The sequence below is a fragment of the Centroberyx affinis genome, unplaced genomic scaffold (assembly GCF_046629955.1).
Source record: "Centroberyx affinis isolate AG114_WGS23_722 - 3 ecotype Tasmania unplaced genomic scaffold, CSIRO-AGI_Caff_v1 ptg000358l_1, whole genome shotgun sequence".
In the NCBI taxonomy this organism is placed as follows: Eukaryota; Metazoa; Chordata; class Actinopteri; order Beryciformes; family Berycidae; genus Centroberyx; species Centroberyx affinis.
In genome coordinates, this window is record NW_027279029.1 from 265,610 (window position 1) to 387,505 (window position 121,896).

Genomic DNA, 121,896 nt, shown 5'->3' on the forward strand with positions numbered 1-121,896 from the left:
TTGTGCCCTTGAAGTGAAATAACATTATTCAGATCGGAGACTGATACTGTCAACATATCAGAATAAGTCAGAGGATGGTTCAAGGAGCCTGAATCACTGATAAAACAGCGAGACGTTTCAGTAAAACTGCTATTGTCTGTTCCAGTCTACATCTTCAATAGCTTTCTAGTGAAATTAATTATTTCACTCACTGGCATTGAAGCATTCACGGTGTCAGTAACAAGCATGTAGTTGAAAACAAAATCTTAAATGAGCAGAAATCAGCGAATTCTGCTTTAACGTTGTCACTTAGATGAAAGCACTCTTTTGTGATTTATCAATGAAATAAATCTCATGATTTGTACGACCCAAATTAGACATGGCACAATGAAGTCAGATCAGTACGAAAACACTAAACCGCTTTTGATCTTTAAAATGCCCAGAGCCTGTTTGAAACCCACAAAGCTCCAGTGGGAGCGCAGCCAGAGAGTGAATTCACCTGGGAGAATCAGCAGATGCTTTTTTTTTTTTTCCTAAGGCAACCTATAGAAATGGAGGCTGAGGCAAGAAGCGGATTGGCTGAGGGAGATGGTTGGAGGCCGACTCACACCGGCAAATGCCTGTTTCTACCCCGTATGTACAAATCCATCTCCCACTGTGAGCATCTTCTGTTCAGTATTACACCGGCTGAGGAGAACCTCTCCTCTGTTGGTGGATGATTCAGAAGGTGAGAACAAACAGTAACAAGAACCTTATATCAGATTTAATTTTGTCTTGCACTCGCTATCATTAATAAATAGAAAGCATATCTACTATTATATCTACTCACACTACACAATTTTCAAGTATTACATTTTTATATGAATCCCTCTGTATATGAATAAGAATCTCCATTATCCAGTGTTTTAAAGACATTGGCAATACATTTGAAGCATTTCGATAGTGTCTTGCTCCCATGATTCAATGTATTTCCCACTGAAACAGAGTTTTTGGGTGGGAGATAACACGGGGAGAGACTGCTCAAAATTTGGCAGGTTGGACCATAACAAATAAAGGCAGTGAAGCCCATTGCATACTCAGTGTATTTGATAAAGAAATCCACTGTGAAATGCTTTACACATAATCTTGAGCTGTCACAAATTCTGGATCCAACCATGGTGTCAAAAACAGGGTTTTTGGGGATGAACAACCAGAAGATGCACCATTGTACCATGTTGCCACTTGTGTCACTTTGAAAGTTGCAGGTTTTATATAGGGTGGGAGGGGCGGAGGGGCGTTGTTCAAAAATCTGTGGTGGTTTTATTGGCTGGAATTTTTATGTACACCTACTGGCGCGCCATGAAGTAACCACTAAAAATACACCGTTTTCCAGGACATAAAAGTAATGGCATTTGAATATAGAAGGAAATACAAATGAGAGAGAGGTGATGGCATGCAACAAAGCTCACGAACTGGACTTTAACTCGCATTACACGCCTGTGCAACTACTGCAGGATATCAATGTGAATTCTGTTATGGTGTAGAGTTTTGGGGATAATTTCAGCTTAATTTTAGGCAATAAATAACCTAGTGTATACAACTGGACTGCATGGAAGTAAACTCTTCCATGTTCTTTTATGAAAAGGCAGAATACAGTGAAAATGAAATGGACAGGAAAATGAGGAGGGCGTGGTCTGATCATAAAACACGAGGGAGGCTACAAACAAATTCTGTTATGCTACACAGAGCGTTCGTCTGTGTAGTTTCCTAGGCAAATTAACGAGTCTCACACTGTGCATGGGTTTGTACTGAACACTTGTTGCCCTTCATGTTCTCTATTAGACCTCCCCTTGAGAAGATGGGCTAAAAAAAAAAACACAAGATGTGCTCTTGACAAAATGGCCATTTCAGTCACCGCAGGGGTCATGTAGACTGTGAAGAAAACAGCGTCTGATGGGCTGTTTTCCTGCAGGACATGACAGGGATGGGATTGATCCATACAGCTGAGCAGGCTAAGACAGGCTAAAATAGGAGCTTGTAATATTCATAACATACCACAAAGAGATTTGTGCCGTTTCAACTACAGTGAAACCTGACTTGGATCAGCTTAAAGTTGGATCATAAACGTAACTGTATGCCAAAGCAAAACAGACATAGTGTGATTCAAAATGCCGTTAGGGTCGCTGACAACATCCAGTTGAGCTCAAAACAGACAGGACTTAACTTTTGCTACCTGCCAGCCAAGTAGCACCCTGTACAATAAGGACAATAAGGCTTCCCATTGTGCTAACCGGACAGATGAATCAGATATGTTATCAGTGTCCTGATGTTCATTATGGCTTACACTCTAGGACGGTGTACTCACTCACTCCCAGTCACAACATCTGTTGATGTGAATGCCTGGTGAATGCGACTGCATGGAGGCATACGGCAGCATACTAATAGAGCAGCGCTGTCTGAGCCAAAAGCCTGGAGGGACACACCGCCATGCAAGCTGCCAGTCATGTACATGCTGTCTGTGTGCGCTACTCCCAAGCGTATCAGTATCTGGTAGACAGGCATGTAGTAATTGCGGCAAGACTGTAGAATTCCAAGATTCTTTTTGATGAAAAGAATAAATCAGATTTGGAATTGGATTACAAATTTCTGATCAGTGTAACGTACGGAGAGAGACTGGAATGAATGTGTCACTTGATCCACAAATGCAGATTCAACACTTCACAAGCCAATTTTACATTAGAGAAAAAAATGAAGTTTCCAATTTCCATATGTATATGGAAATTGGAAACTTCATTTTTTCTATATAAAGTATGACATACTTGTGCAAAAGGGAAAACACAAACTGACATACAGTATGTAGGCTATCCATTTGTACAAATCGTTGCACACTAATTTAAATGACAATTTACAAGACAAGTTGAGAGATTTTAGTCATGTGGATAGTAAAACACATTTGTGATGTGTATTTATGGATCATTATACACACAGCTGTCAATAATATTGAGTCCATTCTCTCTCCACAGTAACGCCACAGATCCACAGAGAAGGTGACAAGCAAAGCACAACACAAGGCAACACTGTCAGCAACAGAAAGGCCACGCAGAGACAAAACACTTACATGCCTGCAGGTCCTCATCCCTAGCTGTGCCCACTTTTTGACGAATCAACGTTAGAAAGGGCACAAAATAACCCAGTAAAGTGTACATTGGAGCCAGCCGCCGCTCTGGTGCCTTTTTGGAGGGATGCTGAAGTGGAAGTAGAGACCATTATCTGGCCTGACTGCAGTGAGAGAGTCTGAGGAGAGGATCCAGTGATGCTCAGGTCTGGAAGTCAGGGGGCTAGCCTGTGAAAACTGCCTCCAACATAAGCTGGGCAAAGGTGTCTTTAGCCAAACAGCTTAGTGTGGGTGAACAGGCAGATTATGTTGTCCCACCACGCCCCTGGCTATCACTTTTTGCCACATACTGGAGCTGCCGGCACCACTTTTTCACACACCATAGATTATAAATAGGGGAGACCGCCACAGAGACGTGAAGTGGTTACAGAGGCTGAGGGTGGGGTGTGGGGTGGGGTGGCAACACACCCTGCATGAGACAACAGTTGCTCTTTTTTTTCAGTCTGAGGAAGCCTCTGAATCCAGCCTTCGTTGTGGAAATAAGATAGTGAAAGTGTCTAGCAGCGAAAGGCAGCACTCAGGAGCTCCCAGCTGTCTGAGGCAGGGAACAAATGCGGTGACACTTGAGCAGAAGCCAGCATTAACCCATCATCATATCTGCCAGGCAGAGCGGTCGTGACACATGCCACAAAGACACCCACGCCTTTAACGCAAACAGAACAGTCTGACAGGAACACAAAGTGACGATGTGTACATTAAAAAACTGCATATATAATGAATTGATTTAGGCAATTATCTGAATATTTTGGGTGGTCTGAATTCATGAAATCTGACTTTGGCCTTTAAGAAACTGAGAGGTCAGTTTATATTTGTGGTATAAACAGTGATCCACTATGGCTGTTTGATCGAGAGCCTCCTTCTTTGTATAAACATTAAAACAGATGAAGGAAGCACATATCAATTTTTTTTGTCTCAGCATTTTTCAGACAATGGTTAGTTTGGGTCAGCATTTATTAAACCTGCAGTACCTCCTTACTGAAGGCTGAAGAAATGGGCCTGAGTGGAGTTTACAGTACAGTAGACTGGAGCGCGAACACAGACAGATATATTGTTTATCTACAGTAAATGCTTTTTCTGTAATAAAGACAACACAGATGACTACTGGGTAACATTTGAATACACAGCTAGAGGTTCTGACACATTTCTTAATATCTCTATTACCTGCAGGCGGAGATAATCAACTTCTCAAGTGAATTTTGCTAGTATTGATTTCTCTAAATGAAGGCTGCAGGAAGCTTATGAGAGGTGGTGGTGGACTGAGCAACAGCATTTGATCCAGATAAAATGCTGCAGTAGGCGGACGGAGGAAAGAAAGCAGAGGGAGGATTGCGATTTAAAGATTTCTTATCAAAAGCTCTGTGGTGCAGTAGCTTTTAGTGCATACTAGAGATATATGAATGAAAAATGAAAGCAAGCAAGTGGCTGTTACTATAGTAACTATGGATACCAGGGGCAGCCAATACCGCTGGGAAGAACTAATAAAGAGATATGCATGCTATAAAGGAACAATGTGGAATATCTCTCTAATCAAACTGAACATTGCTTCTTCTTCTCTCTCTGATTCTGAAATATTTTGTCTGGGATTGGATTTAGCTAGACACTTAACCTTTCTAAATAATTACCATACATTTCTAAAGCATTTGTAGCCAGCTGACTCTCACTGGATGCGTGTTTTTCATTTTGCAGGGTTTCATTGCATAGGCAAAGAAAATAGACTTAAAAAATTGATGAAGTCCAGTAATAAAAGTAAAACACTATAAGCCACACACACTCTCAATAAATACACCATAACAGAATTCACATTGGTATCCTGCAAACACACACTCAATAAATAATTGATAAAACAAGAAAACTGAAAACCTGCTGTATGCCTATATTATTAAGGCAACAAATATGAGATAATAACAGGGAATTTTGAGCATCTAAATGTAAAAAAAAAGGGTAAAACCCAAACTCAGGTAAACTAAAACTTCAATCTGAAAATAGGAAAAAGGAAAATGGATTCCATAGGGCCCTGTGTGTATGTACATGTGTCTGTGTAAGGCTGCGTAAGACGGTGTGCGACTCACGCTGAGAGGGTCGGCAGGGGTCACTGTGGGTGCTGTCGGTGGACTGGTTGCTGGACACAGACGAGACACTGGCGCTCCGGACGAAGCCGAAGGCGGCCAGACGGGCAGGTGGCAGGGCGGAGAAGCCTGGAGGACGCAGGCCAGACTGGCCCGATTTGAGCAGGACGCTCTTGGGGGCGGTTTCTGGGCCTGACCTCTTTTGCTCTACTGGAGTTAGATGGGATAACATGCAATATTACAAGATTAGAGGATGAATACCAGTCCGAGACCTAGCGGGACAAAGGCTAGACTTGTTGCTTCCATGCAGATTTTATCATCTGATCACAAATCGGATTTTGCTCACACCTGTTGGATCTTCAAAACCAGATATGGAAGTGTTCAGGCTTGCATTGTGATCGTAATTCTGATTTTCCTGGATGCAGTTCAGCCACAATATGACAAACAAAGTAAAGAGATGGGGAGGGAGAACAGGACAGTCACAGGAGACACATAACAGCCATTTTCAGGCCAAACATACTGTCTCATTCCTTATTTGAAGTCAAGCAACACTGCTTGACTCTTCAGTTGTTCATCCAACTGACTTCCCCTCGTTTGCCTCGCTAATTGAGTTTCCACTGAACTTCCTGCCAGCTCTGAACATGAAATAAGGTAAGGATCACGGTTTCATTCCCTCATAGCTGCAGGGAGGATGACAGTGTACACAGATTGAATCTCAAATCATGTGCCCTTGACATCTGCTCACTCTGATGAAAAACTGAAAACCTAAGTGATTTTTCTCTCTGCAGGGTTCCTGCACATGGTCTGGAAAGTCTGGAACCTGGACATTTCCCGGCCTGGAAAAGTGTGAAGCACAGGCTGTTCTGTACTAATACACATGACCGCTGATGTCCTGTAGTCATAGACCCACGGTCATTTCCCATGATATGATGTTAATAATAATAATTTTATTTGTATAGCACTTTTTAAAACACACAGTTATACATATAAAATACACACATACAAATGCAAGTATACAAACATATCTACATACATACATACATACACACAAACAAACACACGTATACATGCATATGACAGGTTAGCAAAAGTTAAAGCACAGGACCAAAATAAACAAAACTGAAGAAAAATAGAGAGAGATTTTTTATAAAAAGGCTAACCTATAGAAATGAGTTTTCAGAAGCCGCTTAAAAAATCCACAGATTCAGCAGATCTGATGGGATGGGGAAGGCTGTTCCAAAGTTTGGGAGCTACAACCGCAAAAGCACGATCACCTCTGGATTTAAAATAGGAACAGGAAACAAATAAAAGGCCTTGATCAGATGACCGAAGTGGCCGACCGCTAGAACAGGGGCTCAACAACTCTGCTATATATGCAGGGGCCAGGCCATGCAAGGCCTTGTACGTAATTAGTAAAATTTTAAAATCAATTCTGTTTTACTGGAAGCCAATGAAGGGAGGCAAGAATTGGAGTGATGTGGGACCGAAGACTAGTTTTTGTAGACAGCCTAGCCGCTGCATTTTGCACCAATTGAAGACGAGCTAGAGAGGACTGAGTAATGCAAGTAAAGAGGGAGTTACAGTAGTCTACTAGAAGTTCCGTATTTTTTGGCTGATAGTATGGGTTTGATTTTTGCAATATTTCTCAACTGAAAGAAACAAGACTGAATAAGCTTAGTAATATGAGGTTCAAAGTTCAAATGTTGGTCAAAAAGAATACCAAGATTCTTAGAGGTGGTCTTGATGTTGTTAGCGAGTGGGCCAATAGAGTGACTATTATTATTATTATTATTATTATTATTATTATTATTATTATTATTATTATTATTATTATGTTGTGAAGTATTATCTTCTTCTATAGAGTGATATGGCCTTGACATATACAAGTAAGATGGGAAAAATGCTGAATATGTAGCAATCAAAACTGCTCTGAGAAAATAAAAGAAGAAGGAAGTATTCATGTCATTTTCAATAATTTCATGTTACTGAAAAGGCATCACAGGCAATAGTCCCAGATAACTGGAACTCTTAAATCTGAAGAAATATGACAACCCTGATTCAGTGATGAAATGGCACAAATAAACCAACACCACATGAGGTAGCAGAGTAGATTATGACTTATAAAGTGAGTGGGAAGAAATATGCAATGCAAGTTGGCAGAATGTGAGTTACACTGCTGTCAAATGCTTTGCACTTCAAAGAGTGTAGGTGCCAAAAGCCAAGCCTCATCCATAAGCATGACTGAAAATAATTTGGGTAAATCATTCTGCAACTCACAGAGGATACATATCCTGCAGCTTGGTAACAAGAGGATGGGACGTGCACAGAATGGCAAAGTATGCAAGGGAAATGAGAAAGTCCTCATAAAATCCTTTTCCCATAATGGACTGACGAGTTGGAAAACACTGGCTTGTTAATGACATAAAAGCGTACATACTGTAGTACCATGTTAAAATACGCTCTCATGTCCCCTTTATTTGAAGTGGACAGAGCGTTTTTGAAGCGCAGCAGGCCCTGTGGAACGGCACCACTCTCACATTAGGCCTCATTGATCTCACAGAGGAAATCTGAGTAGACACCCTCAGCAAAACCCTAATTTTTCTCTCCCTATAAGTCCTGATAACAAATGAAGCGCAGCACACTCTGACATCATGTGAAACAGCCTTCGACACTGTGAGTTAAAATTTCACTTTGAACCTGTTCAGGCGGCAGACAGCCTCATCTCACCTGCCGGGTCCTGGTGGCCGTGGGTGGGCGCTCCGGCCGCCTGAGCAGACTGGCTGAGGGCCGGGGCTGACCTTTGACCTGTCTGTTGAACTCTTACTTTGGTTGCAGGCTGCCTGGTGACGGCTCCTAAGCCCAGCTGAGGCCTCAGGGTCCTGGGGGAGCGGTAGATACTGCCTGCTTCTTGAGGAGCGTGCTATAAATGTACATTGCCCAAACAGACAGTCAGCATCACAAAAGTCACATAACAATTAAAATTTTTCAACAATGAGGATAAGGGTATGCATGCTATGGATAGCAATGAGAAACTGTGTCTTTTTTCACTTAAAGCCACACTAGGCAAGGTATTTTTGTGCAAAAATACACACGTTTTGTTAGAAGTGCATCCCATTCCTCCTAATTGAGACCCAGTAGATTCGCCCTGTCTTCCCAAATGAAAATCTATTGTCGGGGATGGACACTTCTCAAGCCAGAGGAAGTGATGAATCGAGATTTAAGAGCAAAATGCTTGCTCCTAAACAGCAGCAAGAAAGCGCTGTGTCCAGGGAAAGGTGGACTCACCAGCGTTTGATCTTTTGCCTCTTTTTTTTTGGCATCCTTTGGTATAAAGCATCACAGACCGGCCTGGCTGGTAAACATGAGAGTGCTATGTGCAGTTTACTGACTACTGTGTATTGTAGTTCAGATTTCTAGTTCAGATTTGGAGCCGCCAATGTGCAAAGTTGCCTAGTGCAGCTTTAACAAAAAATGTCATGCAATTACATAGGAATTCAGTGATAGATATGTTAATTGCAAAGCATAATGTTAATCCATTAAAACAGTGACAGATTTCATACCTCCTGGAGATATTTCTCAGGCAGCTCTCCGTGAAAACTTTCTGACTTCCCACTCAGCTTATGAGGGACAGCATTGCTTGGAGCCTTCACTCCAGTCACAGCCATGCCAGGAGGGTAGTAGCCCGCCTTCTGCATCTCTTGTCGATATTTGTCAAACAACAGGTTGGAGGAACATAGCACCGACGTAGCTTTGGGTTGAGGTCCAGCTTTTGGATCTTTATGGGCTGGAGGGCTGGGGTAAGAGGATAACCTCAGTGGGAGTGCAGAGGCCTCATGTGGGGCATCTGTCACTTGCGGCTTGGCCTGAGGATTCTTCCGAACGTAGGTGATGATTTTCGGACGGACGTTTTTGGGCTTCTGGGGAGGAGAGGACCTCCTGGTGTCAGGTTCTTTCTGTTGAGCGGCGACAGGTTTGGGGATGCCACTGCTCACACAGCCCCTACCGGGCTGTTTGGCGGCAGTGGTGCCTCTCTGAGGGGAGTCGCTGCGCTCTAAGCTCAGCGCTCTGATGCCCTGGACCTTGGCTGGAGAACCAGGGGGTCTTCTCTTGGGGGAACAGGTAGTTTTGGGGGACGTAGGAGTCGCTGGTCGACTAGGGCTTCCCCATGGCTTCCTCCTCTCCAGACTTGAAGAGCTGGAACTGAGGGCGTTCTCAAAAGAGCCCTGCTTCTTTAAAGTGTTATCAAAAGAGAATTGTTTCTTTAAAGTACTCTCAAATGAAGGCTGTTTTTTTAAAGTCTTGTCAAAGGAGTTTTGTTTATTTAACGTTTTATCAAATGAACCTTGTTTCTTTATGGCTTTGGATTCAATTGATGACGGAGTCCCCTTTGTACCTGTTTTGGGCGGGTTGCGGTTCATGTCGGGGGTCTCATCAGCCTGGGTGCTTTTATCAATCTTCGTGTTGCTCTCTTCGTGTGACTTTGTTGCAGCATGTAAAACCTTTCCAGTGCTGCCTCCTCTATCATGATCTCTCTCTCCCTCTAATGAAACAGTATTCCCTGGTTTATATCTCTGGTTAATGTTTGTCTTGTGCTCTTCAATGACATCTTCAGTGTGCTCCTTATGAAGAACGACTCCATTACTCGCTTGTGCTTCTGAAACAACATCCTCAGAGAAAACTGTCGAATTCAAATTCATATCCACATCTTTCCTGTGCGTTGTGCTTATTCCGGTGGAGAGGGAACGGTGCTCGGCTCTTTGAGAGGCCTTGCTTCTGTCAGAGACAGTGTTGCAAGACTGAGAGGCCAGAGTCAAGTCTTCTGAGATGGTCCTGTAGGGACCAGAGGGGAGGTGTGAGGAGTCTGTCGTTTGTGTCCTGCCTGCAGTGTCCAGAGCGCTGGCCAAGCTTCCCCCGAGACTAGACATGGTGGACAGGCAGGACACAAAGACATCAGTTTCAGAGCTGAACTCAGTCCTGGCCGCACACTCAGCCACTCCTCTGCTCTCAGATACATGAGAGGCATTGGCTTCCTGCTCACTGGCTCCATGTTGTATGGGCTTCCTCTGTTCCTTGCTCTTACTCTTATCTGGTTCCACGGTGGCTTTGCTACATGAGGAGGGCTGGTTATAAAGCTCCTTCCGCTCTCCAAGCCCGACAAAGTCCTCTCCGTCCTCCACCAGGTACGCCTCCAGCTCCTGACACTCCAGCATCTCAAACTCAGCCAGCTCTGGGTCATCACACTGGGAGTCTGTGCCCCAGATGATGACCTTGTCCTGCTGTGCCGTTTCGGTCGTCAGCCCGGACAGAGTGCCAATATCGCCCGTCCTCCCCCCGTCCTCTGTCCGGATTTCATTGGCGTTGGCATCGCCATCGGCCAGCGAACCATCCTGCTGGTTGTTATTCCTCAGCTCTCCTCGCTCACTCATTTTTCAAACAGCTCTGGGTTTACACTGACCCTTAAGAGCACTTCAGTAATCAATCATCCATCGCATCAATTACAATAGTCTGTCTACCCACGCAAGGGTCTTAGTGGCAGAGCATGAGTCCAGAATAATTATCCACATATCTCTCCTGTATCCTGATAATCAGCAGGTTGAATATGATGTCTCACTAGGAAGATGGGTTTATCTTCATGGCATCCGGGGTCCTTATCCTGTAATAAAGACAAACAAAATAAAAATACAAAGTATTTGTATAAGTACAGGTGTAGGCCTATCTAAATTCCAGCAAAATGAAGTAACACTTCAGTTTCTGAGATGAAGCATATCGTAGCAGTCAGCATACCATGGCCATAAGTGCAGTCAGCCCACTGACAGTTTAGAGAGTTATCATGAAGTCGATAATACAAGCATTTTTCAGGTTTTATCACCCAGCAATGACATCTACACTGAGTATATCTTATGGCACCTCACAGTATGACAGCCAGCTAGCGATCCAACATATTTTGAGAGAGGTTGTAGGCCTATAAAACAAAATAAAATGCTTACTGTTCGGGCACTAGAGTGTTTCTTAACTAGTCTCTTAACTTTTGTACATTAGTGTATCACTAGCTTCTGCTTCAGTTTTTGTGATTACTTGACTTTGAGTGAATAGTTGACTTTTTCCATAAGTTCCCCACGAGGTTGTCTCCTTAGAAAAAACCCAAGATCTGCCTTCGGTGTATCAGAGTGAGACTTTCCTTACCATAGTTTTTTTCTCTAACACTTTTCTTCTCAACCTCATGCAGGCACACACACACACACACACACACACACAGCTGCACGCAAACATAGCACCACCACCACGTTTTTTCATTAATTCTGAAAGAAACACACTGTATATAACGTCAGCTTTTGAGAGGGATCTGTTTTGAAGAGGCTTGAGAGAAAATAAAAATCAATAAAACAACAAAAGGAACAGAGGGACAGCAAAACAAGCAGAAGTACAGTAAATGACCGACACTGCTTTGATGCATGTATAACCAAATTCTATGTTTGTGTTTGCTTCACAGTGCTATTAAAATTGTTCAGAATTTGAGCAGATTCAAGGTCCTCACTTCATGCATTGAAGTTTTTCTGTTGGGGCATGTCTCAGATAAAAAGGTATTTTGCTGTGTTGTTAGGACAGTCTAGCTGTGTAAAGCACAGTTGAGAAATACTACAGAGAATAAAAGACAACACCTAGGCTTGAAAAGCACCGAATCATCATCTCCTCTCCCCTGAGTGCTGTGCCCTACTTTTCCCAATGACCAGTCCTTTTTTAACATCAAAAACTTCTTCTGAAGTTGATGAAAAAAGAGAATTCATTAGGAGTCAAAATGTCAGTGGTATCTTGGTAATCTGAAGTGAATTTCACACCATGTTATTGACAAATATCAGGTCACTGGGAACAATGTCACACATGTTCTCACATCTGTGTGACAGAATACAATTCTGTCTGATGCAGTTTCAAATGCCGTACATGAATATATGATTATATGGCAAGCAAACAAAACCTCAAAACTGGGGCAAACCTCGCTAGTGGTTTGTTATTTCCCAAAATCCTTTTCTTTAGTGACAGAAAGCAGACCCTTCACAACTGAAAGGACTAACAAGGAGGATACTGTCAATTTAGGCTGCAAGGATAATGACAGAAGACAGACTGAAGACAAAAGACCATTAACCTCTGAGAGGCCAGGAAGCAATTCAGTGACATTTCCATAAAACTATTACTTTGATTTCAACTAACAGTCATCAAATCTGACACACAAGCCAAGCAGTGGCTCAGTTAAATCTCTGGCATCTTCCTTGTCAATTAATCATTCCTTTCTATTGCATTCACTGTTGAAATCCTCCTGTAAACATCTGAAATGTTACCAAACCCAGAACCTACACAGTCAACAGTTGAAGAGAACGAACCAAGACGCTTCGCTGTTTGACATGAAATGCAGCGTCTCTTTGTTGTCCTAACAGAAGAGGTGTGTGGCTGTGGCATAATGACAGCATGCTGTGCTGCAGGGAGAAAATAGGTTGCAGTTAAGCCTGTTTACCTCTTAGCTATGAATCAGTTCACATTTACTCCGCTTGCTGAAGTGTGCCTTCCTGAAGATGTGTGTCACATGATGTTTATGTGCATGTGTATGACTGAACTGAGCTGAACTATCTTTGAGCGTTTCTGGTGCTCTGTGGACTTCTGTTTTGTGATCTTATTGTTGTTTTTACACTTTTTATAGATAAACACTTCATTGTCATGTCATAATGCTGTTTAATGTGACAGTGATCTCTGTAACTGGACGCCAGTATTAGCCCTAAATCAACTGATGCACACCAGAAGACATCAGGAACTCGACAAAGACCAAATCATACTGGTGTGTGACTACGGGTGGAAAGAAATATGCCAGTAACATGTGGGACTGACTTGCCCCGCTGACATCATTAGGGGAACTTGTCTAGACCTTCAAAGATCTTCGACTGTCAAAGTGAATTTTAGGTTCACTGCTAAAAAATAAAAAAATAAAAGATGTTTTAAAGATGCCCATGGCACCAAAGTTTGGCTGATCATTACCGATCAAATTAAAAGAGCAGCTCACAGGAACTACTGCAATGACCCAAAGATTCACAGCAGGCAGCAGGAGCGTTCACATGTTCTAATAAGTAGCATACAGGGTTTCTGATTAGGCCTGTAGATCAGAAGGAGCCAGTGGTGCTGAATGTCTGCTGTTCCCCTTCATCTCTTCATCTAGCACATAATAGCAGATTTCTGCAATTGACCTATTTCCCGAGTGGACTCTTATGCAAGTGCTTTGACAGAGCTGCTGATCTGGAGCAGCCATTCTGTCTCACAAAAGCACCTGCACATTAGGTTCCCACCTGAACCACTTGGCCATTATGCAGCTTTGGCTGTCTAGTTAAGTTAACTGACATAAATTTTACTTCAAAAAATTGTACAGCACTGGTTGTTCCTGCACTACATGATATATTCCCTGCAGTAGTCATAGCTGTTAAATGGAAGCTTTCATATTTCTAGTGATTGCCTCATCCAAGGGTTATATGAATCTGTACAAGCACGAAACACAAAAACATACAAAAAGGAAGGAAAAACAAAAAGAAAGAAAGCTGATCTGGTAGGAAAAAGGGTTTTGCAGCCTCAGTATTCTTACATAACTTAGATTTTGTTTACAGTAGTAGTCGAAATGAATCATGAGTGAGTGACAGCTGATATGACTCTAGACTGTGTAACTGCAGTCGGCACGGTGGGCCTGTTCAGTCAGCTTTTCACTTTATGACAAACATTTTTAACTCACAGTACTCCATGCATACAGTTTGCACTGTAGTCAATGAATGTCAACTGATGTTGACGCCACTCCTTCAGAATAATATAACAATAATTTAGAGAACTAGTGCTGAAACGATTAGTCGATTAATTGTTTTAGGCATGTATCAAGTAAAAACACCAAACATTTGCTGGTTGCTGCTTCACAAATGCAAAGATTTGCCTGCTTTTCTCCATTTCATATCGTTACAAAATGAATACTTTGGGTTTTTTTTGGTTGCTGGTCAGTCTAAGAAAGCAATTTCAAGACATCACTTTGGGCTCTGGTAACTTGTGATGGGTATTTGTTATTATTTTTGACATTTCATAGACTAAATAGATTTTATAGACTAATTGGTTAATCTAAAAAGAAATTGATAGATTAATCGCTAATGAAAATAATCATTATTTGCAGCCCTATAGAGAACACTTTAGATATATCCATTTGTCTTTGTGTATTTAGCTACAACGCCAAATCCAGTGCAACTTCTGTGCTTGCTATCATCCAGAGGGAACCACACCCCAACAAAACACAGCACTGGAAGAAGGCACAGAGCCAGCTCCTCTTCATACGCTGTAGGTCTCAGCATCTCTGCTGACATGGCCCGAAACAGGAAGTAATAGAGAGCCAGACCTGCTCTTTGGAGCCAGTCAAGACGAATGTGTGAGATTGCTCATTTCTAACATCATGAGAACCACAACAAAACCACTGCTGTGAAGTGGAATAATGAAACAACAGACTTACAGAAGGAGGGAATGTCAGCAGCAACTACATCCAACTGAAAGCTGTTTCTCTGAGGTCAACATCAACAGAGCGCAACGCATCAGTCTGTCAGTCCCTCCGCTCCTCATGATGGATGTCATCAGGTTAGAAATGAAAGAGCAGAGCAAAGACTCCAAAGAGCAAAGACTCCAAAGACTCCAAGCAGAGAGAGCTGAGCTGAGCTGGTTCTCTGTTTGTCCTTTGTAGACTCATCAGCTGATCAGGATTCATTCAAATTCATTCCCTTCATTTCCATCCCAGTATTTCCTGATGGACTGGTAAATAATAAATTCACTTACACAGTAGGAAATAGCATCTGATTTTCCAACTTAGAAGACTGTAAAGAGTGAATATACTTACTTACAGCATTTTTTTGGCATTATGGTTTGCTGCATGTTTAGAACAAGAAGTTGAAATGCTGACTGTTACAAAACTAAAATATTGTAATGTTTGGTTCTTCTCTCTCATATTTGCACTACTGGAAGAACACTAAACATTAAAGGAAAGGGGGTTCAAGAGGATTAAGTTCTGTGCAAGGTGTCACTTGAGCAGAGTATACTTTTAGATGATACTGTGGGAACGGTGAGGCTTGCAGAGCAGCGATACAGGCTCACACGCTGCTGCTGCCTCAGCACCTGCACTGCAGAACAGACACCAGTGAATCAGATTCCCTTACACCTGCCTCTCTCCCTCCTCCCTGCCAGCTCTCCCACAGCACTGTATGGGCTGTTTGTACTGCTGTTCAACCACATGAAGCTACATATTCCCTCTGGCTAACCAAACAACTGATGCCCCGATAAGGATTCTGATACGTGGCACGCAGCCTGAGGAGCATCATGTAAAATGACAAATTAAGTTGCATTTCAAGAGCAGTAATACAATCTCCAGTCATGAGTGCTTCCGCTGCAGCCACAATTGCTTGCCCTTCCCTTAAATTGATTACCACCCTCAAATCAATACAGTGCAGATGACTGTAAGGCCATGACAGACAGTGCATTATATCAGTGGTTCTCAACCTGTGGGTCGGGAGCCCCCAGGGGGGTGCGAGATCATTTTGAGGGGGCGCAAGATGAGTTATGGGATTGGAAAAAAAACATTAATACTATACAAATGTTTGCTTTCTTCTGGTGAAATACTGAATAGTTTTCAGGCTCTAGGCCTCCACTGATAATCAAATGAAACAATCTGAAAAGGGAAATCATTCTTTGATTGAACTGTTCACACTGCATATGCAGCCTGTGATGGGGGGGCATTGCTTCATTTTAAGGGGTCCTGGGACAAAAAGGTTGAGAACCACTGCATTTTATATGATGCTGATCAGTGAAGGGGTGACATGATGGATATGGCTCATTTGTTGTGAAGCGTAATATATACCTCAATGACATTAATCTTGAACAAAAAGCAAACAGAAAGGAGAAAATGTATTCAGTCAATGAATGAGGCAATGTAATGTTTATATTAGAGGGACAGACCAGTCCATCTGCCTGGGAACACTCAACCTGCTGATCTGAAGAGCTAAAAATGAACACACTTGAAACTTAAAGTGAGGTCAGGAAGGAAGAAGTAAGAATACAAGAAGTGCATGAGGAAGAAGTACAACTAACATCTTCACAGCGATTAGTCCAGACCTCACAAACACAGCCTTGCATTGCATGAGTGCTTGCTTCAAATAGTAAGCTGAAAAGGATCACGCTGGAAAAATAGCCATTTTTCACCCTGCGTACCCCACTTTTCTAGAGGCTAATGTCGCTCTCTCATCCAGCGCATTTAAACTTTTTCTCTCTAGCTGTACAAGGAATAAGAACGAAAAACCATGTGCAACATCAATCAATGACAACTACAATGCATAATGCATGTGGGTGCTGATAATTTGACTATGCCGTTTCATTTATGCCTTCTCCTTCTCCTCACACGTTCCTAAGAGTGCCGAGTCTCATAGTCTGGGCAAGAGGGAGCAGGGTGCTACTGCATTCTGCTTGAACATGGTGTGAATTTAACCCTCGCCCTCACTGGCTGTGAAGATGAAAGAGGCACAGTGCATGCGGCCTGGGTGACTGATGTGATATTCCTCAGCTCCAGACAGACCTGCCATCCCATTTCCCACTTCCACCCGCACGCTACATACATGCAGCCTGTCGATGCGATAGGCTCCGTCCTGCATCGGCCCTGTCGCTTCCTTCCCTTTGTTTTTTATTTACCTTTTATTTCCCTGTCATGGTCTCCCTGCCGCTGCCACAGCAGACAGTGTTCCTGCTGTGACACAATCATGGCGTGAGGGAGGGCCGAGGAAAATTTACGCTCGCTTCCCTGAGCATGCTTCTCCATCCAGCCCCTCCCCCCATCCTTCTGCAACTAACCTCGCCACCTGCCTCCTGATCTGCAACATGGATGGCGAGACCTTGATCAGCGCCTCTTGTCACATCTGTGCATCCTTGCGTGAGAGTGAGTGTGTGTATGTGTGTGTGTGCTCTAACAACTTATTTTCCAAAGTGAAATAAAAAAACCCTTCCGTTTAGTAGGCCAAGGCCATCAAGACCGTCATGATCTTCACTTTCCGCTTAAACTGGAATTCTCATGAAATATTGAGGATGAATGAAAATGGAGGCTCTCCCTCCCATTCTCCTGCCACCATCGCCCCGCCTTCTTTGTCTAACCAACTGAACCTCGCAGAAAAGATCCTCTGAGGTGATAAGCAAACTGAGACATTACCAGAGATGTGTGTGTGTGCATGTGTGTGCGTAAGGCCTACAGGTGAAGGCGCACCGGGTGTAGAGGCTACGGAAATGCCATGAGCATGTTCATCTGACATGCTTTCGTACCTTTAAAAGCTTTCCAAACATGTCATATCAATGTGTGTCATCTCAGAATGGTATGTAGCCTACATCAAGCTTTTACTAATGGATTTTGTCACACACACACACACACACACATTCACTGACTCTACTTCACTGAACTACCAACTATCTATGGCTAGGTGATATGGTTGAAATCAATATCATGATAATCATAAGGATATTTTTCGATATCGATATATAGCCTACTGTATATCATGATGTGGCTCACATATGCAAAATCATGTTAAATAATCAAATTAATGTTCATCCCATTGAACCGAATGGTAATGTTAAATGTTGCCAAACAAAACTGAAATTTTCATATAATATTCCTTCCAAACCTCATTTTGTAAGAGTTCTTAAATAAAATGTGCTTGTTATTATCAGCTTAGAAAGCAGAATTGTGTGTCATGATATCCCCAAATCACCAAATCATCACAATATGATTCCACTTAAAGACGATGACCGATAATATTGAATTATCGCCCAGCTCTACAACTATCTGAGAGAGTACAGAGTAAAAGCATTGATGCATCAGAGTGCAGATAAAGGCAGCAGAAGCTTTGGATGCGATTCACTCTTCCTCTGTGTTTCTCTGTCACAGGTTACATAATGTAGTGAAAATTAGGCTCTTTTGGAGGACTGTGATCAATCAAACCACCAAAGCTCAGATTCAGTCACTTCACTACTGCTGTTGCCCATTCACATTCAACTCATGCTGCCTTGTTCCGCATTAAACTGTTTCTAAATATAAAGTAGGCTACATTTGCACACATGATCCACAAACAGGAAAAAAAAAAAGAGGAACTCGGCCTTGTTGCTTTTTTTTACATGAGGGAAGACAAACATGAGATAGAAGTGGGTGAATGCAAAATGCAAAGTCTGACCCCAGTCTCTCCCTCTCTCCCTCTCTCTCTCTCTCTCTCTCTCACACTCACACACACACACACACGCACACACACACACTAAGGTTATCATCCCACCTACAATCAGGTTACCTTAAGCTACAACCACACTAGATGCACATTCTTGGAAATAGATAAACATGACCTGAAAATAATAACAATAACAGCAATATAATAATAGCAACAGCATGATCATCTGCAGTCTCACCAGCGGATGCATCAAATTCAATAAATCCAATTATCACAGGCAGATCTGTGATTGAGAGAGAGAGAGAGAGGGAGGGGGGGAAAAACCCAAACCACTCGCTGGTTCCGGTCTGAAATGGAAACACCTTACCGTTTAGATTCAGGTAATCCGTCTGAGAAGAGCAGCGAGGGAAGGGAAGAGGAAGGGACACATCCGACACGAAATGTGCAGAGGATCATTCTGCAGCATCGCTGGAAAACAGGGAGGCTGGAGAGACGAGAGCCGCCTCTTCAACGCCCATCGGGAACATGAGGTGGAGTCGCCCCCTAAAGGCCGAATCACGCATTTCTGTTCCTTCACTTTATTTTCAAATGTAGAACATACAAGTGCTGTAGTCGTATACATATTATCACACATTGTATACATGAATAAAACGAAAAAAAAGGAAAAAAATGTGCATAAAATATACTTATTCATTTTATACAAAGTATAAAACATATTTGTTTAATTGATAAAGTATTATTTGTTTAATTTATAAAGTGCAAAAAAAATGTTCTTGTTCTTATGTGTATGAAATTTACCAATTACTATAAGCACGTGGACAAAATAATGAATATTTATCATTTACATTATTAACAAAATACATATATCATCATGTTAAAACCATGCAGTGGCATGTCCAGGCCATATGCCCGAGGTGGAGCACAGACTCAATGCAGGGCGGCACTGTGCTTGGCATTTAGGAAGGATGTAGGCAATCACATTTCTCTAGACCCTGACACACATATCTGTAAAAATGTTTAATTATACAACAGGTGTGTCTTTTTTCCTTATTGTGTGTTTTTTTTCCTTTTTTTCCTTATTGTGATTTTTTTCCTTACTGTGATTTGATCGAGCTGACTTTTTATAGAAGGGTGTTAAGACCCAATTTCTTACAAGAATTTAAGATTTTTTCTTTTCCTCTACAATATTTTTGAACGTAGGTGATGTAGTTTTTGATATATGGGATGTTGTATTTGATATTATATTTATGCTTATATATAAGATATACATGTATGTTTGATATTTTTGAAGCATGGCTTTTGTACTGCTGTTTTTTTTCTCTATGTATCTGTTTTCTATGTACTTTATTGAATTGTTAATTATTTTTGGATGTTTATCACCCTGGGCAGTTTGGATGGTTAACCACACCTGCCATCATAGAGCTTGTCAGCCTATGGGTGTGCATGATGTATAAATATGGGTGTTGTTTCCATTTTTCAAACATTTTGACCTGACAAAGATCCAAGTAGGATTGAAACGTCACTATTAAACTTTTGTGGCATGGAGCAAGCAGGCGTTACTCCTTCTTTCATTGACACAGTTTTCTGATAGCCTTGCACCTAAGTGATGTGCGTATAATTACTCTCCTTCAACTCCTACCTCTAACATGCCCATCAGCCAATCATAACTAAGGATTTTTGTTGCGGCACCTGGGTTAGCCACCCCCTAGACATGCCCCTGAAACCATGCAGTGAAATAACGTCTAGTTATTCTTCTTAAAAAGTTTTCTGGATCAGCCCAAAGTATTTTGCTACAAAAATGTGCAATAACTGAATTAATATAATTAGGCTGGATAAATTCTGTGCAAAATTAAATTAGATTTTCTTTTGATTTGCTTTAATTTGTTACTAATGCAATATTTGTTTGGGCTGCTCTGTGTATAAAGAGATCGTTTTGTACATCAATATCATTTATATCCACAGCAACAAAGCTAAGGCCCACTTTGAAGCCTACTCCAACATGTCAAGCCAAACTGGGAGGATTTTTGTTGTTCCATATGATCTGGTAGAGCCGGGCAAATATTTATACTGTAGGTGGGGAGATAACAGGCGGGGAGAGTCAAACCCCAGTTTTTCCAATAGGCCTATTCCAGGTCAAAATATAGTATAATAGTGAAACTGTAGTATTCCACAAGATACTGTTAGATAATACTGTTAGAAACATAGTGTCAAAAGGACACAAATACTTACTACCCCTCAGATTATAGAGGACATCTTATTACCATCCCTCAAACAGAAAAACACATGGCTCAACTGAGATTAAGAACTTGTCAACCAAGTAAAAACGATGCAAACAAGAGGCACTGGTGCTGCCTAATGTCCCGCCATAATCACCACCTATTAAGCAGAACCAGTTATGCTAACGAGGTCATTAATTAAGCTAATTATGCGTTAATTAGCAAATATTTCCAAGCCAAAATACTTGTGCTCACATAACACATGGGTGCCATGAATGTGAACTCTGCATCTTAAAGCATTAAGAATTTAGACTAGTTTCAAGAAATCAGTTTTTCCTCATTAATATGCAGGTTTCTGCAGCAAGGTGCTCCAAAATCTAAATATCATCATCTACTCTACAGAGGGACCTGTGGTGTAAGGATGAAGTTTATATCATGTATTGTTCTTGAGTTACTGTGTTCACAAGAATGTGCCATAAAACATAATAACAATCACATTCGACTTAAAATTGATTGAAAACAGTTGCAAACGCACAAAATTCTCAGTCAAACTTTTAAGCATATCTTCTCAAATCAGAGACAAAGTCTGTGCCTTCAACCTTCAGCATTGTTTATTTACAGCAGGAACTATACAAACCTCAACCACTAGCAGGACGATACATGCTGAATGACTGAAAAACAAAAAACACAGAATGCAAAAGCTGACCTTTACCATTGTGCTATGCTGTAAACGTGTTTATAACTTAGCAGTACTATAAAATCTATTTCTCTTTATTCAAGCTTGATAAAGCTTTCAACGCTTTTTAGCGCATGCAAATGTATACACAAAATAGACAGTGTCAAAGACAAAAATTCATACAATTTCTGGTTTCACATGCATGGATGAAGCCTATTCCTAACATTACTTTTTAATGAAAAAGGCATAATCCATGTCTGTTAAACCGGTGCTTAATATATTACATTCAACATGAACCCAGTGGGATAAGATATCCATCTGATGAATGACATATTACCCTTTGCTTGTATTTTTCAACAAATATATTACATCCATTAAACAGCTACACCTGTTTGCACAGTTTGTATTTGTGTTGATTAGTGTTTATGTTTTTACCTATACAAGCTGTGGACTAGTTGTTAGCTCCCTTCAAGTTTGTTGAGAACTTTTGAAAAGTTGTGATATGGGGTGTTACATTTGAGCAGAATCAAAATTGTATATACAAAAAAGGCAAAACCAGCAATAAAAACAGGTAACAATGAATTTGAGCTAAAGATAGAGGACAAATCTTGTATATGAACGTCTCCCAGTTACAATTAAAGGCTAGCTGCTACAAAGGTCCTTGATGGAGGATGTGACTACAGCAATATATTACAAAAGCATGATATTTACAAAACATGAACAGTAAAGAGAAAACTAACTTACTGTAACACAATCTTATTTGCCATTAGATATCTTAAAATTCAATGACATTACATATCGTTTTTATTTAGACATGTTTTATACAAAACCCTTTAGCCCTTTATGTATTTTGGGTGGATACTAAAATGTTATCTGTAGAAAACTCACACTGGATTTGCCAATAAATAGTTAAAAATGTAAAATGTTGTTTTGTAGCATTATCCAAATACTCATAACAGAATTTGGCTTCAAACCATATCAACAGACAGATTATCTTGTGTTTCTTCATCTGGTTAGTGGGGCTACATTAAAAGCAAAACAACAAACAAATAGCAAAAAAAACACATTTTACTATATTGTTTTGAACCAATCAAAAGGGACTCGTTAAAGAAATATTTCACCTTGGTGCATTTTCAGCCTGTTCAACACAGACACCTCGATGTGTCACTTTCTGATTTTAGCTGCCCTGGAATCTGTTCTTATCAGTTTTCATTTACATATATCATTATATACTGACTGACAAAATGACTTCCAGACATACATATATATTATTTGAGTTACATTATCACAGTTAGTATATGTCTCAAAGCTTGATTTTTTTGTACTGGGTTTTCAAAATGAAAGTGAGTGAGTCTCATCACTATGGAAACCAATTATCCCGTATGGAGGTATGCATACTAAAAGTATGAATGAAAATGCATTAACCAAGCTGAAATATCTATTAAAATATCAATTAAATAAAGGATTTTCAAAATACAGTGTGCAGTATATACAGAAAATATATCTTTGACAATACTAGTCAGTGATAGGAGAATATCACACCTCTATGGGGTTGACATTGATTAGGAAATAGGCACTGGTGATGTCACTGGTGAAAGGCACTCCGCTATAGTTGCTGATGAATCAATTCACAGTAAATGCAATACTGCACAACAGCAGCATGTGCATTTTTTCTTTGGTTAAATTATAAAAGCTGCAATTCCTTTGACAGAAACTCCCAGTATGAGATTATAGTGTATTAATAATCAAGTGTGTGATGAGGAAATCCTCACTTGGTTACAAGACAAATCCAAATAAATACCATCAACCCTCTTACACAGAGAAATACTGCCTGTGCTAAAGTACAGTATCAGATTACTTAACCCTAGAGCACCATGCCTGAGTTATACTGTTAATGTAAAAGCAGGTATAGAGTCATGCTACTCATGCTTTAACTCAGTAACAAAATGCATCACTTCTACACACACAGAGTTGTGTGTTTGAGGTACCTGTACACCCAAGAGATGCAACAGTATCACAAAAGGCACTGGAGATAAAGTTAACATTCCCCACTGTGTTTGAGAACGATCATCTTTCTGACATGAGGACCTGAGCGATTGAGGTAAAAGTTATTCAGTTCTTCTCAATTCGTTATAAGGCTGAAAACCAGGGTGAAGATTAGAGAATAATCTCCCATGGATTTGGACACAGCAACCAGCACTGTGCCTTCTGGCTGTTAGGTATATTTTCGAAGGAAATGATGAGCCTCGTTCATCTAAAAATAAACAAAAATAAAAATGCTTTTGAGATTCATAATGCGTCTTTTGCAAATGGCCTTTTTACTAAAAGCAGAGGTTTTCAACTATAGTTTCAGCAGAAAAAAAGATCAACATTTGAACATGTTAAACAAGCTAGAATTTTCATAAACATAAAAGAAAAGATTTTAAGATGAAATAAGTTTGTACAAAAAAAGATGAACGAGGCTCATCATATTGATACACTTTGAATGAAAGTAAAAATGGAATCAAACTAAAAATTGTTTGATTGTACAATAGATATTCCTGGGTAAAATTTTGTTAAAACTACTATTTGTGCCTTGCCTATCATTCAGTGGTACTTTGATCATATCAAAGTGCAAAACACACAAAATTACTTTTAGCTAGACAGTTATCTCAAATAAAGTTTGTTTTTCAGGGTTATGGCAGAGATTTGTCTTATTGCATTTTTAAATGATCTACTTAGCGATTCTTATCTGGATGTTAGCAGCCAAATTAGGTAAAATTTCTGGCACTGGTGAGGAAACTGATTTCTCCAGTCAGAGGAGTGCCACAAAAACTCCGTAAATCTCCTGGATTTATAGCCATTTCTGAGAATCTAACAGGTGCGAATGCTGAGCTGTTCAGAAGAGACCAGAGAGGATTACTGAACCTCCGGTTTCCTTAGGAATCGTCATCGTCGTCTCCTGTGGCACTCAGTCCGTTGTGAAGGAAGGCCTCCTTCTCTATGGCCATGGGCTGTCCACTGAGTGTGCAGGCTGGTTTGTAACTGTCAGGACTGGACCTGGTCAACGTTGCCTCTGCACTGTTGCGAATACCGTAGCTAAAGTAGATAATAAAACCTAGAAATGGTGTAGAAACATTAATGTAAAGACATGAATTTCCCTTCACAACCTAATGTTATAACCAAACATTTTGCATTACTTTAGAATTACTCAAAATTAAACTAAATTGAGGTCAGGCTTTCAGACTTTTTGGTATTGTTAGTCAAAAATGAAATGAAATGTACCTAGGACCATCCAGATGGCAAAGCGCATCCAGGTGCCTCTGTCCAGCTGCATCATCAGATAGACATTGATGAACATGCTGGCGACTGGGACGAAGGGCAGCAGGGGAACCTGTGAGGAGAGATGCATTTAATGAGTTGTGAAATTACAACCTCACACATCAGGAAAATATATATTTTACTTAAAAGTGCCTGGTGATGGGTGGGGCGGGGCTCATAAATAATGGTTGAGTGGGGGAGGTAAATGTCGCAGGGAAATGTCTCAAAATCATGACTGTAAATCAATCATGCACAAAACTGAAAACCAAGCGAGCAAATAAATCAAGGACAATTTGCCAAGACTTCATGAGGACATACTGCAGTACGACCTTATCAACACATTTCCAGCAGTTCCACACTACATTTACCATTAGAGCTCCTGAACTTTGGAACAACTTGCCTGAAAAAAGACAATTGGCAAACTCTGTGTCTTCTTTTGTGACAGTCCTCATTTTTGAAGTCATTTTTATAAACTTTCATCTACTGGATAACTTGTTTTTGCTCTCATTATACTGTCATACATCTGTCAGTTTGCTGTGAGCCCAGTATATTTTCTCAGTTTTGATTGCTATGGGTGTTAATTGGGTTTGCAGTGCAAATCTTCCCTTTTAGCTGATTGCTTGTTGATGTTTGCTTTGTCATTTTATTTTACAGCCTTCAGACTACAGCAATAAAATTGCAGCCTCTTCTAGGCTCTTTTGTGAAACTCTCAGGTCGACAGATGGGTTATTGAGTACTGCAATGCAATTTCCACATTCACGTTTATCACATCCTGACAACACCATATGCATCACTACAGCAGAAGCCTGTGTGAAAAAGCAGAACAAAACTCTACCTTGAAGGCAAGCTTGGCCTTGCTCTCTGGCTGTTTCCATATAATAAAGGTGATGACCAGACAGATCACCATGACGATACTGAGGAGGGACACTGACCAGGGCGCCAATCCTCCTTGAACAGCAACAACACAGAAGACACAGACCAAAACACCTGGAGGGGAAAGAGACAGAGTAAAGAGAGTGCAAAACAGATAACACACTGTTCCGATAAGCGGGTAAATTCTTCAGCAGAGGTAATGCATTTTCATTCAGCATGTCCTGAGCCATGTGTGTGTGTGTGTGTGTGTGTCTCACCAAGTGTGCTGGTACAGATGTTGACGGTGAAACCGGACAGCGGGGAAGGTTCTGTGTTTTGAGGGGAAAGAAGGTTCTTGATGGTGAACTGATCGTCCGGCTCTGGCAAGAAGCCAACCGTTCCTTCGTTAAAGGGCTCTGCAATTTCTGGTTCGTCTTGCGTGTTGGCCATCTCATAGGCCATGCTGGGCTGCTCCGGCTGGTACCTTCAGACCACAAGACTGACAGTCAACACCAGACAAAGACACTGGAGGACTGCTAGGATTGCTATGCAGTAAGGCTGGGGACACACTGGAACACTTTTAAAATCCTGACTTATTTTGAAAATGGATGGACTGTACACTTCTCAGAGAGCTGGAGGTCAGTAGGCTTTATGTGAAAAAAGACAGTGGTAGTTGTGCTAGTAACTAGTTATTATCTCTGCATGATAATTAACATAACTTTTTAATATAACTGTTTTCTGCCTCAACTCACTGTAAACTTGACTCTCATGGCTATAGGTGGAATCCACTCTGAATCTGTCATCGCCACACACTTCAGGATCCCTCCAGAAGTGGAGTCGTAAATATCAAACATGTTTGATATGATCGGGGCGGCTCAGTGTGCAAGTCGAGCAGTGTGGTTAAGACTGAATCTGTAAACACTTCAAACTACCAGATAATCTGGACTGACTAAAGTCTCTAATCGGCGATTCCCTTCCGAATTGTCGAGATGGACAAAAAAGTGTTAAGTTAAGTGTTAATCTGCTTGATAACCCTCTAGTATGTCCTCAGCCTTAGGTCAGATATAGAGAGGTGGGAGTGGTGGGAGACTACCTGAGGACCAGCACACAGGCAGCCACCAGTGTGTAGGCCAGCAGAGTGCCGATGGACATCAGGTCCACTAGGTCCTTCAGGTCAAACAGGAAGGCCATCACCGCTGCAGAAAAATACAGAATGTATGATACAGTTCTTAAAACTAATCCAAGTTATGTATTTGCTGCACAGATAACTAAAATGCACAGAACACATTCACCAAATTACAGTGCAGATATTGTATCCATTTCATAAGATGATAATTCATCCTAACAAAACAAACAATTTTCAGACTGCTACTGTCCAGCTCCATTTATTTACAACCCTATGTGAAATTGCCACCATCCTCCTTCCACAAGTGGGCACTGTTGCTATCGGCCATTTCTCAACCACCTACCAGACATGAGCCCTGCCACCATGGTGGAGATGATGGGCGTCTTCCTCTCGCTGATACGCGCCAGAAACGAGAAGAGCAGACCGTCGCGAGCCATAGCAAAGATAATGCGTGGCAGCGGAAACATGGAGCCGAGGAGACTAGGCCGAGGGTGAAGGAAGGAGGAGGAGGAGGCAGAGATTTATCACTTAAATACTGTATATGCTGGTGAACTCTGGCTTCACACAAGGCCTTAACTGCTGCCCTTCTCAGCCCAACATCCCAATGGACTCGAGTGGAGTGAAAAATATTGAATTCGCAGGGCTACACCGCATGTGTCCATATTGGTTTTGATTGGCAGCTGAGGGCACAATGAGTGTTGAGGCCATGTGTGGCAAAAGCGTCCTGTAGGGTTCTGAGGGGAAAGCCAACCAGTTAGTGGGTTTAGGAGCTGACCTCACCTGCCACAACGCCAGATGTTACTGTAGCTGTTAGGGGGGTTTTGGTTCGTGGGCTGATTTTAGCCAAGCATTTGAAGAGCAGGCCGTCCTCTGCCATGGCCCAGATCACTCTGGGCATTGGGAACATGGAGCCTAGTAAGCTAGTAGGGGAGAGAGAGAAAACCATGCCGTGCAAGTGAATGCACACCATTAGAAATATAGCAGAGGACAGGTATCAGGATAAATAAAATTCACACCCCTAGAAGCACAAAAGCACCCTAAAATACAGTTTGTTAGTTTGATGATTATAGACAGTTGAATCAATATTTGCGTACAACAACTTTCTTCTATAGCTAGAAACCAGAGAACCAAACTTCTAATCTATTATTACTATCTATTAAAGAATGATTTTTTTGGGATTCACAGAAAATGTGTTTGAGCTTTCACATGCAAATTGAATTCATTGCAGAACTAACAGTTGTAAACCAGATAATGTGCCCACATCTAAAATCATCATGGGTATTGCCACTGTAGGAGTGGGCAGGAGGCAGTAGGAAGGCCTCTTACCTGGTCGACAAGGCACACAGAGAGCCAATGGCCACCGCATAAGTGGCTCCCTCCCAGCCCACATACTTAAAGGCCACAGGCAGGGGGCTGTTCTTGTCCAGCATGTAGTAAGGCATCATCATAGTGAGGGCTGCAGACACACCAAAGTACGCCACAAAGCAGATAAGGAGGGAGGCCACAATCCCAATAGGAATGGCCCTCTGGGGATTCTTCACTTCCTCTCCTGGGGGGGAAACGGAGATGTCAGAAGATGAGGATTATATGCGTTAATGAGCAGTTGAAGAGGAATATATAGAGAAAACAATCAGTATTTCCTCTCACCTGTAGTGGCAATGCAGTCAAACCCTACAAAGGCGTAAAAGCAGGTGGCAGCACCAGAGAGGACTCCACTGAAGCCAAAAGGCATGAAGCCGCCCACACCGAGACTTTTGTCTGATGGTATGGGCTCAGAAACACTGGAAGGAAAAGGAGGACAAAAGTCGTTTAGAGAATACTACAGCAGATTATCACCCTTATAGTAAATTTGGGGAACAAGTTTTCCATTTCAGACACTCACTTAAGGCTTGAGTTGGTGATGGCACTGATGATTTCTTCAGGGTTCAGATGCCAGTTTTTAAGGCTTCCTTTGACCAAGCCTGAGATGATCACAAACATCAGCACCAGCACATTGATGCAGGTGAATACTTTATTAACCATGGCTGACTCCTTCACCCCAAACGCAAGTAGTCCTGCAGAACGTTGAGAAAGAGAGTGTGAAAGAAGAAACCAGAAAGAGACTAAGCCGATTAATATCAAAATGTATGAGAGATAAACATGAAAGAGAAATATGCCGGAGCTGCGCCTGACCTGTCAGAGTGATGATGATGAAGACAGCAAATATGTCTGGATACTCTGCCAGGACCCCTGGGGCATTCATGGTCATGTAGCGCCTGCAGAATTCCTCGATGTGCCTTCCAATCAGCTCATCAAATGTTGCGCTCCAGGCCCTGGCCACGCTAGAAGTTCCTATGTGGGGGAAAGAGTAATCATGTGAATCATGCAATAATATCTCCCGTAGCAGCCGTAAATCACTCCTTTCCTTCCTTAATTTGAAGTGTCTCACCGATGATATAAGAGAGGATGAGGTTCCAGCCTGTGATGAAGGCCCAGAGTTCTCCAACGGTGACATAGCTGTAGAGGTAAGCGGAGCCAGTTTTGGGGACGCGGGCTCCAAACTCAGCATAGCACAGACCGGCCAGGACAGAGGCCAGGGCGGCAATGAGGAAGGAGAGGACGATGGCAGGTCCAGAATTGTCCCGGGCCACCGCACCGGCCAGCACATAGACGCCAGCACCCAACGTGCTGCCCACGCCCAACGCCACCAGGTCAAAGGTGTTGAGGCATCGGGACAAGCGGGAATCCTCGGTGTTACAGTCCACAACCTTCACCCTCAGAAGCTGCTTCCCGATGCCTTTCAGGGTCGCCAGAATCATCCTGGCACTCACTCTGCTCTGAAAGCACTAGAGAGGAGAACTCACCTGTTGACAAAACAAAACAAGAATGTCAGAATGTCAGGGCTCTGAGTATGCTTTTGCTTTTTTTTTTTATGCTATATGCGACAACTACATAGAATCAAGCCGTTATAATTATTAACGTAAACAACTATGTATGACAAAGAACAAAACAGTTATTTAAAGGGGCAATAAGTAAAATTTTTACTGTCCAATAGCACATGGCTCATTACTTATCCGGGTGCTGATTTCTGGCTTTTGAAACTCACTTTCTTGCCCGTTTTGGAACAAAAGCTCCCAATCTCCTCTGCTCGACCTACTCTACTCGCATTTTAAACTGCTCAGTAATGGAGGATGGTGCCAGACATGTCACTCTTAAGCCAAAAACTCAAATGAAAAAGCAGCATCATTAGGGTATTTTACATTGTGATGGACGATTATGTTGGATCTGTTGTGACAATGTGACTTCATTGTTTGTGTCAATTACAGGTCACTATAGTTCAAGGGGGTGGAAGTGATGGCAGGTTGGTGCTGTGCCAGAGAGCTGTTAACGTTGTTGCAATTCCTACTGCTCGCCAATAGAGGTCGATAGAAATCATAGATTACTTAATGCCCCTTTAATATCACAAACAAACAAGAAGAAAAGCGTTTTCTTCAACTGAAGGAAGCCAGAACTCAAGATATTACTACTGTACAGATACGGACAAGGGAGATAACAGCATATTCCCATGGGAAGATTATTAGAGGGCAGGCAGCTCGGAGACATACTGTATACAACCTGCTCACTACAACTCAAACATGAAGCCTACTCCTATTTCTTGAGCCCTGTTAAAATGGGATGCCACAAGACACACTCCTCCTCTGGTTATCCCCAATATGGATAAGTGCACTTGAGATATAACATGGTTGCTGACATTTGTCCCTTCAGAAGAACCCTCAGGATTGACAGGGAAAATGCCAAATAAAGTCAACTGAACATCTTCAATTTATATTGTAATATGAAAGGAGGCAATATCATTTTTTTTGGCAAAAGCTGCAATAATTGACATTTCAAATTAATTTTTATAATACCCATTATCAAAGAGACAAAAAGGTACAATAAGCAGCATCTGACTGACAACCTCGGGCCCAGAATTCACTGAATATTCATTGATTGATGATCAGAGTATTCAGAACCAAACACAATCATCTTTATAGAGCCACTGAAAATGTGTCAAGACATAGTGCAAACTTGGAACTTGAAACATTTTAAAGTGATGTTGCCAGCCATTTCATAACTGCAATATCTGTTGAAATAATCACATTGTGACACAGTATTTTGTCAATATCACGCAGGCCAAAAACCTGGCAAACAATCAATCTTTAACCTGATCAAATATCCACTTTCAAAGCCTCTGCTAAAACATTACAGCAGTGACAGCCATCGATCTACTCAACAATGACATTTATTCCTACAGGCCAATGTGACCCAGTCATTCAATGAAAAAGATGAGTGGTTTGAGTACTCACGTTAACTTTAAATCCACAAAACAAACAGATCTTCTTTCTTCACTGATGCACACAATTGCTCTCCTTCCAAATTATAAGTCCCACTCAACAACTTTCTCCATAGCGTTGGCTAATTTCCAGTCACGTTAAACACGAATAGAAGTACAGTTGGGAGAGAAGTTAACTAGTCTGACACGCGATTCAGACGCCTCAGAGCACAACCCATTCAGGTGGCTGCTCACAAATAGACTGGTGACACATCACATGGCCTGGGGACTCAGAGCAGCTGTGACGACAGACATGCGCACTGCTTCTCCTCTTCAACCCCCCAAGCCCAAGCCGGCCCTCTCTGGCAGGCTGCACTCACTATAGTCACAACTGTGATAAATCATGAATAGGAGATATCTATAAAAATATGACCTGCTTCTAAATTTTCTTCCTCTTGCAGTAGGAATAAAGGTGTTTTTCATAAACTCAAAGAATACAAATCAAGACCCTATTTGTCTTTGTCTTTTGGGTGCTGATTTTGAATCAGCCCTATCGTGGAAATGATAATCAAATGAGATAAGATAGATAGGAGGAACTTGATCCCGAGTCAGCACTCTGAGGTGCTTTGTGAATAAGTTGAGGCAGAGTAAAAAAAGAGGAATATCTGAGGGATTTTTGGTCTGTATACAGCTTACCACTCAAAGAAGACAACATTCAAGGACAAAATCAGCCAAATTCTGTATTTTATGTGCCAAGTTTGACAGTGATGCATTCTCTGTCTAGGTCATGATAACCTGGGTAGTTGGAGCCAGACATTTAATTGGGCTGAAAGTGTGATTAGAGCAATCTTTAAGTATAAACAAATGTACCATACAAAGCCAAAACAACCTTGATGAGCTGATGTGTGCACTAAGCCATTGCCCTGCACTAGACACTGCACTAAAACCACAGACCAACAATTGCAGCTGTAGCCTAATGTGGCCTGCTCACGTAGATCGCAAAATGAACAGAAGTGGGGCGTGGAAAAATAATGTCCTTAGATGTTGTGCAAGGGAGAACATTTGTCACTTTGCAGCCAGGGTGAAAGGGGCAAGAACAGCCAATGGTTCAGGACTCAACACAGAGGCATCGCATGCACATGCTCTCATGATGTGACATGCGTTGGCCGAGCTAAAATAGGAGGGTGGGCAGAGAAAGGCCCTGCCCTCGTCTCGCCCAATCGGCTGACTCGACACCTGCTGGTGACACCGAGGGGGACGTGGGTAAATTCGGAATGGCAGTTAGTCACATGCGCTTCACTATTTGTGCTTAGCAAAAATACAGTTGCTCCTCCAGAAGTCTATTACTGTAGCGGCGACATTATGTTTGTTTATACACTTGGAAAAGGCACACAGCGGAGCCATATTTTTTCAAAGACGGTGTAGAAAAAAAAAATATTTGACTTCAAATTTAAATCAATTTCACCTCAAGTCACAAGCAAATGGGCTGGGATGTCAGTGAGCCTGGTTTGTTTATCTGTGTTTGCAATGGATGCCAATTATTGACCTACTGGGTATTGTGAAATATCCTGTGTGGCTCATACAAAAAATACCTTTTAATTGACTTTCTATGTAACTTGAGGTCAAATAGAAAATTATATCCTCAAAATATAGTATAAGCATAAACAGTGGACATGCATGTGCATCAAAAATGCTGAATTCAAATGATGCCACATAATGTTACATCCATGACATACAGTAGTCAAGACAGATGTTCCACACCTGCAGAACCACCTGTGACCGGGGAAACACAGTATACAAGATCTCATAGGACTTGAGTATACAATTTTGCAAACATCAATTTGAACAAAATTGTTGGCTGCCTTTTCAGTACAATTTTCCCTACGTTCCATTTTCAGCCTGAATTTGAAAGAAGTCGACAGTAGATAGCCCAAACTGAGAGATCAGCTGAGGTCCTACTTGTCACTCTAAGCCGCACCACAAAAAGCCTGTCTGTCCTTGTGGTGGTGTAACTGGGCATGGAGCAAACAAAGTGCCATGTGAGAGCGATCATAAAACAGACAGCTTGCATGAGCCACGAGACCTTTCCCTGGATTCTGGCCGTATGAACACCTCCAGGGCCGGGGCTGACCTTGACACACAAAACCTAAGCTACGAAGCACAGCACTAAATAACAACACCCACCCATCACAGATCACAGAAAGGAACAACAGCTTATGTAGTTCCTCTACGTACTTTGTTGGGTCCGAGATGTTCACACCTTGACAGATGGGAGGCTCAGAATATCGAGGGAGATCTTGAACACACCCTATTTTAACTTTTTTTTACAATTTTGGCAGTGTTTATTGGTCCCTCTGGAATAGATAGAAAATATTTAGTTATATAGAGAGCTACCCTTTCCATTTCAAGATGAGACAGGCAGACATCATGTACATGTGGTGGAGAAGCTCAGCCTATGATAAATCTGGGACATTACGCTTTTAATTATGGTTACACTGATATATTGGGCCAATAATTGGCCTTTTATTAAAAATTGGATATGGGCCAGTCAGCTTTGTCCACCTCTCATATAATGCAGTTTGTTTGATTACATATTTATTGTATAATTGATCAATAGGTGATCAATTGGTGTTCTAGGAGAAAACCTTAATCTGAATTGAATTTCTAATGTGACATTTTGATCAGATTCCAGGCAAGTATGCATGGTTTTCCACCCTGACAAGATGAAAATACTTTTTTTTTTTGCATGAAAATTGTCACATTTAAAGATATTGCATAACGACACAAAATATCAGCTCCAAACCAAAATATATCGGTATCGGCATTGGCCTTGGCCTTCAAAAGCCCACATCAGTCAAACCCTATTCTTAATTGTCATTCATATATTCAGCGTGCATAACCAAAACCATGCAGGGCTTAACACACACAGCCAATAATAGTACCATCCATGTTGGAGACGCAGTGAGATGTTGACAACTCTACATAAAGCCAGGTGCGGTGTCAAAAACAGTTCCCTTGTTAGAGCTTGAACACAGCTTACATGACCTTGCATGCTCCGCACTGATTTAGTGTTTACATAGCTGCCTCATGTTTTGTAGTCAGAGAGTTTAGGTTAAATCCAAAGCCAATGTCATAGTGACACCGACTGCAGTATCTATATCGAAGCTTTCCGCTTATCGGATGATTTCTGTTTGGTTTCCTGCAGACTATATCTTAAAAAAAAGTGTGTGTGAGTGTGTGTGCATGTGTTTAGTCATTGAAGAGTACCTTGTTCTCCACATTTTATAATTATGCACCTGCTCATAATTTGGGTGACCAGATGTCCCTGATTTGCAGAAACAGTCCTTGGTCTCAGATTAAGAGTCCCATCCCCGGTTGGCACTGTGCCCGTATTGAACCTCACAGTGAACAAAAACAAAATAGGCAATTCACATTTAGTTAGCATATTTAAAATGCAACAGGCATCCAAATGTGTCATGCAATTTTGTGTCCAATTGGCTAAGCTGTCAGGCTGTCTGATTTATTATTTTATTTTCTAACTTACCCACAGGTGGCAAGTGGACCTGAAACATGTTTGTTTTTTTTCCCAATCAGACAGAGACCTAATAGTTGTTTATTTCCAGTGTGAACTCAAAGGAGAACATGGAGCACACAAAATGAACACTGATCAGTGCAGATTTCTACTGTATCAACAAGTTAAGTGCACAATGTTTTACTGTGGTCACTGCAGTCAATGACTAAAAATGACACACTTTCACAGACACAAAATACCCATATTTTCAACTAGGGTTCGACTGCTATGGGTCTTGATACCAATACCAATACCAACATTTGTGGATTGAAGCTGTCAATAGTCGACATTTTGCAGGAATATTTCATATGATTTTAACCATTCTCATGCCAAAAAACTCCCAAGATTACAAGGATTCAGCATTTGTCCCAGAATTGTATTCTTTGCAGGGTGTAAAAGCTTCTGAAACAGCATTTAGAACATTATGGGACACTAAAACGCTTCATTAAAACCAATGCTAATGAAATTGTTAGGTTGGATAGCAGGGTGAGGCCGGTTTCATAACAGATTTTACAGGCTTACAGCCCTTAAGCTTGTCAAGTAATCTCCATCATATCAGCAGTGGGAAACACTGAATGGCCAATATTCAATTATTATTGAAAGAAAGACCGATATCGGCCCAATGTAGCAGTCTAACCCTACTTCCAACCTTTCACAATAAAAGCTCCTCAGAGGCACAGTGTGCCATTGTTTCAATATTGCAAAGCATAGGCCAGAAGCGTAGCCTGGCTGGCAAAACACTAGCTACTCTGCAAAGTTCACTAAATATGCCTCTCACAGAAGTTTTTGGAAATGTGTTTAGTTTTTTGTATAACTGCAATGGAGGAAGAGGTGTCATTGCAGGCTGAAGGTTTGACACATGAGAGAAGGCGAGGTGGACGACACCAGATAATCAAAACTAAATTAGATGCTAGAGAGGGCAAGGTCTAGCCTGATATTCAGACTGAACGGCCATTCCGTTACCATTCATTATTCTCTGAATCGCTCCAAATCTTGAAGAGTGGGTGGGATGCGATTCAGGAGTCGGGAACATCAGCCCCCCATCTAGTCTCTATCAGACCATCTGATGAATCCTGAATGCAGTGATGCCCTTATGGTTTGAATTCTGATGCTAGAATCAAACATCTATTTTCGACTGATACTTTTGAATATGTATATATATATATATATATATATATGTTTATCTCTGGTCAGCTTTTAATTAGGAGACAATTTTTCAAGTTTGCTCTTGAGTTTGTGAAGTCTGTCGGTTTTTGTAATGCTTGGGAATAAAACATAAAAAGCTACTGGAGACCAGATTCACACTGAATCTGTTTGACAGGTCAGTAGTTGAAGGGAAGCCAGAGGAGTGTGTCTGTTTTATTATTTGTACTGGGTGCTGTGCTTTGACTGAGGGAATGTGTTTTTGTTTGTTTTCTTCAATGGTTTTCTCTCTAAAAATATAGATGTATTGAACAAAACCGAGGGAAATTAAGGTTGGTCTCTTTAGCCTGAATTATTACTAGATATGTCAACTTTGCTACTGATACCTAATCTTTCTTTATTGTACTTGACGGGAATGGCATAAAATATACTTGGATTTTGTTTGTTTGGCATTTTTAGCCTACAAATGACTGAAGTTATTCCTAAACATCAGCCTAATAATAGAGGTACAGGCCTACAGTATAACGTTTAATGGCTAAAATAATAAGTTACTGCCATATCTATCATAATTTCGTTACACAATTGATTGACAGTTGAGTATTTATTTAGTTTACTTTAGTGCACTGTCAATGTAGTTATTGTTGTCATTATTGTTGTTGCAGTATTACATATAGGGCATACTTTATATTATTTTGAGTGGACAAAATATATTTTGGATATAGCCTACTTGCAGATGTGTTGTCATTTTCAGGGTGTACAATATATTTTGAATGACTGTCAACAGCAAAATACATTTTTGCAATTTTGAAGCATATGTCTAATCATATTCTGAGGTATACGCGAAATTTACTGATGATTATTAATTGATTATTATATAAATTATTAATGTATTTACAGTGTGGGTTAGGCTACACTAAGTTACACGGGCTGTTACACTACTAGTGGCAATGACACTCCTCCAAAGTATGTGGCGCTATAAAAGGCAATGTTTCGCCCCATGCTCACCGCTCAGCCACCTACTGCAATATATCCCCAAAAAACTACAAACTCTTATTAACTGCGACCCAGTGGATGGTCAGTGGGGATGTTTGCGCCCCGCCACTTCTAAGTCTGCATGCCACGAAGAAAAAAATTCTTTCCAATAGCCTCAAGTTATATTGCATCAGCCAGGCGGTTCCTTTCTACTTTCAGACCATGTGCACAGCTTCCTTATGTGTGCACGGCTGGGAAACATGGATACTACTGCCATCCGTTTTTTTTTCTATCTGTACTTCTATCTAAACTTCAACGAAAGACGCTCATTATCAAACTCAAAATCTCTTACCCTCAGTTAACCACTGCCGCCAATAAAAGAGGCTGCCGCTCTGCTCAGTTACACCGGGACTCAAGTCCTGACATTCACCATGAAGCTCTTTCATCAGCCTGTAACTTCTGACAGATGGTGTGTGTTGGGCAGGACACGCAGCTTTCCACCCACTGTCTGTAGCTCCGCCCGAGGATCGTTATTTGATGAATATCTGATCTTTACACATTTCCTTCACTGCAAAGACGACGTGGCACCACCAGGTGGCAATCTTTACAAACACATGGCTTTGCTGTTTCCACTCCTCCTGTGGGGTAAGGCAGGCATCCCAGTGTTTGATGAAAGATTTATTTACACATAGCCACATCTTAATCTTAAACTAAGCTATATCAGTATGCATATTTTTGTATTGTTGACATCTTTCCATGCGATTTCTCATTTCTTTCAACATGCAAACAGTCACATTAATGTGCCTAATGGGGTTGATTATGGCTTGCTTGCAATTTCGCAAAACTCCCTGTGGAGAAATGATGCCTTTATGCTCCACTCTCTCACATTCCTGCTGTGGTTGTTGAGAAGTACTCTAACCCGATCCTCTTATTTCAGCCTGCTCTTGACGTAGACTCAAAATCTACTCCAGGATTTGGGATTCTCAACATATGGGATTCAATATCCAGCACAGACTGCTCAGCATACAAAGGGAAGGCGCACCAATCATGACTAAGCACAAGGCTTTAAGAAACACTGAACCGTCCAGCCGGCCAGCCCCCGGCATGCAGAGACTCCATCCAACCAGCTCAGTGGTTTTTAGGCTCCAGTAAGCATGGCCCAAACTGCTGAGTTTGTAGGGATCAGTCGGATATTCAGGCTGCTTCATCATGTCCTCCTTTGCTTTGACTATGACTACTACACGCATCGATGTGACTAGGAGGTAATTGGCAAGAAGTGTATGCCTCCCTTATCTGACATATCTGGATTTATGGTTGACTGCTGCTCACCCTGTGGACCTATCCTGGATCACCTTGATAAATGGGAGTCTGTGTTCTGAGGTGATTCTGAACAAATGCAGTTCCTACTGGACTTGGAGAAGGAAGTACTTCATGAGAAATGCGTCTACGCTCCCTCGGCAGATGTCTCTAGATTTTTGGTTGACTCCTCCCCACCCCATGGGCTTACTCTTAGCTGCCTTGATAAATGTGAGCCAGTGGTTTGAGTTGATTCACAGCTAATGCAGTTCCTGTTGGACTTTGGGAGGGAGGGGAAGAGTGAGGGTCATCGAGGATGAAATGATCAGCCTTTGTAAAAGCATCGATTTGCATTCTGGGCACTGCCAGTGTTCTGCATAAAGATACATAACATGACTGTAATGACGAAAACAATATGACTGCAATGCTCCCTACTGGGCCTGACAACAGTACTACATGCATTGATCTTCCCCTTTCCCTCTCTCTTTCCCTTTCCCTTGTTAAATCCAGACTGCTCCACAAAGACAACATGATTGAGGCACCAATCATCTTTACAGTCTCCATGTACCACGATCCAAAAAGTAAAGATTCAAATCAGTCTGACCCAGGAGGTCAAGACTCCAGCTTCCTCAAGCCTTGCACAGGTGTGGAAAGGTATTGATGTTAACATCAAAGGACCTATCAGTCATCTGCTCCACAAGGCCACGGAAATCTAGGCTCTATCCAGCCGAGCCGAAGGAATCAAGCCTTCAGCCAGTCAGGAGGCCAAAGCTGCGAAGGACAACATCTCATCCTTGCTGGTCCAGGAAGCCAAGATGTCGTTACTAGAGTTCAAAAATAAAACTAGCTGGTTTAAAGAGGATCAGTTTCAATACGGTGAGTCCCAGGAGGTCAATACATCATCTAACTTCATCCAGGGGGTCAAAGCTTTGGCGCTGACTGTTCCAGAGCCAAAAGGTTACCTGTCTTCAAAAGTAAAGATGGAGAGTAAGAATTATGTCAGCTTTTTCCACATATTCAGAGGAAGAAAGAACAAGCAATCTAATGTTGTCGGCTGACCTTTACCACTCATGCTTATACTACAGTCAGTTCAGTTAAACTAAAAAGATATTACACCCAGGACTCAAAAGTAACAGAATAAAACAAGATAAACAAAATAATCCAAGGAACTCTTCATAGAAAAAAGTATTCCTTTGGCTTATTCAGAGAACAGGTTAAAAACTTACAAAGTCTTCCTCAGGGAGCACAAAGCTTCAAACAATTCTATACTCAATACTTACAATGTTCCAAATCCAAATATGTGTCCCGAACTAGACACACAGATGTGTTGAAAATGACATCCATTATAGAGTGAACTTCCATTATAAACGGATATCAAAAACATGAACTATAAGAGGCACATTGGTGAAAAATAAAGTTCCCTTCATCTGATTCCCTGAAATGATCAACAAAAACTTCTTTTATTTGAAATAAATTAAATAGCATACAGTGGTAATGTTTCAATATCTGTGGACATTTCTTCAACACATTCTTCCAAATTATCAGTGAGCTGGTGATAGACAGCAGTATGACATTCTCAGACTCAATAACACGCAGCCTACATTGTGATTAGAAGAAATGCAAGAGATGATACTGCTGAAAACATAATTTGTCTGTCTGTGTATGTTATTTTTACATTCTCTCACTGAAAACATAGTTGCCACATTCATACACAAAGCTTTGTTGATGTGAAGGTGCGCTCTCATGCCCAGATTGCCAATCAAGAATTTGCTTGGAGGAAAGGAGGCAAGGTACAGAAGGAGAGGTGAAGAGAGAAGGGTGTGTCCCAAAGCTCTAAAAACCCTCAGCTACCTCCGTCCATGGCGCCGTATTTCCCGCTGTCCAAATCGTAGAGGAGAAGGTGCTCAAAACACTTCCTCCAGTCTCCTTTGACAGAGGTCAAGTGTATCTTCCTCAGGAATTACATAATTGTTTAACCTGTGCCCAGTATGGATGAATAATGAGGAAACAAAAACAACAAACCTCTCCGATATTTCTTAATATTAATAGCGTAATGAAGACAGGAAGGACAGGAAATTGATTCAGCACGGGGTACAAGTACAAGTTTCACTCTTCAGTTTATTCCATTTTCTTGTGTATCTCACAAATCATAACAGCTGGATATGGGCTGGATAGAATTGCCTGACAGATATTCTCTGGGTGGTACATGCTGTTTATACTTGTTTTTCAGGTCCTGGTTTTTCCGTGTGCCTGAACACTCTGATATCATACATCACGCAGCACAGACAGACAGCTGCAGGGAACGTCATGGCATTGGATGCACAGAGTTGACCACTTTAACAGGGCATCCTGTGTCATCTGCCATTCACGTGTCATCGCTTCATACTAGACTATGACTTCTTATGATGTAGTCCTCCAGTATCCTATACCAGCTAAGTGATCAGCTGCTTTCGTCACTGCTTCATCATCAAGGTAATTGCTTCATAATTCAAGTAGCATTATGTGGGAAAATATCTTGGAAGAGGTTTTCTTCGGTGCCAGCAAGTAAAATACCAACTGCTGACCTAAGAGGTATTTCACTAATTAATGTAATTAACTATGTATTTCAAATGCACATGGTACAAATAGTGCCCAGCTGAGCTTACGCATGCATTTATCTGGAAAGCACAAGCAGCAGAAAACAATGCCATCACAGCCAGTTGGTAACAATGTGCATGGTGAAATCCCTCCCTGGCTTGTGCAGTCTCATGGGTGAATGGGTGAAAACATCCTCTTTGTGCATGTCATACCCCCAATCCTGACTGTCTATGACAATAATGCATCCCCAGGATCTTCCCTCTAGGTATTTATTTCCTTGTGAGCCCATAAGAAACTAAAAAGGGCAAACAAACTATTACTATACACAGAATTTACACTATGAATTCTAAATTGCTCTTGAGATGGTCTCATGTGCAACACTTACAATCGATGCTGTATATTTTAAGGCCAGGTCAATTTTTTTTTTATGTTATTATTATTATTATTTTTTTTGCCATTTTAGCCTTTATTAAATAGTTTACAGTGATGAGACAGGAAAGATTGGGGAGAGAAAAGGAGATGACATGCGACAAAGTTCCAATGCCAGACTCAAACCCAGCATGGCACAGTAACAAAGTGTGTACTTTACCCAACTGATTCACCAGGGTACCGACTCATGCTAATGTCCAGGGGGTGGACAAATAACAGAAACGCCACACACATAAAGACTCCAACTTTGAAGTGACTAAATCACAATCACAAAGGCAAATCAGCAGTATGTGTCAGCTTTAAAAAAGGTCTGACAATCACCACTTTTATATGTGAGTTTTAAAAGCAACATGAGGCAACTAAAAGCATTCCAAAGAGGCTAAATAGTCGGTGCCTCAATTGCCGGTGAAAATGCTCACAAAAACTGCAAAATAATTTCACGTGGCAAGGGGAACTGTGTCGAAAATCCTGACAACATATGCCAAATCTCAAATTTGATTGGCAAAGAGGAACAGCGGTCACAAGTCTAAGCTCACCGATGGGGATAGACGGACTCTTCATATAGTTGCTGAACATCATAAAACTATGGCCTCAAAAATGACCACAGAATTGAATCAACAAATGTGATAGTCTCAACAAAAACTATGTTGTGAGCTTCCCAAACTGGTATTTATGACAGGACTGCCATTTGGAAGGCCAGTGCACAAAGACACATCACATGGAGGAGCAAAAACCTGGACCCCTGAGAAATGGGAAAAAGTATTATAGTCTGATGAGTCGTCTTTCGCCCTTCTTCCTACAGTAGAAATCTGTAGACTCCTGCACACTGTCTTCACTTCACTTACCCTTCTTCCTACACCCAGATGGGTTTATGTCTGGAGAAAGCCAATGGACACTTTCAGCCAACAACGTCTGTTGCCAACTGTTAAATGTGGTGGCAGATCTGTAACAGTATGTGCAGCCATGTTGTGGGAGTCATTAGGTCGGACAATTGCTCTGCATGGTGCTATAATGGCCTCCCGTGGCCTCCCCAGTCACCAGATCCAAACATCACTGAACCTTTATGGGACGTTCTGGAGTGCAGAGTGCAAAGTAAATTATACTCCTCCATCACAAAGAACTGCAGGCTTTCCTTTCCTTAAAGAAAAGGTCCAGTATCTCACTACACACAGATTAGGCTTGTATGACAGCATTTCGAGGATATTTGAAGCTGTTCTGAAGGGAAAGGGTGGCCCTAGTCCTTATTAGGTACTTGGTATTTATATATTATTAGGTCTTTCCCATATTTTGTTCACCCCCTGTTCGTTTACAAAGTCAACCTTCTGACATTTGTTGGTATTAATGTTTCTCAGTGGAACAAGTGCAGTATGGAAGCTTGAAATATACCAAAAGAAACCAAAATGATCAAATGACCAACCCACCACTGCTGTACTGATCATTGATAAATGAAAAAGGAAACCATGAGAATTTTCTCCATGGAGTTAAAAGGAGCTTGTTTGGTTTGGTGACTACATATAAAGGGTTTCAATCCAAAATGAGACATCAACTATTTGAAAAATTGGACCCCTACACAAACAAAATGCTTGCTTGCTAAACATACTATGGAAAATTAAAATTTTAAGTTACAAGACCCTTGCTTATACCAAACAGTGACATATGAATAATTATTCACATATTTTAAATATTGAGTAATGGACATTAGTTTTATTTTAATAATTCATTTTATTACTATATATAATAATTTTTTAATTATACAGTATATAGTGTTTTGGAATGAACCTCTTCATATAAAGATTAAACCAATTACAACTTTTTAAAAAATGAATCGCTGAAACCGCTGAAATAAATTCAATTAAATTATGCCTACTTTCTAGAAATAGAAATGCTTATTCTTATATCTTTTTACTGGACCATGGAAGATTTTATCAAACATTAATTATGGAGCCTTTCTTATGGCACTTTTTATATAGAAAATAGATGCACTTGAGGCCTCCGAGGAAACAGAATGTTTCAGGTGTCTCGTAAATCTCTTCTTAAGGGCTTCGAGTGGCCTCCTATGTGGGGACTCAATCCTACTGGAGAATGAAAATGACAGTAAGGCTACAATCGAAAAAAACGCTTTTAAAATTAGAACGAACTCTCAGACCATCAGACCAAAAACAACAGTTTTTGTATGAAGTACTTGGTGGAAGAGTACCTGCACAATATGCTCTCAAGGATGCTCAAGCCCCTACATTTCCATAACTGTGGGACGGGACAGAATCAGTAGTCAGACTGCACATCCAGTTCATCCACATTTTTCATATGGCTAGACAGACACCGTTTTATTATCATTAGTAATAATGAAAGAAATATGCCACAATAGTTACTATGTATCAGACATCAATTTTACTTTTGAGAATAAATTCAGACAATTCATTTTGGCAGTGGTAAAATGACAATGACATTGGGTCAGATGAGAGGGATGATTAAACACTCCACTTCAGTCTCACAACTGTGCTTGCCTGAAATTTATGCAGAGTGATCCTCTCTATGCTTTTCGAGAGGTGGAAAAAGGCATTTTTGAATGCTTTGGTGTTATACAAAAAGAAATGACGTGTTCACGATACTTTTGGCTAAACACAGGAGGATGGTCCTGAATATAAATGCATTTTCTTTAGCTGCAGGGAAGGCAGATCAAAACCTGCCATATGCTACAATACACTGGTTTAAATAGCTGAGAATCTGCTCTAATGCAGGAGGTTTAGATCACAAAATTACAGCATCCATGGCAGTAAATCAAGGCATTAGCTTTTATGTGGGATGCCTAAAATCAGCTCTTGTCTTTCACTTAGAGCAATATTGCTTTGATACAAACGTGAACAGAATACTGAAAATTGTCCAATAGGAAGTGTGGACAAAAAACACATCCATTTATTTGGCAACAAGGATGGAGAAGGGTGGAAACTGAGAAAACATCAAGGCTGGAAATATATTGTCTTTTTTTTATCCACCATTACAGTCATTTGCAAAACATCACCTGAAAAAAGCTGAAACCAAAGACATGTGAAAGTTTGAATGACTCATACATTTTGCCTGAGTGAGTGAGCTCAGCAGTCGCAAGAGAATATAGTGACCTACCATCGCTCAAATTCCTAGGTAGTTCTCCATTTTAGTTACTCCATAACCTTCTCACACAGCAGCTCTGAGTAACACCGGGTAAGCAATGCAGCTGTTCTTTCAAACTGGTCAAGATGAGATGTGTGATCACGGTTTGTTGAGACAAAAGTCAAAGATAATCGATATAGGCACACAGTTTCTATGTTGGCTGTGTGAATTTAGGCTGTACGTGTGTCTTTCTAGAGTGCAGCGTCATGTATAATAATCCCAGGGGAATGTTACCTAATGAAGTTGGTGTATATATATGAGTCATAGTTCTGTGAATATGGATAATATCTTTAAATGATCAGGTGTGACAAATATCCATCCCACCTCCACAAACTATCTTCTCCCAGACAGACTGATGTGTCTAAAATCCTCAAGGTATCAACCTCCATTTGTAGAATTACAATGAACTTCATGGCACTTTTTTTTTTTTTATGTGACCTGTGAGAAAGCTACACATTACTTTTTGCACAGAGGAATAAAGACAATAAAGATCAAATTGGAAAAATAGACTGCTGTGTCATCTGCGTCATTCAGCCAAAATTGTAACTAGTGCACTCTGCATGCAACACACTGTGAACAATCCAAATAAGGTGATTTTATCACATTGCGTTAGCTGCAAATTACTGGCTTAATAAGTGGGCCATGAATAATTACATAAATGCTCCCAGTAGCTGCATAAATTCAAACATTACACCACAACTGTATGATACCCATTACAGTATAATAATTCAAAGCAGCTTATTACTTTGTGCAAATTACAACATTTTTATACTTGCAATATCTCACAACATGAACATTGATGGAGTACCAGTGATTACATACCTGGACGTTTTTGATTTTCAAGTGCAGTGCTGGTAATACTGTACATCTTTTCGTGTCTCTGACACATTATAGCATTATCAGTATTTAAATACAACATAATCAATCATAAAATTTCAAAGTAAAATGTGTTCCAACATAAATAACATTTTAAAATTCAGATCTTTTTTTCTAAGCCTTATCATGCAGGAATCAGCGGAAGCATGTGCTTGTTGTATCTCCTCCCTCTGCCACAATTACTAGTCGTGTGTTTCAGATGACACGCCAAATTCAACAGAGCCTATAAATGGCCGCTGGCTAGTGGTGGATGGACTCGGCAGGGTTTTCAGTTTTAGCATCTAGCTGCTGGCTAGGTTGGACTCTTCCCAAATGGACCAATCTGTATTGAATGGGGTTACACAGCTTCTAAGGTTGCAGATGGTGTTTGAAAACACATAGATAGCTCACAATGGTTTTCCATTTAAAAAAAAAAAAGACTTGAACACAAAAAAGTGGGTTTGGGTGGTGTGCAAGGTTGACACTTAAAGATGAAGGTGATTGTTAACACTCAGTTTGAGGTTGGAATCCATTCCCGATCCTGGTCTCTGTGGAGACAATCATCCTCTAATAACAGTAATCTATCTCCTCGTTGGCCAGGACAATAGCTGTTCTGCAGGGGATGTAGACCTGGTAGAGAGAGAGAGACAGAGAGAGAGAGAGACAAAGAGACAGAGAGAGAGCAAGAGGGGGGGAAAGAAAGGAGGTAGAGAAGTGAGATGACAATAGAAGACTGATGATGTTAAAGAGAGACCATCACAGGTTTAGGAGATTATTGAATCTTCAGGTTTACCCTTTTTTAGAAGTGAGATATGGGGGCAGCGGCGGTCCCTTGATGATCAGACACGATCATTTCTCACAATCAAGGTTGACTTAATAGATAAACAGAGAGGAGGAGAAGGAGAAAGAAGAAAAAGAAAGGAGGAGGAGGAAGAAGAGGAGGAGGAGGAGGAGGAGGAGGGCCTATTTTAATGGAGATATGCAGTATTTAGATCTGAGCAGAAAAAGAACTCTTCAGAAGGAGACAGTACACAAACACTTTAGCCTTGCTGGAAGAGGATTGTCATGGTAAGAGTGTTATAATCAAAGCTTAAGCCTGACAGTGTTGCAGCTACAGTAAACCTCAGGGTGGCACTGGAGGAAGCAGATCTACAGTAAGGAGAGAAGCCACTACTGCTAGAAAGTTATGTCTTTGAACTGGTATACTAGCGATTCTGCTTGGGCTTTGAGCTGTTTAGAATATGCATGTAGAGTCAGTACTGCAAAATTTCTTGATCAATGACTTGTCTCAAATGTCTCAAATTCATATCATTAACATTCCACTACAACCAAAGATTGTGCATTCAAATGAATGATCCCCAATTGAGCAATCTTGCCTCAAGTGGAAAAAAAAAAATTCTAAACTCAATTCAACACTCTCTGATCAATGAATCACTCTGTGGTTCATCGTTTCTGAATATTGGCTGTGCACTAACTGTAAATTTGGAATTCTGAGAAGATAGCGACTGCCAGTGGGCATGAGCTGCGCTACAGGAATCTTCTGAGTTTCAGTGGACTGAAGAAAAACACATGTCAGCAAAAAAAAGAAAAAAAATATAGCCGCAAGCGGTCATTAGTGGGGTCCAGTCCTATGGAGCAAATTATTTGACAGAGTATAAGCTTGATTCATCATTTTGGAAAAGCGCTACATCTCCAAAAGTAGAACAGTTCGGTGACAGTTCTGCAGCTGTAGGGGAATTGGTGCCTGACATTTTGTCATCTGAAACATTTGTCATGATGGTGGTGCTATTCAGCATGACCAGCTGTGGTCTGGTGCACTTTGAGGCGCCTTTCAAACAGGTATGTGAAGTTCGGATGGTCTAGGATTAAGCATTTAGAAATTATGACTCCCTTCCTGTTTGTGTGTGTGCGCTGTCAACTTCTTGTTCGGTAAAACAAAGATGATGTGGGCAGTCGAAATATGCTGTGTGTATTAATTTTCCATCCCAAATATTTTCAAAACTGTGGGTAATAGCTGTAATCTAGGAAGTCCATATATGCTGTGGAAAAAAGAGATTGGAGAGATTGGATCAAGTTTGCGGGAAAAATGGGTTTTTCATAAAATTCAAAATAGTGGAAAAACCATCATGGGGGAAATGTAAATGCACATGTGCAATGGATTCCTCTTGAACCAAGGAATCTAAGGGGGGGCGGGGGGGGGGGCATTCTAGACCTTTCAGTTGAGGAGTTATTGGCCAAAATGTAAAGTTGTTTGTTATAGCACCACCATCTGGCCAATTGGTGTAAATTTTATTGCCTGTAGTGGGGGGAGATTTGATTTACCATTCAAATTTGATTGCTCTAGGACTTACGGTCTCTGAGGTACAGATCGTTTATCTGCACGTGATGTCATGTCATTATGCCTTTCAACATTGGACAATACAACTTTAACGGTGACGGTATTGCCTAGCAACGGTAAACCTTTTAGCACTTTTAGCCCTAGGCTAGCGATAGCCAACATTATAAGAAACAGATATTAAAACTGACGGTTAAATTCTCACCTCCGGTCCTCCAGAACGGACACCCCGCTTTATGTCTGTCTCTCCAACCATTTCCTCATCCAAACTCGTCTGGCCTTTCACTTTTCTTTGGCAAACTACTGCAAACTACTGAACACACCAAAGCCAGCTGTTCCGCCTCCATGTTTGTAAACATCTGCCTCCTGCCTCTCACGTGAGTTGTTGCATACAGAAGCTCCGTCGGGCAAGATAATCTTAATAATATCTTGTAGTGTGTGATGCACCGTCATGTTCTAAACTTGTAGTGTGAGCTTGTTTGCAATTTGAGAGAAGAAAATCGGTTAAGTTTCTCCTCAAGTGCGTGATGCAACCCGATTTCAAAATCGGTTAGGATTTTAAAACTCCTGTAATCTGAGCCCAAGAAGAAGAAGAAGAAGAAGACAAAGAAAAAGAAGGAGAAGGAGAAGAAGAATCCTAACAAAAGCAACAGAAAGAAGAAAATCAAGGAAATTCTGCAGTCTGGAGATGTCAGATTCCTCATATACAGTACAAAGAATTTTTAGTGACGCTGTTAGTTTGGTGCTATGTGTCTAATAAAGTCTTTGATCAATCCTTTTTATATTCACAGTGCACTCAATAGTTTGGAGGCAAGGAGCCACTGTGTACCATTACTCATTTCAGATTTATGCCAAAGGAAAAGCCTAGCAGACATAAATGATACTATATTTCCCAACAGAAAACTGAAAAAGAGAGCAGAGCTGTAAACAATTCAATCACCCCCTGAACTCTTCAAGCCGCCCCTCGGCATCAGTGTATCCGTGCTTACTGTGGATGTGTTTCTTTGGCAACAGTTTGTCACCGAGGGAGTCGAGCAGCCCGGCGCTGAAACACTGACACAGACATTGGTGACTAATTAAACAGTCACAGTGGGAGAGTCTCCATGCAGCAGCACCACAGAGAGACGGAGCGGCAGAATGAATCATTGCACCTGTTTAGACAAAAGCTACCACTGTGCCTAACCTGGAATATGTCAACAGCTTTTATTTCCACCAAATGGATAGCAATAGTGACAAATTCTAAATCAATCTGCGAACAAAGAGCGGCAGATAGTCCCAACTGTTAGCAAAGCAATCAGCGGCAGACATTCTAATTAACGAGATGCGGCAACAAAAGATACATACGTACGCACATACATTCATGCAAGGCCAGACACCCACGAGCGAGGCTAAGCAGCGTTTGAAAAGGATCAAAGATTTTCCATTACGTTACATTTAGTTCAGGCATTTCGGCAAATTCATTCTCTCCATTGGACATATATATACGATCCCACAGCGTGACTCCACACCCCAGACATAATATTGGACACAATTTTACTCGGTGTAACACAAATTCTGACGCCAGATTATTTGTGAAAATGGTGTGAGACAGGCAACCCTGGTTTTCAAGCATCTGGCTGTTTTTTTGTTTTTTGTTTTTTTTGCTATGATTTCTGTGAGTTTGCCCAATAAAGCCTCTACTAGTTTCTGATGAGTCATTTAGAGTAGGAGTTTACTAGCTCACCAGCAGACACCCATAGGCCACAGTGAGATCCAAGTTAACAAGTTATGATTGAACCTTTGTAAATCAGAGTCTGTGTTCAATGCGTCTTAAAATCCTCCCCCCCCCAAAAAAAAACCCAGAGACATGAGGAGGACGCAAAGCTGTTTGTTTGGGAAACCAAAAAAAGTTAGCCAAGTAGTTTTTTCCCACTTCTTGTGTCTTACGGACATTCTTGTATCGGCTTGTATCACTGTCTCTACGTGTTTGAGAATTTGGGTTTTCTAGTCACTTCAAGAGGAGAGTCCAGCCTTGAGGCTATTACTCAATCTGATCAATGTTCAAACGCACTGATAAAGGTTTCATGAGGTGCTTCACAGGAATATATCATGAAGGAGATTCTTTCCACTGGATTTCTGTCTCCTGACCCCAGCTGCTGGTGAGAGCACACTGCCCGGCTAGCTGTGGGCTCTCAGTCTCCAGACATGCATCTGTTTGGCTCCTTTGCTTACTTAACAAGTATCAAGTCTATCTAAGCAGTTCTGCAAATGCAGGCTGTATTGTAGGCCAAGACCTCGGATCCGTCTGTCCAACAACTCAAACAGGCCTGGGCTGGTTAACTGACTGAAGCCTCAATTAAGGACTGGAGTCATGCAGTGGTTCTCAAAGACCATGTCCAACTAGAGAGTGATTTTCCCTTTCATTTGATATCAGAGACAGCCTAGAGGCTGAAAACTATTCAGTATTTCACAAGAAAAAAAGAATTTGTACGATAGAAATATGTTGTTTTTTTCTTATCCCATAAATCATCTCACAACCCCCCAAACTTATCTTGCGACTCGCAAGTTGAGAACAACTGATGTAATTTACCAAAGCTTACCATACTTATGAACTAAATAAATCACTTTATTGTAAGTTGTTTCACTTTACATATCACCCATAGTCGACTGAATAGCTCATGGTAACCTGTTACAACAGCACTGTAAAATAAGTAGATATGAGAAACAAAAATACAATTTGTCTGTGCTAACAGTAAAATGTCTTAGGTTTGCAGTATGCTTTACATTTTAAGAATAATGAAAAATGAACTTTAAAATAGTACTTTGGTAATGAGTGTAAATGGATGATATGAAAAGAGGAGGGCAGGGTGATGTGTTCTGCCACACACACACACACACAAATGCAAGTTTTTACCTATGTACAGTATGTGCAAGTGTTTCAGATATACTGTATGCATGACTATTTAGTAGTATGCGTGCTTGTGTGAGTCTTTCATATGTGCATGTGCAAGTATTTTGTATCTGTGTGTGTGAACAACGAAGTTTGAATCAAGTCGTCCACGTCCGCTCATAGTTTTACTCCATTAGTTCACAGTTCAACAGCGAGCCTTAGATGTTTACGATGGAAATATAGCTCTTTTGATCATTTGCCACTGCGCTGCTACGTTTCCCTCGCTTTCTTTTTCTTCTTCACTTCAACTTAATTTCTTTTTGTGAAACTGTCAAAAGGACACAGCCCCTTTTATGCATGCAAAGTTTATCAAAAGGTTTTTGAAGCAGCTTATTATTCATCGACTTTATTTTGTTGACATCATAGCGCTCCGATAAACCCAAACAAAACGTCAACAAATGCCACAAATACTACAATAGATTAACCTAAAATGCACAGAATTGTTTTTATATAATTTAGGGAATTAAATTTCAGTACATTAATAAAGTTTTTGTTCTGTTAAATGAATAAAATGTAAACCTTCAATGTCAGTGCGCTAGTTCTTGATACGAGAGATTCTCATGAAACGCCCTGCTGAGTATGGCAAGCTGTCAGTTCAGTCTGATGAAGGTTTAGCCGCAACATGTTGGCGAGATAATCATTTTTTTATTTGCATGGAGCAGAGTGCATTTTCATCTTTTCAATTCAGCTGTATGGCAAGCTGTTCAAACATTCACTCTCTCCATATCACTAGAGGTAAAATAAAATGAACCCAAGTGCCGATTTTATAGTCATTAGCAACAAATTATATTACTATTTGAAACTTGTTAGAAACAATTTGTTGGAACAGACATTTGTACTTATCAAATAGTAACTAGTAACTGTTCCCCCTTTTACTAATAAATTTGTACTCATAACTATTTAATAAGCACTAGTATGCATTAATTGGCTAAAAGTCACTTTCAGTTTTACTTTGCAGTCATTTACTATTAGGGACTAAAAGTATTATCAGATTACTAGTTACTGTTGAAATTCTCCCTGTCCATTTCCACTGTCTTTAGTCACTAATGAATATTCTTATTAGTACTTTAATGCACACTGGTCTCTGAAATGTATATTACTGATTAGTAAGAAAAAGTTGAATAGTGCTTACCTAAATACTACTGATTAGTATTCTATAGTGACTAGTAATAATGGAATTATTGATTAGTGAGAACTGGGCAACCAGTAACTTGATATTACTTGATATTAATACTTCCTATTAACAATTCAGAAGGAAAAAAAAACCTATTAATAATTCAAATTACTCAGAAATTATTTAAGGTGGAAAATAATATACAGCCCACATTTTATTGCACTGATTTAACACAAAAATCTGAATGTTCTTAAAAGCAAAGTATTTGTTTTAGCACGGCATGTGTAAAATAACCAGCATTTATTATGTATAACACAAAAAGTATTCCTTAACTTGATACATCATTGTAGCAGCATGCACAGGGCTTAATGGCTGCATCATAAGCACATTTCAATCGCTCAAAAACCACAAAAATACTCTCATTTATGAAAAATAAAATGCATAAGAAATTCCCTTTGTGATTAGGGTTTTGCTAGATAAGGAGACTCTATAGGAAAATAAACCTGAAACTTGATGATCTGTCACTGGGTTTTTCTTTAATATGATAATGTGGTTTATTATGATCAGTGTTGGGCCGTTTTACTCAAAAAAGTAGTCATCACTTGTTACTAATGCAATATCAAAGGCAATATTACTTTTTACTCCCTGGGAGCCGTAATGCTTTACTCTATTTTGTTTTACTTTTCTGTCACAGCCCCAAAATTTGCGAAGGCATCCTCTCTTACCTACAAAAATCTGGGCAACTCAACTGCTTCCCCTGTGAATGATCAGGACGACCAAATAGTGATGTCCAATGTTCTTCTCATTGTTTTGTTCCATAAAAATTAAAGTAGTAAGAACAGAAAGTAAACTTTTCTGCCATTTCTCATCCAATTTGGCTTAATATGAGAGGATGCCGACTAAAAATGATGAAGAGAAATCTGGGGATGAGGGTGGGATATAGTTTTTGGATAATTCAACTTCAATTTGATATTTGGAAGCGGTGCTAATATAACTACTTATACCTATTTTTTCATTGATAACGAAAATATTATTACAGAAACTGAAATAGTAAATTCAATTTACTGTGTCGCTGACTATAATGCAGCATTTCCCTTCATACTCTGGAGAATCTGTGTTTGCCATCTGTGGCAGGTCTAGCAGGCTCTGTTTTTCTTTTTTTTTTTTTAAAGATGACTGAAATAGTAATCTAAAAAAAAAATATAGAGAGACTGGAAAGACAAGGGGAGAAAGAAGGGCATGACATGTGACAATGGTCCCAAGCCGGATTCGGACCTGGGGCGTCACGGTTACATGGTATGCGCCACCGGGTTCGGCTGGATTTGTCCCATTAAGTGCATTCTCAATCTGGCAATTGCAATCTGCTTTCTTAGAGGATAAGAGAGTTTATTACCATTTGATAACGAGGAAGTAGGAGCACTGACGGACCCATTAAAAAGACAGGAGAAAAAGAAGACGATTGCGGTGACTTTGAAAGCAACAGTTGTTAAATAAAACATGGATGGAGTGGGCACTTTTCCGCAGCCCCCACAGAGGCTCTTGTCTGATTATTCTTGTCATATCCAGGTAGGCGGGGGCGGGGGGGGGGGGGGGGGGGGGCAGCTTCGTGCAAGACTACAGCCTCACTGTGCAATCTCTGCGAGGGAGCCCAAAAAAAGAGATATGTGCTGAGTGGTAGATCCCCCCACCCTCCTCTTCCTCCTCCTCCCCTCCCTCCCTCCTTCCTCCCTCCCTGTCGGCTCCATCCCTCTCGCTCCCTTTCATTCCCTGTGAATCCCTGATGGTGCCAACATTAGCAGATGACTTGTTAACTAAACTTCATATTTTGGCCGAGAGGGACGCGGGTGAAGTAGTGGTGTTTGAATTAATAAAAGAGTGAGAAAAAGATTTAAGAGAATGTGGAATTTCAGTCCTTAACTGATGAAACCTGAACTAATACAGAGGAGAATCACTGTCTGGATGGAAGAGGAAGAGGCTTTTTAACCCGGGTAGACAGAATCTTAAATAATGCTGAATTGATGCTTTTAATAGCAGTTTTTGACGCATTAAAGTACTGATTCTAACTCTGAATATGGAGAGGTATCCTCTTTCCATTAACTGCAACACTTTCAGTATTGATCCGAGGAAGTTCAAGTTGAGTTCAGACAAACAAACACCTCATCAAGTGCTGTGTCAATTCCGGTACTAACTAAAGCAGCTAAAGTATATCGCCTTAAGATATTTATTATTTCACTGAATAAACTGTAGGAGATCGTGACTCTGCGGACCACTTTACACATATCACTATCCTCATACATTAATTGGATTCATTAACATAAGATCTAACACACGCAATCAACCGAATTTCAGTGTGCCTGGGTATCTATGCTGATCCTTACTAATTCAACCCTGACCTTATTCATAAACATCTTATTGCCTTTTGGCATTTTCATCAAGAAAAAAATTACACTAAGAAAAAAAAGGAGGCAAACATGAGGACGATCCTGGAGCACTCTACTTAAAATGCATATCAATGTTTCTTTCTATATTTCAAGGACAGACCTATTTCATGCTATTAGCCTTAAGCAATCTCCATGATGGAAGCCCAATGGTTTCATTCTCCCACATATTTTTCTCCCCTCAGTGAAGCCGTGCAAGTTTAAGAGGCATACACATGAAAAGGTAAGTTGTAACACCATGAATAATGCACATTGTTTGCTGGAGAATCTGAAAGTGCTGTAGATATCAGATTCACCTAACTCTCAATCATCAGACTCCAGGATAACAGCGAGCCTGAGCGGAGTAAAACGCAGGCGCCAAATATTATATTCACAAACACAGCCTTATGCTCTGTGGAGAAACCGCAAACAATGGATGCCATCCCCCTGACAGACAGAACTAGCCTTTTTGAATGCACCCATATTTGATCAAATTCTTAACGCAGCATTAAAAGCTAATCATATTAATGAGAAAGACAATAAATTATGGAGCAGTGGTTAAGCTGAGAGGCCCAGACCAGGGAGCGGGTGGCTTCATGCCAGCACTTGCAGCCCCCATTCATGACATCACTTCATCAGAGCGGCCTGAAAGATTGTCTCACTGTGAACTCCACTCTTGGCTCAATGAATTGAGCTGTGAAATCATAATAAGGACAGAACATATGACTACAGCGACAGCTATTTCATGATATCCCATAACTGCTGGAAGCGTGGCGGTTGTAGTCAAGACCACCTTAGTCGAGTCCAAGTCAATTCCAAGACCAGATCCAGTCAAGTTAAAGTAAAGACCGGATGACTAGAGAAAATCGAGTCCTATTCAACACCAAGACCAAAGTAGGCAATAAACAGTGTACATGTCTTTCCAAATGAAAAGGTTTCTTAAGAATCAATAGAGATGCAGATCTATCTGCAGGAGCTCTGTACTAAAACCTTCCACATCCAAATAATTAATGCATAGGAATTTACTAATCAATATATAGAAGTTTGAGGATCATTACATGCTATACACCCCCAAGTACAACCCCATAAATTGTTTATAATGCTGGGGAGGAAATAAACAAAGGTGGATCAGATAGAAAAAAATGCATCTTTGACAATTTTTAGATAGGCGGAAAAAAATGGAGTCAATAATATCCAATAGTGACCTAGACCAAGACAAGACCGAGTCAAAACAGGCACGAGACCGAGACAAGTCCAAGATGTCAGAAAAGTGGTCTTGAGACTGGCAATTACAGTATAGCTCATATTCAGGACTTGCTGGCCTCTATATCAAAATATGACCGTTAATGAGTAGAAAGTGTGATGTTGAAAATATTTACCTGCATGGAGTTGGAGCGACCATTGTAGGGCTGGGCTTCAGTGAAGAACTCGGTGCCGTGGTCCAGCCGTCCGTGACCCCCATACTGAGCCTCATCTGAATCCAGCTTGATTTTGTATCTGATGAAGATGGAGGTTAAGGAGCAATGGCAGTGGGGAAACTAGATTATAACATCTAAGACATAAGAGGCACAAGAGAAGCTTTTATCAGCAGTGCTTTCGGTGTGCAGACTCGTTTTTTTTTGCACTGCTCAGCTGGTTTATATTCAATGAAATCCTCGCATCCATCTCGGCATTCATCCTGCACTCCAAAGTGACGGTGCTGAGCCTTAATTGACAGAGAGAATGCTGTCCAATATTAACATAAACAGAAAAGTGATTCAGCCACGGCTCAACCGTGCAGCCTGCCAGTCTAATTTATCTAATTCATTTCATAAATAATGTATTTTATCAAAAAAAGGGATCCAAACGACTCAAAACAAATAATACATGCAATCTGTTTCTTTGCTACACTGACTCAGTTAAATATTAAAAATGTAATTGCCTTCGGTCGTATAGAAAAGGTGTGTGTTGTGTGTGTGTGGGTGTGTGTGTGGGTTGAGGGGGGCTGTAACGGTAGGCTCCTTGGAGTCACTTTTTCTTCACTCCTTTCACACAATCCTTCTACTGTGCTTTTGAACAAGGAAGAGCTGATGCTTAGACACGGAGGAGCTGAATGATGGCTTGAAAACTGGAAACTTCCATACTACATAGTTTCATCTTTCATACTATTTCTTCTCTATGAGGAACTGTGAGATGGAAAAATAAGACACTGTATGAGATATAATATGTAAATCATGCCATATGGACCAGAGAGGGCTTTAGCATGTTTTCACCTTTTATGAAAGAGCAAGATCAAATCTATGATAGGGTGTAATACACCCTTCAGACAGGTGTAATACATGCTGTCTAATCTGAAATCTAAATTGTTAGCAAAGAGCCTCCAAAGTTTGTTTTAAGAAATAATATCCAGGCAGGCTTTTAGAAAACCACTCCTCCCTTTCTTAAATGGCTTAACATCAGTAAGATCCCCGTCTCTTTTGTCTGACAAAAAAAAAGGATGGATGTCTAAATCAGTAGCCCATTATTAATATGTCAATGGAAACATTTAAGACGTTTAAAAAGCCACATTTAAAAAGCATGAAAGCGCACTTTGGCAAAAGTGTACATAAATATATATTCCCGACTGAAAACTGCTCTCCAGGCATGTTTAACCTTCCAAATGCCTTCCTTGGTGCCAGTCAGAAAAAAAAAAAAAAGCGTGGTAGCCTACATGTGTACCTTGATGTGCATGTCAAATGTAAATACCCATAAACATCTGTGCGGTGCATTATTTACTTCCGTCTCTCAGGGCTCAAGCAGTAATGAGTGGTAACAAACAACCAGGAGAGAAAAGCAGACATGCAAGCAGACCCCTAATTGGCTGGGTGAATAATCGCCTCATCTCCCCATAGGCTATAGTCTGAGGTTTGAGTGTGATCCTCAAACGCTGCCTCACTCTGCCCCAGAGCCGGGAAAATTCTGCTTTTGCTGCCTGCTTGTCTGCTTTGATAGTGATGATTAAAAAGAAGCGCTGCTCTGTGCATTGTTTCTGCTGAGGAGGAAGATCCCCCTCCTCCATGCCTCCTTTGCTCTCCTCTCTGTTATGGTGTTTTATTGACAGAACAAACTCATTTTGTTACGGAGGTTTTACAATAACTATCAAAGAGGAAAATGGAAATATTCTCTCAGGGGTTATAATGCATGCAGGGAAATTGAGAATCTATGCTGCTTCAAATTTTAAGCCGCCTAATACAGACATTATAAAGAACTGTACATATTAACTAATTCTAATGATGCATGGAATATGTTTGTGAAGGTTTGGCTATAAAAATTGTTATGCTTCCTTTATAATAACACGTGTCCGATCTGATTTGGAGTGCCAGTAACACTCATCTCAAATCTCCTTCACGCCACTTGTTGTGCATATCCAATTTTGTGGATTGCATGTGTACAGTATGTGTGTCTGTCTGTATGTGTGTCTGTGAACTAGGACACACTGGAAATGGAGTATAGTTGCAGTAATTCATAGTTCCCCGGCAAACTTGTCTGTAAGGAAGCGAGAACCAGCACAAATTGGTAGTTGGAAGCTTTGAGCGATTACGTCTTTGTTAGTGGCTACAGAGGGCTGGAACAACAGCTTGCAGTTCAGCTGTAAAGTATTGTAATCAATACAGCCTTTGTGAATAAAGGGGAAGATTTAAGAACACAATCAATTTTGCCCAATGAGCTGAAAGAAAAGAAGGCAGTCCAAAACTTGGTGATTAGAGCCATTGATGACCTGAAAACAATCTGGCCATGACCATGATTGCAGACCAAGCCACCACTTAGTCTCTCCATCAGGCTGTCTTTTTTCTCACTTTATGAAAGTAATAGCACCCCGTCGTGGGTGAACGAGAAGTGAGGGAGATGTGTGTGCACATCTGAAGAATGTGGCACGGCCTTGTAAACATTCTAAACATCTTGCCTTGTTCAGAGTCGACTTTTCTCTGCTTTCTGCTCCGTCTGCACAAGTTACATCAGGGTAAAACGGCAGAAACAAATTCTGTTGCAGAGAGACAGCTCTAGCCCACCAGCAGAATCTCATCTACACTGCCCAAAAACAAGACACTAAATGACTATTAATCTCAAAACATAAGGATATGCATTGCTTCTCATAAAGAACATGCACACTGTTTAATATCCTTCAGCGCACCTCTGTTTTACATAGTCCATTCTCCATTGCTCGGCTTTGTTGCTACGAATTTGGACAGGCTCTGCACTGACCTTTGTTTTTAACGTTATGCGTGAAATAAAAGTTCACAGCTATCCATTTCTACAAGAAATATATTGTTACTTCAGAAAGCTCAAATGCTACACATCCTGGAACTCACTGCCTGTGGTCAAACGTACTGCCTGAAACAAGAAAGCTGCTGTATTTGTCTGCACAATGTGAACGCAGCAGAAAGAGTTTGGAATCATGGATTATGACTTTGGATTGATGAGGGTGTTTGTTGAAGAGATATCTGATGGAGTTTCAGCCTAATGGGATCCCACGCAGCGGAAGGTAATGCAACGCTGCATATACAATCCATCTTGGTGTATCTTACAGAGAGATGTGGAAAAACAAAATAACATGCATGTCTTCCTCTGTTCAGTAACCTTATGTGGTGCAGTCTAGATGATATCACATGATAAATGATTTGCCCCTATGTATCTCAGTGTGAATTTCATTCTAATTCTGGTTAGTTAGTGTCACTGCACATACAGCTGAATTATTCCAAATAGCATTCAAGTAACACCTCAGATAGAAAAGGAGAATGATGACCTGACACAATCTCAACCGCCTATTGGCACAGTGTAAATCAAAGACCCATCTGCCCTGACAGGTACAGCTTTCATGACGGGATCCAACTGGGATTTCAAATACTCTAACCAGCCAGATAAAGCCCACTGCCTGAAGAATGTGTCCACCGAGAGTCAGAGAGAAAATAATAAAAAACACTGATGGTTTGAGTGCCTGTCGAAAAGCTGACGTTGACTGCATTTTAATGGCTAACATTTTTGGCGAGGTGCTTCTCTTCACTTTCTCTCCTGTTCCCTGTGAGAGAAAAAAAAAACAACATCCAAGAGAGGACAAAGAGAAGCAAACAACAAAACAAAACAAAAAAACAAAAAAAACAGCTCATCTAAAAAAAATGAAGAGGGCAAACACTCACTCTGCCTCCAACTAAGTATTGGCACTGTGGGATGATGACTTTATTGCAGTTGTGTTGTTATTTATTTATGGGAAAGTTAAGACAGCAGACTTTGAGCTATAGCAGGTCTTAAGCTGTAAGCACTACAGTTTTTTTTATTGTACAGTGCCAACAGTGGACTCTTTTTGGCAATATATACTGTAAATATCATTTTTTTCTTATTAGTTTCAATGTATAACCAAACAAGGTAAGACACTGAAACTTTAACGACTGAAAATTTTTCAAACAATGGTGCAACAGGGCAAAAAAGTTTCTGTTTACTTTTTTGATTTAGTATGAAAAATTAGCATAAATGTTTATTTTAGCACACAGAGGAGGAACCATCTGAAGAACCATCGATTTTTACAGTGTACCACCAACATGCGCTCATATTTCTGGTCCGTGAGGTGACAGAGCGCAGCAAAAGGTTGCGTAATTGGCTGGCGAGGAGAACCGACTATGAAAAGTTAATATTCAGTCGCTACATGTAGGTGACAAACCTTCTAAAGGCATAAAATAATATGCTCGCCACGCTGCCAAAGGCAATGAGGATAGCCAGACAGTCCGTATTGGATCCATTTTCAGAGGTGCACAGCACGCTCAGTCACACCCCGTTATCATTTCTAGATACAATAGTGATGTGGAGCTCCGCTGTGACACGCCTGACCCTCATACAGATATGAGAAAGTTTAAGTATATGACAGCTGAGTGTAATGAAAAAGCACTTTTGGACTCTTTGAGCTTGTCTTGTTTACCTCCTCTGCCTCTGAGTGGCACTTTCATCTGTCTTCTCTCCTAATTGGATCCTCTGCACACATTCCCATCGGAGGATCTGCATCTCCTCATGCGCACGCCGCATTTACCTTCCTCACACACACAGCACATTTGCCTGTATGTGTTTACTGCTTCTCTGTATAATGACAGCCAGAGCTTTGCCCTCACATTTATTTGCATTTCCTCTCTACCCCCCCTCCTCTCTCCCTCCCACCAATGTCTGAGGCCTCTCCTTAAACATCAAAAGAAGCACCAGGAGGAAAAGATGCGGTGCCATCTAAATGAAAATAAACCCTCAAAAACGGTGTTAGAGACACTGTGCAGCAAGGCTATTAGTGCTGTGCCCAAGTTTTCACCCTATCAAAGCAGAGCTGAAAACCCAAGGCATAAGCTACAATTAGTGCACATCAAATAAGCTTACAATTAATGCATGATATTAAGAGATTAGGAGTCACTTTTGTTGTTGTTTTTTTAAGTCATAAAATAAACATGATTATTGTTCTATCATACTATTCACATCTAATAACATGTTTTTTTAATTAATGGCTGGTAACAATCGTAACAGAGATTAGAAATGTTGTTTTTGCATTATTTTTTTTATCTACTGTAATAAACCTACTTCCCAGTCACTATGAAGCTGTAAAGTTATAACCTAAACAGCTGTGTAGCAACTGATAATATAATAACTGCCGGATAATGTAATAACCTGTCACAATGGAATGAGAAGTCCCTTGAAATGGTTTGGAAATGTCGCCAGATAATGTAATAACATCATGAGACTGATATTGTAATAATAAAAACATTACACCCACTCATAATGTAATAGCTACTTGTTCATATAAAGTATTACATCAGGCTTTATTACATTTTGGACTCATTTAGAAGAACATTTTATGACACTGACAGGTCATTACATCATCCATAATTACATTATCAGTTGCTACAAGCCACAAGCTAACTATCTAAATACAACAAAGATAATGTGGAAATTGAGGGAACAACTGTTGTCAGCCAATCAAATCATAATCATTTGCTACTGAATTGCTCATGTGTAATGATCTGAACCACTGGCAACCAGACAAAACTAACAAACTGTGTGATTTCAACTCACCGTCACATAATTTAAGTCAAAGCTGAAGAAGCAATACAGCCTCTTATCCATCCGGGAAACTATCTGTTGGCATGAGCTATAGTGAGCCCCAGAAGAGAGTGATGTCCGTTATAATAAATACAAATCTGTCAGCTTTCTGTCCCCCTTCACATCCCTAATCATTAAGCCTGCTGTAATCACAACTGTGGGACTCATTAAATTCCTCTGTGCTGCTCTCAGGGAAGACAGACAGCCAACGCCGCTAAAGAGAGCGCTTTCTGAATCACTGGGCTCTGCTATTATTTCTCTCTAATAGCATCACAACACCACTATAAACAACTGACTCATATTCCCCTCAACAATGACTGCTAAAATTATATCACAAAAGTATTAGCCGCGGAGAAAACCATGGCCATTAAAATTGCGGGTCATTACGAGTCACATTTACTTTAAACAAGTCTGACACAGCCTTTAGATCTCTGGATCCACTTCCGAGCCCATAACCATGCATCTTCTCAGAGGTGATTATTTTTTTCCCCCTAAAATGCCGCAAGAAATTCACAGGCCAGAGTTCCACTTCAAATCCGGCCATGAAGATTTAGTAAAGAAGTTGCTGGATGATATACTTCATATGTGTGACCACATGACTTTGTAAAAATGATCTAACAATATAATCTAGCTTTGTTGCAGTTTATCTCCACACATTTTATTGATGGTGAGCAAATTAGTCCTGTCCCTCTATTGTAATCTATGAAATTAGCTGTCACTTAAGATATTCCATACTGTTGTAGCATTAAAATCGACTTCAAAAGTTTAAATACTCTTAAAAGTTAAAGAGTGTGTGTACACAGGTCCTATCATATTCCTGCCTATCTGTTTCTGTCTCACTTTGCCCTTTTTTAAATACAGACATTTATTGTTTGAGCTGAAATAGCCTTACTTGCCGATTATGTCAAGCTTGAAAGATTAGTCACGTTACTGTATTAGAGAAATGATTGACAGAGGAAAGCGAATGTGTGAAGATTTGAAACAAAAGTGACAGATGAGAGGTAAAAGGATACTTTCCTGCTGGCTCTACAGCAACTCTGTAGTCCTGGAAGCTCTTAGTGGGATGGAAGTTGAAGATAAAGAGCACATTCCCCCTCTCAAACACAATGACCTTGTCCTCTTCATGCTTGGTGCTGATATAGGCCTAGAGCGAGGGAGGTGGGGGAGAAAAAAGTTAACTAAACATTTCTTTATGAATAATCATTACCTTTCTCATCAGGCATTTAGAGAGTTACATCGGAGCGCATTATATCAGTGGGCTACACATTTCCAAATAGACTGAGTAACCCATTCCCACATCAAATTTCAGGTGGCACTCATCAGCAGAAAGCAGGTGCCCAGGGTAGCGCGAGGCACACATTGTCAGCTTTAGACAGCTGCACATGATAAAGCCGCCACTCTCCTGTGGAGCGAGCTACTGTTAACGTGTCATTAGCAGAGATTATCAATGTCACCCAACCCCCTATTTTTAGTGCCTTGTTCCCCCAGCCAATTTCAGGGCAGAATATTCACGGCTGAACGCGGAGATAAGCACCCTTGCAATTGGACAGGCAGAGAGGATAGAGGCTAAGGAATGAGCTGACAGTCTTGAGTCCTTTACCAAGTCTATTTCTACATGAGACTTCCAGAGTGTTTTCAAATTTGGGGTGATGCCAAGCTCTTCTGGCTGGGTGCATCTGGTTTTGCATTGGAAAACAAATATAACCTCATCCATGAAGTCGTGACCCAATGTGCATATAAATGCATGTTCTTACTTAGAAATAAATTGTCAATTGCAATCTGTCAACCAAGTTGGTCTTTATCAGAAAATTATTCTGATCAAATTATTCTGAATCTGTCATATGATTTGCAGAAATTACATTTTAAAAATAAATCAAAATAATTATTTCAATAATTGTCTTTTTCATATGCAAACCCAGTAGAATATCTCCCTACTATGTGACCACATGGTGCTCTTATACCAATATAAAACTAGAGTCTGCTAGTTTCTAGGGATGGGACGATACACTTATAAAGTCTTATCTCACGATATGATTCGATACGCGATATGGGGTTCACGATTCGATACAATCACAATACGATGTAATAAATAAAAGTTCAGTGACAACAAATTATGACTGTGCAGAATTATGCTTATTTCTGAGCAACAAATCTTTCTAGCAATGGCATTGGCTTGCTAGAATGTAAACAACAATTTATAACTGTAATAAACAAAGTGCAAAATAATATAATTTGGATGGCAAGCTTGTGAAGTAGTGACGGACAAGCTAACTCATTTGTGATTACTGCAGCAGAATAAAATGTAGCTAATATTGCGATTCATTTTTCTGCCTTATGATACGTATTGTCACATTTTTGTATTGCGATATATTGAATTTCGATATATCGTCCCATCCCTTCTAGTTTCATATCGGGTATGAAAGCCTGCTACTAGGTCATGTTTCTGCCACTGCCTGCAGTATCACAGTATCATGTCCAGAAACAACAGTGTTGGCCAATTATGGGTGAAAATAAGCAAGGATAAAGTCCAAGACCTCCACTGACCTTAATGCTTATATGACTGACATGGAATTTAAGTTTATCTTTCCAGCGATAACAAAAATGTGAAAGTTTGAGATTTAGTGCCATTATTATTACAGTTCAAGCTGGTTTAAGTGTTGTCACCAATCAATAAAAGTATCTTATGGGCAGCTGCCCCCTAGTCTGTTGTAATGGTCCGACCAGGCAGTTTTAGGCTGCGACCTTCCAGTTAAGAAACGCTGGTATAAACATAAACAGAGCGAAGAGCACTCTGGAGGCCATGGTCTTCTCGCCAGTATAGACTGGCTCTGTTTATAGTGTACATTGGCTCTGTTTACAGTAAATCACAGCGGGACACCCCGAGATCTGTGCACTAACAGGGGCTTCAGTTCATGTCCAGAGTTTGGCCCTTTGAAGCTCACTGCTGCACATCTTCAAAGAGGCGGGCGCACATCGCACTTTTAAGCAAAGTCCCTGATGTTTCCGTATCCTCTTAATTCTACAAACTACGCCCTTGGACACTCCCACCTAGGGGAAATATTGGACCAAATTATAGAATCTCCTCACTGAGCAATATTATCTTGGCAATGTCACTGATACTCTGTACAGAGGATTCAGACGCTTCTGATTTTAAGGATCTCTGAGCAGTTATTGGCGTTTTCTGCGAGTAATGTTCTACAAAGGCGTTTTGTGATATTGTATCGATCCCCAAATGAGAATTTTTTTCCTTTCACCCGCCTCCTTCCACATGGAGGTCGGATGGCAGGGTCAGCTACAGAACCGCCTGGAACTGAGAGGGATTCGGTGTAGATCTGTAGTACTTGAGTCTGGTCTTGAGGCCACTTTTCTGATGTCTTGAACTTCGTCTCATGCCTATTTTGACTCGGACTTGTCTTGGTCACAGCCACTATTAGATGGTGACTCAACTTTTTCCCACCCGTCTAAAAATGTTCAAAGATACGCTTCTCTCCACCTGGTCTACCCTCGTTTATTTTCTAAACATTTAAACATTTTAAAAGATCTGTGTATGGTATATAATGTCCCTCAAGCTTCTATGCATTAATCAGTCAAAATCCTTGGCATGAATTAGTTGGATGTTGAAGGGTTTGGATAGATCTACATCTGTGTTGATCTTTAAAGGATAAGGCCGGTGTTTTTTAATGCATTGCTTACCGTCAACTAATCCTATGAAAATAACAAAATCAACAATGCGTTTGCTCAACTCCCGTTACTTTCTGACTTCCCACGTACCGTTTTTAGCCGTCAACCGGGAAGTCATTGGCTCCATTTGTAAGCTAAAAACCTTGAAATACAGCTCACAAAGACATAGTTTCAATTTTAAAAATCGCTAACTGTTACCACGAAAAGTCAGGATGTTGTAGTTATTACCAAATCAAATTCAAAAGGGAACAAATTCTTCATTACGCCGGGGACTATTTTCGGTGCTACAGAACTACTTTCCTGAGATCGCAAATGTGTTTACAGCCGGCTTATTAAGTTGTTTGAGGAAAAAGTCGGCCGGCCCGGTGCATCGTGATGATGAAATATGCTGCCCAGAACAACGGCATGGCTCTTTGAGGTGTTTTTAATTGTTTTTTTAATACAATGGAGTTCTATGGCTGCTGGAACATGGCTTCATTGGGCACCGGTTACATGGACAAGACTTGTTGGCAAAATTATTATTATTTTCATAGGATTTGTTGACGGTAAGCAATGCATTAAAAAACACCAGCCTTATCCTTTAAGAAACTCTCACTCACTTGAAAACGACTCAATTTGCTCTGGTCTTTGTTTTGACTTGGTCTCAACCTGCTTTGGTCCTGGTCTTGGAAGTGACTTGGACTCGACTAAGGTGGTCTTAATTACAGCCCTCATGCAGTGTCTTGCTCATGGACAGTTCAGCAGGGTGAATGCTTGCTGTCATAGGGGCTTGTTGAAGGAATTATGGAGACTCACTCCCTACTTCCCAGCTGCCCAGATCTTTACACATTATGAAACTTCGCTGAAATGACAACCTTCAAAATGCCATAATGTAATAATAATAAAAACTATTCCACGCATAATCTGAGGTGATAGATCAGAGAAAGAACATTCTCAGATGATGTCTTAAGTGCACATTGAAGCGCACCCATCTACTGCATGGCTTCACATAAAAAACAAAACAAAACATAGAAACAGCCAAGAATAAGAGCACCCAATATGTTGCAGGTCGGTATTGGTGCCAAATGTATGCATATTTCCTGCCAGTAGCCTCCTTAGGGATCAGCATTCCCCACCGTTCCCCCCAAAAGAGAGCAGAGAAAACAGCCAGCCAGGCTCTGCTTTCCCTTTGCCTTACCTCTAAAGCTCTGTTTCACCCAGTTGTAAAGGGTGTTAAAGGCTTCATAAAGTCAGCGCACACTTCTGATTGATAGACCAATATGCAAAAATTATCCCTGTGAACCAGACATGGCTCTAATTATGCTCTCTGATACATTTCCTCCTCCGCTGCATCCGTCTGGCTGGTGGGGAGAAATAGGTCAGAGTGTAACGCAGCAAGGTGAAGTAGCTCTAATCTGAGGCCTGAATCGTGGGCATGCGAGGGAGGGTATTTTTGAATCAATTACACACACTCACTTCTAATCCCTGTCAATTTAGCCAAACACTCTCCATTTGCATTATCCCATTACTTTGCTACCAGCCCCTCAAGAGAAAAACACCGTGCTACATCATTTTTTCCCATAGGCTTCAATTGCAGGCAAAGAGAAGAGCTGCAGTATGAGAGTGAAATCCATTACTGTTCACCTTGACAGCAGCCAGAGATACAAGACATTTCCAAAATGAACCCTCTTTATGGTGCATTTATCTCCACCTGTCTGAGAACTACTCCTCAATTTGGAAATAGGAAGAAAAAAAAAGGTATGTATCGATGGTGGCCTGAGAATCGAGTTATGAGCAAAAAACAATGTTATATGAGCTAAAGCAGTTACAGACAAAAGGTAGAGACATTGGCAGTGATAAGGAGCCATGCCGTTATATTTTCATGTCATTTTGTCACATGAGTGTGGGGGTGTGTGCGTGCACATACCGCACAGTAAATGCTTGTGTGTGAGTGTGTATGCAGTAAGCGTGCTCTGTCCTTACAGGTGGGGCAGCCAGCCAGCCGTACTTGTCCTCGGTGCGGTTCATGTCCCGGTCAAAGGCGTAGAGCTGACTGTAACGGAGGTGATCCGTGTCCAGTAGGTTAAACTGCCGCCGGGCATAGTGGTAACTCTGATTGTTCCCCTCTCTGGGGAAATCCAGCCACTCTGGATGGCCAAACTCATTCCCTGCAATACAGAGAACATTATTAAAGAACGTACATAATGAATGGATAGGCACACATTCTCTATGAATTAGCATACTGTATCACACTGTGATGTATGAGGTCCTTTTCAGGGTTTGGACAATTCTTAACAAGACAAAAAAAAGATCAAAGGCACCTGAACCATTGTACAGTCAGGCACCATTTTATAACCCCAACAAAAGGTTAGCACTATCCATATTAATACAGTGCGACAAAGCTCTTGCAACATTTCACCAACTGTGCCCTTCCTGGCACCCAGGAACTTGCCCTTTCATGAATAAAACTTCAAAAAAGCCAAAACAAGGGGAAACACAGTGCAAATAAATCCCAGAGCTTTCATTTGAGACTCACTTTTCCAACAAATATATGCAAAATTAATTCAACAGGATATATTTATATAATATTTCTTCTCATAACAGAGAGCAAACTTCAAGTTGACGCTGGAAATGGGGAGAAATTGCAAAGAACTATTCATAAGTCTGACACAAATAAGCACAAAGAGGGAATTCTCCAGGAGATCTCTCTTTATCACAGCATTCATTAATTCATGTTTATTAAAGCATTAGCTAAATTTCTGAAATATTCTGTCTCCTCTCAAGCACCACAACTGTGCCTGTTGTACTTTTTTTTTTGTGCAGCTGCTGCAGAAAATTGCTCAGTTTCCTCAGTATCTTTCAGCTGAGAGGGAAACCCAGCAAGGGCTTGAGTGAAAGCCTCAGACTAGCATCTCAGACAGAGACGGAGCTACGCAGTCCACATGCAAAGCTGAATTCGCAGAAGTCTATGAGACAAACAGTCCTGATGCAACTGCCCTGTCATGCAGAGAGATGAGATAATGAATCCGTCATCGGATGTCAAGACAACATCATAAAACAACAGTCGGGATAATTGAATTCCCGGCAGAGGAAGAAACGCATTGACAAGAGGCAGAGGAAAGAGGCATGACAATAGAATAGAGGCTAGTTGTTTATTCGGGTACTGAAAAACCCCACCCCCACCCCTGAAAAAAAAAAAAGAAAAATCAGAGTGATGGGATGAAGTGGAACGGACAGGGAGTGACAGCAGATTCTAATGAAATACATTATGTAGGTGTTAAAGAAGTAGCAAACAATAAGCCGTGGACTGCCAACTGAACAAGCCCACTGCAGCACTTGCCTAGGAATTAGGGCAGCAGAGAGAGAGAGAGAGAGAGAGAGGGAGAGAGAGGGAGAGGGAGAGAGAGAGGAAGAGAGAGAGGGAGAGGGAGAGAGAGGGAGGGGGAGAGGGAGAGGGAGAGAGAGAGAGAGAGAGGGAAGGGAGGGAGGGAGAGAGAGCCTTTTCTTGTGACATCTGCACAAATAATAAGCCTCCCACACAGCTGAACTTGAAATGTAAAGGAGAGAATTACACCTCAGACTTGGAACACTGGCAGTCAAAGGAGGACTTTCTTTCCTCCACTCCACCAACAGGAATGCGTAGCCTAAGCTACATATTCTTTGTGCATTCGAAAATTCACGTCTTATTATTCCACATGCAAATAATCTCACCGCGCAGCACACAGGACACCTATTTAGTTTAGCATATGTGGAAAAAAAATTTTTAAACATCATACCAGGAACGGGTACGGCTTTAATTACTCTTCGTGACAAAGTAAATATTTCAAAGTTCAAACAGTTTTCGCAGACAGGAAACTTATTCAAGAGTGATGACACATGGCATTGGATTTATAAGACTGAATACTGTTAAAGATGAAATATTGAATATTGCCTTTTTTCATACATCAGATGACTTTCTGCACCATTGTCAAAGTCAATACATATTCAGGAATACTTCAAGTAGTTCAAAATATTCAAAGGCACATGAAGGAAACATGTTTTTGCTGTTAAAAAAAATGAAACATTTGAAATATTTTTTCCACCAAATGTTTGTTTTTGAGATACAGAATTTGTACAGCAAATCAAATATTTCAAGTGTAGACATGTATCACGTAAATTAACTGAATCACTATCTAAATTAACTAATAGAAAAGGATGATATTTGCAAATAATTCTGAAATATTTTTTTTTTCTTCATATTTTCCATTTCTGTTCTGATTCTGATGCAGGTACCACCTCGGTTTTGCTCAAAGTAAGAGCTAATCTTTCGGTAAATATATATATATATAATGAATGCAAATGATAGCCTCTGATCCTCCTGGTGTGATCATCTTGACTCAAGAGTAACCTTGAATAAGAAGATGAATTGATGTACTGGTAGTTCTCAGCCCACTTGAAAGAAGACAAGTAAGATACTACGGATCGTTCTGAATGAAGGATGACAAGGACAAGCTGCAAGTTGACAACCTTCCCTCAAGGAAAGAAACATGAATACAAAAAAGTTCTTTAGAAAGGCGGTCACACTAAGTATAATGCTCTCTGTTTGCAGGTAACATTCACATGATATCAAGAACATGTCAAGAGGGAGCAATGGCATGAAAGGAGAATACCCTCAAATGTGCTATGGGCTCCACCTGTTAAGCACCACCTAAGGAAAAAAGCCCCATGATTACCACAGGGAACTCACTCCTTAGGTGCTGCTTAAAGGAAAAGATCCACCCTGCGATACTCTTACACTGTTAGATATCATCAATCTGTGATGTTAAACGCTTTCCAGGAGTTATTCTGCAATGAAGTGTCGTAATTTACTTTTTCGTTGAATCCACTTTTCCCTCAGCCTGCCTCCTCTGCTTCTACTTCACCTGGTGATTTCTTACGTTTCCCCGAAGGACTTTCAACGACCCCCAGAGAAGAGGGATCTTTGTGTTGGATACAAGTAGATGGAGACGGTTAGTTTTTCCAGTCGAGAAAAACTGAGAATGGAGATAGAGCGATGTCGTAGTGTGCCTTGCCCAAATGACAAAAAAGCCGTCAAAGAGGGTGTTATAACCTCTTTTTCTACCAACGACGGATCCGGAAAGATTCAAGCTGTATATGCACTGCATTTTGGTCTAGTGAGGCTACTGTCAGTGCAGAAATTGGTCTCTCTGCCTTTTCTACGATGGATTTCTCCCTGTATGATTGTTGAACGTCGGTGCAAAAACGGTAAATCTAGAAAGAAGCCCTCACTCTGATCTGCTTTGATTCTGAGGGTCTGACACCAAAACCTGACATTTACTGTTGATGTTTTAGATAGCTGGACATTTTTCTGCCATCAAACTCGATTGTAGCTGCGTCGGAAATATCTCAACGTGACATCACGTCGTCTACGTTTGGCCGACTATCCGCAGGAATAAGAAAAATACACCACCAACCAACTAAATGGACCCAGGAATGCAAGGTACATCACCAATAGCATTTTTTTTTTACAGTGTGAAAGTATTTTAGTGTGGACTTTTCCTTTAATGGGCAGGCAGCAGTAAGCTATTCCTTATCATCCACTTGCACTGTGAGCGTGTGTCAGGCACACACACGCGCGCACACACACACACACACACACACACACACACACACACACACACACACACACACACACACACACACACAAGTAAACACAGGGGCTGGAGAACTCTGGAAAAAACGTGGTCTGCCTGCTAATCACTGTTTAAGACAGCAAGCCCAGATACACGCCCATGCTTTGATAAAAGCTTTCAAAAGAGCCACACTTAATTAGCTGTATAAATGAACTAGCCTCTGTTTACTTGTGTTTATTTTCAGTTTCCCACTGTTATTTTAAAGACAAGTGGTGTTGATTGATTTCCAGTAGAGGTTCATTCGGTGCCCCGTGGAAGCCTGTGACTCTGCATCTCAGTTCAGCTTTAAAGAAACGCATCAGACACACCTCCATTAGTTAATCTTTTCCCTCCTTCTCCAGCTCTCCTCTACAATAATACAGCAATGTTCCTCCCATATGCCTGCATTAATCACCATGATAATCACCCTCCTCTGCCTCCTCACAGCTGAAATAAACCAGATAGCACATTCTGTACAAGAATGAAATATGATGGATTCTCACCCCAATACACACATAAATAAAAACATAATTTGTGTCTCATAATATAGCTGGGGCACGGTGATCTGAGGGGAAATATGGTGAGGAGTGAGAGTATAATACACACAAAGATTTGCTTCCTAAAATATCACAAACAAAGAAAACAATTAAGGCCAGCTTTGGAAAATTAGGGGGAAACTAACTCCAAAGTTTTGCGAGTAAAAACTGTTCAGTAAAGTAAACTGAAGGCCTTAAGATATTTCCATCTGGCTGTCTGGACTAATACACACATTAGCATAGCGTATGGTTTAGGGTTTAGTTTAGGGTTTTATAAAAAGCAGCTTCAAATCCTAAATGGTGTATAAAACGTCACACCTCAAAACAAAAAGAGAAAACCACACCTTGCGCTGGCAGGAATGTTATGACAGTCTAAGCCCAAAGTGTCAGAAAGCAGATACAAGAGTGATATTATTTCTCTAATTGTATTTCAGAGCATTGCCATAACTCTACAGTCCTATTCAATGCTATACATTACAGTGAAAGCTCCCCTCCCAGTCATAACGTCAAAGCCTAAGGAGTAAGAGAATTATGTTTTTGAAGGAGGGGATTATGAATATTAGGCTTGAGACCTCCCATGATGTCTGGGACCTCTTTTCTTTTTTTTTTGTCTGAGTTTAAGCCCGCTGCTCACACATACCTGTCCTCTAGACCAGTGATTTTTCATATCAAGGACCCCTAGGTTAGTCCACATAAGGGCCACGGACCCCCCATTTGATGAGATTTTGTCTCTTGGACCCACATCTGAGAATATTTTTATTGTTAGATATGATTTTGTCAAGAATTCCATGACTATCTGTGTTGTAGGTAGAGAGATAACAGTGAAGCCATGATCAAAACAGTCATTCTTCTACATTCTCTAATTGTGTTAATTTCTTGTAAATGAAATAATGCTAAAGTTTATGCTAAACAATTCATCAATTTGCTGTGGTCCCCGGACCCCACGTTGAGAACCACTTCTCTAGACATCCCTATTAATCGCTCCAAAAAGGTTTTTTTTTTATATCTATCATAAATATTTCTTTGGCTACTATTCCATCCCCTTCTAGCTTCAAACATGTAACGGTTCAACCCCTCCTCGAGAAGCTTAGGTCAATTACTGGAATCGAAAGATCTGAACTAACGCCCGTCATTATCAAAGGTTTTAGAGAAAGTAGGTTAAACTCAGCAGATATTTCTCTGAAATAAATGCTGTGAAATTCCATTTGGCCTAGCCAGCGTTGCTCGGCTTTACAAGCAACACCGAGGGTCAACCCTGCCGAATATGTATTTGCTATTAGGACCTTAAGAATGTGCGTTTCATGTGAGATTTTGAACTGATATTAAATGGGTGGGGAAAAAAAAAATCAACACAAGTTTCTTAGGATCATCTCAATGCTTAAATTTATGGTGGTTCCAACAATGATATGATTAATGGGGGGCAACCGTGTTTACACAAGGTTATGTCAGACAGCTTTCTAGCTGGCACATCCCATTACTCCTCTGCACAGCCCTGCATCAGATAAGGGCCTCACAGTGACACACTCCCCTCAGTAATTAGCAGCACAAGAAGGAGCCAAGGATCAATGTGTTTTCCATTGGAGGGATTCTGGCAAAGCAAGATCAATGAGGGAATCAAGAGGGGATGGGAGGGAGGGAGTCACAGAAGGTTTTAGGCGCAGCGTTTAAAAAAAAACAAAACAAGCTGAAGACATGTTCCAATGATTATTTGCACTTGCTTGATTGATTTCTTGTTACTCTGGGTGTTAATGTACACTCGCACTCCCACTTGTGCACATTAAATAAGCATTACTGGTCAAACAGCAGAGGTGGGATCAGCACGTTCATCAAAAACCAAGAGCTTGAAAACCCAGTTAGCTTTCAGTGAGATTATCTATTTGAAATGTATGAGGAGGAAGTGCTGGATTTCAATTCACCGTCCAAGGCCACAGTATAATGGCTGCCTGTTGCATTGTACCTTTCCATGAATACAGAGTGGTGGGGGAGAAATTTTTAGCTAATAATTTAGACTGTAAATCTGCAAGGTTATCTTAAGTCTCTGTGAGCCCTGAAAGTCAGGAAGTGAGAGTGCTTCCTTTCTATCCCTGCTGATGTGATGATAAAACCACTGAGGCGTTTCATTACTGCCACGCCACTTGCCGCTTTAATGTCATTGACACTCCAACAACCTTTACAGTATCCGTCTCTCAGCATCGCAAATACTGATGCTCCCTCTGTTCTCTTTCTGTGTGGTGTTTGCTATTGGTCATGAGTAAATAGAATAAATAGATGGGTTTTTCTAGGCTAGGCACTTCAAATTGATTTGCTTGCTCAAACAATTTGTTCTTGCTCAGCACTGGCTAAATGACTCTGCAGCCATTGATCCATTGACACGGCATGTCATCTCGTATTTACTTGAAATTTTTTTCTTTGCTTAAGCATTTCGCTAATGCTTGCCTGATGCCCTAAACATTGCCAAGTCCTCGGGGCTGAACTGAGGCTTGTACCTTTGGGGATTTACAAACATAAGCTTTTTTTAGTTTCTTGTTTTGGTGTTCTTTTCTTCAGAAAAAAAAAAAAAAAATCTTTAGAAAAAAAAAAACCCCAAAAACTTTCATCCATTAGTTACTGCTATCAAGAGATAATGGCATATTATTTTAGTCAGCCAGACAGGAACTCTCAAAAGAGAACATTATTTCTCTCTCAGCCTCCTACATAGCGTTCTCTTTTCCACATCTCTGCCTTTTCTTCTCTTCAATCCACTTGATAGAATGGGGTAAATTAAGAGTTTGAATTGTGAATTTGCCTTATTTGTCTGAATAATTCAGCAAATTAGAATTTAAGGAAATGGAATACAGTTCGGTGAGTATTCATTTTAAAAATGCCATGCGTATTCATTCCAGTTCTGTTTTTTTCTGTGCTCTATAGGACAGTTCTGTGAGTAAGATAGAAGAGTTTGTGCCATATCCTCAAATCTGTGACGCAACACAGAATGAACTGGAAAATAAAATAATACATGACAGGGTTATACAAGAACAGGTAAATACCACCGGCATAAAAAAGGAAAAAGTAATTACATAAAAGCCTGTCGGTGAAAGAAAATGTGATCAGTAAAATCTTTACTTCTAAAATTCTAAAAGGCAACTAAAAGGCAACTATTATAAAGTAAAACAGGGTTAATATGACCTTCCATGCATTTAGTCTCCTGTCAGCAACCTGGTAGCAGAATTGCTGGAAAAACAACTCCGAACCAGCAGGAATAAGAAACCTTTTTTACCTTTAAAAATACTAGATGAAGTAAGTAACAAAGTATATTATCATAAGTATAGTGGTGAAAGGAGAATAATATGACAAAGGGGTTATATTTAGAGCCGGCCCCAGAACTGAGCCTTGCGGCACGCAATACATAATCATTGAAGAAGCAGAAGAAGCACAATCACAAATGGATTATCAATTAGAATGGCATGATTACTGATGTTAAAAGGCTCTGTTTAGGTCAAGTAATGCTAATACACGGCAGAATCTGAACTCATCAGGATATTATTAGTAACTCTAAGAAGGGCAATTTCAGTACAACAGTGTTTACAAAAACAAGACTGAATTTTTTTGTCTACCACCTATACAACTTGTTGTGATACAGTTGTATCAAAAACCTAATCTCAATTTAATCTAGTCTCCAAAATTCAATAAAAGGTACCTTGGGAATGGGCCTATACATATTAAGGCTGAATGGATCAATGGAGGGATTTTTCAGCTGAGCCTAAACACTTGCCATCTTAAATTAGTCAGGATCACAACCGGTGAAAAGAGAAATATTCATATCAAAGAGCAAGCTAGGTCCTCACAACCCCTTTGAGGATATTAGTCAGAATAACTAAAGAACTGGAGGACGGTCTCATATGTGATACAGTATCCATAAGGTCCTGCGGTGAAATTGGCAATAAGTGGCTTCCAGTCGAGACCGGGGCAGACTGTTTCAGCAAGAGGAGTGATCTTTGATCTGGAGGTTAAAAACTTCTCACAGCCAGCAGTACAAGAAGCAAGAACACCATTAGGGGCAGATTTCACAAGGCAATGTGAGACTTGTTTCCACTTACTGCAGATGGAAAAAAAAAAAAAAAAAAAAAAAAATTCTGAAGCTGATACTTAAAAGATGTGAGACATTACAAAGTGTTCGAGACGACTGTGAGAACACCCTTGTTGATTTTCTGTAGTTACAGACACATTTTCTAGTTCGTATATAAAGTGAAGGTCATTTTATAAAGTTGAAAACTGAATCGCAGCCTTCAAATCACTGTCACTGTAGCAGCTCTAATTTGATGGGTTTTTTTTTTTAATAATACAAAGAAAAGCAATATATGCAGTACAGCATATTGCTTCGTATAGGAGACCTTTTCACCCCCATTAATGCTCAGAAACTATTAATGGCAACAGAAAAAAGATAATTTCAGGTAATTTCAGGTCCTTAAGTACATCCTGACGACATCACATACTGTCAGAACATTAGTTCTGTGGTTTCTAGCTTTGTAAGATAACAGTTAATTTTCCACACATAGTGACTGAAATAGCCTTGGCTTGATGATATGGTGAATTTAAAAAAATGAGTGGCATTGCCCTTTCAAGTTTCAAGATTTGATTTAGTGTAATATTGTATCATTTAGCCAGTTTCAAGCATTTGCAGGGGAAAAATGTCTTTGAGTGGATCAGTTCACGTTTTAAAGAACCGGTTGACACCTGACATAAAACGCTCAGCGGCATCTGGACAGCCATAAGAGCCTCTGTTTCTGCTGCTGTAATGCAATTTGCATACTGTATGTGATGAAAATATGCAAGGAATCTACAAACAAACAGACAATATGTTAGTTAAAACTCATCTTTCTCATAAAAGGTGATTGATCAACTTGATAAAATCACTGGTAATTTGTTACGTGTTTAGTACATACTGTATGATCCATTTCATAAGTAGTTTAGTTGCTGCTGTGTCAATTCTTGACTTTACTGTAGATGAGGACTATTCTGATGCTAAAAAAGATTTTGTGCCATTTCCCTTACAAAATGATGCCAATGTGTCATCGTCTGATTACCAATTTAATAAAAGGTATATATAAAAAGCTAAAAACTTTGCTCTATTATTGTATGCTCAAATGCACAATACGCAATTATGTCCAAATAATCAGAAATCCCCCCCCCCCCCCCCCATGTCCTATTAATCCCTAGGTGAAGGGCTTTAGGCTTGAAACGAATGTGGCCATATTGTTGCTCCTGCCCTGTCAGTCAAAGTTAAGCGCCGCTCATAAAACCCGAGCAGTTGGAGCTGCACAAGATGGCAGAAGGTTGACAGAAAATGTAGGACCAAAAAATCCATGGAAGACAAAGATCCGAGAGTGCAGCAGAGCATGTTTTGAGCTACACTTTTGCCAAAGAATCAGATCTAATTACTATCAACTGTCCCTCAACTGCCCACATGGGGTCAATTCTCTGACATCCTTTTCATTGTGAGCTACGCCGTTATGATTGTCCATCAAAGGAAAACCGGCTTTAATTATGCCCCCCCCCCCACCCCCCATATCAATTTTAAGTGTTGTCACTGACTGGTCCAAAGGGGCTATTCCACCGCACGTGGAATATGAGATGTTCACTGCTTCACTGCAAAAAAATCTCCATCTTAACAAGTCATTTACCCTCTTATTGAGTCCTAAAATCCTAATTTTCTTAAAATAAGTGAAAAAATCTGCCAGTGGGGTGTGATAATTTCACTTGTTTCCAATGCAAATCAAGAAATTTGTAGAATCAAGTGTCATTTTACTTGATAATAGTGCAGTGATCTGCCTTATTCTGACTTGTTTCAACATACTGACACTCATTTTCTAGAAAATTCCTGAATCTAGTGAAGCTGCATTGAAAACAAGCGGAGTTATCTCATCTCATTGGCAGAATTTGTCTCTTGAGTTTAAGAAAAATAAGATTTTAAGGCTGAATATGAGACTAAATGACTCCTTAAGATGGACGTGTTTTTGCAGTGTTGTTACAGAAGAGAGGATGGTTCACTCTCTTTAAAGTATGCAAGTGCGTAAGTCAGTGCTTTAAAACAAGTAATAATGAATTTATGGTAATATAGCACAGGCGTCATCTTAAATTATCTGGATTTTTAGAGGACACACAGCTTGGCCAGAACACCTAGTCACCAGGTGGAGCTAAAATGCTGTGAATAGCGAGGGTATGCTGTATTTACATTAAGCCGGAGACCACCACAAGCACGGAAACACATTCCCCTCAGCCAAGGTCAACTTCCAACATCATTAATTATCACTTTATTATCTTTACCAGCAGGCCACGATAAAGTCACACCACAGCTTAGATGATGTGTTGAAAATGAGGAGCATTTCAACAGTGACTGAGGATTGGTTCCATTTGAAACGCCTATCTGATTTTAGACAGCTTTTGTCCTGCCTTTCAGCACGAGCTCTGGAAAGTGAATATTAACCAATGTCAACTGCACTTCAAAAGGTTTCTTTGATGGTTATCTTCAGCCTTGACTCGTTGGTGGAAAACTACTCTAGAGATATATCCATGAAAGCAACATAACAAGTCTAATAGCGGAACACGTTTTCCCCCAAATGGAACAAGTGACACGAGGATTATTATTATTTCAAGCCTTTATGAATTAAAATCTCTTTATTGTTGCCGAGGTACAATTTGTTTTTGACCGCACTGCTAAATAAATAAAACATTATGACACCCCCAAATGATACTACATTACAAAAGATAACACCTATGACAGCATAAATAAAGACACCGGGGATAGCCTTATCAATAAAATAGTTATATTAAAGCCCATTTCTGCCCATCGCTTGTCGAGGAGTTGGATGGACAGGGGAATGAATGCGTGTTTATATCTGTTCAGTGAACACTCGGGGACTGTAGTGTCTGCCTGAGGGGACAAGTTGAAATGCAGGAAGAATACATGTGAGGGATCTGAAATGATTTTCCTCGCCTGTTTTGTTCAAAAAAATGGACCAAAGAGAGGGATGCTGCCTCGCACCCGTGACCCCCGTCGCTTTCTGAATCAGACTGTCAATCTTCGATTTCACTGTGACCGCCAGATTACTGCACCAGGCTGACAGCTGATATGGTTATATATTGATATGACACGATTATATGATGATATATGATTATATGACACAATGTATATTAGTATATGACATGATATGACTATATGGCATATGATTTGACAGGATGCATGATATGTGTTATATGATATCTAATATGATATGACAGATGTTCTGACTAAAAATGTCAATTGTAGGCTGAATTCTTTGCCTTTTTGTGTCATTTTTGTTATTTATTTTTACTCTGTTTAATAGGTTAAAAGATTCAAATGAATGAATTGGAATGTGTGTAAAAAGAAAATCAACTGTGCAAAAAAAAACCCCCAAACAAACAAAAAATCACCAAAACGCAGGTATCTTATAGAACTGTGAAAAACACTCAAGGCTACTATTTCTTAACAATCATTTAGGTGTAACTGAACTCATTCCCAGGTCTAAGAGTCAGTGTGCGTCACCATGACGACTCACCTATGAAGTTGAGGTAGCCCTCTCCGCCCAGGCCTTGAGTGAGGAGGCGGATCATCTTATGCAGCTGGATGCCACGGTCGATGACGTATGTCATGGGAATCAGGGAGCTCATGTTGGTGTACATCTCCTTGTCCATTAGCCAGAAGGCCAGAGTCTTGTCCCCAACCAGAGCCTGGCAAGTTGGGTTAGATTCAATTAGCCACAGCTAGATACTGCTAATGCTTTACTTAAACCGTAAATTGGGATCATGAGGTAATGGCCTACCTGGTCATGACTCTCCGCATAGGCTATGCATTTCTCTCCATAACGCCTGTTGGTCAGTGTATGGACGATATTGCCTATGTTCCAGTCCTCATCCTTTAACTCCTTCAGGATCTGCTCAATGACAGGGAGGGGTTATTGAGAAAAGGTGTGATAGATGGCCGGCTGAGAGATCCATTCAGGGTCTGACTGATGGCTGAAGCTCAGCGTTGGGTCCTGGCTCTGTCTTTCTACCTTTCTTAACTTTTCTCTGGGTTACACTTCCTTCTCAGATCAATCTCTGTTTTGACATCTCTATATCCCCACCATGAGTTATGTCTATCTTTGAATGGCGGTAATGGAGTTTTTAATAACTTCCCTACAGCCCATGGGTAGTCAGGCATCAGCCTTCCCCACCTGAGATGGGCAAGGTCAGAGCCTCTCATCCAAATGGAGGGATTCAACAATAAATCCAGCCATGGAATCAATGCCCTGCCGCTGGCCTGCCCACATCCACACTTCCTGCCGAGGAGTCGTTTGCAGAGGTCAGAAGGAAATGCAGGCAACCAACAAATGCATCACAAGTACATCTGCCCACACAGTGCAGCTATGGTCGCGAACAGGAACTGGCCCTAATCACTCAAACTTGCACAGGCAAATGGAGGCACAGGGCAAAGTCAAGACAGCTACATGTACAGCAGAGGGCAGAGGGATGTTTTAATAAACGAGCATGAGATGCTAGAAAGACAACCACAGTATCAATATCACTACTAAATGGAAAAACGAGGAAAAAAGAGTGAGTGTAAAGAGCAAGTTGTTGTGAACTTAACCTCCAAGAACCCTCTGTGATAGACACACAGCCTGTCTGATTGGCAGGGGAGCTGGCGAGCCCATCTCGGTGACAGGCTGAAGCCTGCTCAGTGGAATTGGCCATGACAGGTGATTGACATGTCAGGAAACCTTTATATTACTCTACAGAGCCATAATCCTCTGAGTAAAGAGAGTAAATTGTGCCGATCAATATGTCTGAGATGAACTGGCTGGTCCACCTAAATAGAGGGTATCCTGGCCTATATCACCATCTGTCCACATTCACTCCTCTTCACCTAGCCTGTGTGGCCATATTAGTCATTACCGATGCCACCAGAAAGCCTCTGCGAAGCACTTGTCATCTACATGTACAACAAAATCTCAGATCTTTTAACTCCCTGTGAGCCTGAGATTCTCAAAAAAAGCCCTGCTGGCTATTCTTAAATTTAATCTCAACACCAAAAGTAGCCAGTTCCCCTGCTGCCTGAGAAGCTTAGCTTGGGCATTATTTTTTAAAATAACTTCTTCAAAAAGAAAAAAAAAAAAAATCACTTTTCAACAAACCCATTTTATGTTGATTTCATTTCCCAGTTTTATTTTCACGCAAACCTGTTTTTGATTCATGTAAACATTTTGTTCTTTATGTTATTTTTTTTGGAAAGCATATCGTAACACTATTTTGAAAACTGATTTTTGTTGTTATTGTACTGAATTTGACTCCTGCAGCTGAACATAGAGGGCAATAATAGCTGAAAATAAATAAATCCCCTAAATGCTGGCTTTTTTTTTTTTTTTTTTTTTTTGACCAGCTCCAATAAAAGAGCTAAACAAGTGAATCTGCAGAATATACCCCCGAGATCATCCTAGCCGCCTCCACATCCACATACAATCAGACAGACAGACTTTGCACTTCCTTATGAATCATTACAATTCAATTCAACCGCAAAAGTGGTCTGGGAGCAATTAATCTGGGAGTGGAACTGTCGAAGCAGAGACAGGAGTGACTGGGTGGACGACTTCTCTACCACCAGCTCACCCACATCAACCCCAACCAGCCAAGCTGCCTGGCACCACTGACACTCCACTTCATCAATGATAATGAGCAGTGCACAAATCTTACTTTACAAGCCTGCTGTCAGGAGCAAACCAGAGCGCCCAGATTAATTAGGCAGAGCCAAATATAAAAAAAAATCTCGCAGTGCAGGATGAGGTCATCTTACTGCCACTGACATACTGTGAGTGATTCAAGGGTCCCTCCACTTCCATCGCCTCGTCCTGAGGTGCTGGAAAAGCCTTGGAGGCAGAGAGCCATTTAGTGCAAAGCCCTTGTTTTACATTTGGCGACTGGCCTGAGCATCCAACCTCCTCTTTTTTAGCAAACACATCTATTGGAACTGTGTTTCGGATTGCGTTGCTATGGGGACATCCGCTCTTCACACATATAGTGCCACCCCCAGAGGAAGAGGTGAGCCGAGAGAGGAGGAGTATAACACTCAATCCCACGGATCAAGCTAATGCCTCCCTATCTTTATATTTTCACTGTTTTGGAAATTAATGAACTTTCTGCCCACGCAAATGTCTTTGCCTGCGGCTTAGCTCTACTGAAAGGCACTCCCTCGCTCACCTCACAGTTCCCTGTAATAAGCCTCGCTGAAGGAGCCAACACTGTCTAAATCCTGCAACCGCCAGTTAACACAACATACAAGGAAGGCCTCAGAGTGCAATTAGCTAATAGAATAAAGCAGGATGAAGCTGAAATTCTGCCGTTACACAGTGTTTCCCACAGAATTTGAATGTATTTGTGGTGGTAGGTGGGTTGGCAATAGTTCCATTTGTCAAACAAATAACTAACCTAAAGAATAGAAATGACACCCCTTTTACAGAGAAATCTGCTTTTCTGCCCCTCTGCCCTGCTACATCTCTCTGCTGTGCTGTCAGTTTCACCTGTATCTTTACATCGTTAAATTACAAGCCTTTGACATAGGGCTGGGCGATAATTCGATATTATCGTTTATCGTCTTTCAGTGGAATCATATCGTGATGATATGAAGATATTTTGATATCGTGACACACATTTCTGCTGTCTACAGTGATGATGACAAGCAAATTTTACTTAAAAACTCTGATAAAATGAGGTATGGTAGGAATATTATTTGAATATTTCTGTTTTGTTTGACATCACACCTAACATTACCATTCGGTTCAATGAGATGAACATTAATTTGATTATTTAACGTGATTTTGCATACATGAACCATATCGTGATATATATTGATATCAAGAAAAATCCTTATAATTGATTTCAACCATATCGCCCAGCCCTACTTTGACATTATTATCTACTGTTTTACTGCAGCTCCTCTGGTCCAGACTGTCCCTGCTCCTCCTCAGGATGAGTCCTTTTCCTTCTCTGAAAATATTTTTCAATATTAATCTGGATTGAGGGAGCAAATATTCAGAGTCAGAGTTAACATTAAGTTATATTGATATTATAATATCAAGTTAATATTAACGTTATCAGTCCACTCAGTGGATACTGACTAGCAGCTAGGCTATACAGCGTGCTAACCTTGGAAACTCAGCTGTATTCCGAGTAACGTTAACTGTTAGTTCTTCTTTTCGGAAATTCAGTCGGCCATCTTCTTGGCATGGAAAAAAGTGGGAGACATGTGCAGTGGGAGGCGAACAGACGGGTCCGGTGAGAGAGAGAGAGAGAGAGAGAGAGAGAGAGACAGAGACCGAGCAACAGAGAGAGAGAGAGCGAGAGAGAGAGAGAGAGAGATCGCGTGGAGCAATTAGGGGCTGAGCGAATCAATGCGCTACACGCAGTTCTACGATTAAATAGTGAAAAAAAGAATCTCATTAATTATATTAAAATTGAAATGTGATAATTATTGTGAATACATTTAATAAAAAGTGTGTGGATGTGAAAAAAAAAAAAAATTGTGGCGGTCAGTGCTGATATTGTGGCGGCCCGCCACAAAGTTTTCTATGTGTGGGAAACCCTGGAGGGGTAGATCGAGGGGAGATTGTCCACTAGTTAATCGATCGCGGATGGCGTCGTTCTCTCTGACGGATAAAAAAATAAAAATAAAAAATGCTAAAATGAGTCGCCAAATACACTTTGGCGGCCGTGTGTGGGAAACACTGAGTTAAAGGAGGCGAGCGGAGGGCGACGCCGGTTTAGGGGGTCAAAGAGAGTGGGCGCCCCTTATGGACTAGCGATGAAGCCGTGGACATGTTTAAGTAAACAAGCTGCTTCCCGTCATCGCTTGCAGGCAGTCTGAATTTTATTAAGTCATGTTAATTGAATGGTTTGCGCTTCCAGAGTGATGGACAGAGCAAAGTATCAGCACCAAAATGCATTTTTCGTTCCCCTCAAACTAATAGAGGGAGAAACTGTGCAGACTGATATTTTCATTCAATTAGAATAACTGGAGGGACAGAAACAGAAATTGGGACAATTGATTGGGAGGACGTTCAAGTTTAAGAGCTGGGGAAAGGAAAATAAAAAAAGTGTGGATGCCAAAGAATTCTCTGCCTTCCCTTCTCTTTTCCGAGCTGCGACCAGCTAGCCCTCTACCTCCTCCGCCTGTAATTGTTTCAATTACATCTCAATCTATTGTAGCTGGAGGGAAGGGTGCTTGTTAAATTAGAGGGCTTTTGTAACATTATCCATTAGGAGTGACAGCATTTTATGGTCATAATCAGATCGAATCATCCAAACTTGTGCTGTGCGCCTTATCTGGTTCTCTCATTAGGATATCTTAATTTTTCACAGCCTGTTGGTCCTAACAGCTTTCCGCAGCCAGTAAATGAGTCATATCAATCAGTCATGCTGAGGACGAAACGCAGCGTGAGGCCCGGCTCAAGGAACCGGGAGGGAGATTCATTCACACACACATGTGAATCTATAAATACACACCCAGCTCCGTTGCTCTGTCTCCCTCCCTCCCTCACTCTCTCTCTCTGTTTCTTTGTCTTTCTCTCTGTGTCTGTCTTTCTGACCTCCTCCCCACCTCCCACCGCACCCCACCCCACATGTCTCTGCAACACACACACCTCACTGGAGGCTCCACTTCAGCCCATTCAAATCCCTCCTAATTGACACTCTGTGAGAAGAGGCAAGGCTAACCCTGAGTGCACTTCACTGGGTATACCAAGGCATGTTCGAGAGCACATGAACGCTTCCCTGCACAGAAATACATGAATATCGGCGTTCACTTGCTTTCCTCCGGCTTTACGATTCACATGGCGTGGTCTCCTCGGGGGAGGCAACAAATTTCGTTTAAAGAAAAAAAAAAATGCAACTAGAGGAACTATCTAAACGAATATTGCATCGCAAGCAATATTGTTTGAAAAGTAGCAGCAGCAACAACGTCTCCAGAGGCATCCTGAGGATAATCCTGTGAAACCTCTGGTAACCGTGGAGGAGGCTGCGTCTCAGCGGTATGGCACTGCTTGCCGCACAGCTAGAGCTAGCATCACTAAGGAAGGTCAAGTCTGGGACTGTCTCTCTCTCTCTCTCTCTCTCTCTCTCTCACTCTCTCCCCCTCCCTGCTACTGAGTAAAAACCACCGCTGTGAGAGACAGACTTGATTAACGATGCATAGACTTCCCCCATCGAGAAACACAAGAAACTGTAGTGTGAGAGGATGCATGCGGCGCTGAGGTCACACACTCCACTTTGCTTTTTTACCAAATATATGAGTAAATATAACTTTCAATATAGACCAGTGGATAAAAAGACAGCACTTTACATGAATCTCACAGCAGATAACCTTGTTAGGTATTCTGCAAACAGCATTTTTCCAACAATACCAATACCAGACGACGATAATAAAAAAAAACACATATTATAAACCACATACCTGCCCAGATGTATGAAATTGTTCAATTGCTACTCACCCTTATACACTCGCACTCACACACACACACACACACACACACATAGAGGCCATGAACCGATCCACATTCATCCACAATACCCCGGCCAACCCAAAGAGATACACACAATCCCCAGAGAAACCCCACTGTCCGCTTTCCCACAAATGTATTTTCTAAGGAATATTTGTGGATTTCATAAAAACACTGTTGCACATTGTGGCGATGAATGGGTGGCGTGGCTATGAATACATGAGCAAAAACCAAGAGAGACAAGATAATAAATTATGAATTATGTACTGATCTCAGGTAAAAATATTTATCCAAGTTCTCCAACAGAAGCTCCAACCATTGCTCCAAAACAGAGTGCACAGGTTGTATCAAACCCGATACAGATTTCTGAGAGTGTGCAGATAGTCTAGCACCAATATCCTTTCAAGTGTAGACGGCAAGGAAAAACAAATTTCAGATAAAGAAATATATATTAACCTTTATTTATCGAAGGGAGGATTGCCGGGTATGCATGCGCTTTCCCTGTGATGCCCTGCTTCACAAATTTACAGTTATGGATTTTCACACCTGTTAGCTGCACAGTACAAACACAGTTTTCCCATTGCCATTGAGCATCTTCAAAAACGGCACTTTGGGGGAGAAGTGCTTTGCCCAAAGGCACATCGGCAGTAGTTGTGGAGGGAGGAAGAATATTACTTTTGGTGCCCAGATTTTCCCAGCTGATGTGGGAATCTGAATTGGTGACTTTCCAGTCACAAGCACAAGTGTTGGGTGGTAACAGTAATATTATTACTTTTGCCAGAGTTAGAAATTACTATTTAAATTTCAGTAGTAATACTGAAGTTACAAATGAAAAAAATGTAAGCTATTACCTGGTATCATCCTATCCAAATACCAGATTGAGGTTGAATTATTAACTGTATTCATGATTGATTAAAAACTACATCCCGCCCCCATCACCCAATTCATTTTCCTCACAATTAGTCATTGTTGGTGCGTGTAATTTTCTATTTTTGATTTTGAATTAGAATATTAAAGCTCCACTAAGCAAGATTTTTAGGTAAAAATAAACCCCCTCTTTATCAGCCAAAATCACAAAGCAGGGCTGCAATCGAGAAGAGCGTCCCATCCCCATTAATTGAGACCCCATATATTCGCCCTACTTGCGGTCTCCTAAACAAGCAAATGACCCGTCCAGATAAAACCGGTTGGTAAACACGAGCGGGCTGTGTGCAGTTTACAGATGTCACGTTACAGGATTTCTTGGTATTGAAGTTCAAATTTTTCAAACAGCTACCTCTCTCTGATATGTGGAGCCACTAACTTGCAAAATATGTCTAGTGCAGACTTGGGCATGCACTGAGCTAGCCTAGATGAGAAATGGCAGAAGGTTTACTATTCTCATTACTTTGATTGTATCGAGCTACAGGATGACAAGAAGATAATTGGACATCACCCAATTTGGTTACCTAAATCATTTAGTGCACAGACGAGGCAATGTAATGTAACGAGCAGTGTAACAAATTACTGCTTCCAGGGAGAAATAAGGAAACATTCGAAATGAGTAAATTATGCTTCTCTAACCTCTATGCCTCCATTGCTTCAAAATATCCTGCATACTGCTCTTGTTTAGCGGCACCTTAATACAATTTATTCAGTTTTGTTGTGGTGGGACTTGACCCTCAGCTTGATATGACTGTGTGTCTTGATAAATAAGCATCCTGTGTCCTCAGATATGCAACAATTTCTGTGTGAGTTTGAAAATTCTGTATTTTTTATCTAGAACATCAAATACCAGGATGTTGTTGTTTGTTTTTCAGAGTTTGAGAGAGTACATATCAGCTAAATCTGAACCGGAAAGTAGCAGAGCAAAGAGCTACACCTGATACTGTGTGGCATGACTGATGTAACCTTAACCAATCATGGAAAAAAACTGGTCAAAAAACATGTCTGCAAAAGAGGGCATTTTACCCCAAGGCCTTCACTTTTCCCAACACCCTCAGAGGCAGATAAGCCTGCTGGGACAAATTTTTGTTGTTGTGAAAGCAGCAACTTCTGATTGTTCAACTATTAAGATCGTCTGACTGGTTGGGGGAAAATCAACACACCATTGAATTCAAACTGAAAAAATAACCTTTACTTTGGCATCACATAAAGCTACGCCAAGGACACACATCTCAGACCGAATAATGAAGCAAAGTGAAATGTAAAGGTGACTGCCAGGCTATTGAAATGCCTCCACTTAAAATGAAAGCATCACAAAAGGAATTTCAGCCGGGACCAGTGACTTGATGGCCTTCACGTAACATTATGAAAGCTTGCCTTTCTCCTCATTTGCGTCTAATGAAAACATATATCCATGCAAAGACTGTTGACACTTTTCATAATTATTGATCTAAGAAAAAGGTCTTCTTCAATGAATGATATGTCAAATGATATCAATAACAATGATGTGTCTTTGCTGTCAAATATTCATGTCTGAAGGGATAAATAATGACATTCCCCATTTGCACTGCAGGTACGATTAAGGAAAAACAGAAAATATAATCAGCGCTGCTTTACAAAAAGCATAAAAAGACCTTCTTCAATTTGATAAGCCCCCTCAAAGCTCCAAAGAAAACAGCAGCAGACACATCTGAAGTACAGAGAGCTGAAGAGACTCTGCAGCACTCTCTCCATAACAGCCAAAAAAATTCATGTGACTGTAATTGTTTACATTTACAAGTGTATCCCTCCACGGATGTTATTCATGAATGTATAACTGTGTTAATGAATGTCTGTTTCTTATCAAAAGGTATAGAATATGTTAATTTGCAAATAAATGAGTGTTACTGCTTATATCCTTCTTGGGAACAACACAAGCACACTCCACACAAGAGGTCAGACTGCAGGATCACCAGGTCAGCCGCAGAGCTAATCTACTGAGGTCGGGGTTGAGTACCTTGCTCTAGGCGGTTCAGCTTTGGGGACATCAAACTAACATTTCCTCCAGCCGCCACCTGACATCTGGCTTCCAGCAGATCAAACTACTGGCCAGCCTCTCTTGCCATAGGCTAAATTGGTCAGTCCAGCAGAGTTTTATGAGGGCAGCTCCGCTTTACAGTACAGTACAGCGCAGGGTTATCAAAACAGTGAAATAAAATCAAGCTTGCCATGTTACTTTATTTTAAAATATTTATAGTAATAGATAATAACAACCTGTATTTCTATAGTACCGTTCTTAACAGTGTGACAAAGTGCTTCGCAAAACAAATACAGCAGTAAAACAGAATAAAAACGCAAAGAAGGATCAGAAAACAGAATAAAAAAAGAAAATTGAATCAATCACCTACATTAGTGTGGTGTCCATATTATGAAAAAACAGAAAAATTGACAACTGACTACTGACTACTACTATGTTGCCTCTATATACATTATACAGTATATATACATTGTATTATCATATATTATGTATATATTATCATATATACATTATATTGTGTAGTGTAGTGTAAATATGACTTTTTCTAAGCATCCATGCATTATAGTGTTGTTCCTCTTCATTTCAGATGTCCACTGATAATGTTTTTGAAATTTTTTCCTTCTACGCCCTCTGCATGTTGCATCAAGTCTATATACTACTACTGTATATATATGGGTGTGGCAAACTCCTCATGACTTCGACCTGACAAAGAGCCTTTGTGCTCGAAACAACCATTAAACTTGTATTACAGCATCAAAGTGTGTGGGCCCTTTCCTTTTTCTAGGAAAAATAAAGGACATGTTACTCACGTCCCCATATTGCTAAACAAGTTTTACACTTGAAAGCTTTTCAAAAGATTCAAAAGCTTAGCAATAGGTCCAGCTGAAATCTAACACAGAAGTGTTTTGTTTCTCCTAACATGCCCTCTCACTCCCTTTATCCTTCATCCCTGCTCTGAAAGCAAATGTTTTCTCTCCATTTGTAGCATATACAGTAGTTCAGTATAGGTATACCTACAGTAATGAAGGCCTGCAGTGTCAGTAAGAGCCGCCAGAAAGAAAAAAAAATACAAAAAAAAAATACATAAAGGGCAAGAAAAGGAGTATGATTGGAAAGAAGTAGAGAGTCTTACCTGGATCCACTTGTCGGGAATGGCCATAGCCAGACGGTAATCAAAACCAAGTCCTCCCTCTGCCACTCCTCTGCAGAGAGCAGGCATCCCTGACACGTCCTGGGGAGAAGCCACACAATTTCATATTACATTTTCTCTTTGTGTGCACAGGTTTCTTCCCCGGGAGTCAGCCTCAGCATTTCCATCTGCATTGTATAATGCTCTAAGATCACATCATTACTACTCGACAACCCGCAAATTAAGGGTAAAAATCCTATACTACATTCCAAAAATAGCGAAATCCCATTTACTTGTGCATTATTTCTTAATTATACCAATGAATACTTGAGCAAGCTATTACTAACTATTAAGTGCTTTCATTAGTAATAGCTGTGGGCAGTGCCATTGCAAAGTAAGTGAATGTTAAGTGTGTGTGTGTGTGTGTGTGTGGCAGAGTGTGTGTACCTCTGCGATGGTGATGCAGTCAGGATAAAGGGTGTGTAGAATGTGATTGGCAAGCATCAGGTAAACCAAAGAGTCTTCGTCCACCTGTAGGCCAAAGTACTCGCTGTAGTCCCCCGAGAAGCCTGAGCCTGAGGAGTAAACACCCACATCGTGAATAAACTAAATCTCATACACCACCCAAACAACCCAAACTTTACTGCTAAAATCTCCTTCACTCCTCAGTTTTGGAGTTCCAGGTTATCTTGCTGCTGATCTATTCAAATCTATGACAAATTTCTGTTTTACCATAAAGACACAACTGTCATTTCTTCAAATAATTATGTTCATTAACATTTTATAATTACCTTATTCCAGTGTATTAACCTATGTATTATTAACCTTTGGAAAAATATAACTAGACAAATTGCATTGTAAGTACACAATAACACACACTAGTACTCAATGAGATACATCATAACATGAGCACATTATGTGTAACTGTATTAATTATTTTATGTATTTTCCTTGTCAAGTTTATGAATGTTTTCAGGTCTCTCTTGAAAAAGAGATTTCTATTTCAATGAGACTACCTGACTGAATGCAAGTACCTATGTTAGTACATTACGTTTGTACACTTTGTACATACTTAATGTACATTGCGTTGTTACACTCTTAAAAGTATATTACATATTGGGAGATTTTTATTAACTACTTACAGAGTATTATTATACAAGTCCATATTTTCCAAAATGGGCCCTATTATAAGAATTCAAATGTTTCTCTTTTTATACAGTATACATATGTGATCAAAGATGTTAAATGTAGACAATGACAAAATTTGAATGGTTAGATTAAAGTTGCACTTTTAAAAACCCATTTTTAGAGGCAGTTTCAGACTATCTGCGGTCAACGAATCACAACTAGACTCAGTCTTGAGTGGCTCCTGCAATAATTGCTAAAATCCTTCCAATCAGGAAAGTTTGCAGCATTTGAACTGGAAAGCCTCCAGTTAGCAGGTTGGATTTGACTTAGAGAAGCTGCTGTTGTCGTCCAATCATGATCCAGTATTTTGGCTGTTCTGCCTGTAGGACTCAGTCTTCAAAATGAATTTAATAAAGACCCCTTTTACTAAACTACATTTATTTGCATAACATCATGAAGAACCTTTTTCTCATCCTGAGCTAAAGCCTATATTTGAAAACAAAATCATGAAATCTGAATAATATGGGACCTAAAATACACAGGTTAATACACTAGATTAAGGCCATTGGCAAAATTGTAACCTAATGTTATTTCATTGAAACATGCTGTGAAGATAAGGAATTGCAGCACACTAAGGCTGGCCCTGCTGGTTTGGGATCAGTCAGTCCTGGCAGCCAAACTCCTGTTTCTCCTTATTTTTAAACAGAAATGCTAATACATACTGCACTATGGGACGGGTTTGAAGGAGAAGAGAATGATACGCTTTACACTCACTATGCAGCCCTGATGCACACAGTTGCTGAAATGTGTTTTGTGTATAAACTAGCCTTACCAATGCCATGGTGGTGGTACAGCATCGAGGTCACTCCATCAAACCTGAAGCCATCAAAACGGTACTCCTCCATCCACCAGCGCAGGTTTGACAACAGGAACCTCAGTACTTCCCAGCTAGTGAAACAAACAGACACACACACACACACACACACGCACACATACGCATTCAAGGTCAGATAAACAAGATGCTGTGAATTATTCACACATCTCATCACGCAGGTTAGGCACCAGAGATTAATTTTCAGCGCTACAGGACATTCACATATTGATACCCAAAGCTCCATTATGTCGGAGATGGAGTGTCGGTGACAGGAGATGGTGTTTTCATTAACTACACTGTAGAGGGGAAGCTGTCCCTGATGTGTCCAGTTGTCAGCGCTGTCAGGATGAGAAATCAGCGCCTTACAGCACACAGCTAAGTTCTCTGATTTCCATCGGACCACTCGCATGACCATTCGCTAAGTGTTTAGTATGGCCAGGCCCGTCCCTGTGCGTTTGAACTGATAGGATTTCATGCTACACTTGAGTAAACAAACACCATGCAGGAGAATTGAGTTCCCTCTCCTGAGGATGAGATCAGTCATACACTTCTACTCACTTTGGCCTCCATCTCCAGCGTGTGAGTAGCTCCTCTGTCCAACAAGCAACAGGACAAATACTCTGAATAAAACCAGGGAAATGGAGAAACTGTCTGAATCCCAAAGAGTAACTTGTGGCAGAGTGCTGTAGCCCATTCTGTACTACAAAAGGATGTAAATTGCTCTCTTGTCTGTTGGCTGGCCTGTGTTGGTGAGAGCTAAAGGAGGAGCATGCCATAAATGGCCAAGTCCCCTATCCTGGGGTGGTTGAAGAATGTGAGAGTCATCTGGATCTGAACATCCACTCAAGGCAAAGTACACTGCGCATCTCACCTCTACCCGTTCAAAGGCATGTTGCCATGGAAACGTCAGTTAAAACGCAAGATTTGGTGCCTCTATGCAGTCTGTGTAATGAACACAAAATGAAACATTGTACACACGGAGGCCATATTGAATAGAAGCAGTCAAGCACAGAGGAAGTGAGGCACATGCCACATTCATGACACTGATTAACTCTGAACTGCAGCTTATGCATAAGTTGAAACATGCAATTGAGATGCTGTCTGTACACTTTGGCTCCTATAAAAGGTGGTGAAGGCAGGTGGAAAGAGTATATAATGTAACCTATCAACTTGTTAAAACATATCTTTGATACACCGCCTGAATGTACAAACAGCAAATGCTGAGGATTATACATGTAAGCATTATAGCATATAACAAAATCCCTGTTTTTTAATGTAAGAATTTAGGTAAGCCATAGCACGAAATACATTTAGATGTGCTGTATTCTGTGCTCCATATCTCAGGGCTGGGTGACCCCAGCGCTGTTTGACAGGTGTGAAGCTGCATGTTACATCGGCGCTTCCTCCTTCCCCAGAGGAAGAGCACAAGGGAGCCTGGTATGATCCGATATAGCAGCCTGGCTGGGTGGTCACGCAGCCCCTGTGATAAATAGATTAGGTCCTCCACTCCACTGCGCAGAGCCAACAAAGGCTCAGACACAATGTATCCTCACGGGATGGAGATAATAGCCAGAGAGAGCCAGAGGCCCAAGATGAAACCATACTGCCACATTAGGACCCACACTGCCATTCATCATCAAGTCCAATTACACTGAGAAAGTTAGATCTCTATACCTGATGCAATACACTGCTTATCTATGCAGTTAAATGAAGTTGTCATTCAGTCAGCAGTGTTATTACAAAAGCAAATTACATATTACACTGTCCTCATGCAAAACCTCACCGAGGAAAATGTAGCTCTGCTAGGTCGCGCTAATAGAGTAAAGCTCTAATGTTGCTGCTTGTAGAGTAAGATAAGATAATCCATCACATTTGCTGTTGCTTTACCTGCAAGCACCGCTACATTCTGCTGGCTAAACAAGCCACTGCAAGTCAATCCACATACTGTAACGTCTATTTCTACAAATCAGCTTTGTCTGCTCCAGTTGGTTGCTGCTTATCAGAGCTTATTTCCTGTGCCCGTGTTAACATGAGTGCGACCCATATTATGGAACTTATGTTCACTTGCGAGCAGCACAGATACCTAAACATGCTGTGTTTCTTGAAGTCGATTTTGCATAAGAGGTCAAGGCAACTTGTCATAGTGGCAGAGAGGAAGATTTAAGTCCCTGTTTTCACAACATCACAGGTAAGCTGCAGATAAGACCAAATAAATTTAAGAAGCTGACAGGTCATTCCACAAGAAGTGTGATGCTCAAACAACGACGCTAGACAGGCTGATGGATGGTGTGCATTTGTTGGACCGAAAAGGACAAATAAGGTGCCTCATTTAACGCATTTCAAACTTTTCTCCAACCCCCAAAGGTATTAATGCGTCACACAACCAGACACATTGACGAGAATGACACCTGCAATAAATTCAAATTTCTTGGTTGAAGGCCCAATCACATTTAAATATTTATTTATTTATTTGTTCGTTCATTCATTCATTCATTCATTCATTCATTCACTATATCAATTATGGGTATATACACATAGATTATTGATGGATAGGACTTGCTGATGAGTTGCAACAGGCAGTAGGTCTGACTGATTCAAGTGTGGTGGAAAGTAAAGGCGTTGTGGTCGGGGGTGGATGGGCGCATACATTTGATCTTTTCAAATCTATGACAAATTTCTGTTTTACCATAAAGACACAACTGTCATTTCTTCAAATAATTATGTTCATTAACATTTTATAATTACCTTATTCCAGTGTATTAACCTATGTATTAACCTATGGAAAAATATAACTAGACAAATTGCATTGTAAGTACACAATAACGCACACTAGTACTCAATGAGATACATCATAACATGAGCACATTATGTGTAACTGTATTAATTATTTTATGTTTTCCTTGTCAAGTTTATGAATGTTTTCAGGTCTCTCTTGAAAAAGAGATTTCTATTTCAATGAGACTACCTGACTGAATGCAAGTACCTATCTTAGTACATTACGTTTGTACACTTTGTACATACTTAATGTACATTGTGTTGTTACACTCTTAAAAGTATATTACATATTTGGGAGATTTTTATTAACTGCTTACAGAGTATTATTATGCAAGTCCATATTTTCCAAAATGGGCCCTATTATAATCATTCAAATGTTTCTCTTTTTATACAGTATACATATGTGATCAAATATGTTTAATGAAGACAATGCCAAAATTTGAATGGTTAGATTAAAGTTGCACTTTTAAAAATCAATTTTTAAAGGCAGTTTCAGACTATCTGCAATCAATGAAAGTAAAGGCGTTGTGGTCGGGGGTGGATGGGCGCATACATTTGTCTTCAACTCCGACAACCTCAACTCATGCCAAAAAGTTTTCAACTGTGAGTGAAGTTTGAATTTTTAGCGAAAGTTTTTAACCATTTAACCATAACTTAACCATAACTTAACCTAACCATAATGAAAACTTTTCCATAACTTTAACCAAACTGTTTCAAAACCTAACCCTATCCTTAACTGAAGTTTTAGTTGCCCAAACTTTAAACTTTCTTTTACTTACCTAAATGTAACGGTCAGCTAATCTTTTCTGGTGACGAACAGGAGAAAATGGCATGTCCAATTTGTGGTGGAGAAACATAATCTTCACATAATTTGCGTCCACAACATGTAATCTGTTTTTCAGAGTTTGTGCTCATTTCACAAACTTTAATGAGACTGTTGTGGTTCGACAGGTAGACCTACGTTCTGATTACAGAATGTGTCTTTAAGAGCCATATGAAGCATTTGAGGATCGCATGAAAATGGCTTGACTACTAACAGAAAGCTCTTTTCTAAAATTATTTTTCATGGAACTTTTCTGCTGTTTATCAGATAGTTTTAAGGGGCTGAGGGGCATGGTGGTGCAGAGCTGCTATGTTCCTGCCCACTGGCTCCATCCAGCACCTACTAGAAGCACTACAGGCAGCTCCAACCACACGCCACACACCTAGAGCTAAGTTGAGCTCATTAGCCGGCGCTCACCAGAGGAAAAGAAAACCTGCTTTTCCCCTTGCTGTGCGGCTTGCTGGGGAAAGGGAAATCACTCATGGGTACTAAATACTGGAATTACTGGGTTTCGGACTGGGCTGGTGAGATGTGAGCTTGCCTGGCCCCACTCGGGCCAAAGTGGAATGAAATAAGTAAAAGAAAAGGTAGATGCTCCAAAGGGAGATAGCCTTTTTTTCCCCCCTTTCTGGATAGTTTCTGCTCTGTTTCTTCAAAATAAAAGCCCCTGGCCATTTATCAGCAGGGAATTGCTTCTTTTGCCTTCACAAGTTTGATTATTGTAAATTCACACTGCTCTTGCTGTCTATCCATTCCATTGCCCACTGCCCACAGTGTAGAAGAGTATCGGGAAAGCGGGGGAAAGAGGGAGAACGACATGCAACAAAAGAGTTGGATTTAAGCTCACAATACTGCAAATACATTGCATGCACTGAAGCCTGCTGAGCCACCAGGCCAACCCATAGAAAAATCTTTACACCAGCTATAAACTATATACCTCTAGAGCCTTAAAAGCCTTAAAACATGGCTTCAACCACAAGCGCGCAATGCTTTGTGTACCATACTGGTTACTTAGAATAACTTTACGATGCCGCTTGGCTAACATACTGTAACAAGCAAATAGCAGCAGCCAGCCTAAAGCAATGAATGGCAAATGAAAGGCAAATAGAGCTCAGGGAGGGACATTAAGGTTTAGAGCCTTTACAGAGTAGCTAGACTAAAAATCACGGCACCATCAGTGGTATTAGCAGTCATGTCATACATCAAGGAAGCCAATTTATTTAATGTTATTTGAGATCTCACAGACTGTACATACAATCCAGGTCAGTGCTATAGTGCTAATCTCATTTGTTGAATGTCTATACACTCGCTTTGGTCAACATTCAGGATCAACCTCGGCACAAAGGCACAGAAGAATTCACAGTTTATAGCGCCTCATCCACACATCAGAAACAACAATTTGAATGTAACGATATGCGTATGGAATAATCTTGTCAAAGAGAAAATTATGTCATTGGTCATCAAACACACGACACATTTCTCAGCATGAGAAGACGTAGAGGAGTTGAAAAGATTTTCTGACCACTAAAGCCTGGCCTCGGGCCTATATTTCATATCTTAAGAATTCACACAAAGATTGATGAAAAATGGATGCAAATGATCCTGAGGGAGATGGGGGGATTACTGATAGAGCCAACATCAAACCTCTCAGAAGTCTCACATCTGAAGGCCCTGATCTGCAGAAAGGCTTGGCTTCACCAGCTGCCGGAGAAGATGGCTGCCTGCCTCCTCCACACCCAACCGTGGGCTCCGTTCATTCATTTAGTCACTGTCTCAGGGTGACCTTGCCCTCTTTGCAAAAGCTTATTAAAGGAGCAGCGGTGAACCAATAACACAGGCCTTGGATATTCCCCGGCTAGTTAGTGCTCATCACATCAAGAGCAGGAAGGGTCCAGTGCATCCATTTGTGCATCGACATGTACTGTACATCCTGATGAAACAAATATGAGAAAAACTCTTTATGGCATGGTGTATGGAAATATAAGCAAAAATATTCTTGCATGTTACAAAGGCTTTTGGAACGTGGAGCTCAAAGCATGGGAAACATGGGAAAGTGTACAATAATTACTTTCTCCACCATCATGCTTGAGTATTTAATCTAATTCAGTATTTCAGTAAGTACGATTACAAACAAGACAGACAAGAATCTTAGTGTCCTTAAGAAGTTTCAGTGCAGCCCTGGCTCATTCTTCTCATCTCGAGTTGGTATTCAGCAACTACAAAACCACTTCTAGCATTTCTACAGCCTGGAACCAAAGCGAAGCCAGACACTCTTAATACTGAATGCAGACGCATTTGAATCAAGCAACACCAAGTTAACAAATTGGATAGCAAGCATCTATTTAAACAACATTCTCTATAGACTGAGCTGAATGTTTTATGAGGAAAGCTGAAGAGGAACAGATATCAAAAGAGGTGTTCTTTGATAGAGATGCAGAAGTGGACGCTGAGCAGAGGAGGCAGCAAGGAGGAAAATACATCTCTGCTTCGATAGCTTGTATCAGTCAGCTCCTGTCAACCTATTAGGAACATCATGGTCTGCCTCCGATGGCTGATACCAGGGCTGCTTGATTAAAAACAGACTGTATTTCAGACTTGGTTCCTGGCTAGCCTGTGAGGTTCATTTCCTTCCAAAGGGAGTAGCAGAAAAGCTTGACACAAAAGACACATCCAAACAACCTGCGAGGGGGAGAAAAGACAAATGAACTGACTATGACATCGCACAGCTCCTTTGGGCTTTTACAAATGACTCCTCATATGCCTCCCAGTCGTGGCATATGTCTGCACCGTGTCTAATGAGTCCTTCTGATACGAGGAGAGTTCAATAACTAATGAAAGAAGAACCTTGTTCTCTTATTATAGCCTCTATGCCTGACACTAAGCATTGTATAATGTATTGGAAGCTGCTGCACACCGACGCACACTTATTAAAAGCGAGTTCAAAAAAGGCATTTGATAGACTCAACAGTCCCTGTTCCCCTTTAATGTGTGGTGGGATCATTTTCCAGGGACAGAGGCGAGAGGAGAGACACTTAATTAACAGGGTCTACAACAACACCAATCAATAGTTTTGGTGTACAGTGAGCACCGGCGGGGTCAGAAAACAGCCTCCCAACTTAAGTGGAGTTGCCGACACGGCCTTTCATGTTTTTCCCCATGCTTCTGTAATTATCTGAAAATACGGACATCTCTTGCATTGCTAAAAACTGTCCACATTCTAACATCATATCATTATTCATGACACATTAAAATTCAGCGCCCGTCCTGCCATATATTTAATGGTAAAATCTCAGAGCCTTTGAGGAAACTTAAATTCACCGTTAATAGCCCATTGTAAGCCTCGGGGGTATCAGATTAACGTGGAGCCTCACTGCGTGGCCACTATGGTGAGAGATGTAATCTGTCATTTTAGGATCAGGTCTTGCTTTTGACCTTCAACAAACGCTATATCAGATAATCTCAGAAAATGTAAAGAGTGGCATGTCAGCTCCCATTGGGCCTCATTTATCAATCCGCTTGTATGTTGCTTATACATTTTTGTAAAATGCAGATATATTTAAATCGTACTCCTTGTGCATCAACCTTGTTTCCAAGGGTAAACATTAGTATATCTGATGCTGCCATGATAGATTTTAAATGTTAGCATGTGCCCTCTTGTTCATATGAGTTCACAGGCATGCATTAACATTAACATGCAGCTACCTATCTCCTGAAACATATTGTGGAGGCTCTAAATTGCAGTAATTGGTGGGCAGCTCCTTACTGGTATTTGGTGGAAAGTGCTCCAATGCTCGGAAAAAAGGAATACTGTATTTGTAATGGTCTATACTAGATTAAAATGATAGGAGTATAAAGTCTAAGAGAAGCATAACAAAACATGTAGACTAGGTACAATTCCACTACCACATCAATAAATAATTGCAATTATGATTTAATTACACAGGCCCGCTTTTTGAATTAAATATGCAAGGCCTAAATAGGCTCTCTCAACATTCATAATGACTTCACAATTGCTTGTTACGTTAGTGTATGTTTTCTTCCACCTTGTTGAAACGATAATGCGAAACGCGTATCGAGCTTTGCACAACAAATAAGATTTAACGATTTAAACCTCATGGCTGTTTTAACTATATGCATCATTGCACATCTACTCAAACATATATTTGATGCCAATAAACTGATGCTAAAAACATTTTGTGTTGTTTACAGGCCTTGATGTGAGGTAAGCGGTAAAGTGTACAAACCTCTCATCCAAATTTGATAAATGCCACAGTGCTTGTGCAAACCATTTTCCATGCAATTTCAGCAAAAAGATTTGTATCTTGAAATAATGAGGCATAATTTTTTGGAATATTAAAACAGGAGACCGTTTCACATTGCCATGGACACAGAAAGAAACTTATTATTCAGACTATTATTACAACCTGAATCTTTCATTAGGAATACATGGAGTTTACTTTCAATGACTACACCATCCAAACATACACTACCAGTCAAAAGTTTGGACACACACATTCTTCTTTATTTTTACTATTTTTCACATTTTAGAATATAATAGTAAAGCCATCATAACTATGAAATATCACAAATGGAATAAATAAATTAAACAAATCAAAACTATCTTATATTTTAGATATTTTAAAGGCTTTGGAAAGAAATTCATACATAGGCATAAACCTCACTATTTATATATGTCTAAGAAACACATTTCAAGCATTTAAGCATAAGCCTTTAGATCAAAATGGCTTTAAGAGAATGAAAAACATAGTACATTCAATCCGGTCTGTCCAAACTTTTGACTGGTAGCGTAGAGGTATGAAGAAAATATACAAATGAAAAGAGTGTCCAGAAAGATGAGGTGCAGCAGTTAACACCAACAGGGCCTGGGCTGGAGCGGGACGAGGAGTACCTGGAGTAGTTGAAGAGGCGGCTGTCCCACATGCTGTGCTCCCCTCTGGGCGGAGAGTGGAAGAAGCACGAGTCAGAGCCGTCGAATTGGTTGAGGCCGTCCTCCGTGTTCTTGGAGGCGTGGCTGTGGACGACATCCAGCAGCACCACGATGCCCAAGGAGTGAGCCACATCTATCAGCTCCTTCAGCTCATCTGGGGTGCCATAGCGACTAAGGATGCACATGCACACACACACACACACACACACACACACACATTAATTCCTAAACCTTAATCCCATCCTTAATCCTCTCCACTACATGCCTAACTTTTAACTCTTACCCTAACCTAATCTTAATCCTAATTTCAATTTTCACCCTGAACCAAAGCCCTAACCTCAAACTAATTCAGATCTACTCCTAATTCTAATCTTAATCTTAACCCCTAAATGAATCTTAACCCTTACCCTAAACTATACCTAATCCTAACTCTAATCTTAAACCACAAAATAACCACTTAAAGTAGTGAGGACTGACAAAATGTCCTCACTTAAGAGGATTTTCCTCACCTTTCTACCCACATATAGACATTTGGACCTTGTAAGTATAAAAATGCAAGACAGCACACACACACACACACACACACACACACACTCTGAATTTATGTTTTTTGCTTTATTGCTTGGAATGCGTTTGTGATTAAAATAACCAAGAGACTATGGAGCAGTATATTATTTCCCAAATGTAATCTCCTTCTCAGGTCATTGTCTAAAGATCATTCATTACACCGAGCTGTCAAGAAACCTTCCCACATTTTTGTCATTTGATAGATTTTGTATCGCAATATAATTCTACTACAATCCTTTAATACCGCTCAAAGGGTCACAAGGAAGACATTGTAGAACACACTCTGCAAACCACAGACGAACTGGGACACGCAAACACCGCATGCACGCGCACACACACACACACCCACACACACTACACACACATCTCTGTGCACACTCCTCATATTGTCCTATGACGTCCCATCTGTCCTTCCGGCTATCATTATATCAGCTTCCTTGCAAAACAGGACACATAGCGACAGTATTACCCCGCTTCCCGGTATTCAACCGCTCAGGTTTTAAATGACTATGAGAGATCAATCATGGGTGAAATTACACTATATACGTTACACTTTGGGTTTATGCTCTCCTCCAAGCAAGGAAGGGGGACCTCTGGAATGAGGGGCATAGATAAATTTCCCGACTAGTCCAGCTTTATCTACGTTTCCCTCTCCTCTCTGGATTAACTGCAAATGTGTTTACAGGGAGATTATTGCCGGTGTCAGACTTCCTAACCTTGATATGCAACATCCAGGTAACTGTTTTCATGATCGTGCAAAGTAACTCGATCACCCCCCCCCCCCCCCCCCCCCAAAACTAGCATTCATTTCTCCTAAAATATTTGTGGTTGTTTTAAAAAGCAGATACTGTAACTGGCAGGCACAGTGGCGTAAACGATATGTCAAACACTGGTAAGAGAATATCGACTGAACACACATCTTTCGGACAATGTGATATTGCGATCCAGTGTGTACACAACATTTAAATCAAACTCAGAAATGGTCATAGATTTACCTGGAAGCAGCAAAGAAACTTGTAATCTGATATCCAAAGCTGGCATAGTAGGCATGCTCCATGACAGCCATCATCTGAATACAGTTGTAACCTGAAAACAAAGGAGAGAATGTAAAAAAAAAAAAAAAAAAAAGGGTATTGATCTGCAAAGCTACAGTCTTTGGTGCAAAATCTTCCAGTAAATCAAATAGATTCTTCTTGATTTTATATTTTTATAGCTTCCCCACAAGATTGTCTAGCTAAATTTGCCTAATTGATGTTAATACCATTCAAATATTAGCAGTGGGGAAACCACTAAATTATGCATGATCAGAAATACGTCTTGGATATGTATGGCAGCTTGATACAATGTTGCTTGACATCCTGGTATTCCTATTAAGAGCATTTCACCCGTTATATTTGGATAGCTGCATTTCCCTGCAATAACTGGAGGATATATTATTCTTGCCATCTCCTCTTTTCTATGATTTCTCTTATAATAACATTGGCTGCTTACATCATACATCAAATGTAAGTCATATACTATTCAATTTAATACAATGAGTGCCAAATGACCACAGGAAAATATTTGAAAGACAATTTTGAATACTTTTTCTTTTACTGACAACCTTATCTGAAAAAAATAAATAGATAATCTGAATTGTCCTGGTGTGGTTGACCCCACCCATTCTCTACTCCAACCATCTTGAAACATTACTCGCAAATACTATTTGACCCGTGTCACTCATACATATGAGCTCCAGGCATTTCCTGTTTGACACAAGCTCCGCTATCCTCAAGACAAGCGGTGGCTACAGGGAAACACCAACTATCAGAGTCACGAGGTCATGTACAACATTTCAAAACGACCTACGCAAACTGCTTCTATGAATAAGAGAACAACAGGCTTTTAAACTGCCACTGAGGACTCCAGAGGGAGGCCCTGCGGTTTTTTTTTATAGTTGTGTGTGGAGCAGATTTATTTATTTATATATCTCTGCTTCTTTTCAGACTAGAGAAAAACTTTGGCTTCTGAAGGAGTGTGACAAAGCACTGGGGTGAGAGGAAGTTTCTCTCTTTTTTTTTTTTTTTCATATATGCTCATCTCTCCACAGTCAAGAAAATGAAATGGCAGGCAAAGGCAGCCGTCACTGGAGACGGTGGAATTTAGCCTCCTGGAGAATCCTATTGTGCAGATTCCTTCAACTGCTGCAGGTAGATTCTTTGACAGCATTTACACTGGCAGTTTCCTTTCCCACTAGAAAGGATGGCACGGCCAAGGAAACAGTCTTTATCAGATTGCTCCTGGTTTGCTGTGCCAGCCATATCTGTGCCTTTTAATACTGTCAATGCAGCAGGCTGTACTTGAATGCAAAATAATACTCCATCTCATACTGTTTATTGTAGAGCAGAATTTCAAACCAAGGCAGGGATCTGTTCGGTGAGGCTGAGGCCTTTGGCACAAATCAAATTATTATGAAGTAAATGAGTCACACGTGTAATGAGAAAAAGCAAAACAATGTGTGAAAGGGAAAGTACAGCGTCATTTCTTTCAAGTAAAAGTCACCTTAATGAATAACTGGTTCTATATTAGATGGATACTGAGTTAGAAAAATCACACAGTTCAGTATATGTACAGTACAGCTCCGACCATAATTGTTTGACTGAATGATATAAGCCAGGGCTTTTCGTCTCCATTAGTTGTCTGGGGCGAGATCACAGAAATGAAAACAAGTTGTCAGGTTTTCAGCCCCAACTCTCCAAACTGTGTGTGACTTGTGCCGCAGAGCTCCCTTTACAAACACTGTCCAACGGTAATGATCACTTCAGGTCATACCAGTAAACAGGATGTTGACTTGCTGTCGTGGCTTTGTGCAGAGCGAGTGTGACAGGTCTGCCACTGAAAATACTCTTGAAAAGTCTGGTATTGGAGAACAGTGGCACTCAAAACGGCACAGCATGTCTGCTGGGTTAAGGACCGGTGTTGACAGAGGTGGCACAGGACACTGGCAGACAGAAAATGGGCTCACCAAACCTGTCTACTACCATCAACTGTTGTTTCTCCAACCAGATTGTAGGCTCACATTTGATGGCTAGGGGGGTATACTGTATATATAGTACAACCACCACCTTAATGCTTCAGTTACTCTCTGTACTTGGCTGGAGAAGATACAAAATGTTCTCAAGTTGAGTGAACAAAAGGTCTGACAGACAGGAATGTTTGTAGCATCACTTAGATGAAGAGAATCACAGCATGATGATTGCCGTGCACTTCTATTTTGCAGACTTGAATAGCCAACAAAATAACAGGGAGGCCACGCTCCACGGCAAAAGAGAAGAGAGTGCTGTTTTGGAGGTACTGCCATCTCATCTCTTACCCAGGTCTTTTATGCGAGGCAGCACATTGGTTGTGAAGTTGGTGTATGATGCAATCTTTCCCTCCGGTGAGGCGATTCCCACGTGGGACTCGTAGATCCTCAAACTCCTGGGCTTCTCTGGCCGAGGGTGGACGTGCTGAAGAAGAAACCAAAAATTGGATAGAAAATCATATCAGAGGCCAACAAATTTTCCCAAAGATTACAACAGAGGCTGATACTAGTTATGTGTTGATGATTAAGAGATCCATGAGTCGGACTGGCTGTATAAACACAAAGGGAAAGGGTTTTGATTTTGTAAACACAGCCAATTCCTTGATGGCTACCTACCAGGCCTTGTGAACCCCTCCTAAGTGTTTGAAGTGCATGATTGAACCTCTTATAAATAAAGAGAATATATTGCCGGTAAGAGCGCTTCTCTAATTAAAATGGTAGTAAATAACAAGCGATAAAGTAAGCAAGGTGGTCATTAATACCCTCTTATTGTTTTGCTTGTGCACACTTGTGTTGAGGACATGAAGTAGCACTGAGACACATTAAGCCCCTCTCAAATCAGTGGCATCAAGCACCTCCAATAAGAAACAGCATTCGATGTGAGATGTGAGGCAGATTTCAAATGTTATGCGTCTCGCTGATAGGAATCAAAGCAGCGAGGCAAGGGCTTGGACATGGGAGGCTGATTTTAAGAAGTGGCACTGGGCCAAGCAGATTGAGCAATCTAAACATCGTCTCAGTGACATAACAGAGGGAGAACGGCTTGATAAAACTTTTTATTTTGCCGTCATACCACGAGAAATACGATGAGGAACTTACAACGTAAGGTTGAGGAGGATCCCAGTGAACCCAGTCGTAGATGACAGATTTCTCATGCCTGGTCACATATTTTGCCCAAGGCGAGATCCGGTACAGCCGCTTACCCTCTTTGGTATGAACTACCACCTGGGAAAATAAGACAAATGAGTGTTGCTATAGGAAGGGCACTCAAAACAATGACACAAAGATGGGGCATTCAAAAGACACTACGGTCACTTTACAAGGGTCGAAAGTAAGGGGACACACTTATTCTCTTTGCCGTAAGAGAAACAGCAATACAAACAACAACTAAGCAGACTTAAGGTATGGACTAGATGCATAGACACTGACAGAGTGACATGGGGAATCATACTATAAAGCAAGGAATCTCTGTATGTATGTGTGTCCTTCGCATATCTTGAGAACCGTTCGTCCGATCTACTTCACACTTGGCGGGTGTATTGCTGGGGACCGAAGGACGCGCAGTGTCGGATTGGACGCGCGACACGTTCAATATCAATAAACTTTGAATAAACAAGCAAACAGCACTCTGTGCAGCAGCGGGGCTCAAAGCAAGCGACTGGAAGCGCAGGCGTCGAGTGTGAAGTTGTTTGGATGAGCGTTTCTCGAGAAAGCTGCAAGCAGCAACACCGGAGGCCAAGCAATCGGTCCGTTCCGAACAGGCATGTTTTGAACGGGCTCTGCACTAGTCTAAGTTAATAACAGAGAGGAGGTATGCAAAGTTAAAAAAGCAAAACTTGAAGAATAACGATATCTAAACCACGGCAAAATGGAAAAAGTGCAGTATAAACTAGAGCATAATCGCAGTATAGGAGACACATTAGCAAGAAATAACAGTATTCCAGTTTAAGAGGCATGGTCACAAATCAGTAGATGCTCTAAGGTCCTTTGTGTCTGCTGCATGTTTCTCTGCCTAGGTGTATTGTGAATTTGTGTCAGCATTTATGCACGTCTTGCAGGCGTGAATTGCTTACATCATAGAATCGTGCTGTTACTTCCCATCCATTATACAGAAAAAATGATGCGGACCGTTCAACCAATCAACCAAACATTTTTTAAAGCCACGGCAACATCAAAACCGCCCCTCCCCCAGCAGGCAGCTCCCTTCTCTCCCTTGCCAAGCTCAGAGCTTTATATCAGAGTCTACAGGTAGCTCAAACAGCCTTGGAAACATAATATGGTGTAGTGGACAAAAATCTATTGATCAGAAGAGAGAGGGGAAGTCATTTAATACTTGGTCCATGTATTGGCGAATCTCATTGATGTTCATCTTTTTGTCATTCATGTCACAGTTTTTGTGTTTTAATTTTAGAGAGGGGTGCAATTTCTCCAATGGTTTTAACACAGTCAGTCACTCACAGGCCCATCTAGCACAGGAGTTGGAGCCAGAGAGCAATTTAGAAAAATACTAAATCTAAGTCATTATCTATGCCTCTCATCTATTATGTCTTCAATTCGGAGTTGGAAGGGGGTCAAATAAGTATAGTTTGGAAATCTAACTGACAAGTTACTTTCCTGCCTTCAGTCAAAGAAGAAAGGAGAAAGCCAGCATGGGAGTTGGAAAGCCCCAGCAAGAATCGATCCGGTAGTGCTACCCACAGTATGTGTTCACCCTGCTTTGTCCCCTGCAGAAACGGGCATTAGAACCCAACTAATTCTGGCTACTGTTGTGAAGTAATGACTGTTCCAACGCCACCTGCCTGCGAGCCATTGGCCAGACCCCCCTCTGGGGTTTTTTCATTATGGCCAGGCCACCTGGGGGTTAGAGGCCTGGCTCCCCTTATGACATGCTTCACAGTTTATAGGATTAGGAAAAGATAGCTGGATAAATGGACTGGCATAAAGCCTGACAGAGCGGTGGTCCTTCAGACAAATTGGCTAGCATTAGGCACATTAAAGAAAACTCAGACTGCTGGGCAGGCTGAAAGGGTGAGTGGAAAAGAAAAACAACTAAGATGTAGGTAATATGCAAGAAGTTTAGTTTGGATGAAAAAGTTGGCCATTTGACTGCTTAGGTAACCCTGCAGTATACACTTCTGTATATCTGCATGCATAATCACAACAGAAAGAGATGATTGTATCTTTTAAATTGAAATACTGCACCCACAAAAGGACATTGCTTGTTTATAGAGACAAATTGGGCTCTGAACAAAGGGGATGGAAGGGCAAGCTGCTCTACATGAGAGTGATTGGAGCTAGGCTTGTGCTTCCACGAGGGAGTGCTGTGGAACTAATTCTAAAGTGGAGCTCACAGCAAGACAGCCATTCATAGGCAGCAGGGGTGCGCAAGGAGAGGCCAGGTGCCAGCGTTTCCATCTGCTTCTTATCGTCCTTAGACTGACCTCCGCTGACAATGGGAACTGGGCAGCTTGTCCAGGGCACAGGAGTGTGCCAATGATGACCCGGTCCCAAGGAGAGTGGCGCCACTATGCCATCCATTCCACTCCTGGCATCTCATTTCAGGATTATTTCTCATCCACGCTGTTTGCTTGGGAGACAATGCATAATGGGAGGTGCTTCTTTTGCATTTAACCCTGATGAATTATTTACTAGAGCTAAAAACCAATCATCTATGCCCACTGTGGGCTGTGTTTTCCACTGAAACAACACCGCACAATATCCTGAGGGATACCTGCCACAGACGGAGTTAAAATAAAAGCCGGTCAGTTAGGTTCTTCAGGAGTATATTACCTCTGCTGTGCAGATCGTGTACATACAGTTATCTCCCTTCTGTGTGCTGTGAGCCTGACATGTTGTTGACGGCTACACGCCAGGCTTCCAGTTGGATCATAATAAGGACGCCACACAGGAGAGGTAATCTCCCTCGCGCATTACATCGACAAGCCCTGATGCCGCTGCAACGAGGGGGACGCCTATTGAGAGCGCAAAACCAGTCATGAAGATGTTCTGTTCTGTACCTTGAGTTTGGTGTTGTGATCCACAGCTGGAGAACCGTCGTGTTTGGGTGGCAGAATCAGCTCCCACTTGCCATATTCTTTCTTGGTGTAACGGTGGGAGAATTTGTCCCAGTCATCTATGAGTGAAGACAAAACAAGCTTTAAACACCGGTTGGCAGCGTCCCGTTCACAGCCATTAGAAATGTTAAAGCACACACCTGTGACTGCACAACTGATCATTTAAATATAAAGCTGCACTAAGCAAGATTCTTGTGTAAAAATACACCCGTTTTGTCAGCCTCGTGGGGTTGCACTAGAGAAGAGCGTCTCTTCCCGCCCAATTGAGATCCTGTAGATTTGTCCTATTTGCCAAAATGAAATTCTGGTGACAAATCAAAACTTAAGAGTGAAGCACAAACTGTCTCCTGAACAGCAGTGAGCGAGCGCTCTGTCGAGAAAAAGCTGGATTCACCTACGTTTCATCTTTTGCTTCTCTCATCCCTTTGGTATCCTTTGGTATAAAGCATCACAGACCGGCCAGGTTGGTAAACATGAGCCTGCTGTTTGCAGTTTACTGACGTCATGTTACATGATTTCTGGTTATTAAAAGTTCAAAGTTTTCAAACAGTTACCCCTTGCTGCCATTTGGGGCCACCAACGTGCAAAGTTACCTCGTGCAGCTTTAGTATGCGAACCCAAAATCACCACTCATACTGCTACTAGAACTGGACTATATCGCATGGTGGAAGAATGACATGAACTCTTATTTTTATTCAATTATTATTAATTGAAAATAAAGATTTAACATTTGCGTTCTTCCTTATAACAATGGTGTACTTTTTGTCATGTCTCATTCTGAGGGTTTTGTTCTTATTCAATGTTTCCACATAGTCTTCTACCCATCCTTTGCTTTCTGTTTCCAGGAGATCTTTATTTTTCTGACTTCTTCACACACTTTGTCTCTCCATCCCTCCTCTAGACCCTCTTACATAATTATTTACTCTTATTCTTGTACTCTGCACTGCTATCTTGCATCCTGTGACCTTTACCACGGTGTGAAAACCTGCAAGTTTAATCATCTAAAAAAAAAGAGATAGAAAATAGATTAAAAAAAACAAAAAACTAAAATACCACTTCACTGCTCATTGAAAATATTTCATTATATCGCATTATATCGAGGGAACAACAAAGAGGCGTTACATTCACAACCTGCTGATACCACACTACCAGTTGTCGCTGACTGACAGGGATATATTATGACACAAATCATTTATTATAAAAAGACTATCTTGGCATGTCAATTTAGTCTGCTGTGTTTATTATTCAGTAATCCATATCTGCTTGCTATTCATGAGCAAAAACAATGGCAAGACAGAAAATGAATCACCAGAGTTGCACCAGAAGTGACCGGGCACCACACCAACACTTTTCACAGGCAGGCCAAGTCATATTTTTTCACAATTTATTTATCTCCCTTTGCTTAAAATCCTCAGAAAAAAAAGTGCATTATGCATCCAACCTGCACCATATTCATGACTAGGGCTGCTGGGCTGTTTCCACATTTGCTATGAAATTGAAATCAAATAATATGACTGAGCCGTGTCAAAATGTAATCTCTCACAGAATTGAATGTTGGAATTGAGCTGCTGCCCAAGGTCCTGGGAAGATAATTAAAAAGGAAAAGGAAAGGGGAAATGTGGAAAGGAGGAATGGCAGCGACAGAACTAACTAGCACAAAAATGTATAGGGACAATAAACAAATTGACAGATCTCTGGTTTGGTACACAGCATCAATCTGAGGGCATTAGTATTAGCATTTGCTTCCCTTTATCATTACCTGCAGGTTTTCTGTTTAAAATGGCCATGGCACAGAGGTAAGTGCTTGTGCTGTGGTACGGCATAGCAAACAGGATTTTTGTGTTCATAGCTCTGTATTCCCTATAAAGCCTTCTATTTATTATTTCTTTTTTCTATTATTAGCTTCTATTTTTAGGGGGTGTGTTTAACAAGAGTAATTTCTTACTAGTATGTCCACAAGATTTCTATGAATTGATAGATTAGGCAAAGGAAAGAAAACAAAGAAGAATCTAACAAACAAACAAACAAACAAACAGAAAACAAACACAAAAGAAAGAATGAGACTAGAAGGTTGTAAGTGTGATTTTCTTATAGATGAGAGTAAGTCTAAATGGAGCTTGTTAATAATGCTAAAAATAAATAAACAAACAAATTAAACTTCCATTTCCACGGCCCATATTAAGTGAAAATAACACTCCAAAGATTATTAACCTGAAATTACTTTCAAAGTTGGGGCCGGAGGGAATAAAGATTTCAGTGCAAACAGAAAGGTTGCACTCTCTCAACAACTTTGCAGGGGATGATGAAATAACTAGTTACTAAAATATTAACAAACACTCCACATTCAAAAGAAGCCCCCTCAGTATGCAAGTTTATCCTGTGTAATCAATATTTTCCACATTTCCTACTCCCAGGTTGGTTGATCAAAAGGGCTGATACTCTTGTACCGTGGTTCGCTCCGCTTTTCTCAATTTTTGGCCCTTTTGTGTTCAAGCGAGCAGAAATGTCAAATATCTTATTTAATGCAGCGTGAAGATATGCAACCTTTCTGTTTGCACTGAAATCTCTTTCCCCCTTTGGTCCCAGCAGTGAAGGTAATTTCACGTCGAGTCTCTTTTAAGTGTTATTTCCTTTTTATTTAGGCTGATTTATTATCATTATGTGATTGTTATTAAAGAATTGGAGTGAAGCACGCTTTCATCTATCACACCGCCGTATGTTTCTGCAAAAGCACAATAAGTGCCAGACTCAACTAATTAAGAGTTCCCAATTTGTGAATAATGTCGCAAATTAAGAATTGAGAGATCCAGCAATACCTCTTTTACTCCTACTTTTAAAAATGAACTGATAGCACAAAATTATAATAATTTATGGTACTTTTTAAATAGTAGTGGGTAACTTCAGTCCTTGGTTGATAAAATAAAAGCACTTCAACAGACTGGAGCCTTTAAATTTTGAAGATACTCACTGATGAATTTCAGGCAATGTCTTCCCAAAATAGATATATCTCATTGTTGGAATAGAGCCCTCTCTGGATAATAGATGAGCAGTAATAGAGCTCAGAGTAACCTTTGGGGACGCAACCTGGACATTACACTGACATGTTGTTCTGGAGCTGACAGTTCTCCTCAGGCGGTGAACACACTACTTACTGAAGTCACCGGTGAGGAAGAGGGCCTCGGCAGCCGGAGCCCACTCTGTGAAGAACAGGCGGTTGTCAGGCTGTCGCTGCACGCCGAAGGTCTTGTAGCTCCGTGTGAACTGGTCAATGCCTCCTTCCACCTCCTGGAGCAGGTGAAGCTGCTTTTCCAGCAGCCCATACCTTCAAACCAGAGGGAAACACACAGGCGCATTAAAGGAAAAATCCACTGTGATACTCTGATAATCTGTTGGATACTTACACTGTTACATATCATCAATCTGTGTTATAATTTACTTTTTTACTCACTTTCCCTCAACCATTACATACATTTCCCAGAATGCCTTTCGACAACCTCCAGAGAACCGGCATGAACTTGTTGCATTCAGCTGTGGGTTTAACGTGTAGGTGGAGAGAGAAATAGCGATAGCGACAGCTGAGCGAGAGTCGAGAAAAAGTGAGGGTGGCGCCACTTACTCAAATTTGAGTATATTGAGGCTACTGTCAGTGGCAAAACTGGTATCTTTTCCTCTTCTACGATGGATTTCTCACTGTATGATTGTTAAACATCAGTGCAAAATGGTGAGTCTAGAAAGAAGCCACTTCTCTTTGATTCTGAGGTTCTGACATCAAAACCAGAATTTTACTGTTGATGTATTAGGTAGTTGAAACATTTTCAGTTATCAAACTCCACTGTAGCTGCACTAGTAATACCTTGACCTGACATCACATTTTCTACATTTGGCCAGTTATCTGCGAATATGCCACCAAACAAAAAAATGGGTCCAGAAATGCAAGGTATATCACAAATAGCTGTTTTTTTTAACAATGTTAAAGTGTTTTACGGTGGAATTTTCATTTAATACAGGAGTGGGATCTATCTAGAATGATGAAAATAAAAATAAATAATTATCTCCTTTAATAATGTTTAATGGATACAGGCATCTTGGATATAATCAATCCAGCTAGGTTACAAATATAATCATGAATTTTATTATAGTACTTGATAAGTTCCCAGCGTGTGAACTGCTTTACCTCCCAAGGCGCATTCACAGTACTAAAAATCAATAGTACAGATCTACTTTACTGAAGCTGGATCAAGCCCAAATTAACTGAGTTGTAATAAGCCAGTAGGTTTTAAACTGCAAGTAGACTATGCAAATGTAAATGTATATGCTTATGCACATGTTCACTATGCTTATGAATATGTTCTATTGTTTGCACTTATTGTGCAGGTATACAACACTTTTCTTTAGTTGTTGCAACACATATTCAGTACAGTAGTGGCATCTTAATTTTTACATGCTACCTTTATCTCTTTCAGGTCCGACCTGAGTATGCAAACTCAAACAGGACAACTAGAGCGGGCTCCAGGGGTGACTGTCTAGTTCCATTTAGAAAAAGTGTGTTTGGTAAGTCAAACACAGGTCAGTCAAACACACGGTTTATTAATATTGAGCTTCGCAGACCTGGAACACGATACCAAGTGTCATAAGGGATTTGCCAACCATTTACCAAACATTTAAAAAAATGGTTACTGGATAATCAAAACTGCTCCCTTAATCTATCATAAAAAACCTCTGAATGTGTTGTCTGTATGTTATGTGTTTAGGCCTTGTTTATTATGTAGAGTGAGGTAGCATGTGCTGTTTTTGTACTGTGAATTAATTTGAATGGTTATGATGATTTTATAATTTTTTACTGTGACATCAACCTGCCAACGGACAACAGATGAAAATTAGCCTGGTGGCTAAATCTGGCATATTTACATTTGATTTTAAATGTTCATTAATATGCACTGTCCCTATTTAAAATAAAAAAATCTTAAATCTTAAATCTTAAACCTTTAACTGGCTCATTCCCTCAAGAATGTGTGACTACCGGCGCATCCTGAGAGATAAACCTCTGTCTGTTACTTTCAACTTGGGGAGGATAGACTAACTACTTTGCAATTTATCTCACTTAAGTTCCTGCAGCCAGCTGGTGTCCATATCAGATTCCCCCTGGTATAGCGAGCCTCTTTCAGCCAGCTGAGTTAAGTGCACTCTCTCCCCTCCAGCCCTGAAGCCAAGCTCAGACTGGCCTGTGAATGCCCTGGGGCTAGTGATGATGGGCTGAAGTAACAGCGCGATTTCTCAGCAGCTGCTCCCTGTGTTGACTACAGTGGATACAGACAACGCTTGCCAAATGTAAACTTTTAAAGTCCAACCAACGCTGCCACATGCCCCCTTTGCCACTTTGTCACCATTTCATGGATATTCTGAAAGGAAGGACAAAAGGAGGATTCACTTAAGGACAGATCTTCACTGCCTCAGTATTAATAGGCATGAAAGTCATGCCTGTGATTATAACAAATGAGCTTCTGTGGGCTGGACTTGGGGGAATAGCTGGGCAAGATCCTGCGTGGATGCAATATTCTCTGCATATACTCTGGTCCCACTTGTGATTACAGCAAGGAGATGAGATCAGACCACACATCTCAAAATGCCTATGAAGACACAATTGATTTCATAGGAAGTCATTACTGAGCTTGCATTTTGATATGCAAAATCAAAACTTAGATTTACTTGCTTATTATCGATAATCAGACAGAAACTGTCTGCCAGCATCCTCTTTGTCCTCGATGCCCTTACCTACAAATTTTCTTTTGATGAGGTTGTCACTCTTCCTCTCCTCCGTCTCATTTTGTAAGTTACTAAATCTTCACTCTACTACAAAGCAAAATATCTGGCACAGTTGCACATGGTGTCCACGGGCCAAATTTAGCCATTAAAAAAAAAAAGTCTCCCCCAAAAGTTGCAAAGAGCAAATCTTTTTTCCAGCAGTGCCACTGAATTTCTTTAGTCGCATCATCTGAAGTTTTGATTCATAGTTTTCCTTAAGAAGAACAATACTAAAGCAATGTTTTGTGTTTTCTAAAGCTATTAGAGAATGCAGGTGATTCCTAATAAAGGCTAGCAAATGTAATAAATATAAAGTGGGAAAAATAATCAATCTCAGGTTAATAATAATTTACTGTATCTCATGTTCATTATCTATCTTGTCCATGACTTGAGCTTGGAAAAAATACTTAAAAAGTGTCATAATCAGTCAGAGCCTGATATGGAGAGAATGAATTTGGATTTGAGGCGCAACATTCCCTGAAACTAATGCTGCATTCAGGTGAAATTTCCTAATTACAAGTTAAGCGTACAGCCAGCGCACATGAATGACCCAACAAAGTGCTAAATAGGACTGGGAAAGTTGGTATTTTCTATGATACATGACTTGCTGAGATGTGACATTTAGACAGCATGGAAGCCGTGACCATCGTAGGTAGAAATGATGTATTAGATTATGTTATTGTTTGGTATTCTATGTAAATAATTAGCACTGAACAAATATACAACTTTTGGTTTATAGATTAATTAAAACATCAATTACACGCCTGATATATGCCTGCATTTTCTGAAAGAGGAGAGAGATTGATCACCACTTGCCTTCTTAACGGAAGATAACACAGAATTTCAGCTTTTCAAATTGTGTTCCTGTGTCCTAAGAAAGTTAATTTTACATTGGTGAAATACACTGCTAATCCCTGCTGCCCAGAAACTATAGAAGAGTTTAGTCCTGCCCCCAATTTACTGTCAATGTAGCAGCATCAGATTACAGATGAGAGCCACAGATTACAGTCTTGGTCCTCTAATCTCTTGGTTCAGGAAACTGTTCTTCATCTTCAAAGATATTGATTAAACTGTCATAAGCCACAATTGAGATATGATCCTTTAAGATAGTGTTGCACACATTAGGTTGAATGGCTCCTACTGTAGGCCAACAGCAAAGACACTGTATCATCAAAGTGGCATATATCAGCTTCCAGATCAATTACTACCTGCATTCAAACTTTTAAAGAGTGGGCCACTAAAACTGCCTATGGTGACTGATAAAGAAGAATAGTGGTACCGCACATGAGATATAATGATGTACAGCTAACATAGGCTATTGGCTGTGGTAAGGATAGATTAATTGTTTGGAAGGGAGAGGGTCTATAAGTGTTAAAATGAAGCTCTCCCCCAAAAAAAGCAAACAAAAATCACCTCAACCTTCAATTTGACATCTGGCTGTCATTTTGATGTCATATCTTAATGAAGTTGAAGTCAAAATTGTAAAATATCACTTCAGAAATCAATATAATCCACTTCACTTGTTAAAAAGCTTGCCATTGAGAGGGTGAACTATGAAATGTGTTCACACACGCACTGTTGGATAATCGGGCGTCTAAATTTAGAGCGACTGTTACAGGTCTGCTCTGTTGTGTAAGACTGACGGTGACAGCTGAGGTAACATGCATTAGTTTTTCTACAGAGCGAGAACAGAGGCGTGAGGACCGTCCCAGACAGACTGGAGAAACACTGATCTCAGCTGGCCTGAAGGGGCTCTACAGCCCAGCGGCAAGGTCACTTTCAAATAATGTTATTAATGTCCCGATTTGACTAAAGTACATTAATGAGGCCAAACAGGAACAGTACAGTACCTGAACACTTTCAGAGCAGTTGATTGATGAAGGCTAAAATTTCTTGTTAACTTAATACCTTTGATGAACCTCAAGCAAGGTGACAGGAAAAACAAACGCTGCACACAGCTATTTTAAGAGATGCTACACAAAGCGTTCTCTCATTATTATACAACAGTTTCAGAAAAGCAATCTGACCGGTCTGAGATGTGTTCCAGCCATCTTAATAATTCCCATAAATTACAGCTTGCCATACAGTATTGGTTGCTATGCCAAATGTGGTATCCAAGGAAATAGCTAGCAATCTTTCTTAGGTTTTTTTTCCCTCCTGTTTTTAATTCTTGTATATTACTTTTCAGTCAGTACACACGCATTGGTAATCATCATATCAAAGTCAACACTCAGCTGCGCTTCACACATACAGTGTTGCATCACCATAAGCATAACCCCCCAGACATTACTGCTAGATTTTTTCTGAAATTAGTTGTGATGACATATTCAAATCTTTGCAAAAACTGTTGTGATAACAAACAGTAATCCCAATGTTCCCTGCTTTCATTTGGTCCAATTTAGGAGATACATGGTGCCACTAGCTGCAAGATCTTAGCAGCACTTTCTATGGACTTGTGAGTTACGCAACAGGAAGGGTAAATAATGAAGCATGTCGACAGAGTGCTGCACACCGGGGTTATAAAATGCATGTAGCATTGATGCTTGTTTTCACAATCAATTTGACAATAACAGCCTACTCTGGAAAAAAAAACACTACCAGGGTGACCGTCAACCAGGGAACAACTAATTAGAATGAGAAAATGACACAAAAAAACATGAAAATACTGGAATAATAAAAGCTGCTCTACCTGCCACGCATTTGCTGAATGTATTTGCTCTCAACCAAAGTTCAACAAACCGAGACATGGGCAGCTTTGAGCCATGACATGGTGGTGAAATCTAAAGAATCAGTCTGCGTGGTCATAGGTCTCTTTCTGATAAGCCGGCTGAATTCTTAGCACTGTGCTGCTCGGCAAGAGGACTCAGCGTGATGCCGCAGCCTGAGAAAGCTCTTGATTTCTATGCCTGTGTTCATGATATGGTGTTTGGATTCTGGGGGCTTAGAACACCGGGGGCTGATCAAGAATTAACCTTCACACAGCAGTGCTGCTATATGTAAAATAATTTATGTGCAACTTTCATCAGTGGGACAGGTGTTTGAGACACGTCTAGGGCTCGGTGAAGCCTAGCGATCCCAAGCTGTGTCTGAGATGGAGCTGACATGCTCATCTCTCTGCGAGGCTACGGCGCCGCTCGCATGCTTCAAATACAAAGCAGGTGGTCTCTTACCTGCCACATTAGAGACACGATCTGACACAGTAATGAAAACGGATAAAACCATATAGCCCTTAAGCAGAGTTTTAATGTCTAGTTTCTGGTACGACCCGACAATGAGCTGATACAGTGGGAAATGTGAACCGTGGATCATTATCACTGTCTGTATTTAAACAAAAAAACATCACACTGATTATTTTTTTGAAAGAAACCCGGCAGGTAAGGCTAATTTGACGCGGGTTGTGGGACTGAGCTGAAGAATTATGCTGTCAATTTGCATGCCAAGACAAGCTGATGCCATTGTATTTAGAAATCAGACTACAGTATCCTTTCACTGTATCCTGCAGTGAAAAATAAACGATTATATAGTCAGCATTGCGTTATTGACATCAATATTGTATTGCTAGTTACTATGTAATTACCATCACATTTCAAGTGTACCCTTTCTTTTTAGTGCAATAAAACTGTCTGTTTATCAGGTTAAGACCAGACATCACGGCATTTAAAAAAGACACATGGACTGAAAATAAATGAATGACATCAAGCAAGCGGCAAGTCACAAAATAAAGCGAGTCTCCACAGTCTATTGACTTTGAACAACAGTCTATTTACTTTTTAAGATGAGTGTGGACAAAAGGTCAGTGCATTCACCACTAAAGGACACCAGTAGGTTCTTTTTAGGTCTCTCTGAAAACAAAGTATTGCTTCACTTAAGTATTGTAGGTCTAATATATACATACATACATACATACATACATGCAGACATACAGACATACATACATACATACATACATACATACATACAGGTGCTACTTGAACATGTTGCTGTTTCAATGCTCACAATAAGCTAATATTCACTCTAAACTTTCGTGCAAATATTCACTGTACTGTAAATTATTACAGCATCCTCTGGGTAATAAGAGTGACAGAGAATAAATGCCTAAGGGCTGTTGAATCGACTAATTAGCAAAACTGGTGTTTATAGATTTCAACTTCAGTTCGGCCTAATTAAACTTAGTTCTATAAAGGATGCAGTGTGTTTTGTCTCCCCTGGGTGGTCATGTTTAAATTAATCACGGTATGTACAGTATGATTATATTTGGTGAATGATGCTCTCAAACATCAAGGTACATCTTACTCCTACAAGGAACGCTGACAGTTTGCCAACTATATCTAATGGTAGTAAAGTCTGTACTATAAATCCAGCCATTTTACTGTCCAGGGCTAATTTTGATAACAAAGGTAAGAATCCAAGCTATCCGGGCAATATGGTTGAAATCAATAGCAAAATCACATGTTTAGTAATGAAATTAATGTTCATCTCACTAAACCAAATGGTAATGTTAGGTGTGATGTCACACAAAACATTTTCAAATTGTATTTCTTAGATGTTTCATACCTCATTTTGTCAGAGTTTTTAAATGTGCTTGTTATCATCAATTTAGACAGCAGAATTGTGTGTCACTATATGTCTCAAAATCACCATATAATCGCGATATGATTCCACCGAAAGACGATATTATCGCCTCGCAGTGATCCAAGCTACTGATGTTGGGGCCCATGGATCATGTGACTCTCACTGACCATCATATAACACAGGGATAACAACATGACTGGAGCTCTTAAACATCATCCAATGAGCCATCATAACCAAATATCAAAACCATTTCCCTCTGTGATCCTTTAGTGTGAGAAGACAAGTTTGTGCATCACTAGGATGAACAGAGGAATCAGTAGAACATAATGCAGAGATACAGCATGCAAAAGCACAGTCTTCTGAAAATCTTCTCTAGGCTATGTGCAGTTTGATATCATCTCAACATTGGCAACTGCTGGAAAAATTGGGTTGGAAAGATCCCAGATTAATAAATGCACAAGCCCACACACGTTGCAAAACCATTACTACAGTATGTACCAGACAGTCTTACGGAAAAAAGTCTCCTCTTTAAGATTTCCACGCCAATAATTAATTTGTAGGCAGGCCAAATCAGGGCTAAACCGGGAAAAATCTCGCAGCAAATCAATTAATGTCTGAGAAGCTTTTTGAATGTGCCGAGCCTTTCACACAGCCAACACCAAACCAAACCAATCAACTATGTGCAACTCCAACTCTAGAGTTTAATCCCATTTTGATAAAAACGAGTTCATTGTTTGTTTGTTTTCTGCTGATGCCTCGATAGGAACTGGCCGGAAACGTGAAGTGAAAACTCATATGAACAAAACTTATAATGAGAAGCTAGGGCCTGCAGAAAGCCTGTTTGAGATGCGGGACCACAGTGATGCTCTCTAGAAACAATAGGCGAGACTGAGACAAATCCTGCAACTCTTCACTCAAAGCACCACCTCATCTTTCAACGTGGGCGTCACCTGACTTGCAAACGCATGCCTCCTCTTGAACTGTCAAATAACAGGAAGTCGAGAGACGGCTTGTCTTCTTCGACAATACTATTAAAAGACTTCTGGTAGCGGTTCATTTATCTTCCATAGGCTGAAAATTCTCTATTTTGGCCACACGCTTGTTATTCAGCAGGCTGCAAAAGGGGGATAATAGCAATGTCTAACCCATCTGTTATGCAAAAGAAGCCATGAGGGAAAACGCAGCTCGCGTCAGACGTCTCGGCTACACAAAATGTCAAGCCTGAACACACAAGGTGACTTCGTGATGTGTCCTAAACATCGGTTTTTATCTGTTTGTTGTGTATTTTTACCAAAAGACGTGAATGCCAGCGTAAGCCTGCCTTTTATTCACAACACCGGGGATTTACTTTGGGCGGCGAGCGGTGCATAAAACCGCCGTTTGAGCCTTATTTTACCTCCTCTTGAAGTCCTTCTCGTACGATTTGAGATAGGGATCCATTTGGAGAAGGCAGCTGAGCTCAGGAATTGTAACATTATCCTCTGGTTCTGCCATGGTTTCTTCAGTCGAAACCAATCGAGCACCGACTGCTGCTGCCTGCCCGCCTGGATGCAGTGACAGTGACAGTGACAATGAACAGACAGGCTATAACGTGCAAGCTTTATAAGTATCCGCGGACTGCAGCGAATCAGGCTCCTTTCTGCCAAGCCCGTCCCATTCACAATGTGCAGTGGTCTCCATTGGGTCACGTTTAGGGAAGGGAGATAATAAAGAGAGCCGAGCCGCGCGTGCAGCGCTGTGATACATTGTAACTTTAAGATGACAGCAGAGGAAGAGGAAGCATCTGGAGCGTCAGAGGAAGGATGAGTTGTACTTGTAGGCAGATGTGTAGCTTTGTAGGCTGTTGTGAAACATTACTGTCTACTTACCGTCTATGGCTGTAATGGATTTCCCCTGATGGAAAATCACTAGAATATGTCTACATAGGGACGTCTGTGGTGCTCTGTAGTGAGTTCATACTATAAATTATAGTGACTTTAGAGCACTTTATCACTGTTTATTGTTTATTGATAAGGATCCCCTGTGCACAAGAGTGTCAGCTATTCTTCCTGGTGTCCCACTAAAACACAATTTACATCCAAAACATATGCACAAACTTTAAAACCAGGATACAGTAAAATCAGAATGGAAGATAAGCAGAAATATGAATAAGATAAGTCACATTTGTTCAGTACACAATGTTTCCTACACATCAAAAGGCTATGGGCAAGCTCAAACAAACAAGTGTGAATGAAATACATATGCATGGATACAACAGTATAAAACAAGTAGAATTAAAATTAAGCATTTGACCTTATCTCATAATCAAATGTCTTCTAACAAGTTGTTGTTTTTTTAATAAATTTGCTACATGGCCTTAGCTACAATAAAAGTGGGTAAGGAATTCCGAAGTGAAATAGCTCGAAATACAACCGTTTATTTGAGCAAATACATTTTTGGTCTGGGCAATACAAGATAGCATTTTCTGTGGTATATTGTTGACATTTTGCAGGTGCATGGCATTTTTACAATACCCCACCCTTATGAAATGTATTAAAGTATGACTATGATTATTATTTTTTTAAAGGTCATTAGCACATTTTTGTTCAGTGCCAGTTGCATTTGGCACAAAGCACATGGTACAAAGCTGGCCTTATTTCTTACTGGCTGTAGTTGTGTGTGGTGTAAAAGTGAAAGGCAGGGGGTCCAACTTGAATACTTGACATTTTGTGGATTTGCCAAAAATAAATCAAGGTCTTAAACATTTTTGAAAATGAATGGATGGCCTTGAAGGTATTTGATTTTTAATAAAAACCGAGGAAAACCCTGTGATGAGGATGTGTGTTGATAAAGCAGCACTTTTGAAATGAAAAATATCCATGATTTCTTCACTGATACTGAAAAATTAGGCCTGTAAGATTTGACCAATGTCATGTCTTACACCCAAAACATGCCAATTTTGAATCCTTGAATTTCACTGAACAAGACATTGAAAAGAGCTTGAATTTGATGGCCAAGTGAGTGCAGGACCCCTGGAAATGGTAATGGGCTGTGCTGTATGCCTTTGCACTCACTGGTAAGCTGTCTAGAGAGTGATCTGCTATGATATTTGAATGTAAACAGCTTTGCAGGACAGTTGAACATAAATGAGTGCAGTGGCCTTTATACTGTACTTGTGAAACTGCAATTTGAAATGGCTGCAGGCCAAACTTTAGCAGAAGAGACCACATCGATTTAAGTAGCCTATTAATCAACAAAAGTACTTTGGTATATGGAAGTTAACACAGACAGAAAATTAATGAAGCAAGGTCCCATTGATTTGGTCAAAGTTTGATTTGGGCAAAGTTTGATTTGGGTAAACTTTGTTCAGTGTCAAGGCCGAGCTGTCACAATACCCAGCGGAGCAGCCTGGCACTGGGGAGGGCGGGGGGGGGGGGGGGGGGTGTTGTTGTAAAATGATGGCCCCAGGCTGTGCCATTTACTGCTTTTTCCACATAATATCACATGACTCAAAGTACTCTGGGCTCCCATTGCACGCCTGATTGTCCTGGAGGGGGGATTCCTCTCTGTGTAGCCCTTCCCTTCCCAAGGTTTCTTTCATTTTTTTCCTAATGAGGTTTTTGTGGGAGTTTTTTCTTGTTCTCATTGGAGGTCTAAGGATGGGAGGTGTTGTTTTCATTCATTCTTTCATAATCTGGGTGTTGTGAAGCCCTTTGAGACTGTAACTGTGACTATAAAAAGGAAGTTGACTTGAGTTGACTTGACTATAGGCCTGTTTGTTTAAAAGCTGAAAATCTAGATTAAAAACTATACGCTAATATGAATGTACGTGTTTTTTGTTATTGTTATCTATTTCACCTTTACTTGCTTCTTTGGTTTCTTCTACCCCTCTTCCCAACTTTCATTGTTCATGTTTTAAATCTTAAAATGCATGGCCTCGACAACAGAGTTCCCCAAAACTAGATTCATCAAGTTAACTTGGTAGCAGACGTTACCTAATGGAAATCCAGAAGGATAACCTTGGGAGAATTTAGATCAAAAGCTAGTCTGAAAGGTTGTTAAGGATGCACCTTCAATATGAAGAAATGGTGCGACTCTTGAAAGCGGCGTCCTTGTCACAAAATAAAACTGTCCTAGTTAAAGGTCACAAAGTGAACGTCATTCTAAAGAGCCATCTGTTGGAAATAGATGGAACAAGTGGGTTACTGTCCACTCCAGACGGCTGTGCCAATAAATGTTGCCTGTGTGATTTACAGCTAAATAGCAAATGTTTACAGGGGTAGCTGAAAAGACACAGCACCCTCTGACAAAAACAGATACCACAACAGAAAAAAAAATCCGGATTTTGTCAACAGCATATTCACCTAATGAGTTGAAGTAAATATTTGATTGATTTTATCTGTAATCAGCACGGCAAACCGAGCTACAATTCCCGTTACCTGGACGATGTGTTTGATTCAGTGAAATTATTTTGTCTGCACCATGTAATAGATGATATGAAGATGTCTTAGTACCAGGTGAAAAAAAAGGATTTGCCCAGCTTCATTTGTTGTGTCACTAAAGGTCAGAGACAGGATCATTATCTGTTGTGTCCTATCTTTGATCACAGTCCGCGTATCCTTGATTCACCCGTTTTTAGCTGCAACCAGCATCTAGTATAATTCACTGTGCTGGTCAGTAGAGACCAGCTCTACTGACCAACAGAGTATAAGTAACTGTGTTGGTCAGTAGAGACCAGCTCTACTGACCAACAGAGTATAAGTAACTGTGTTGGTCAGTAGAGCTGGTCTCTTGGTCCCAAACGTTTCAACAAACCCCACTGTGGAGACACATTATGTTTCTCAGGGAGCTGCACTGCTGCTTCAGCTCTCTTGGTAAGGCAGCAGACTTTCATTCCCAGGTTGGTAAATGATTCAGTCAGAGTTTGACTCTTGAACCCAGCAAGCACAGACTGTTTACATAATGCTATCTGACATGATTATTTTACAGAAGATATTTCCACCAAGATAGTAAAAAAAAAACATTACGTCCCACACCAAAATTAATCTTTTAGTTTGCTAACCTAAATAACAGATCTAAATA

General features: G+C 40.6%; 3 protein-coding genes across 3 annotated transcripts in view; all 3 read right to left on the reverse strand.

Annotated features, from left to right (window-relative positions):
* mtus2b (microtubule associated tumor suppressor candidate 2b) overlaps positions 1-10,625 on the reverse strand; it is a 26,186-nt gene extending 15,561 nt beyond the window's left edge. Inside the window, exons 1-3 of the mRNA XM_071515530.1 lie at positions 8,760-10,625; positions 7,927-8,119; positions 5,203-5,409 (exon numbers count right to left, since the gene is read on the reverse strand). Coding sequence (XP_071371631.1) covers positions 5,203-5,409; positions 7,927-8,119; positions 8,760-10,625 — 2,266 coding nt within the window. The remainder of the gene's footprint in view (positions 1-5,202; positions 5,410-7,926; positions 8,120-8,759) is intronic.
* Positions 10,626-21,261: 10,636 nt separating this feature from the next.
* On the reverse strand, positions 21,262-37,049 carry LOC139641215 (high affinity cationic amino acid transporter 1-like). The gene is made up of 12 exons (XM_071515505.1): positions 36,940-37,049; positions 29,039-29,453; positions 28,783-28,941; positions 28,493-28,664; positions 28,258-28,391; positions 27,937-28,159; positions 27,391-27,530; positions 26,578-26,680; positions 25,763-25,968; positions 25,468-25,619; positions 24,597-24,705; positions 21,262-24,429 (listed from the first exon to the last, which is right to left on the reverse strand). Exons 2-12 carry the CDS (start codon positions 29,406-29,408, stop codon positions 24,251-24,253), a joined length of 1,947 nt encoding a protein of 648 aa, XP_071371606.1. The 5' UTR covers positions 29,409-29,453; positions 36,940-37,049; the 3' UTR covers positions 21,262-24,250.
* A 6,226-nt stretch (positions 37,050-43,275) lies between these two features.
* On the reverse strand, positions 43,276-118,332 carry gbe1b (glucan (1,4-alpha-), branching enzyme 1b). Its single transcript, XM_071515510.1, has 16 exons — positions 118,232-118,332; positions 109,614-109,783; positions 106,405-106,520; positions 103,487-103,612; positions 102,677-102,812; positions 100,320-100,410; positions 98,719-98,928; positions 90,170-90,285; positions 88,657-88,784; positions 88,213-88,311; positions 78,437-78,547; positions 78,173-78,344; positions 66,413-66,597; positions 61,783-61,913; positions 55,066-55,183; positions 43,276-45,521 (listed from the first exon to the last, which is right to left on the reverse strand). The coding sequence occupies exons 1-16, from the start codon at positions 118,327-118,329 to the stop codon at positions 45,459-45,461; spliced, it is 2,070 nt and encodes a 689-aa protein (XP_071371611.1). The 5' UTR covers positions 118,330-118,332; the 3' UTR covers positions 43,276-45,458.
* Between the last annotated feature and the right edge of the window lie 3,564 nt (positions 118,333-121,896).

Excerpts from the sequence above, each read along its gene's own strand:
- LOC139641215 (XM_071515505.1), bottom strand. The coding sequence starts at position 29,408 with ATGATTCTGGCGACCCTGAAAGGCATCGGGAAGCAGCTTCTGAGGGTG. Across the intron at positions 25,620-25,762 it reads CATCTGTACCAGCACACTTG|GTGTTTTGGTCTGTGTCTTC; the intron begins GTGAGACACACA and ends TTTCCCCTCCAG. Across the intron at positions 24,430-24,596 it reads TGCCATCTGGATGGTCCTAG|GTTTTATTATCTACTTTAGC; the intron begins GTACATTTCATT and ends CACCATTTCTAG.
- gbe1b (XM_071515510.1), bottom strand. The coding sequence starts at position 118,329 with ATGGCAGAACCAGAGGATAATGTTACAATTCCTGAGCTCAGCTGCCTT. Across the intron at positions 103,613-106,404 it reads ATCACAACACCAAACTCAAG|GTGGTAGTTCATACCAAAGA; the intron begins GTACAGAACAGA and ends TTATTTTCCCAG. Across the intron at positions 102,813-103,486 it reads ATCCTCCTCAACCTTACGTT|CACGTCCACCCTCGGCCAGA; the intron begins GTAAGTTCCTCA and ends TTTCTTCTTCAG.